Consider the following 144,179-nt stretch of genomic DNA (forward strand, 5'->3'; position numbering starts at 1 on the left):
TCCTTACCTCTCCCTGCTTACGGTCTTCTCTCCTGTGTTCCACAGCTTTCCGGTCCCGCGGCCGCAGCGTCTGAGTGTCCTGTCAGCTGACAGGCCGCTCAGTCAATCACAGGCCACGGCCGGAGCACAGGAGAGAAGACTGGAAGCTGTACGGGATCAGGTGTTTAGGCAAGGGCTGCATAGACATCGCTAACCATCTAGCAGATCGGCACTCATTTACTAAAATGAACGGCCATAGTCGGCCCTAAGCTAGGGTTTGCGAAACCCCGACTGCTCGGCATTTAACTCCCAGTGGTTGGAGAGGATGGATGCATCCCTAGGGTTGCCTGTAAAACATGCATACAGCCTATCTCTAGGTATAACTAATGGTATATAATGTAGGTATGTATATATACATATACACATACCAGACTATAAAATATTGCTCACTCTGGAACAACTGTATAGGTATAAGGCATAGTTCAAGACCACACATAATAAGAGCATCTGATGGAATGAAATACCTTTTACGTTATGTAATTTTTATTCACAGAAATTCTCAAACGGCAGCTGATAGCTGTCACTAGCAAAACATCAATGCAAAACTGTTTTGCAAACTGTAGCTGTATCTGAGTCATCACAAACTCTTCAAATTCAGATTAGTTTGCTAGGGCTGGCATCCATATGCCACGGATTTCAAGACTGTAATTAAGAAGATGATGTAATAGATACAGTGTGTATCTAAAGGTTCAGAGGAACTGTGTGGAATGTGTATAGCTTTAAAAATAACTGGTTAATTTACCATATAAAAGGCAGCTGGAGACGAATACTGATTATTTTAGGGGTTTATCCTAATATATGGATCTCTGGAACCATTTCAAATAGATTTTAAAATTGGTAAACACCTAGGCTCCATAGACTTTAACAGAGTTCCCCTCCTGCAGCAAGACGAGGAAAGAGTCGCTTAGCTGAGCACTTCTCCCAGCTCATTCTAGGGATTAGTGTGTCTTGAACTACCTGGCCCCAACCCATAAAAACCTTTGTAATGTATCTACGACATGCCAAAAGTTTAGAAATTACAGTAATGCTTTAAAGTAAATGATGGATTTAAATGTGCAAGGATGGGGTTAGTAGTGTAAGAACAACACATAAAAACATAACTAGTCTATTCATCATTGGTTCCCTTATAGTAATTGAAGTACTATTTATATCTACCTACTTACTTGATAAGAGGATCATGAATTGGTATCACTGCATAGTTGAAGGGACCTGGTCACATCCCTGGTGGTGTGTAAACCCCACCCAGTATCTCATAGCTGTCAGGCACAGCTCTTAAGCCCCAATTACACGGGGCAACTGGAGGAGCAAACGAGCATTGTCAGCGCTTGTTAAAGTGACATTGTCACCCCCTTTGTGCATTCTGACAGGTGTAAAGGGTAAATTTTGCAGTTTTCATACCTTATTTCATATCATACGTCATGGTGCTTGTTCAAGTAAAAAGTGTTCTTTTATCAACTGCAGATTGTATTAAGTGGGCGTGGCCTAGAGGCATTAGCGCCACTTAGCCCCGTCCACAACGGCACCGTTGGTCCCGCCCCCTTAACGGTTATTGGTTGGCCGACGTAAAGGGGGTGGAGTCTAGACCTTTCGCCCAGCCTGTTCCAATGGCCGGCGAGGGGTGCGGGGCCAACTGTGACGTTGTGGGTGGGGCTAAGTGGCGCTAATGCCGTGAGGCCACGCCCACTTAACACAATCTGCAGTTGATAAAAGATCACTTTTTACTTGAACAAGCACCATGATGTATGATATAAAATAAGGTATGAAAACTGCTAAATTTACCCTTTACACCTGTGTAGAGATTTCAGAATTGCATAAGGAGGTGACAGTGTCACTTTAACTCCTTGTTCCCTGCCGCCTCTATTACACCTGGTGGCACCGAGAGGGTGAGTGCACGGGGGGCTGCGGGGAGGCAGCCCATAGAGGATAGTGTTGGTCTGCTACCACGGCTCCTCTTCCACAGAGCGACGGCAGCAGATCGCTGCTATCACAGTAATTTGTCTTTCAACATGTTGAAAGATGAACGACAGCAACGATCAGCCAACATTGTTCATGTCGGCTGATCATTGCCTTCTATTACACGGGACAATTATCGGCCTTAAGGGCCCTATTACGTCAAACGATTATCGGCCGTATTATAACTTCAGCAGATAATCATTGCATATAATAGCTCATGTTGAAAGGCAGTTATCAGCCGACATGCATGATGTTGGCTGATGGTGATAGTGACGGTCTGCTGGCCATTGCTGTGTGTAATAGTACACACCACCAGGAACATGATCACTTTCTTATTTTTAAATATTATATCATAACATATATAGAGCCTTTGATGAATGGGCCCTGCTCCTCTAGGGACAACTAGCTATTACTGTATATAACATTAAAATATGTGCAATAAATGATAACTATCATGGGCACACTGTAGCACTGCTACATTGGTCATTGATTTTTTTTTCTTTGTACATAAAAATAAGGAATTGTAATGGTTTCCTGGAGGGATTCTTCAGCATCACATTCTGTAGGCTGTACATTGAGAAGACCTGAATTAATACACTGAACTGTTTCGAACATTTTTTATTTCTAACTCGAGTTGCCGGATTTGTATATCCCTTTGACTCAACTGATCACGTAACCTGCGGATTTCTTCCTGCTGCTTGTAGAACATCTGCAACAACTGCAAAAAAAAAGAGATATAGTGATAGTACTTTTTCTAACTGTATATAATCCATATGGGTGGCACCTTCTATTATCAGTCACATTATCAGTCACAATGTTGATATACTGTATGTAGCACAAGGCGAACTACTATAAAATACTGCTGCACCAACACTATGATATGTGCCAGTATAAATTAATCTCCCTGTGGCCTATAACATTTTTATGAACTTGGGTAGAGGAAAAAAAAATACAATCATGTACTAAATGATAAAACACCAAATAAAGTCTAGAATATTGGTGGACAGTAAATTGACCTTAAACAACCAGTGCCAGGTAGCTGCTGCCAAAGCCCTTAAAATGAGATGTAACAAAAGGAGCATAGATGCACATGGCAAGAACATAGCTTTGCCTTTGTACACATTATTAGGCAGACCACATGTGGAATACTGTCTACAAAGTCTATATCGGAATATAATGCTTGCAAAACTTTTCAAAAAGGTGCATTTATAAAAGCAATTGGTGTCTCAGGCGTTTATTGTTGTACATTTTTAGATACCTGTATACAAGAAATTTCCTTGTATACAGGCTGAACTGAAGTGGGTGCAGGGGCACTGTTACTGTGTGGGACATCCTAGGGAGCATTAAAAAAAGATGAGGATGCTGTTGTTGGAAAAGTGAGAAACCTAAAGGTGTCAATACACTTTCAATACACTTTTGTACAGCTGTCAGTTACATGTTTCTGTGTTTTCTATTGGGAAGGGTATGCAGCAGCCTGACAGCTCTGGTGGTGGCTTATCTTTTCAAGAACAAAGGGGTCAGGCAGTAAAATTCCATCTCGACCAACCCCAAGAGGCCCCATACACTTTATCTTAACGGCCAAACCTGCAGACTGTGGTGGGTTTAGCTACGTTCACACGTATCAAAAGTGGAGGAATTCCGCAGCGGAGAATTCCTGCTCGTCTCTCCGTGCTAAAGAATGAACATGTTCATTCTTCAGTGTGGGGAGAGAAGGCACGTGAGCCTCCCATAGACTGTCATTATGACAGGGAGGCTGGCAGAATTCCACTACTTTTGCTACGTGTGAACATAGCCTTTGTCAGACATAAATACAAAGTGTATGGGGACTTGCATACTTATCAGCTGCTGTATGTCCTGCAGGAAGTGGTGTTTTCTTTTCAGTCTGACATGGTGCTCTCTGCTGACATCTCTGTCCCAATCGGGAATTGTCCAGAGAAGGAGAGGTTTTCTATGGGGATTTGCTACTGCTCTGGACAGTTTCTGTCTCCGAAAGAGGTGGCAGCAGAGGGCACTGTGTCACACTGGCAAGACGACACCATTTCCTGCAAGGCATACAGCAGCTGATAAGTATGTTAAGACTTGAGACTTTTTAAATAGAAGTAAATTACAAATCTATACTTTTCTGAAACCAGCTGATTTGAAAGGAAAATATATTTGCCAGAGCAGCCCTTTAACCCCTAAGTGTGAACTTACAGTCATGGCGAAAAGTTTTGAGAATGATACAAATATTAATTTTTACAAAGTCTACTGCTTCAGTTTTTAAATTTGGCAATATGCATATACTCCAGAATGTTATAAAGAGTGATCAGCTTAACAGCAATTACTTGCAAAGTCAATATTTGCCTAGAAAATGAACTTTATCCCCTAAAACACATTTCAATATCATTGCAGGCCTGCCTTAAAGGGAACCATTCACCCCGTGGCCCCCATTAGAAACAGACATACAGTGACATAAAGGTCAATATACTTACCATATCGCTCCCGGTCCCGTCCCGGATCTCGTTGTTGACACGGAGAAATCGCTGATTCTTCTTCTCCCGCCCATTATGGTAATGAGCTGAGATGAGTCCAACGTCCATAGGAAACGACGGACGAGTCCAACTTATTCATGAGGTCCTCTTCTCGTCGCCGCCCATCCACGCCTCCTGGAACTTGATTGACGTCTTCAGTCTTCAGTCTTCTGCCGAATTCCCGCGCAGGCGCCGCTGCGATGGTCTCGTCACCTCTTCTGCGCCTGCGCGGTAAACAGGATGCGTGTTCGAGCCAATCGGCGCACGCGCAGTAAACAGTGGAGCTGCAGAGCGGCTTCAATTGTGAACTGCGCATGCGCCGAAAACGACCGTCACGGCGCCTGCGCGGGATCCGGCGAGAAGAAAGAAGACGAGGAGGAAGAAGACCCGGCGTCAATCAAGTGTCGGAGGCGGGGAGAAGGCTGGACTTCGGGCCGGCGGCGCTCATTACCATAATGGGCGCGAGAAGAAGAATCGGCGATTTCTCCGTGTCAACAACGAGATCCGGGACGGGACCGGGAGCGATGTGGTAAGTATATTGACCTTTATGTCACTGTATGTCTGTTTCTAACGGGGGCCACGGGGTGAATGGTTCCCTTTAAAAGGACCAGCTAACATTGTTTCAGTGATTGCCCCATTAACACAAGTGTGGGTGTTGATGAGGACAGGGATGGAGATCAATCTGTCATGATTAAGTAAGAATTACACCGCTGGACACTTTAAAAGGAGGCTTGTGCTTGTTTCTCTTCTGTTAACCATGGTATCTCTAAAGAAACATATGATGTCATCATTGCACTGCACAAAAATGGCCTAACAGGGAAGAGTATCGCAGCTAGAAAGATTGCACCTCAGTCAACAATCTATCGCAGTATCAAGAACTTCAAGGAGAGAGGTTCCATTGTTGGCAAAAAGGCTCCAGGGAGCCCAAGAAAGACCAGCAAGCGCCAGGACCGTCTCTTAAAAGTGTCTTAGCTACGGGATCGGGCTACCAGCAGTGCAGAGCTTGCTCAGGAATGGCAGCAGGCAGGTGTGAGTGCATCTGCACGCACTGTGAGGCGGAGACTCTTGGAGCAAGGCCTGGTCTCAAGGAGAGAAAAAACATCAGGGACAGACTGACATTCTGCAAAGGTACAAGGAGTGGACTGCCGAGGACTGGGGTTAAGTCATTTTCTCTGATGAATCCCCTTTCCAATTGTTTGGGACATCTTGAAAACATCTTTTTCAGAGAAGACGAGGTGAGCGCTACCACTAGTCTTGTCTCATGCCAACTGTAAAGCATCCTGAAACCAATCCCATTATGTGGGGTTTCTTCTCAGCCAAGGGAATCAGCTTTCTCACTGTCTTGCCTAAAAACACAGCCATGAATAAAGAATGGTACCAGAATGTCCAAGAGCAACTTCTCCCAACCGTCCAAGAGCAGTTTGGCGATCAACAATGCCTTTTCCAGCATGATGGAGCACCTTGCCATAAAGCAAATGTGATAACTAAATGGAACAAAACATAGAGATTTTGGGTCCATGGTCTGGAAACTCCCCAGATCCTAATCCCATTGAGAACTTGTGGTCAATCATCAAGAGACGGGTGGACTAACAAAAACCAACAAATTCTGACAAAATGCAAGCATTGATTGTGCAAGAATGGACTGCTATCAGTCAGGATTTGGTCCAGATGTTGATTGAGAGTATGCCAGGGAGAATTGCAGAGGTCCTGAAGAAGAAGGGTCAATACTGCAAATATTGACTTGCTGCATTAACTCATTCTAACTGTCAATATAAGCTTTTGTTACTCATAATGTGATTGCAATTATATTTCTGTATGTGATAAAAACATCTGACAAACACACATAAAAACCAGAGGGCAGCAGATCATGTGAAAATATAATATTTGTGTCATTCTCAAAACTTTTGGCAATGACTGTATACAGAATTCCTTGTGTAAAATTCACATCCAAACAAATAAAAATTTCTGAGGTCCACATCTACTATACCTCATTTTCTGTCTTAGGTGGTGGACATTCAAACAAGTCCAATCCATTGGAGATTAGTGAGTTTCTAGTTTCTTGTGAATTTCCTGTGATTTTCCTCCTTCCTCTGTCTTCCCTTATGATTTCTGTTCTATATTCTATTTCCCATAATGTCTTTGTAGGAGGCTTTTCTTCATTTATTTTCTTTGGCTCTTTAGCAAGCAGCTTCTCTTCCTCACCAGAGGGAACGCTATAATATTGGGATGATTTTGATCCAGGTTTTAATGATATCAAAATAGGACCTGAGTATAAATGAAAACCATTTGATGAATAGAGTAGCCTGTTTGAAACACATACCACAAAACAATATGCTTTATGAACAAATACTCTCATCACCCATTAGAATGCTAAGAAAAGAAAACTCACTAGTTACAGAGCCTGAGCACTTTGCATTTGATAACCCCTGGCTGAAGAAGTTAGATGCAGCCCTGAGACTGCCTGAAAAATATGGATACAGCCATAGGCTTCTTCAGCCACCAGTAATGACATGCAGAGCAGACCCGGACATGCTTGATGTTAGCTCATCTCTAATTACAGTATGATGTTGGGGACTCCAAAACTGTTTAAGGGTGCGTTCACACCTACCGCATCCGCAGCTTATTTTTCTGCGGAAATCCGCAGGTCTGGTAGTGCAGATTTCAACCTGCGAGAAATCCGCGTATGTGTGCGTTTTGCGGTTTTTCCGCAGCAAGTTTATCGCAACTGAAATGTCAGTTTAAAATGTCTCTCATTCTAAACTGACATTTCAGTTGCGATAAACTTGCTGCGGAAAAACCGCAAAACGCACACATACGCGGATTTCTCGCAGGTTGAAATCTGCACTACCAGACCTGCGGATTTCCGCGGAAAAATAAGCTGCGGATGCGGTAGGTGTGAACGCACCCTAAAGGAAAACAGTCAGCTGTAATTCACGTTCCAAACTGCTGACACTGTTAGATAGCTTTTAGGTCAGGAAGACACATGGTACCTTTTATATATTCATCTGTGCTCCCAGAATGTAGAAAAAATGCTTACAATTTTACAATGTTTACAATTTTTATTTAAAAAATGGGAAAAGGGGGTGCTTTCAATTTTTAATAAAGGAATTATTTTATTTATTTTACTTTACAGTTCCCCTAATCCCCCAAAGTCACCTATTATAGGCAACCATTTGATTGCTCATAACAGTTCAGTGCTAATACTGTACATTTGTATAATACTATGTTCCCACTACGGGATTTTATTGGGAAAAGGCAGTCGTCTATTGATAATAGTCTGGTAACATAGTCTTATACTGATTTGTTAGCTCGGTGCTCTGCTTGTAAACTCCACAACAGGCAGACTATCAGCAGAGATTTCATGGCAGGTCGTAAGGCCTAGGAGAGGCCTTGGGCTGCTTTGACCACCAGTCAGCACCTCTTAGTTACATTGCAGGGGTGCCAATCTTTTCTGCAGCAGCGGCATTGCATTGAATTCAATGTAATGCTGCCCACTGTATTCCGACATTGTTATTTTAAAGTCCGTTCTCTAAAACGGGTGTTAAAATAATGAAAGAGTGGTGTTGAAAGAGGTGTCTGCACTTTTACATGGGCCTCATATCACTAACAAGTATTCCTAGGAATGCTAAATCAGTCTATAATTGACCCATGAAAAAGTGCCAGAGATCAGCTGACAAGCAAATGCCTGCTCTTTGGCTGATTTGATCTTTTGTGTGGCTGTAAAAATCATTGTTATCAGTCATACATCGCTCTGTCTATACAGGAGATGTGAAGTTGATAATGCAGGTTAATGTCCCAGGCACCGCAATTAATCATGCCTTATAAAGGCACTGCAAGCGATTGCCAATCTGGCTGATCAGTGCTCATTTGCAGCTGTACACAATCGACTATCAGGTCAAGTAAAGGGACCTTAAGTCTGCCTGAGGCAGACTATAGCAGCGGAGCATGCAGTAGCATATCATTGGTCAGTATAACAATCTAATGATTGCTTATTACAGTACCCTAGGGGAGGTAAAAATGTGAGAAAATATGTGTTTAAAAGTATTAAAAAAACTTCACTAATAAAAGCTCAAATCACCCTCCTTTTCTAATTTTTCAAATAAAAAATGTAAACAAAACAAAAAAACGCCAAAACATATTTGGTATAACTGTGTGAAGAATTGTCTGAGCTATTAAAGTAAAATATTGTTGATCTAGCACGGTGATCGGCCTTAATGAAAAATAATACCAAACATCAGAATTGCTAATGTTTGACCATATTATTTGTTAAATAAAATAGAATAAAAAGCAAACAAAGTCCCATCTACCCCAATCTGGTACCAATAAAAACTACAGATCACAGAATGATGATGACAATTCCTTAAAACTGCAGCCTTTTGTTTTCAGATTTAAGCCAATAAATTCGTTATTTTTTTTTGTTTGTTTGTTTTGCACTATGATAAAATGAAAGGTGTCTTTTAAATGAACTATTGGTCCCGCAAAAACAAGCCCTTATATGACTCATTAATGGAAAAATATAAGAGAATGTGAGGAGTTAGAAATTTGCTAATAATCCTCCAACGGGGAAGGGATTAAAGAAATTCAACCTACAACAGGTGCCCACACTAGACAGCTTTGACAATCTAGTCGTCTGTAAACACATCTAGAATAAGTATAGTGACACACTTCAGAAGCGCAAGAAAAGGATAAAGAGAGCTAGGTGGAAATGGAGTCCAGGATGCCTGGAAGTAATAGGCTGCTCAGAGGGAGTGCTCATGTGCTGGGATCCTGAATTCAAATCCATCCACTTCTACTCTAAAGTCTCATGCCCCTTTGGATATGCTAAGAGGAGTGATGTATCGCCTTCATAAATACATTAATAAATAAGAGCCAAGTCTCCCTGTAAGGTTTTTATTTTTAGGTACATCAGCATCAAGGAAAAGTACTTTCAAATTAATCCTACTGATGACAGAATTGCTGCAAAAATTGTGTTATCTGCTGGGATTGTGCAAGTCATAGCAAAATAGGATCAAAATCGCTGCAAGAACACAACATTAATGCAAAGGAAATGCCTAAACCTGGGAAATTAAACTAAATTAGACTAATCTAAAAAAACCTGCCAAAATCTGTACTTCTAACAAAGATAAGTTGACTACTACAGTCACAAAATATTTATACTTTAATAGCCAAAATGCGAGTGTGGTAAAAATAACTTTCTATGTGTGGATAAAAATAAAAGCGTTATGGACACACTACCGACTATTACACTATAACTCTATGCAATAAAACTCAAGAGGTTTCATCTCACATGGCTGATGTCATGACAGTCAGTATATTAAATGATCGCTAGGGATTTAGGCTTGTTGAATTCATAAAAGATCAAATGAAAGATACATCTGAAGGGCACATGTCACTTGAAAGTCCACTGTAGACATTTATGCTAAGTAGTTGCGGATGGATATAATGGATAAGGTATGTGTTGAATATCTATGGCACAACTAAATCTTAAAATATAAAACACACCAAACAAAATTCTTCCTCATTCAGATTTGTTCACAACCCATTATTTTCAGTGAGTGTGTCTGACACAAGCTATCAGCATCATAAATATAAAGACTGTTAGTATGCTTAACAATTGCAATGGGGAGACACTGGCTGCTGAGAAGAACACATGGAATATATGCAACACTTTGGCTGCACATCATTTTAATAGAAGCAACACTTATATTTTCTTAAATCAATAAGTTAATATATCACACCCCTGTGCTGGATTAACAGCTTATACTGTTCAGTATTGCTCTATAATGTCTTTCATGTGGGTAGCATATGGGAGGCATCATAGTGGTTATTCTCCACTCATTAGTTCAGGGACAACTTGAAATGAGAATGCAAAAGAGGAGTCCTTGGAGCCTCATTGAAGAGTCTCAAAACACAGGACTAGCCAGATATCCCTCCGGGAAGGACCCAGCCAAGTGGCAGCTCCTGTTAGGAAACCACCAAATCCACCATATTAAGTGGCCCTATAAGTCAGTGTAATGACAAGGGATAAACCAAGGCTAGGTAACCATCCACAGACAGCTGTTTCGGGGTGTTGCCCCTCATCAGTGTGGAGCAGGATTCTGGCTAGGTGGGAGCAATGCCTAGTAGAGCCAAACTTGAACTGAGAGACTTTGTAATATAACTTTGTTTTAAAAGAAAATGTATACTTTTTTTTTTAATAAACTTTTACACTGAGTAGCGGCAATAAGGGGTGAAACTGCCTTTCTGTTTCCACCAATGGCTGTGTTGGGAACTGCTGGGCTGCTAAAGCGTTGGTCCCAGCAAAATTACATACTGAGGTTCCCCTGATGTCTATTCTAAAGCAGCGCTGCTACTCACTGTAAAGTCTCTGTCAGCCCTTGTGTTTCCCATCCTCTCCATTACTGTACAGTAACTTATAATATCACATATTCTGCTGTTTCTGAATGTTTGTCTCATTTGTTTTACATGTTGTTCAGAATAATAAATCATTATTTTTGGGGTGGGGAACCAATTGTCTGCATTTCTATGATTTTTAATGGGAAAATTTGCTTCGGTTTAAGAGTGGATTTGGATTACAAGCACGGTCCCGGAACGAATTATGCTCCTAATCCAAGGCACCACTGTATATATATATATATATATATATATATATATATATATATATATATATATTTATTTTTTTCTTTATACTTTGATACATAAAGTAACTATGGCAAAACCAACTGTAGGTAAACCCTTGCTTGCAGGTATTCAATTTTGCTAAACTGTTTTTCACTCCTTTAAGTCAATATTGCACATTGTATTTATCTATGAACGCTCTGTATACTGTATTTGCATTCATGGTTTTTACTAAAGTCACTGATATCCAAGCATGAAAGGCCTTGTAAGGAAGTATTCTTATAAATTATTACACAGCACATTCTGATTGATGCTATAAAAAGGGGAGGGGAGCATCAGACAGTTGCTTTAGCTGCCAGGCTTGGCTGTTCACTGGGTGATGGTGTATTTAAATATTAAACATTATAGCTCTTTTAAGCATTCCACACTGCTTAGTTCCATTCCATCTAGAAGTCCTTTGTATAATTTGAGCTACATCTGGGTTTCAAAGCGCAGACCAGTTTTATATACGCACTTGGTTTTATATTCTCTCTGATAAATGCTCAGAGAGTCAACCTTTTACACAGACATTTAAACAAAAAAGCACCAAAAATGAAATCAAGTAAGTGCTCCGATAACAGCAAAGCAATGTCTTTGAAGATATCCCTGTCTGACCTCTATTAATTCCACTCAGCCATTCATGTGCAGTAAGGGCTGGCTGTGTTCCAGCTGTCATTGGGTAAATGTCCTCCTGGTACGATTCCGACTGTAAGGCACAAAGAAAGAGGATGCAGAGTTAAAAGCCACATTAGTATGTTTGATAGCAGTGAAATATATTTGTAAGGGAAAATAGTGTTAGACAAGGTATACAAAAATCATGTCTGTATTTACAGCCAGCCTTAGTGCAGTATACAAAAAGGGAAATTGCTCTTACCCTTCTAGGCACAATCATTGAAACTGGCTCTATTAATCCTTTAATTGTGACCAGCTTGAAGAATCTAAACACTTCACACGAAGACACATCAACACCCCTTTTTGGCATAACACCTATTAAATAAACAGAACATGTTACATTAGAACTAAATATTTCCGAGTTCAAACACATTACTAGTAAAAGGCACTGTGGCTTATAATACAGTGTCCAAACCAGAACTGGAAAGCGCATGTACTGCAGGTGCTTAGTTCTGAATTGGGTTTTCAATCACAAGTTTTCATTTAAGCACACTGGCCCAGATTTACTTCTGCAGCTACAAATAGAACTCTGGCAAACAGCAATGGAAATGATTTTTATGCACCTCTTGAGACAAAGGGGTGGCCTATGAGACAATCACCAGATTTATTAAACATCATATCAGATACCTCTGATACATTTGTACACTGTCCAGTCAAAGCCTCCAGCATCTAAAAATTAGTAGATCTGGGCCCCTGAGCTCTAAGGCCGGGTTCACACTATGTAAGACACCGGCTGTTCTGTGACCCGGCCGTATAACAGAACATCAGATACTGCAGTACCACCCAGATAAACTTAAATTCTATTGAATTGGGAGACGGGCGCATTCACCTTTGATCACAATCGAGAGTGCGTCCGGAGCCGCATTTTCCACCTTGTGACCTGTCAGGTTTGTGCGGCCACTATTCAATGAATAGCGGCCACATAATACTAACATGTCGGTTTTTCATGCGGCCGCATAGTATACGCTCCGGACGGGATTCCCTCTGACTGCAGTACAACGTAAGGTTTGTATTAATCACAGCCATTATTGCAAATCGGCACCAACTTACGTTGTGTGAACATAGCCAAGTCCAATATATTAGTCCAATATACTGCATGTAATGAGACATACTGCAAGGTTTTTTTTTGTTGCTTTTTTATGCACATACCACCTTGCTTACATTTAGGGTATGTTTACACTGAGTAAATGTGGTGGAATTCCACTGCGTAGAGTTCCCGCCTGCCTCAGTGTGGCCTAGCCTGTCTATGAGAGGGCTTGTGCACCTTCACTCCTGCCATGGAATTCCGCCACATTTACTCTTACACAGAAAGCTCAACAAAAATACAGTGACACTGCATTTGGTATTAGTGTTTTATGGATTCCAAATATACTTGGTAGGCCATAGCAAGCATTGCAACATCAATCTAATTTTACAGAACATTCTGTCTTAAATTCCTTTGGCTTATGGTGATACCAATGGTGAGTACTAATTTCTTTGATCATCTCTCCTTTTTGGGGTGGAGGTTTTCTTTCCTCCCCCTGTATTTCAGTCTCTGTGACTGGGCAGGGACACTTCAGGTGATCCTTTTACTCCTAGGTCTGTAACTATGACAAGGGAACATCCTCTATGTCTAGAGAAAACAAAGTTTCACCATTATCACAGAATGGGATTTTTTACTGTAAGAGCAGTAAGACTATAAAACTCTCTGCCACATGTTAATGTCATGGCCGATTCATTGAATAAGTTCAAGGGAGGTCTAGATGCTTTTCTTAAAAAATATATTTCAAGTTATGGGTACTAAATTTCATGTGTTGCCATTATTTGGACAACTAGCATTTGCCTCGTGAGGGTTTTTTTGCCTTTCTCTGGATCAACATAGTAGGGTAATAGGTTAAACTTAATAGGTTCTTGTTATGCTAATATTCTGTAAATACGCTTACAGCAAAAAAAAAATTCCAGTCTTTCAGGCTCTGTAAGGAGGTAGTCTGCTGATTGTATACATACGGTATATGTACAGATACACATATATACAGTACAGTGCAAATGTTTTAGGTGGAGAAAAATGTAAAAAATGCCTCTAAATGTTTATCCTGCAGCAGGACAATGCTCCAAACCTAAAGACAAGTCACTGAGATCTATCTTTGGTATAAAGAAGAACTAGTGATGATATGGCCCTCACAGAGCCTTCATCTCAACATCATTGAGCTTGTCTGGGATTGTATCCACAGAAGAGCTGTGGTTACTTGTCCAGGATGTTTGGAACAGCCTCCCTGCCAAGTTCCTTCAAAAACTGTGTGCAAGTGTACCGAGAAAAGTTAATGATGTTCTCAAGACAAAGGGTGGCAACACCAAATATTGATGTTGGTTAGATTTTTCTTGTGTTCATTCCCTTTGCATTCTTAAAGGGGAACTCCGGATAAAAAACGTGTTTTCTATTAAAAGTACATTAAAAGTTATATAGACGTGTCTATACAATGTAATTACTGTATCTGTACAGTTCTGCCACACTGGTAGCTGATAGAAATCCAGGAAGTGAAAAAAAATGGCCTCTGTGCGGATCCACATTGTCTCCTGCTGCTATCCCCCCTAGGAGACAAATCTTCCATGCCTCTGTCTCACATTGTGTGTGTTTGCTGATGATGCATACAGGGGGCAGGGCGTGATGTCACAGGAGGTGTTGCTGGATCCACCAATCCCCTGACTGATTCACCATCTCTGAATGGCCAAAAGCAGGTGCTACACTAATTTTTCTGATTGTAATGGGTGGGGGCTGTGATGGTCAGCTGAGGGAAAGCATTGCATTCTGGGAAATGCTAAACCAGGAAAGACAGAAACACAATACAGAGCAAAAAAAAACAACAAACAAATGGATTTTTTGCAGTTTCAAAACTGGGATAGACAGGTAAGTAATGCGTTATGCATCTGCAGAAGTTTCTTTTTTACCTCTACCCGGACTTTCCCTTTAATTGAAAAAAAAAATTAACACTTTTGAAAAACAAATTTGAAAGCATACTCACTTTTGTACACTACCATACTCATTGAGAAAAAAAACAAACAATGCACACATAATGAAAACTCAGCATGCTCTATGATAAGACTATGGGGGAAATTTATTAAGGCTGGCATACAAATTTACCCAATTACCCGGCTGGATTTAGGTGGAAGAGATGCTACAGCGTGCCGAACCTGCACCTGTCACAGGAATTGCGCAAAAATCTCGGGTGAAGATTTTTTGTGCCTCTTCAATGCCTTTCTGCACCCCGCCTGCCTGCTTTCATTTGGCTTTGTATTTGCCAGTAATGTTTCTACGAGACTACACCACATCCTTGCTCCATCTACTCACCTGATTTATTGTCAATCAGGCTAAAGGCAGGCCAACAAGGTACTAGTGTCTCCTGTCAATTGTACAGTTTCCCCCTAATAAATATATCCTTTTTACTCTAATATAGTAATCACTTACATATATCATTATTATAATCACAAATATAATGTTTCATCCAATTCCAACAACTCATTTTTGGTGCATTATTATTATATTTTTGTATTTTGTTAAATATATATATATATATATATATATATATATATATATACACACACACACATACACTGTATATATGAGCACTTGTAAAATGCTGGAATATGCGCACCTTGTTCTACCCTTTAGTGAAAAGCATGTATAGAAGTGTTAATAGTAGGAATAAGAGTTAATAATTGGATTTATATGGATTTCACACAACATATATTCTCTGACATAAATGCATTAATATATGAGTTCATGATGTTTATGTTACAAAGTATGGTCACTAGAAGTGAAGGGTAAAATGACAGAGAGTTTTAGTGACTAGTGGTTAAAGATCTATGAAGAAAATGTCATGGGCAGCTATCTGTTCCTGCTCCATGACATACAACCGCAGGGAGCCCTAAATCTAAAGATAGGTATGGGGCCCAGAGGTAGGACCCACATCTAGAGGACACATATGCTGTGGATATGCCCCAAAGTGGTATACTCCTTTAAGTGAAGATATATTTTTGTTCTAGTTGCACAAGACATCACAGCTAGAATGTGAAAACATGCATTGTACTTGTCTAGGGGTTAAACCTTTTTACCACTCTACCCATCACACATAAGACCACCACATTCTGGCAATTATTTTGGCTATGGTGGTTTGATTAATGAAGGATCTCCGATGGTGCTGTGTGATTTTCTTTTTGCACCCTTTGGTGGCATTATTCTTTAACACAGCATAACTGTGTTATTTAAAGGTACTGTATAGCAGTAATATTTACTGTATGTATACAGTGTCTTTGACCATATCTTCTAAGTTTATGTCTAGTTGTATATGAATTACCATACACCTTAAACTTGATAAAGTCTTGCTTTGAGATAAATGCCCCTTACTAGAGATGAGCGAACCTCAAGCATGCTCATGTTTTTCTAAACCTGAACTCTATGCATTTGATTATAGGTGGCTGAAGATGTTCAATGCAGCCCCAAGGTTGCCTGGAAGACATGGACAAAGCTATAGGCTATGTTCCCAACAGTATTTCGCTCAGTATTTTGCAACCAAAACAAGGAGTGAATTGGAAACACAGAAAGGCTATGTTCACACACTGTTGAAATTGAGTGGATGGCCGCCATTTGATGGCAAATAATAGACATTATTTTAAAACCGTTCTTTTCAAATAACAGTCCTTATTTGCCATTAAATTATGGACATCCACTCAATTTCAACAGTGTGTGAACATAGCCTTTCTATGTTTTCAATCCACTCCAGATTTTGATTGCAAAATACTGAGCAAAATACTGTGTGGGAACATAGCCTATGGCTGTGCCCATGTTTTCCAGGACTCCATAGGGCTTGAGGTTGCTCATCTCTTTCCTTACATAACACTAAAAGCTTACCTATTCCTTTTTGAGGTAATAAAGACCGATATTCATTCAAGTATTGCATGTAAGGCTTTTGAAGATTAACTTCATAGTATCTGATATTCCCTTCTCCCTGTGGAAAAGTAAAATAGTTTAGATCACTGTGTAGTTTTATCTTTTGGTGTAAAGCAGATACAAACACTTACCTTGCCCACTAAATACAGCATATTTGTGTCACTATCAAAAAAGGGGAAAAGTACACCTGAGGAACCATCTAAGTCCTCTTGATGTGAAGGCACGGATAGGTCATCCTGAAATTTAAAAACAAATGTACTTTATGCAGTTTGGAACACAGACACAATTTTACACTGCACATGGTATTTTATTTAGCAATAGACATATACAAAATAATACATTTTAGTTGGCCTATAAACGAATTTCCAACTGTGTATATTTGGTTTTTAAGCTGGCAGTGTACCTGTCACTTCAGTTTCAGGATGTGCTGTCCTGTGTACTATATCTGACCATTTTATCACTAGTATATGGTATAGCATCCCCCGGCCCACAGCCTCTCTGCAGGCTCCACTTCTGTGTCAAGTTTCCCCAAGCTCAACTGCAGAGTGTATAATAGCTCCAATACACTACATACACCAGAACACAGGGGATAATGCTTTGTTTTAATAAGAATGAAATAATAAAGGATTTGTTTTATCCGTTTGAAGCTGGAGGTTTCTTCTGTTGTCATTGCTATAATACTGCTTTCCTACCTCTCTGTAACAAACCCTAAGATGCTGTTGCAGAGCATACAGAGCAGTACTGAACAGTCTAACCAGTGAATTCAGCATTTTGCTTTTATTTTAGTGTGTGTGAACCGCTAGCCTAAATGTTTACACATGACTCTGCTCTAGATGTATTTGCTAGGTGACATACAAGATGTAGCTACAAACCCGTATTAACTAACTGCTATACATCAAGCTACAAAGCTAGTTATAATGATCTGACACCACTAGAGGTCTCCGGTGCTGCAATCTTTGCAGTTATAGTTATTCTGTTCAAACAGCATTTAGTCTATATAGAGGTATACAGCACAATTATTTTCCATAGCTATTGGCTATGGTGTAAAAAAAAACCACCATACCCAGAGGTATACATTTTCTTCTATAGCTCACTGTACAGGATAGGGGGTCACTGCATAAAAAATGGTTGCCACCACATATCAGCATGATGAAGAAGACATTTTGATGAACGATGTCGGCTGATCGTTGCTGTCGTCTGTCTTTCCTCTATGGGTTGCCCGGACAATCTAGGGGGGCAGCCCCCACCCCGCAGCTCCCCGCACCTCTCTGCGGCCCCCTCGGCTCTCACCCGCTTGCTGCCGACACGCGTAATAGCGGCGCCAGCAAGCAGGGACGAAGGGGCAACGAGCGCTGACATCGCTCGTTTGCTCCTCAGTAGCACCCCGTGTAATAGGGGCTGAAGCGGTGGCTGTGAGTTTTATAGAAAAACTTAAGTACTAAATATGTCACTGTTAATATCATTCTACAGTATACAGCACAGAGTTCCACCCTAAAGGCAATCTAGCAGAAGGTTAGGCTGATGTAACCTGCTGATAGATTCTAACAGGGCAGAGGACAGAGAGTACAATCATACCTTTATTTAAAATGTCCACTACAGGTTACTACTACTGCAGGTTTAATCTATGTAACCGGATGCTAGATTCCCTTTAATGCTTTTGGATAGGCCTCAGACTTCAGTATGTTATAAATCTTAGAGGTGTTTACACATCTAAGAATGTATTTAGCTGTTGTGTCATGTTATTCTGGCCCTATAGCAGCTCAAAATGCTAGTCTTTCATCACGTGGGAAATACATAATAACACATACTTGATCCCAGAGGGCAACTTGTCTGTTATTCCACCGAGATGTCCCTGTTGAGGCCAGTTTTCTCATGTTTCCCAGAAACAAAACTTTGCTGGCTTTGTGATTCTTGCCATCAGATTCCTGTAAAAGCAACACATAAATAATAATAACAACAATGATATCACCCTGGGCAAGAGCACAAATAATACTACAAATAAAATACAACAGCAATATAATACAGACATAATTGTCTTGTTATTATACAATGCCACTGATGTGGAAATTAAATTGCATCTGAAAATTAAATCTGAGGTTAGGTGTCTCAACATAAAGACAGGAAAATTTGCACATAATTATTTGCTGACTGGCTTTACCATATTTAGAAGTAGCCATAATATTTACAGAATAGCAGGGATTATGGACGATGTGGCCACATGCAGCCATCTCTTTGCTGCCTACACATGGCTGGTGCATTCAAAGCCCTGGGTCTGATGAAAGACAGGCATCTGAATACATTTCTCCTTTATCAGAGTGCCAGATTATTTGTTAGTATAGGTAGCTGCCAGTGTAAATCACTGCACTGCCTTTAAACTAAAACTCTTAAAGGAGTAGGAGGGGTGGGGATGGATGGAGTAAAAAAAGACCCTAAGCTTACCTGTCCCCGTAGCCACATTGTGCCGCATGACCAGTCTCCCATACCCTGAATGGTGTCATCTTCTCCCGGATTTGTCACAACCCGGCTGAAACATTACAAGCGGGTAAGATTTAGCCCGCTCAGCCAATCAGTGACGTAGCCAAAGGGGAGCTAAGAAGACAGCCGGCTGGGGTTCAGCAGCGGGAGACAGCACTGCACGGGCACCAGGACAGGTGAATATGACCTCTTTTTTATGTTCCCCCCACCCTGTCTCGAAATAATTTTTTTGCCTCCCCCTTTACTTCTCCTTTAAGGCCGTATTAGACGGCCTGACCCGCGCTGCAAACGATCAGCGATCTACTAGATCGGCGCTTTCCTATTACATAAAGGCTCAATAATGGTGCAGTCAGGGCTGCATGGTCATCATCTAATCACTGCTGATCACTGTCTCTATTACACAGGGAGATGTCTGCACAATTTGGCAGATAATCGATCTGTGTTATAGGGCTTTTAGGATTTCATGCAGTCATTTATTGTACAGACATCAGGGTAACTTTACATAGTGGTAGGATTTATGAATACAACTAGTATCAGTGGTGAAAATCTTAATAGGAATGGTTGACTAAATGAGGCTTAAAACATAACCTTTAATAGCTCGCTAAAATCTTAACACTACTTATATCAATAAATAGAAAATCAGAAAATGTACGTGACAAAACACTGTGATAACTAACTCCCACGTCCAAACAGAGTATAGTAGATATAAATGGACCTAAAAGCAAGATGGTAACAACAAGTGTGGGTGGGGGTAGTGCACTCTGTACTACAGAGAGATGATCTAGCCCTGCCTTTTGGGGTGGTCACCTCCTTAGCAGGGTGGCCCCAACCACGATGGCGGTCCCTACTCTCAAATAAGTGCGCGGGAGAAAAAAATAAACACCATGTGTCCCTACAAAAATATATACCCAAAAACTAATAAAAGGAAAAAAAACGTGTACACTCCATAAATTATGTACAATAATGATCAACAGATATAATTATATATAAATATTCCTACGCGTTTCCCCCGTCTGTTTGCTACGGGTTCATCAGGGAATCAACAAGCAATGATCATTTAATATTTAAAAAAGATAAACAGCAATCTGCACCACTATAAGATAAGAACACACAATGGCTACTGCTATATAACAACTTATAGTATGGTTATCTCTCCCCTGTGGTTAAGGTGTTAGAAACATACCTATAATGCCAGAATCATATATGGAGAAACCACAGCAGTATATTATTCAACTAGTAAAATGTAACCCACAAATGTTTCGCAAATAGAAAACACTGCAGTATGAAGTTGGATCTAGACAACAATGCATCCTAGACCAGATATGGATATAAAGGAGCAATATACTCATCTAGAAAAAGATGGCCAGGAAACGGGTCCACGGATACATATGCCCCGCGTGCATAAAGCGATGTATGGCCACGGTCGGGTGAAAGATAGACACCCCTAACCAGCGTTCCCGATGTGGGGTGTACTAAGAGGCTGCCCCCCACATATATGTATCCGTGGACCCGTTTCCTGGCCATCTTTTTCTAGATGAGTATATTGCTCCTTTATATCCATATCTGGTCTAGGATGCATTGTTGTCTAGATCTAACTTCATACTGCAGTGTTTTCTATTTGCGAAACATTTGTGGGTTACATTTTACTAGTTGAATAATATACTGCTGTGGTTTCTCCATATATGATTCTGGCATTATAGGTATGTTTCTAACACCTTAACCACAGGGGAGAGATAACCATACTATAAGTTGTTATATAGCAGTAGCCATTGTGTGTTCTTATCTTATAGTGGTGCAGATTGCTGTTTATCTTTTTTAAATATTAAATGATCATTGCTTGTTGATTCCCTGATGAACCCGTAGCAAACAGACGGGGGAAACGCGTAGGAATATTTATATATAATTATATCTGTTGATCATTATTGTACATAATTTATGGAGTGTACACGTTTTTTTTCCTTTTATTAGTTTTTGGGTATATATTTTTGTAGGGACACATGGGGAGGCATTTATTAAGTCCGGCGTTTTTTACGCCGGACGTAAAAATGCCCCCGCAGCTCCGGCGCTACGGAGATTTATGTAGAGGCGGACTGCCTCTACATAAATCCTGTGCGCGCCGTTGCGCACCGCCGAAAACCTACGCCAGCTGAGGACTGGAGTAGGTTTTCGGCGTACATTTTGGCGGAACGGATGGTAAATCGCGCGGACTCTGAGTCCGCGCCCTCCGTTCCGCCCCTTTTCCGCCCCCTTTCCGCCCCCTGGCGTACTCGGCGGAAAGTGACGATTTGCGAATATTTTATTCGCAAATCGGCCATTTGCGTATAAAAAAATACGCAAATCGGCACTTTCCGCCGAAAATCATCCGTTCGCCGGATGATACATGTGGCCCTTGGTGTTTATTTTTTTCTCCCGCGCACTTATTTGAGAGTAGGGACCGCCATCGTGGTTGGGGCCACCCTGCTAAGGAGGTGACCACCCCAAAAGGCAGGGCTAGATCATCTCTCTGTAGTACAGAGTGCACTACCCCCACCCACACTTGTTGTTACCATCTTGCTTTTAGGTCCATTTATATCTACTATACTCTGTTTGGACGTGGGAGTTAGTTATCACAGTGTTTTGTCACGTACATTTTCTGATTTTCTATTTATTGATATAAGTAGTGTTAAGATTTTAGCGAGCTATTAAAGGTTATGTTTTAAGCCTCATTTAGTCAACCATTCCTATTAAGATTTTCAATTCTTCTAGTGACTATAGGGCAGCCCCATCTGGTGGTTAGCAGAGACCCTTATATAGTGTCTGCATGTCTGTTGAATAGTATCAGTGGTGGCCAATTAGGTATATTATTATATCAGGTACATACAGATATCATTTTTTTCAACTAAATTATAAAATAAAAGAAGAATTTTCCTTGATTACTTTATTTTAGATTATATATTGTGGTACTCTAAACCCCCTTACTCAATTTGCTATTCCCCGTACCATCCACAAGCTTAGGGTCCATTTACACAGAAAGATTATCTGACAGATTATCTGCCAAAGATTTGAAGCCAAAGCCAGGAACAGACTATAAACAGAGATCAGGTCATAATGGAAAGCCTGAGATTTCTCCTCTTTTCAAATCCATTCCTGGCTTTGGCTTCAAATCTTTGGCAGATAATCTGTCAGATAATCTTTCTGTGTAAATGGACCCTTAAATGCAGCACATTTGATATATACCTGTATAAAACTTGATGGAGAGTGTCACCTAGGCGGGGCTTCACGGCAGTTGGGCACTCTCAATGGCTCAGAGATGGGGCCCAACTGCTGTGAAGCCCTGGTATTTGTAGCAGAATCCATGCCACTGTGACCTCAATGACTATGTAGCAGGGTACAGAAGTGGAATGTTGGGCCATATAGCTAAAGGTATAACCAATAATAAGAGGGGGGTGATACTGCTGTACAGCGTTCTACAGAGACCACATTTTGAATACTGTGTCCAGTTCTGGAGACCTCACTTACAAAAAGATATTAATAAAACAGAATAAGCCATAAACAGGCTACAAAAATGGTGGAGGGTGTGAGCCATAAAGAGTATCAGGAAAGACTTAAATGGGCACTGTCACACGGACATGTCAAAATTTTTGATTGGTTGGGGTCTCACTGCTGAGACCACTAATGATCAGGAGAATGAGTCAGAATAAGTGCGCAGTAGTGCATTGTACTCTTCAGCTCCCAAAGATTTCTGTCCAGGCAGCTCTTTTATATGAGGCTACCAGGATGGAGATGTTTGACAGCGGGTAGTGCAGTGCAATATTCCCTGCTCGTTTTGATATGTCACAATTTTTTTTTAATAACCAGTATGCTAAATCTGTATAGTATGGAGGTAGAAAAGGAAAGGGGGCACATGAAGCCTTTACATATGTTAAATGGCTATATAAGGTTCAGTAGGGAAATGTATCTAATAAAAAAAAAAAAGAACACAAAAACAGAGGGCACAATCTGAGGTTAAAAATATAGAAGCATCGCAAAGCACTACCTCTTCATTACCCCTAGTGCACCAAACAACATTATTTGCATATTTATTAAAGATTTGAAAACAGGAATAAGAATGAAGATAAGAAAAATTACCTTCATCCCCAGTATCCCATGCACTGTAGGGTCTTCTAACCTGCTTTTAGGTTCCCTTTTTGTCTTTTTCTACAAACTAAACACTGACATTTTGGCATTAATTATGATTTTTTATTTACATTTAATATATTCTTTCAAATGGGAATTCATAATTTATACACTGATAATATATTTCATAAAGACAGATAAACTTGGTGAAGTCTGCAAGCTATTACCCCCCACCAACACTAATTTGCCATCAGCTATAGTGCACTAAAGACATTTCTGTTATTGGAAAAATAAATAATACATACAACAAACATACAACATTCCAAGCAAAAAGCTTATTCAAATCTATAAAACTTTGCTTAGAATATGGAATCAATGTTTCCAATAATCTCTGAATGGACACACAGCTGTCCAGGTCCTCTAGACTACTGCAGCACTTATATTCTGGAAACTGGTGGGGGTCCTAGCGCATGTACAGTACTCCAGTCATGTCATCTGCTGGAAAATACGTACATTTTTTTTTATAATGGACCTGGGCACTGCAAAAAAAAGCTGTTTTCTATTTTCTCTGATAAGTCAACATTGTAGGAAACGCCCTCTAGGAGTCAACACTGCAGAATGTGAGTAGATGAATGGGAATTTTCTGCAGGGTCACAGAGCACCCTTTAATTGTTACTTTTTTTATTACAGTGCATGTACAATCATTGACATAAAAAATTATGTACCAAGATAGAAATGCAGTGTGCATGAAGAACTCAGCATGCAGAAAAAAGTCTCAAGCAGATATTAAAATAATTACAGGTGTTAACTGATCAGACCAGTGTTTAACCAACCTTTTTCCACCATGGAATTTTTTTCTCTACATTGACAAACAGCAAAAAAGTGCAACCTATATATCTCTGCTTGCTATGTAGATTACAGTGCTTTTACATCCAGTGACATACAGGTGACATCAGACCTCCATGACAATCTTCAAGCCACAACTCATCTATGCAAAACCTGCCAGACAAACAACTTGCTCTGCACTTTTCCAGCATCTTACTTCCCCTTTCCTCACCTATAGGGTCCCATACAGGATCCCCCTGTAGGTAAAACTTCCTGTAGGAGTCCACCATCCATACACAGATGGCACCTTCATTAAATATTATTGTCTCTACCTGGACAATTTTTAGGTATTTAGCAGTAGGAAATTTGATGTTACGGCACCCACCATGTGTCCTGCTATTCATAGTCACCATTGCCTTAGTTTGTATTGGTGTTGTGGACAAAAAACGTCAACTGCTATAAACTGGAACCAGAGGGAGACTGCTCAGTTGCAAGGGACAACAGTTCAGCGATATATGCAGGACACTCTGCAGATACATATTGCCTCTCATGGCAGGGCTTTAGCAACCTGAGTGTAGGACCTACAGGGCCGGCTGTAAAATATGACGCAGGATGCCATATAGAACATGGATACCTCCATGCCTAATTGTATCTTGAACAGATTTCCCCAATAAACTTATCCTTTTACTCTAAGGCTATGTTCACACAACGTTTTTTTTCAGCTCCGTTTAAAATGACGTCCGTAATTGTGACTCTAAATGACGGACGTCATTTAGCTGTCTATCCGCCTTGTAAAAACGGTGAAAGGACGGAGAAAAAAGAAAAACTGTGTGTAAAACAACAAAACAATTACATCTGCTGTTTGCAACAGACATTCAAAAATAAACTACATGATCATTATTTTGATGTCCACACAGACAACGTCCGTTATTTTATACACTGTGTGCATTGGACGTCCGTCATCCCATTGACGTAAATTAAATCGCAGCAATAACGTGCGGCGCAAAAAAATTATTCACAGAATAACACACATTACAAAGTTATACAACTTTGTAATGTATGTTATGTCTGTGAATTGCCCCCTTCCCCGTGTCCCACCACCCCTGCTCGAGTACCCGGAAGTGTGTGGTGCATTATACATTACCTGATCCGTGGTCTTTTTACATTTATCAATTTGCCGGATACAGGACTTTATGCAGCAAAATAAATCATTTACTCCGTGCGAAGCTGATTACTGTCATTTTTACATGGGCCCATTATCGAACGCAAGAGGGTTTCTTGCAATGCTCGTGGACAATAATCGGCCAGTGTAAAAGGCCCTTTACGTATATCATCATTACATTACACATATAATTCCAATTCCAAATGCTACTTCTTGGTGCTTTATTTTTTTGTCAATTAGAGTATTTTATTAACTAAAACATCTTTACAAATGAAGTTTACCACTGTATTCAAATGTAACTAGGTTTTCCAAATTTAAATATACAAGTATAATGCATGGATCCAAATAATAATGTAAGATTGATCTACCGAGATCATCTCAAAAAGTAAAACTAATAAAATATACAGTAAAAGCAGCTTTATAATAATCAGTGAAATAGAATCACTGTGGGCAAATTGCACGTACAGACCTGGATAATGCATCCTTTTAGCGGATCAATGATTCTGATTTTTCTGTCTTTACATGACGTAGCTAAAAGACTTCCATCTAGATTGAAGGACATAGAGAGAATGACATCTTTATGACACTCTATTGTCCGGACAGGGCTGTAAATTATTGGCTCTTCATTGTCAAGGTTCCATATCATGATCTGTAAAATAAACAAATTGTATGATTATGTATACAACAAGTGAAATTAAATATATCTTAGTGGTTAGTCCACTCAGTTATGCTTTAGGGACCCTATTCATCTGACAACGGTCACTATGAATTAAGAGCATTTGGCTTTGAAGGAATTGTTTTTTCCAGTAAGTACTGATTAGAGATGCCCTGCTGGAATCAGACAGAAAACCACTTCAATGATCATCTAGCTAAATTAGAAGCTGATTGTGAAGTGGCGAAGTGACAGAAAATGCACCATTATGTTTTACGCAATTTCGTATAACGTTAGGTACTTTTTTTTTGGACCAAAAGAAAACTGCAAATACTGAAACAGTAAGACTTTGACCTAATAGTTAAAATAAGACACAATTCTACAATATTTTTTATATAGTGCACTACCTTTTCTGGTCTATGCTGGTTTAAACATGTATTACTTTCGAGATTCACACAAGAACTAAAAAGGAGACCTGCTGGTAAAACACCCTGTTGCACCTCCTCTGGCATTGCAATAGGTAAAATGGTGTACCAGTTTTTTTCCAGACTGTTCTCCTGTTTGAAGTTTTTACTTCTACATTTAGGCTATGTTCACACAACATAAGAGACCGTCCGTTCCGTGAGCCGGCTGGGTCACGGAACGAACGGTCTCTGAAAAGATCATCTGCAGTACCGGCCGGATGATCTTTCGGGCCACAGAGTTCTGATGCGGGTGAATTCCCCACAGCACACTATGGAGCGAGCGGCTGGAGCCGCTCGCTCTTATGCTCCACAGAGTGCACTCACATGGTTTTCTATGGCCGCTATTCAATGAATAGCGGCCGCAAAAAACTGACATGTGAGTTGTTTGCGGCGCCGCTAGGGATCCCGGCCAGAGCGTATGCTATGTGTATACGCTCTGACCGGGATCCCATAGCCAGCAATGGCACATATATTTTTGGGTAAATCGTGGTTTTACGAAAATATACGTTGTGTGAACATAGCCTTAGGGCCAGTTCACACGGAGCAAAAACGGCAGAACTCTCTGCCGTGGAATTCCACCTGCCTCGGTCTCACACAGTCTCTATGGGAGGGCTTGCGCGCCTCCGCTCAAAGAATTGACATGTCAATTCTTTAAGCGGACAGTGACAGAAGTGAAAGCAGACAGAATCCTGTCGCTTTTGCTCCATGTGAAGTGGCCCTCACAGTGACAGCTACTATAGCCCCTAGAGCTTCAGTGCTCGCAGTAATGCCAACCAGAGTGTCCTAAGTCAGTAGGGGAGATAAAATAGAATTACCATTAAAAAAGCATTTTGTTTTTGTGCGTTTGACCATTAGGCAAGCATATTTCAATTTTTTTATGCAGCTCAGTTCTATAATAAGGCATTGTTTCATCAGGTAAAGGCAGACTCTTTTAATTCACAGTAGGCTTTTTTGAGGAAGAAAAACTGCATACAATGAAACTACTGTGATGTCAGAGCAATGCCAATGGTCCTCTTATAAATGTCGGCACAGCTATAATATAGTATATACCTAAGGTGTCATCAGCACTTTAGACTATAGTAACACAACCTAGTTCTGCTATGTTTAACTGCCTGTGATACGAGAAACTGTTTACAATGTTCATATAGTTTATCAAGTGATTTTAGTCACATCATCCTGCAATACCCAAAATTTATTATTCTGCATATAGTACTAAGTATCTTTAAAGTTAACATAACATCTATTATGTTTAATGTTAAAAAAAAAAAAAAACTGATTTGTTGATAAAAATTTGTTTTGGCTTATCTGTTTTTATTATCTGAATATAGATTTTTTTAAATTCTATTTTATATACCTGATTATAAGTGCAGCCATCTTGCCCGAATTGCTTTTAACAACATTTAGAGATATGCTTTACAGCAGCCACATGGACCATAGAAAACAGCAGTTTGAAGATGACTCGTTGACTTCTATGGAAGAATGTTCAAGGCATGCTCTGTGATCTCTGTGGAAGTTACTGTACAAAAAGGTGGAAATGGGGAGTTGTGATCATCCCCTACCAGGGGCGTAACTAGAAATGGCTGGGCCCCATAGCAAACTTTTGATTGGGTCCCCCCGAATGATCACTAAACGGTCAAGTGTAGTCATAACTGCAAGCGCTGGTCTGGAGTGCTTGCAGTTAAAGGGACATTTGCAAAACCCGGGAGACCAGCAGGGCCATAAGGGTGAGGCAATTGATGACAGCTCAGGGGGCCCAGTGTATTGCAGGAACAGGCCATGGGGCCCCCTGATGCGGCGTGCCCCATAGCAGCCGCTATGGCTGCTATAGTGGTAGTTACGCCCCTGTCACCTACTATGAATAATGGATTCAGAGTTATCTATATATCTGTGTCACCTTTCATTGCAATCCTGCCTGTGATAACAACAAGATGACTGCTGGGAAGTGATCTCTACAGAACAGAAAGTATCAGATTATTAATCCCTCACCTTGTAATCATAGGCAGTGCTGAGTATAATATTGCTAGCTGTGGGATGCCATTCTATAAGACCAACTCTTCTTGAATGACCCACAAGTTCTTTCCATGCATTGAGTATGTTCTTGGTTACAAAAGGCTTTGGTATATTCCAAATTTTCACCTGTTTGTGGAAGAAAATAAATCAGTATCAGAGAAAAAGAAAACATTAAAAAGGTTATTTATGAGTCTTAAAGTGGTGGGGGGAACATAATAAAGAACCTTTGCTTACTGTTTCCTGTGCCCTCCCAGTGCCAAATCATGAGACTCCCTTACCCCGCCGGATGTCATCTTCTTTCCTTTTGTTAGTACATCAAAACCTGGCAGGAAAGGGTGGAACATAGCCCGCTCAGCCAGTTAGTGACTGCTGCATTGTCCCAACCCAGTCACTGACTGGCTGAGCGGGGCATCCTGATGGTGGTCCAGGAGCAGGACACTGCAAAGGCACAGGGACTGGTAAGTATAGGTTCTTTATTATGTTTCCCCCACCTCCTGCCCATTCTGAATATTTTTCATTTGCCCTGACTTCTTTAATTTTAGATTTAAAAGAACTTAGGGTGAGATGACAAAGAAAACACCTGTACTCATCTGCTACTGATCTCCCACTGCCAACAGCTTCCTGATCTTCTCTAGACACACAAGAAATGCCAGTTTAGCCAATCATTATCTAAGGGAGGGTCAAGGTTTTGGTTTGTGATTGGCTCAGTAAGCATTTCCTGTGTGTTGCGAATGGACCAGGAAGCACCTGGAAACTAGAAAAGGCACTGTTGAAAAGGCACTAGTGGGGGATATTGTAGCAATTGAGTACAAGTTTTTTTTCCTTTATCATCCCATGCTAAGCTCTTTTAGGCATACAGTTAAATGGGCACTGTCACAAAAACTAACTTTTGACATGTCATGAGACATGTCAAAAGTTATTGATCACAGCGGGGCTCACTGCTGAAACCTGCTCTGATCTCAAGATATAGCCAAGGAAAGATTACAGTAGTGTGATCCTCTACCTGGCCAGCCACTCAATTCATTAATATTTTCTCATAGACTTACATTACATTCACAGACTGTAAGGCCGACCAGACAGTGCACTGCGCTGTTGTGCTCTCTACCCAGCTATATCTTCTCATTAGATTGGGTGATCATTAGATTGGGTGATCAATAAATTTTTACATGTCTAATGACATGTCAAAAGTTATTTTTAGTGACTGGTACGCTGACAATTAGATATTATCATTAACAAGGAAAATATTTAAATTGTAAAGGTAAATGCAAATCAAGTTAAACAATGCCTTACAGAAAACACATGCACAATATACTCCGGAACAGGTGTAGATTTATGCATGGTTTACACCTGTTTGCAGTAAAAAGGGTATTCCGCTCAAACATAACTTTCATATATTGCTGCCCATGGTGAGACTAATAATTGATTCTATACTTTTTATTATCTATTCAGTCTCCTTCCCCCAGTTCTGAGACGCTGTTTTCTGCTAAAGACAGATAAAACTGTGTGTAAGCTTTTCTCTCCGCCTCTTCTCTTAACCCCTTTCTCCCCCATCCTTTTGTAGCTTCTTTGTAATGCTGGAAGGGTTATTCTGAGATCAAGCTAAGCTATGCACATCATAACACAACTAACTTTTTCAGAAGGTCATGTCATTGCTTAAGTGGAATTTTAACTTACATTTTTATTCCTGGAAACTGTAGTCATGAGCAAATATAAACTATGCTCACAAGACTTCAATCTACTAGGATTTTTTCAGAAAGCAAAGTGACTTTCTCTGGGTGTGACTGGTATGTAACAGCAGTCATTCATATATATATATATATATATATATATATATATATATTATTTTTTTTATGTATATAAGTATAGTATTAATAATAGTGCAGCAAGTTACAACTGCAGACCCTTTATGGGGATACTCGTATAACATATAACTTAATTCTTAACTTCAGTTTTACAGTAAAATATTTTAATGATTAACCGGAAAAAAAAAATTACCGTATTTTCTGGTGTATAAGATCACTGTTTGTATAGGACGATCCACAACATTTCCAGGTAAAATATAGAGTTTGGAATATACTCGCCCTATAAGACTAACCCTCTTCCAACGCACACCAAATAATAATTTATAAAAAACATCAGACAGCAGTCAGATCTGAGAGGCAGAGAAGGAGGTACAGTAATACCGATAGGATACAAGGGAGGCCAGATGGGTGAATAAGGTGTGTTTTTCTGGGCACAGCACCACTCTACCATATCTCTTTTTTCCATACCCCGGACGCTTGCTCTGCCTTTCATATGGTCACTGCATACGGCGGTGATGCAGCCGTTTTTGAGCTCCCCCCACCGTATGATGCGACTGCAGATTCTTTAGTCCAGTACTGAAATTTTTTAGCACCCGCCCTATAAGATGATACTGTAGTAGGAACTTTACTCTAGAAAAAAAAGTAATTTGCTCAATCATCAGTAACTCTCATGGTAACCTAGAGTTTAGTGAACTTAGTTTAGAATGTGAAATAAAATGAGGCTGTATTTTAGCCACATTACACATAGTACATGTTAGCACTACAAACATACAGTCTTTTATAAACTTACAGAAGCGTCTTCAGAACAGGAGGCAATGACGTAGTCATCAAAGGGGTTCCACTTGATGTCCAACACATTTCCTCTGTGACCACAGATTTTAGGAAAATGAGGATCAAGCTTTCCTGACTTCAAACAAAAACACAAACTTCATAAGCAAGCACAAGGAAATTATACTGACATAGTATGAGCCAAGTGTCTCTATTATTTAAGCATCTATGAAAGGGGAAGCTAATTTAAATTGCAAAATGTCCTGATATTTAAAGAATACTTTCATTGCACATTATATGGATTCTGTTTGGTGTTCAGTGTCTAGAGGTTATAGTAATGTCTGTACAGCTCTCCTAAAAACTGAAAGACTTGTTAGCAGGCAACAGACAAAAGGTGTCTACACCTTCAATGACTGTTATCTGTCCTGTCCTCCCCACACATGAAAGTTTAGCCGAATATTTATGTGTTCACTATAGGGAAGAGTAGGCTGCAACCGCACAGCTCTGGCAGCGGTTTATCTCTCTAAAAACCAGAGTGGTCAGACGGTGAAAATCCATGATGTCAGGGAAAACTCAAGAGGCCCCCCCATAAACCTTATACTCATGGCTGTATAAGATGTATAGGAGCCTTTAGGTTTACACAATAAACTGTCCATTGAGTCCTAGGGGGCTTAGGGTGGTGTTAGACATATCTGACAGGAGAATTTCCCAGTGTGTACACCGCATATTAACACCATAAATCTAACAAAAGGTATACATATCCTGTTTCCTCTCACAAAAAGGCCTCATTCCTTAGTATTGATGGGGTCCTACCGTGCTATCTGGCCACCTGCCACCTTAAGGTATGCAATGATATATCTCCTGCAAAGTTTTTTACAATTTGAAGTAGAGCACAAATATACACTGATCAGCCATGATGTTAAAGCCACTTGCCTAATACTCAGTAACTTCCCCTTATTCCACCAAAACAGCTCTGACCCATAGAGGCATAGATTCCTCAAACTGATGAGGTGTCTTATGGCATTAAGAAGTTAATAGTATTCCTTTAGATAATGTAAGTTCCAAAGTAGACATTGTGGATCTGACTTGATTTTTTCAATTACATCCTACAGATGCATTATTAGACTGATATTTTTTTTTTTTATATTTTTCCCATCTCCCAAGTCAAACTATTCCTGAACAAATGTTGCAGTATTTACACCTCTCAATACACAATACTGTGTGTTCTGATCCCTTTTTCAAAGCCAACATTAATTTTTTTCTGCAATTTGTACTATAGTGCCATTCAACCAGATAGGCTAGCCTATACTCCCCCAAGCACATCAATGAGCCTTGGGCATTCATGACCTTGTTGCTGGCAAGGTAAGCCAAAATTCAGAGCTCAACTCCAACAAGAACTGTGTAAATAGCTTATGTATTACAATTTACTTTAGTACATTGAAAACTAATAATCTAATTGATTAATTATATTTATTTTAACCTCTTAAGGACATATGACGTACCGGTACGTCATATGTCCGCACTTGCACTTCAAAGCGGGGCCGCGCGGCGGCCCCGCTTTGAAGTGCCGCGATCCCGGGTGCCGCGAGTAGCCCGGGACCGCTGCTATTAGCGGGCACGGTCTGATCGCCGTGCCCGCTAATTAGCTAATCGGAGGCAGCTGTCAAAGTTGACAGCTGCCTCCGATTACCGGAGGCAACGTTTCCCTGGTGTCTAGTGGGGGAGATCGCTCCTCCGGGACCTTGTCCCGGAGGAGCGATCTCCGTTACTGATGCCGGCCGGGGACGCGTCCAAGATGGCGCCGTCCTCGGCTCGGCACTCGTTCGTTTTCGGCTGCAGCAGCCGAAAGCAAACAAGTGCCGATCTCATGGATCTCTGCAGCATATCTATGCTGCAGAGATCTCAATGAGAGATCACAGTGTATATACTAGAAGTCCCCCAGGGGGGCTTCTAGTATATGTGTAAAAAAATAAAATAAAGTGTTGTTAATAGTAAAAAGCCCCCTCCCCTAATAAAAGTCTGAATCACCCCCCTTTTCCCAGGTTTTAAATAAAAGTAAACAAATAAATAAATAAATAAACATGTTTGGTATCGCCGCGTGCGTAATCGCCCGAACTATTAATTAATCACATTCCTGATCTCGTACGGTAAACGGCGTCAGCGCAAAAAAATCCCAAAGTGCAAAATTGCGCATTTTTGGTCGCATCAAATCCAGAAAAAATGTAATAAAAAGCGATCAAAAAGTCGTATATGCGCAATCAAGGTACCGATAGAAAGATCACATCATGGCGCAAAAAATGACACCTCACACAGCCCCATAGACCAAAGGATAAAAGCGCTATAAGCCTGGGAATGGAGCGATTTTAAGGAACGTATATTGGTTAACAACGGTTTGAATTTTTTACAGGCCATCAGATACAATATAAGTTATACATGTTATATATCGTTTTAATCGTAACAACTTGAGGAACATGCATAACAAGTCAGTTTTACCCCAGGGCGAATGGCGTAAAAACACATTTCCCCCAAATAAAAGAAATGCGGGGTTTTTTTCAATTTCACCACACTTTGAATTTTTTTCTGGTTTCGCAGTGTACTTTATGCAAAAATTCAGCCTGTAATTGCAAAGTACAATTCGTGACGCAAAAAATAAGGGGTCATGTGGGTTTCTAGGTGGAAAAATGCAAGTGCTATGACCTTTTAAACACAAGGAGGAAAAAACGAAAACGTAAAAACGAAAATGGGCCATGTCCTTAAAGGGTTAATTTTTATTTTGAAGCTGGAGTCAGTACTGTACATTTCTTCCACCTCCACCCAAAATTGAACAAACGGCACCACCCTTGTTCAGCTGTTGTTCTCCCTTGATCCATTTTAGGAAGGTTCTCTTATTTACTAAGTATTAAGGTGGCCATGCACCTTCAATAACTGTTGGCCAACTGTTTGGCGGTCAGTTAGCTCTCCAATCTGGCCCCTGTCCTCCCCATACACAGATGAGCATTCCTGTGGTCTCTATGAGGAGGAGTAAGCCGCAGCCAGTCAGCTCTGTCCAGGTGGATGGTTGAAGGAGCCCCATATACCTTATAATGATGGCTGAACCCGCCATTAGCGGTAGGTATGGTATGGTTGACAAATGTATAAAGTATATGGGGACCTTTAATGTTCAAGCTAATTAATGTATGTATCACAAACCCCTTTTGCAACAATAATTAACAAGCTGACTCAATAAAATGATGTTCATTATTATGCCTGACAAGTCACATAAATTTAATCACAAACAGTCTGATAAAGTAATCTAAGTTAATGCTCCTTATTATCATAATCACAGTTTTAATTCTATGAGCTCTGTAGACATTTATTACAGAAATATTTTACACTAAATAAACTCAAGGAATACAAGTTCTGTGATTATAACTTTGTTAAAAAACATAGATCCAGAGCATATCCAGAGGCTGTTTTAATAAGACAAATGTGTATAATTGCTAAAAACCTTCTTATCAGATCCTCTAATTTCTGTTTTTATATACTGCACCATTCTGATGTGCACACAGCTGGAGCTAAGGAAAAGCTATACACACTTCGAAAACCAGTGTTTTCATTGACACAAGACTTTTTGTTAAGGATGCCTTTACACAAAGATTTACCTGATAGATTTTTGAAGCCCAAATCACAAATAGACTATACACAGAGAACAGGCCATAAAGGAAAGATTGAGATTTCTTTTCTTTTCAAATTCACTCCTGGCTTTGGCTTCAAAAATCTGTCAGATAAATCTGTCTGTGTAAAGGCAACCCTTAGGCTGTGTTCACAGATACATTTTTATTGCGTTACTGCATCATTTATTAGCTGTCCAGCCATCCTTCATTGTGTTACTGCAATGAAATTCCAACATATGCAAACATACAATAAAGTTATGCTATCATTTTGGAAAACAAAGTAAAAACGTCAGGTAAATACAAATCAAAATGCAATACAGGAGAGAAAAGAGCGCTGCACCTCACACCTATGGCTGACACTAGTGCCTCTCGGCTGCATAAAAAAACATCAGAATTTTGTGTATGAATTGATCAAGCCACACTGCCCCATGTACCGCGTGCAGGTATCTGATACACATGGGTCCCTACACTAAGTCCACACTGTGCCGGTCAGTGACCACCACCCCCGCAGGCGTGCACAGTCAGGGAAGGGAGGCCATGGAACGGCCCTGCGACACCCATATCACAGGACCAGACCCAAAAATGCGGGGGTGGTGGCCACTAACCGACACAGTGTGGACTTAGTGTAGGGACCCATGTGTATCAGATACCTGCACGCGGTACATGGGGCAGTGTGGCTTGATCAATTCATACACAAAATTCTGATGTTTTTTATGCAGCCGAGAGGCACTAGTGTCAGCCATAGGTGTGAGGTGCAGCGCTCTTTTTCTTCCCTGAACCGTAAATACAAAACAAGTTCAAGTTTTTCTAACTGTTGCAGGGATCCCAAGAACCCTATTTCTCCCCATGGAAACATTAAAGGGGTATTCTGCTCAAACATAACTTGACATATGTTGCCCATGATGAAACTAACAATTCCTTGCATAGTTATTATCTATTCAGTCACCTTCCCCAAGTCCTGAGATGCTGCTTTCTGCTAAAGACACAAAAATCTGTGCGTGAGCTTTTCTTTCCATTTTTCCCTCCTCTCCCTCCCTTCCAAAATGCCTCATATAAACAAGCCCCTGGCAGGTTGCATCTGTTACTTTGTAGCTTATTTATAATGCTGTGAGGGTTAATCTAAGGTCAAGTTGCCGATAAACTCAATGTAATTAACCCTCCCAGCATTACAAAGTTGCTACAAAGTTTCAGATAAAACAGACAAGGTACTTTTTTACATCAGTCTCAGAAAACAGCAGCTCAGAACTGGGGGGAAGGAGACTGAATAAATAATAACAGGTATAGAAGGAATTGTTAGTCTCTGCATGGGCAGCAACATATGAAAAATTATGTCACTAACCCTTAAAGATATGTACCCTAGCAATCTGTACCATGCAGCCTCACTGCATTTCTGAGCGCTCGAACTTACGACTGTTTGTTCGGGTTATCAGACCTGTGTTTAAGCCTGGATGAATGCACATGTAATACATGTGTGAAACCGGCCTTAACAAATTAAAGAAGTCTGGCAGATTATAAAAGCTGGAAGCAGGCAAGGGCAAGGGGGAAATTGATTACAAGTACTAACTTATCTCTCCCGGTGCCCTTGGTGAGCAGCAGGACCGGACGATAGACCCCGGGCTGACACGTTACGGCCCAGCTGATGGACTACAGGACGCTGCTCCACTGATTGGCTGAGTGATCAGTCCATCAGCCGGGACAGGCCTTTTCCCTCCAGTCGTGACGTCATCACAACTTTCCAGCAGGGGTCCTGCGATTGGTCCCAGGCACCGGGAGAGGTAAGTTAGTACTTGTAATCAATTTCCCTTTTGTCCCTGTTGGCTGACGGATTTTATAATCTGCTGGACTTCTTTGAGAGGTCAATTTCTTATATTGTATAATATCAATATACTTAAATTCTTGATCCTGTATTATAGATCTTTTTCTAAGATATGATGCTTTCTTAAAAAACAAACAAAAAAATGCACCAGCACCACACCTTTCCCAGCCATCCAAAAAAACATCTGTCAAATGGCCAAAAAAAGCATGTTGCATGGTTGCAGCCAAAAACTGCTTAAACATGGTACTTCATACCTGTTGTATGGGTATGACCATGAAGGCTCCTCCACCTGCACATTCTGTCACTACAGCAATAAAGTTTGGGTTTATGGCACAGAAATGGTTGTCATGTACGCTTCTTGTAATAGGCACATTGTCATAGCAGTTCTCCTTGTTTGCAGGTTTGCCGAAGACATGGCGGTACTTGGAGGTTCGATACTGAGGCTGCCATGACATCTGTGGAGAAAATTACAATCTTATCAAAATTGGTCATTGATGCTATACATGCAAAGTATTACTCTGAGATGTACAAGTACCATATTACTGAACACAAGATATGTTGATATTCAGGGGAATATTTATGCATAGGGTTTTTAAATATTATGTTGCTAGGTTTTCTAACATATGGAAGCTCTCTGTTAGTTTGCACTTATTAGAATATGAAATATGAGTTGTCCTGTTCTCCTGACATCTAAACCCGATGGATGCATCTTTCATGTAGTAAGTAGAATGTAACATATCAATTCACTATGAAATAACAGAATGTGAATACAATTCAGGCTTTTGTTTCCACTGGGCATATAGTGGATACCTCTGTTGGGTGTAGCCGACAGATCAACTTTATTCTAGTGTGTTATATAAGAAAATCTTCCCTGTGGCGTAAATGAGAAAAAAGATTCTTAAAACTTCATAAACAGTAAAAAAAATTAAAAAAAATGCTGTTTTGAGCTGGTGGTTGCCATGTGAAACTTCTGTACTCAAATATCAGCAACTTAGTACTGACAATTATGTTTTATCCCTTTTGAAAGCCGTAACCATGAGTAAAACATAAACACTACACTATGTAATGAAATGTTACACTTTAGCTTTTTCTTGAATCAAATACTTAACCCCTTCACCTATCACACGTTCTGGGTCTTAATGGCCAAGTGCATTTTTTAGTTTTTCCATGATTGCCTCCCAAGTTGTATTTTTTATTACTAATCCCATATTCTAGGCCCGCCATAAAAAGGTGGCAGCCTAGAATAAGCACCTTAATGACTGCTATGAAAAGGCATATTGGCAATCATTAAGAGGTTAAGTGTGAATGAGGTCTAAGGCCTTATTCACACGATCCATACGATCCGCAGGGGGCTCCGGCTAGGGGATCTGTGCCGCGATCCTCCTCCGGAGCCCCCTGCCAAGGATGCCCCAAACCCACCCCCGGCAGCAGAGATGACAGAAGCGCAAGATGTGCGCTCTTGTCATTGCATCTACTGCTCAACTATTCCCCCATGCAGTCCGGCTATGCACGCTCACCAGAAGTGGCCTAGACTGCGCTCCGGGAAGAAGAAGGCAGCGTAGTCCAGGTCACTTCTGGTGAACCTGAAGCCGGTCAGCACGGGGGAGTAGGTGAGTAGTAGATGTGATGACAGGAAGGGGAAGGGTGGAAATGATCCATGCCGCGATCCACAATAGGACATTTCCTATTTTTCGCAATGGTTTAATTCACTTCAATGGTACCTAAAATTGTCTGTGTCCACAGACAATTTTACAGGACATGTGAATGCAGCCTTAGTTTGCCATATACAATAAAACCTATGGCTGACTGTGCTGGTCATTGGCAAAGTACACAGAGTACACAGAGATTTATAGAAAATTGTCCAGCTTCATTGGAAAAAATTTTTACATTCTCACAAATAATAAGTTAAAGGGTTTTTTGGAGACTAATATTTATATATAAATGTGCTCAGGCTGGGCTAAAAAAGAAAGAAACGTGTATTACCTGCCTGGTCCTGCTGCTTAGCCCTTCCTGGGTTTGGGTTCTACCAAAAGAAGTGTCGCTGATCCAATCACTACTGAGCAGCAGCACCAGGCAACATCTTGAAGTTAACAGCAGAGTACACATTGCTTTATTCCTGCAAACGTTTACTGCAGGCAAGTGTTTATTGGCAGTAAGAAAGTGTTTACTGCCACTATGGTGTTCTCAAATGCTATGTTATTTTCCTGTAGCAAACAGGTTCAGTTTAATAAAACTCTAATTACCATAAATCGAAGCTTAGTTGTAGAATGCCACATACCGGGCAGTATTCTCCTGTCAGTAATGTAATAATAATAATAATAATAATAATAATAATAATAATAATAATGCCATCAACTTGCATGCTTTTACCATTTATTTAATAATACTTCCATATAATTGACTAAATAATAGTGTTATAGACCTATATTATTTAGACAATTATATGGAAGTAGTATAAAATCAATTTAAAAGCTAAGAACAACTTTTTATAAAGCGTTTTTTCCCTTTCTTTTTTATCATAATGGTGCAAAAGAATTTCTCTGTGGGTCTTTATTAAAAAATGTTGTTTATTTTTTCTCCCACAGCCTCTGTGTGGAATATTCTCCATCCTGTGTGCGCTGTCCTCCAAAGTTTCTTTCTTCCCTATCTACTCTTTGAGCTGGTGTGTAACCCCCTCCTTTCTCTTGCAGCTATCGCCTATTTGCTATGCAAAAATAATACATGCTAAGATTGTGCGGTGTGCACACTGAATTTTATGACATATAAAATGTATTTATTATTTTTTAATGGCTAACAGGCTACAGCAAATTCTTATATGAAATTTGCAAACCAGTCATTTTTAGGGCCAAACGTTCAAAAAAACCTTTCAGGGCTGTGGAGTCAGTAAGCCACAGCTCCGACTTAAACTTCTGAATTTTATCAGGACCGACTCCAACTCCAACTCCTGACTCCTGCTCCTTCATAAATGGCCGGTCAGATACCAGGGGAGTTATTTATCACACTGGCTCAGCAGCTTCTCCCTAATGTCCTACATGATCCTGAGGCGACTTCTGAGGGAATAAGGAAAAATATAAAGCAGCTTCTCTTGTGTGTGCAGTGAATGCAGTCAGTCTCCAGCCTTCATATCCTGAACTACTCACAATTAGACTAGATGGAGCAGGTGGTCTTTTCCTGCTGACAATCTTCTATGTTTCTAAATAAATATTCACCATACACACAGAAACACTGCTAACACTGCCAGATACCTGTAATATAGAGCAGTGATTTTCAACCTTTTTTGAGCCGCGGCACACTTTTTATACTTAAAAAATCCCGGGGCACACCACCAACCAAAATGGCACAAAATGACACTAAAACAGTACATTTTATACATATAGTTAATAATATAGATTCTAAATGTATTTATACTCACTCAGTGTGAAACCTGGGCCTGGGCTTCTCTCCTGTGCTTCTCTCCACCATACTTCTCCCCACTACTTCTCTCCCCTACTTCTCTCCACCATACTTCTCCCCCCTACTTCTCTCCACCATACTTCTCCACCCTACTTCTCTACACCATACTTCTCCCCCCCTGCTTCTCTTCTGTGCTTCTCTCCCCCATGCTTCTCTTCTGTGCATCTCTCCACCATACTTCTCTCCCCCCCTGCTTCTCTCCACCAAACTTCTCTCCCCCCTGCTTCTCTCCGCTGCTTCTCTCCCTCATCCCCATGTTTCTCTCCCCCCTGCTTCTCTCCGCTGTTTCTCCCCCATCCCCAGGTTTCTCTCCCCCATTGTTTTCTCCTGTTTCACAGGGGCACCATAGTTTGGGGAACTTTCCCTGCGCTACACCGGACCATGTGTCGCGGCACACTAGTGTGCCACGGCACACTGGTTGAAAATCACTGATATAGAGGACAGCCATAGTGATATAGAGGGGTCACACATAGTAAGATAGCCATAGCACACACACACACACACACACACAGCCTGCTGCAGCCATAGCACATATGCGCACACACACAGCCTGCTGCAGCCATAGCATGCATACACACACACAGCTGCAGTCATAGCACACACACAAAGCCTGCTGCAGCCATACCACACACGCAGCTGCAGCCATAGCACACACACAGCTGCAGCTATAGCACGCACACAGCTGCAGCCATAGCACACACACACATACACGCAAAGCTGCAGCCATAGCACACACACACATACACACACATACACACAGCCTGCAGCCATAGTGCACACACACACACACACACACACACACATAGCTGCAGCCATAGCGCACAAACACACACACACACACAGCTGCAACTAGAGCACACTGAAGAAAAACACCACATTGAGGACAGAGGTTACTGCTGCACTAATTATGTCTCCTCCTTCTCTATATTACACAGGATATCTTCATATTACACTGCTGCTCATATACAATCATCCAGCATCCAGGAAGAGAACGGCACAGATCTCCCCCCACACAATGGACTCTTCTCAGAAAAAAACTGCCAAATAGTGACTGACAACTTTTCCCCTGACCGCTCTTATGTAATAGGGCCAGTGTCCTATTAGAATGTTGCTCATAATATATATTGATGAGCAAAACATATTTATTTCATTCAAATTCATTTAAAAACTCAATTTAAAATTGTTCTAAGATTTTTTTTAAAGCTGGAGTCGGAGTCGGTACATTTTTTCTGACTCCAACTCCAGCCAAAACTAAGTTCGACTCAGACTCCACAGCCCTGCCCTAAATAAGTGCTTTGTGCTTAATTTTAAGGTTGTTATAATTTTAGCCTTGTGACTGCACTGTACTGCATACCTCTAAGGCCAGGTCTCTCCAGGTCTACAGTAGAAAAATATTTCACATGCCTACTGTATAGATTTTTTTCCCCCTAACCTTCATTTACACATTACAGGTTATTCAGAAACAATACAACTGCAGGTTGTCATGTAATACCATCATGCAATCCTGTCACCCAATGCTTTGAGAGTTGCACATGTGTGCACATGGTATATATGTAGACCCCAAAGTTGTGTACAATACAATCACATGACAACTTACAATCTGGATTTCACCTAGACAGGCATTACTTAGGATGGAAGCATAAACCTGAACTATATAAGCACATTTCATTTCTCCTAAAACGCACACGTTGTACAGTCCAGGACTACCATTTTATTTCATTTCTCGAGCAATAAGGTAAGAAGTAATATCTATTCTCTTGAAAAACAACTGTCACAGATTTAATATTGTTCTCAGTCCCTGAATTGTAAAATTGTAAAGGGCCTGGCAGGAGGTATCCAAGTCTTGCATTAGTAGCAGGGTTTGTTATTGCAGCAGAGAGAACATACCTAGGAGTGGTAGCTTGTAAAGTAAACAGACCTGTGACCTGCGGACATTCACTCATTACCTCATTACTAGTTTTATCAGACACTTTAGCCCTTTCCAGTCAAGCTACATCACCATTCATATTATAGCTTCAACTCACATCCACTTTGTGTGTTAACTTCTTTTTATCGACCTGGCGCCTTACAAAAGCCTCAACCTTTATCTTTCAACATCTGACAAAAGGTTTCTCACAGTACAGGTGCACTGAATGGCATTAGTTGGCTGTACATTCAATGGTGTAATTGAAATCTCCTTTCATAGCCAAGTGCCGCAATGTTTATTTGTTTCCACCTTTAGTTTATGTTACTGTAACTAGGCATTCACAAATGTCTTGCTCCTTTCTTGCTTAAAGTATACTGCAAAAATGTAATTAAAAAGTGCAAAAGTGTGGGCCCTATTACACGGAGCGATAATCAGCCGAATCAGGCCAATACCTGGGGCGTAACTACCACTATAGCAGCCATAGCGGCTGCTATGGGGCCCACCGCATCAGGGGGCCCCAGAGCTAGCAGTTATGTAGTTATGACTTCACTTGACCGTTTAGTGGTCAGTCGGGGGGGGCCCAATCAAAAGTTTGCTATGGGGCCCAGCCATTTCTAGTTACGCCCCTGGCCAATACTGCCGATTATCGCTCGGTGTAATAGAAACAACGATCATCTGCTGATTGCGTCATAGACCTAGAATCATCAGCCACCGACCACTCATTGCTACGTGTAATAGCGGGTGGCTAACAGCTGAATACACTGTTATACATTCTTCTCCCACCATCTGTTTGCTTCCAGGTGGCTGCAGCTTCAAAACAGGCTGTTAGCTGACAGGCTGCTCAGCCAATCACTGGCCACGGAGGTCCCGGGAAGCTCAGATAGACCAATCTGAAGCTGCAGCCGTGGTGTATAACAGTTTAGGGCAAGGGCCGCAAGGACATCTCTAACACTCAGTAAACGCTAGGCTCAGTAAACAAATGCCCAAGTAGCAGATTGACACCCAAATACATTATTGATCAGGCCAATCGACCCTAAGAAACATACATTTTTAAAATTGTCTTATCTACTTTTCTTGTACAACTGAATACTAATGCCCTCTATGAGAACAGATTTCAGGTACAGGTGTGGCTGAAAGTATATTTTCTGAACGTGTTGAGAGAAAAAAAGACCTCTCAAAAGTTTTGGACATGTTGAAATTAGAGTTCTGCCCACTTTAAAGGGAGTGTGCTATCAGAAGATGACCTATCGTATAAATCAAGTTTTGTTTTTTGTTTTTAACAAATTTTCAGATCTCACATTTTACTCTCCTATTTTACTATCTATATCACAAAATAATCCAAAAAATATTCTAGTTTTCACTACCACCACTATGTCTAAAACTCCCTAGATCAACCCATAGATGACTTATGCCATACGGGTTCAGCATGGGCGCCTGTGACCAGATGACCCATGCTGTACCTGTACACCAGTATTTGCTACGGAGTTATGAAGCAAGTTCAGGAGCTTAAGCCCCTCCCCCAATAAGTTTAAATCATCCCTCTTTTCCATTATACAAATAAAACATGTAAAAATAATAAAAATAAACATAAATATTGAAACGTGCGTAATTGTCCGATTTATTGTGTTCCTGCACAGTAAACTGTGTAAACGAAGAGGGAAAAGCATCAGAATAGCTGATCTTTGTTACATTATGTATAAAAAAAAATTAATAAAGTGATCCAAACGTCCGATCTAAAAAAATATGGTATTAAAGGTGTAGTGCGGCGGTAAACAATTATTCACAGAATAACACACATTACAAAGTTATACAACTTTGTAATGTATGTTATGTCTGTGAATGGCCCCCTTCCCCGTGTCCCACCATCCCCACCCGTGTACCCGGAAGTGTGGTGCGCTATACATACCTGTCACGTGCCGACTCGTCTCCGATCTTCAGTCAGCGATGTCGTCTTCGGCCGAATCCCTCCGAGAGTCCTGGCTGCCAGCCGCCCTCTGCCGCATCATCGGCTGCTCAGCCGCGATTGGCTGAGCCAAACTGTGCTCAGCCAATCGCGGCTGAGCATCTGATGACGCTGAAGAGGACGGCCGGCACTCAGGACGCTCGGAGGGATTCGGCCGGGCTGTCCGAAGACGACATCGCAGATTGAAGATCGGAGACGAGTCGGCACGTGACAGGTATGTATAGCGCACCACACTTCCGGGTACACGGGTGGTGGGATACGGGGAAGGGGAACATTCACAGACATAACATACATTACAAAGTTGTATAACTTTGTAATGTGTGTTATTCTGTGAATAATTGTTTACCGCCGCACTACCCCTTTAATAAAAATTAGTGATCATGGCACAAAAAAATTACATCCCATACAGCCCTGTAGATAAGTCAAAATAAAGTTTTACTTAAAAAAAAAAGTAAAACATTAGAAAAGCTATGTAAACATGGCTATAGTTGTATTCGGACTGACGTATAGAATAACACTGCTGTCAGGAGCCAGCACCAGCCAGCATGCTCGGCTCCTGACACTGCTGGAGTGTGCCAATAGCTTCCTGGATGCTCCCTGGCAACCAGCCTGGCTGTATGCTAGGGGCGCATCAGCAACGTCCCTAGTATCTCTCGTCGTGGCCTGCACCACCCCCGGACGGATGGCCCAGGTGCTCTGCATTACTATCAAACCCAGCATCCATAAGACTACTACATCCATCATGCCTCCTTGCCTGTGATAGAGCCACTTTGTGGGTGACTAAGCTAGCGTTGTATCCTGATTTTTATTCCCTGGTTTTTCTGATTTTAGCTTGACTTCCTGACTATCCCTCTGACTTCTGATTTTGTACCGTGACGACCTATAGTTCCTGACCTGGCTTGTTGACCCTGAGGTTATTGTGTTTGTTTTGTCCTGTCTTTGTCTTGTGTACCACTTAAAGTGACTCTGTACCCACAATCTGACCCCCCCAAACCGCTTGTACCTTCAGATAGCTGCTTTTAATTATATTTTTGTATGTGATAAAAACATCTGACAAACACACATAAAAACCAGAGGGCAGCAGATCATGTGAAAATATAAGATTTGTGTCATTCTCAAAACTTTTGGCCATGACTGTATTCATTTCAATGAAACTGAGCTTCAAAACAACACACAAACTGAGGACAAGAGTGGTGCGGTTTCTGGAAGAAAGTGGCCATATTTTTTTAAGTCTGGACAACCCCTTTAAAGTGACTCTGCACCTACAATCTGACCCCCCCAAACTGCCTGCACCTTCAGATAGCTACTTTTAATCCAAGATCTGTCCTGCAGGCCGTCTGGCAGGTGATGAAGTCATTGTCCTAAAAACAACTTTTAAACTGGCAGCCCCATTCCCAACGGGCGTAGCCTAGATTGTGTATGCATTAGGCTGGCACTACCTCTCTGTCCCTCCTCTTGCCCTCCTCATCATTAGGAATGCCCCAGGCAGACTGTCTCCTATTCATCAGTTGTGTGAATACTGAACATGGGCTGGATCGTTAAGCAGCTGTGCAATGTTCAGACAGGATAAAAAATGTTTCAGGGGCATTCCTAAAGATGAAGAGGGTGGGGAGGAGGGACGGAGGGGTGGTGCAAAGTTAGAGCACAGATACTCCCTTTGGGCACGGGACTGCAAGTTTAAAAGTTGTTTTTTAGGACAATAACTGCATCACCTGCCAAACGGACCCCAGGCCAGATTTTGGGTTAAAAGCAGCTATCCGAAGGTACAAGTGGTTTGGGGGGGGGGAAGGGGGTCAGATTGTGGGTACACAGTCGCTTTAAGCAAGTTTGTTGTCATATGAAAATGTAATATCTTGTCATTATATATGATGAGAAAAACCTCCTCAGTTGTACACGTCTTTTCAGAAACTATCAAGGTTGGCCCTTTCATTTTGGCCCACTATGGCACCCATGGGTTAGGACAATGTCCACAGTGCTTAAGTAATAGAGCATTTTTTTAAATGTATGTAAAGAAAAACGCCTGCACAGTTGATTTCAGTATCAATGTACACATGGGATCTATCCTTCAGGGGAAGAGTCAGCTCATAGAGACAGACATCTCTCAGATAAACAGGTCTGAACGAAAATCACAGCATCATTCCTAAGATATCTTCATTGTTGGAACAAGCAAGCACAGCTGGAACAAAGGGCTTCATAACTTCAGTTCAGTAAAGATAAGGGCAAAATGTCAAGGATTACTAATAAAATATTAAAAGGTCATTTTATGTTAGCAGCATACATGGGAATGTCTGTCATGGGTCCAAAGATTATCTGACCTCTATTTGTATGTACATATACATACTTTAAACTGGAATATAATTATTATTAATAGTATCCTTGCAAAATAAGCTTTTTCAGGGTGGGTTCACACATTATGGAATCGCAGCGGATTTCACGCTGTGAGTTCGCAGGAAAATCCGCTGCGATTCCTGTGCTGTCAGTTTGAATAGGTTTACATACTCGCAGCAGAATATGTAAATGCTGTCCCACTTAACCCGCATCAGACCAGTGAATACATTACCAGTCCGCGCTCTGACTTGCTTCTGTGGCTCCCTGACGTCCCGGCCAGCCAATCAGTGGCTGCGGTGGGACAGTGCACTGATTGGCTAAGCAGGACATCAAGATGCTGGGAGCCACAGAAGCAAGCAATGCCTACATAGGATTTAATGGATCCTAAAACTGTCTGCGACCACAGACAATTTCATGGGACATGTGAATAAGGCCTAAGTATATGAATTATTACTCTTTTAACTACAATGCTATAGACTATTTCTACTAGTGTAACCAAATACCTAGAAAATTAATGATAAATGTAGCGGTTTCTATTTAAAGGTGGCTTATACACATTACATAGAATAACAGTTGATCAATCATCTGATGAACCTTTGTGTTTAAAATTGCTCTATTACCATCCTTTTAACAACGTTTATCCTTTGGTCTATGGGGCTATTACAATTTTTCTGGATTTGATGTGACAAAAAAATCACTTTGGTGGGTTTTTGTGCTTTAATGTGCGAGATCAGGAATTTGATAATTTAATATTTTGGACAATTATGCGCGACCCCTATCTGAACCCCCCCCCCCCACACACACACACACACACACATAGCAGGACATACTGGTAAGTTCTGCTGCGGGAAGGGGTTAATAATGAATGTAAATTGCAAACTTGCTTTATATCACATCTGCTGTTGATTTAGATTTTGAAAGTTATAACAACACTTTAACTGTAAACTAAATATCATGGACTGCAAATAAATGAAGGAATGAAGACTGGAGACTGAAACTTAGTGTGACATTTTTAACTTGAGGTGACTTTTTCCCACGTCTTATGTCTTTTTCTCCCCAATGCTTATATCCACTCTTCCTTAGGTATTGAAATTTATTTTTTAGTATGAGAGAGAGCAGGTTTAAGCCCTAATCACATAGCTTCACAATCTCGCTGCAAATTCGGTGACATTCTGCCGCTATTGCTCTTTGTGTGTGGGTGTGGATTCGACAGCAATGATCAGGACTAAGGACCCTATTACACACAAAAATATCTGACAGATTTTTAAAGCCAAATGAACAAACACACTATAAACAGAGAACCGGTCAAGGAAATACAGTGGTGCTTTGGATTACAAGCATAATTCTTTATGGGACTGTGCTTGTAATCCTAATCACTCTTAAACCAAAGCAATTTTCCCCATTAAAAATCACTGAAATGCAGACAATTGGTTTCACACCCCAAAAATAATAATAGTAATAATTTTTTAAAATTCGGAATGACATGTAAAACAAATGAAACAAACATTTAGATACAGCTGAACAGAGTTCTGTGTGGTTACATGACAGTAATGGGGAAGGTAGACCTCCCAACTGTCCCGGATCCAAGCCAAGCCGGATGGTGAGAGGGGCCTCTCACTGTGAGCGCTCCTGATGAGCGATCACAGTGACACTGGCAGAGCAGGAGACATCGGCTTCCTGTTCTGCCAAAACTCTCGTGGCCAATGGCATCATTCTGCCTCCAACCACAAGAGGCCGCTCTCTCCCCCATAGCTCCGGCGCATGAGTAACGTCACTCTTGCACACAGAGCAGGGAGAGGAGACACTGGAGGACAGAGGAGCCCAGCTGCAGAGGTGAGTATATGGATTTTTCTTTTTACTGTACAGGGGGCATTGGTGGTTTACTACCAGGGGAGAGTGGCTACATGGGAGGAAGGGGGGGGGGGTTCTACCAGGGGGCAGCAGCTACATGGGTGGGGGGAGGGCTACTACCAGGGGGCAAGAAGTACATGGGGTTACTACCAGGGAACAGTGGCTACATGGGGGGTTACTACCAGTGGGCATTGGCTACATGGGAGGGAGGTTACTTCCAGCGGGCAATGGCTACATTGGGGGGCTACTACCAGGGGAAAATGGCTACATGGGGGGAGGGCTTCCTAACAGGGGACAATAGCTACATTAGCTACAATAGGATAGGAGACAATGGCTACCTGAGGGGGAGGGGGCTTACTACCAGGGGGAAATGGCTACATGGGGGGCTTACTACCAGGAAAGGAGACAATGGCTACCTGAAGGGGAAGGGGTTACTACCAGGGGGCAATGGCTACATGGGGAGGTCTTGCTACCAGGCGACAATACCTATATTGTGAGGGGAGATAGGGGCTCACTACAAGGGGGCAATGGCTACTTGGGGGGGTGTCTTAATACCAGGGGATAATACCTATATTATATGAGAAGAGAAGGGCTTATTATTGTATGGGGGACAGAGAGGCCTAGCTACTATATGAAGGCACAGAGGTAGTTATCTACTATATGAGGGCATAGAGGGGCCTTAGTGTTCACAGTGGGCCTAAACACTACATGGTGGCATAGAGTGAGCACTGTTACAGTAGAGTGCAATATAGATGAGGGCTTTGCAGACTTTGTATAGATGGTGAGGATGGTGCAAAAGCAGAAAGCCAAAAATTTTGTCTGGCAGATTCGTCTTAGACAAGGCATTGCCAGGAGTGGTTTTCATGATGGACAGGCCAGATGGAGAAGAAAAGAAAAAGTGAGCAATTACAATTAGAGAAGGCGCCCTTCTGTGAGTCACTGAATGTAGCTGTACTGTAATCACGTATATGGTGTATAGATCCTGTGCACCATTTTTGTCTACCTCCATATGGGTCAGTGTATGTGAAGATACTGGTCTTTGAATAGAGGAGGTTATGTAGTAATGGTAAAGGGTTTAAGTCACTGGTAATAGGTGATGTGGATATAGGGGCATGGTGCCGTGAATGTCCTTCTTTCCTCCCAGCAAAAGTTGGGAAGTATGGGAAGGGGTGTGTGCTCAGCATGGACGAATCAGGAAGTGAGAATCACAGAGCTGTGCACGAGGACAGTGAAAGAAACTTTCCTATACAGCAGTGTGAATGGCTGAGTGTATGTTCAGGCACATTATAGCAGCAGTGTGTATAGCTGAGTGTGAGTGCAGGCAGATTATAGCAGGAATGGAGAGGATGGTAAACACTAGGGCTGACAGAGACTGCAGGAACCTGAAGGAATGAGCATGGCATATGTGGGAACATAAATGCAGCACACTCTGTCCGAGGAGAGAGGGGTTACACCTATGAAGAGATTACCTTCACAGTCTGGTCCCCTGATGCAAGCCCCAGCCTGAAATGTACAGGGCTTTAGACGCCGCTATGCAGAGCAGGCCCCTCCGCCACTACCCGTTCCACTCAGTACAGGGAGCTCTTATACCAAAGAAATGCTCTCAAACCAAGTCACAATTTTGAAAAACTGTGAGGTCTTCTTGCAAAACGCTCTCAATCCAAGTTACTCTTAAACCGAGGTACCACTGTACTGAGATTTCTCCTCAGCTCAAGATGTAAGACGTTGATTGCTACCAAGACAACCCCTTTAAAAGTGCATAGCCTAAGGTTATATGCATTGACAGTGGCCTCAGTTGTACTGGTTTAAATGACTCTAAGCACTATAACTTAGGGCTCAGCTTAGCGTTTTCCTTTTTTTCTAACGGATCCGTCCATATTAATTTAACGGATAAACATAAACTGATGAGCAGACTGAAGCAAACTTATTGCAAAATGTTCATCTTTTTTTAATGGTCTGTTTGTATTTTGGCTTAAAAAAACTGACTTTTGTACATCAGTTTGCATTCGTTTGCATCAGTCAGCATCCGTTTTTCTATCAGTTTATTTTTCTTCTTTGGTTTCTTGCTGCTTCTGCGCATACTCAGTGCAAAACAGATGAAAACAAAAGGATGTGAATGGAAATACCTTCTGTTTAGATCCGTCCTCATTGACTACAATTAAAAAAAAAACGGAAGTGCATTTTCCGTTCATGATCGGTTTTTTTAAACGGAAAGAAAAATACTGCAAACACAATTTTTTTCTCCGTTAAAAAAAACAGATCTTGAACGGATTGCATGCAAACGAAGCACAATTAAGGCAAACGGAGCACACTAATATATCATGGGAATCTATGGGGATTTTAACGGATCCGCCAGTTTCCGTTTTGCTTACTCCAAAACGGAAAAGGTAGACGGAATGGTGCCGGATGGTCAAACGCTGATGTGAATGTAGCCTTAACCGTATTTTTAAAATAGTTTATAGCCAATTCAAACAAAATTATTATCCTTATGTTCCACATGGAACCTTCTTGATCCACAAATAAATTAAGTACATAGTGGGTTAGAGACAATTATCAAGAAGAGAAAGACAAAGTTTAAAAGCAGGTGAAGAGCCCTGGGCAGTGAGAAGACTGCAAGTTATAGAGATGAATCAGCACACATTTACTTCTTATCCATGTAATGTGTGAGATACAGTTTCAGCATTTATAAAATATACATTTCCAGGTAATAAAGTATTTTATGCTATCCAAACAATTTACAGCAATGTCTTTTAAAATGAGCAACCTAAAGGCATAAGGCTATGTTCACACATACCGTCAAAATGACAGCCGTTTTTATTAGAAGGCCATCATTAAACAGCAAATAACAGCCTTCATTTTCATGGTGTGCGAACACAGCCTTAATGTCTTGCTATACAAAGTGTAAAGCTTCAATTTCCACTTGTTGCTCAGTCCACTGACTTTTCTAAACATAGAGAAACAAGCTCTTCAGTATGCCTCAAACCAACTAGTCTCTCTGTCCTGTCTGCTGACCAGCTTGTCTAACAGACGTTGTACTCACATCTGCTGCTCACCACCATGCAGGCTCACAAAGTTCCTCTATTCTGTGCTTTTAGGGCACAGCTTGTTTTACGAGGCCTGCTGCACCACACTCACTCATCAGACCCTGTGTATTAATCCCAGCAGCCAGCTGCAGAAAAAAGAAAATTCTAGTTTGGTGGCTCTATGTAGTAGCGGATTATAATAGGGGCGTTTCGGGCGGTAGCCCGGGGCCCTGAGCTCCTGGGGGGCCCATGGTCGCCCAAAAAGACTTATATTTTTAGTGTTATATTGGCTCTTGGCAACAGTTCTGCCATGATTTGCAAAATATTGCTGCTTTTTTGCCAAAATTTTGCACAAATCAGGGCATCATGGCATTATCTAGCCTGTACTATGAACACTACAATAGTGCTGCCATAGTTACAGTGGGTTGGAGGGGCCCAGGGTTGGTGAACAGCCTGGGGCCTATGGTAAAGTTAATCCTCCCCTGGCTCTATGCATGGTCAGCTGCACATCCAGTGGTCATCCATATGGCCCTGTCTGCTGGATAAGCAAGCAGTGTAATAGACTCATTAAATGAGCGCCAGTCATTGGCAATTGTATTGGGCAGGGGTTGGGCTGTGCAATACAGTGGCACTACTCCTGCTCTAACTGCTACTTCCTCATTCATCCCCTTATAATTATTTTTATTTATTTTAATATGATAAGGGGGTTAACATGCAGAATGTAACATAAAATCAAGAAAAAACATGACTAAAGTAAATGACATACTGGAGAGAGGACCCTAATCACAACGATAATAACAAAAGAAAACTGACAGCACAGATGATAGCTTGTCCTTTTTGGTGATGCAATTTTAATGTTGAGGTGTGTACTTCTCCATGACTTATGTCTTTCCATGAACCAAAACTATGGTTGTTTACTATAATGCACCTGTTCCATTGCAAATCACTGCTAAAGGGAACTGTATTGTAATTAAACCTTAGAGAGTCCATTCCACTCCCTACTGAATAATTATTTATCTGTACTGTGGATAAAGCAATGGAAATATGATCAAGATGTTGAACTCCATGCTCATTCACTGACAGAAACATAAAAAAAGCTATACTTACCAGAAATCCAGGTCCAGTTTTTTAGTCTTGTGTTAATTTGAAAAAAAACAAAAAAAAACCAGACTAAACACATGAAGTCCCAGCCAGTACAGAGCGCCAGAGTGACAAATCTGCTGCCAGGGCCGTTTCTAGCACCGTGCGGGACGGGCTATGGCACGGGGCGCTGACAGCTAGGGGGCGCCCTCTCAAACCTCTCTCAGCAGCAGTGACATTGTGTCTTGGACAGCCAGCTCAGACCTCACAGCGTCCCTCACACAGCACACACCCTGGGGGGCTCTTTTTGTTTCCTGGGGCTGCAGGGAAGGGGAGAGAGGAGGCAGCACTTCCTGACATTCTCCTGAGGCTCTGCTGCTCCTGTGTGGGGGCGTCTCCACCCCCGACCCGTTCACAGCAGAAGAGAATCAGCTGTGTAAGTCCTGCTCTCTATTACAGCCGAGCTGGGGGCCGGAAGAGGTTGTCACTGTGGGGAATCAGCTGTACAGTGTCCAGGTGACTATGTGATTCTGCAGGGCGGGGGGTTGGGCTGCAGCTGTAATAGCTTTTGGTCTGGACTGGGAATTATCTCACTGCCGATAATTGCTGTGGCCAGGTGTACTGCTCACAGCACTGAGGAGCTACAGTGTGTGCTGATTGTGCCCCTTTAAGCCCCCCCCCCCCCTGACAACTTAAGAAACTTCCCATAATGCTTTCCCCTCAGTTGGCTAGGCTCTGCTGTCAGTCGGGACCAGGGGGTTGGGGGGGATTAATAGCTGCACAGGACTGTGCACACAAGTGAGACCACCAAGCTGACCTCTGTCTAAAAGCCCTATTTCACAGGTCGTTTAGAGGAGCAAACGAGCGATCTCAGCGCTCATTTGCTCCTCGTTTCCCCCTCGCTGCCGCCGTTATTCAATGCGAGTGAGTGCGGGAGGGGTGGCGGGGAGCTGCGGGGGGGGGCTGCCCGTGTGATCGTTGATCGTCCGGGCAGCCCATAGGATACAGCAGCGTTTCAACGGAGCGACGGCAGCAGATCGTTGCTGTATCAGTCGCGTGTTTTTCAACGTGTTGAAAAACAAGCGACTGCAACGATCAGCCGACATGAAGGATGTCGGCTGATCGTTGCACTCTATTCCACGGGACGATTATCGTCCGTAGCGGCCGATATCAGCTGAATACGGACAATAATCGTCCCGTGGAACGGGGCCTTAATGATTTAACCCTTTCTAGACTGCACCCAGCTACAAAAAGTAAGCACACCGTATTTGTGTGTAAAAAGTACAATGTGCAAAGGTATGTGTGATGTCATATGTTATGTATAGTGTGCTGCTTGTGTTCTATGTATGTGTGATGTCCTATGTTATGTATAGTGTGCTGCTTGTGTTCTATGTATGTGTGATGTCCTATGTTATGTATAGTGTGCTGCTTGTGTTCTATGTATGTGTGATGTCCTATGTTATGTATAGTGTGCTGCTTGTGTTCTGTGTATGTGTGATGTCCTATGTTATGTATAGTGTGCTGCTTGTGTTCTGTGTATGTGTGATGTCCTATGTTATGTATAGTGTGCTGCTTGTGTTCTGTGTATGTGTGATGTCCTATGTTATGTATAGTGTGCTGCTTGTGTTCTATGTATGTGTGATGCCCATACTGTGTAGTATATTAATGTGTATATAGAGAGCCAGAGAGAGAGAGAGTATATATATATATGTTTATAAGTGTACATCCACACATACCACATGTGCATTAGATGTGCTGCAAGTTTCATGGTGAAATCTGCTGCGATACTGATTTCTATTACAGTGTATGGCGCTCCATTCTTGAGGCAGATTTTCATTCCTCTGGAAGAATGTATAGTGCCATAGACTTGTAAAAGATAAAGCAAACCAATCACTTAGGTTGTCCTGTTAATGCTACTACTAGCAGCACCCAGGAGATGCCCAAACGCTCCCTTACCATGTGTCCCATGTCTTTTGTAGAATGTTTAGCTGCTGAAACAAAGTCTTTTATTTGGGAACATGAAACAAGCAGAGAGCCGGGAACTGGTCACCTGGGCTGTGACTAGTCACGGCTCTCTGCCTATCAGGGAGCTCTGCAGGATGACTGACTGGAAAAGAGGTCAGTTAGAAGCCTCTTTTCCTGTCAATCATCTCAGAACGAATCTTTTTTTAACGTACACGTTTTTGTGTACGTTAAAAAAAAAATTTGGTTTTTTTTTATGATGGAAGTCAGTGCAAAAACGGATCAAGACAGATGCCTACAAATACATCAGTTTTTTTTAATCCATTTTTTCGAAAAACAGATCGCAAAAACGTAGGGTGAACCCAGTGAACCCTTCTCAGTGGTTCCTTCTGTAAGAGTATGTTCACTGAGTAAAATGGGCGTAATTCTGCGGCAGAACTCTCCGCCGTGGAATTACGCCTTCCTCAGTTTGTCATAGCATCTCAGTGATAGAGCGCGCACTCCTCTGCAGCCACCGCTCTCCGCTCAAAGAAGTGACATGTCACTTCTTTAAGCAGAGAGCGGTGGCTGCAGAGGAGCGTGTGCTCTCCCATAGACGGGCTATGGGGGGGGCACTTTTTTCAGAGTCGCTCCGTTGCCAAAATGGCCTAGAAACTGCCCTGTCTGCTGCAATGGCTTTATGTTCAATAAAAGCTAAATCTGTCTGGAATTTGTAGGTGTTGTCTGCTGGTACTCTGGTTTTATAACACACTCTAAAAATATACTGATCAATATTCTTTCAATAAAAATTGCCCCAGTGTGTGTATGCATGTGTTTTAGAGAAACCATATTGCAGGTATCAGTGGATACGTCTGTGTACATAATAGCAGAGCATATCAGACCTATATGTAAGGTTAGTAAAATCATTTATTTAATAAAAATTATCACATATTGTTCCATCACAGTTAAATTATTTCTTTATGCAAACATGCAGAATGGTTATGGGTTAACTTCATAAAAGCTCAAAGCATGATGGAATCAGAGAAGAAGAGGCATTACATCAGTGGACTAGCAGGAGGCGATTAATGTGATGTCTACATAATTTTGCAGTGAAATCACAGTGTGAGATAAGTCAGCTACAGCAGCACAGCTGCATTATGGTCCCAACCCCCTCCCCATATGTCTGGGTAAGGCCAGAGTATCCCAGTGCCTAAAGAGATTTCCTATTTCTCTGGGGTGGTGTACACTGGAATTTATTTACCCCAAAGTATCTGGTAGGAGGGAAGAACCCTTTCTGCTGTGATATGAATATCAATGCAGATAAAAATGACAAACGAAACACATTTTCAGCCACAAGAGCAGCAAAAGTATTTCTAGAAAACCCCCTTACTAACATGTTCAGTAAATTTGTCCGTAATTGTGGACAAATTTAGGGCCCATTGATTTCTATCAACGTCTGGAGGGGGGGTTCAGACAAGGGCAGTGGGCCCTAATGCTAAACCCACCCAGCTGTCCCTACCTATTTATCTCAACTACCCTAAGCAGTAGAGGACAACTTGTCAACGTCCCCTTCCTACGACAAAGGTGAATACACAAAAAGCAGAAGAGGAAAAAAAAATACAGCAAAGGAAATCCAAGCCAAGGGTCAGAACAGCAGCAGCGAAGTACAAAATCAGAACCAAAAAAATAGCAAATAGCAATAGCAGAGGGTCATAATAAACAAGATGAGAGAGGCAGGATAGGACCAGGCCCTGACATCTGAGCCACACACAGAAAGGAACAGGAAACGCTAGAGTGGCAATGAAGGCTGTCACTCACAGATCAAAAACCCAACTTAACAATCTGACAGCCAGAGAATCTCAGCAGAGGTGGAGATGGGTGTGGTAGAGATTCAATTACCCCAGCAGAGGACTAGAGCTGTGTTCAGGCAAGGCACAACATGATCATAGCCGAAAATGCCTCCTCCACCATACCTTATGGCCAGGGAATAAGTGCGATGTTATAGAGGCTTTCACAAAAACAATATGGTTGGCACAGCACTGCCTTCAGTTGTAAGGGTTCAGCCCCAGTGTTTTCAGTGGCCGATGTTCTTGATGATTAGAGAATGGCCAATGTAATGGCCAGTAACTACAGACCATTTAGCTTGATGTCTGTAGTAATAAATCGATGGAAACACTTGTAAAAATCATCAACTTGATGGATCCAAACCAGCATGGCTTTACAGTGGGCAGTTCATGTCAGACTAATCTCATAGATTTCTTTGACTACATCACAAAAGTGCTGGAAAGGTGGTGCTGTATATATTGCCTATCAGACCATTAAAGCCTTTGATACAGTTACTCATAAATAGAAAAACTGGACTTAAAGGGGTAGTGCAGCGTTTTTCTTTTTCTGCCTAATTAGCACACATTACAAAGTTATATAACATCTTTTTTTCTCCAGCCATGACTAATCTGTGGAAATTCTGCCAGACAAGCATCTTTGGCACCATACTTTTCCAGCACCTTTCTCACCTTTATACAAACTCCCTATCATATTGCCCTCAAACAGTAATAGATCCATCTCTGTGCCCCTATCTATAGCTAAGTCCCTTCTTCATGCTCTTATCTGTAGTTGGGCCCTCTCTTTGTCTGGGGGCCCGGTGGCATCCCCTATTAAAAGTTTGAATCACCCCCTTTCCTCCATTTTATAAATAAAAATAAATAAACAAACAAACATGTTTGGTATTGCTGCGTGCATAATCGCTCGAACTATTAATGTATTTCATTCCCAATCTCGCATGGTAAACGGCATAAGCACAAAAAAATACAAAAAAGTACACAATTGTGCATTTTTGGTCGCATCAAATCCAGAAAAATTGTAATAAAAAGCGATCAAAAAGTCGCACATGCGCAATAGACCGATAGAAAGTACACATCATGGCGCAAAAAATGACACCTCACAGAGCCCCATAGACCAAAGGATAAAAGCGTTATAAGCAAGGTAATAGAGCAATTTTAAGGAACATTTATTTAAAAAAAAAAAAAAAGGTTTTAATTTTTTAAAAGCCATCAAATAAAAAAAAAGTTACACAAGTTACTGTACATATTGTTGTAATCGTAACAACTTAAAGTGACTCTGTACCCACAATCTGCCCCCCCCCCCCCCAAACCACTTTTACCTTCGGATAGCTGCTTTTAAACCAAGATCTGTCCTGGGGTCCGTTCGGCAGGGGATGCAGTTATTGTCATAAAAACAACTTTTAATCCGGCAGCGCTGTGTCTAACGGCCAGGGCTTACATTTGTATATGCAGTAGGCTGACACCACCTCTCCGTCCTTCCTCCCCACCCTCCTCATCATTAGGAATGATCCAGGAATAGAGATGAGCGAACCTCGAGCATGCTCGAGTTGATCCGAACTTTCGGCATTTGATTAGCGGTGGCTGCTGAACTTGGATAAAGCCCTAAGGCTATCTGGAAAACATGGATATAGTCATTAGCTGTATCCATGTTTTCCAGACAACCTTAGAGCTTTATCCAAGTTCTGCAGCCGCCGCTAATCAAATACCGAACGTTCGGGTTCGGATCGACTCGAACCCGAACCCGGCTCGCTCATCTCTATTCAGGAACATTTACTGCTGTTTTGCACAGGTGTATTAACGATCCAGCCCATGTTCATTATACACACAGGTGGGGAATAGGAGGCAATCTGCCTGGAGCATTACTAATGATGAGGAGGGTGGGGAGGAAGGACAGAGAGGGTGTGCCAGCCTAATGCATATACAAATGTAAGCCCCGGCCGTTAGACACAGCGCTGCTGGATTAAAAGTTGTTTTTATGACAATAAATGCATCCCCTGCCGAACGGACCCCAGGACAGATCTTGGATTAAAAGCAGCTATCTGAAGGTACAAGTGGTTTGGGGGGGTCAGATTGTGGGTACAGAGTCACTTTAAGTAACATGCCTAACACGTCAGTTTTACCCTAGGGAGAACGGCGTAAAAACAAAAAACCCTCAAATTAAAAAAATGCTTTTTTTTTTATTATTCAATTTCGCCACACATTTAATTTTTTTTTTTCGTTTTGCAGCATGCTTTATGCAAATATTAAGCCTGCCATTGCAAAGTACAATTAGTAGCGCAAAAAATAAGGGCTCATGTGGGTCTGTAGGTGAAAAAATGCAAGTGCTATGGCCTTATATACACAAAGAGAAAAAAACTAAAGCGCACACGAAAACTATCCCGGTCCAGGAGGGGTTAATTAGTGTCAGAAATAATTTACAAATCTATATAACTTTCTATTTAATCTCAGATCTTTCAGTACTTGTCAGCTGCTGTATGCCCTACAGGTACTAGAAAGTTTGAGTTTTTATTAAATGGAAGTCGGTAGTGAAAACATTTTTTTTCTCTCCAAAGTACTGCTTTAAGGCTCAATGTAAAATCTATCATGGAAAATACTTCTAAGTTACAATAACACATACAGTGTTGTCAGCTTCATGTTTTCTCTTTTGTTACAAGTTTAATGCACAAAACTAAGCAGGAGCAAAGCCAAAAACATTCAGCATCAAACATGCTGCAAACAGTGTAGATGTGATTATACCCAAAGCACAGGTTTCCAAATCATTAGATGCCTGAGGCTATGAGTAGCTACATCTACTAGAACATTCGTGCTTTGTTGTTTGTATACAACGATTCTGCTATGTATATGTAGTTATTTATCGGTTATTATTATCTGAATAATAGTCAGTGCTTTGTGGATGAGTGAGACTCAGATTTACAGTCACCATAATTCATAGAAAATAAATGGCTGCAGATTATTTACACACACTTACTAAATGCAATAGGAAATAATCACTGTGAAAAATCATAGCGTGTAAAGCCACCCTACAGATCCAGCACTATTGCATTACCTGCAAATGTTCCTTCATGACTTGTACATTTGTCTCTCCCTTGTCATGCATAATCAAATTAAATCTATTACAAAGCTTCTCCTTGGTCTCATAGCTAAATAAAGCAATAATGGTCAGCTGCTTCTCCACTGAATAGGTTTTCACTTCCATAACAAATAAAAGTATCATTGTGTAGAACTTAATTAGTGCAAACATTTATTTGTGTTCATAAATATATATATTTTTTAGTTATCTATCCTGCCCACCGCCCATCTAGCCCATACACAAGAACATTTGGCACAGCCAAGTCTTCCTGTGCTTTCTATTGGGAGGGGTAAGATGAAGTCAGAGAGCTCTGCCTGTGGCTTATCTCTCCTATAACAAAGGGCTCAGGTGATGATTTTCCATCACACGTGACACCTATCTCCACTGACATGATGATTCTAAAGAGTCCCATACACCTTAGATAGACCTTTAGGTCTCATTCACACATTCCGAATGGCTGCCTGTAGCCAAGGACCCATAGTTAGGGACAGCCTACAGAAGTGCATCTGTAAGGGGTCTGCAGCCCAGCCTATAGAAACAGAGACGGACCTATCACTTGTGTAGTCTGTTCAGCTGCACAGGGGCCCAGGCCAATAAAGGGGTCCGCCAGGCTCAGACTCTAAAGTGTCAGCTCAGCATGGCACATGTCTGTAGTGGGCCCCTTTAGTGACTGCATGCTGTGCCCAGTCGGGGCTGGTTCTCTCCTCTGCACGCTGCTGCTGACACGCCCTCCTGTACTCCACTGTCTGGCATACCTTGTATGAGGAAGAGAGGAGAGAGAGCATGTGATGAACGACCCCCCCCCCCCCCTTCCTGTACTCCACTGTCCGGCATACCTTGTGTGAGGAGGAGAGGAGAGAGAGCATGTTATGACAGGGGCTGGAGGGAGCCTGCAGGGTTATGGCTGCCAGGGACAGGACTGTGAAGAGGAGCAACAGCGGCAGCTCTGACAGTGAGTGATTATTGTCAATGTGTCTGTCAGGCTGCTGGAAGACGTAAGATATAGGATGGACTGTGTAAGAGAAAGCACAGTGGTGCTGTAAGTTTTATTGTAAGTTTCTGCCTTTTAGCCAATATATGTGCCCCCCTCTCCCCTGCAACATGGTTGTTTTTCTCTTTCATCTCCCCCTAAGCATCCACATACAGTACATGTATCCCACCTGTGCAGCCACATACAGTACATGTCTCCCACCTGTGCAGCCACATACAGTACATGTCTCCCACCTGTGCAGCCACATACAGTACATGTCTCCCACCTGTGCAGCCAAAAACAGTACATGTATCCCAGCTGTGCAGCCACATACAGTACATGTCTCTCACCTGTGCAGCCACATACAGTACATGTACCCCACCTGTGCCCCAACAGTGATTAAGGGCCCATTTGTTCTATCCCCTATTAGTGCTATTATGGGGTCACTTCCACACTCTATAGCTTCCACACTCACAGCTATATACTGTCATTCCCTACACAGCATCGAGTGTATAATGCATCCAGGACCCTCCAAGTATAACAGTTGCAAACACTACAACTCCCAGCATTTACTGCAGTCTGCAGCCCTCAGAATATGCTGGGATTTGAAGTACAAATGAGCAGACAACTTAAGTGGTTGTCCTCTCGGAAACTGCAATTCCCAGCATTCTCTGAGAGCTTCATAAGTGTAAGGCATTCTGAGAGTTGTAGTTATTGTTATTCAGGCAGCTGTGGTCACAGATACATCAGTCCAAAATGGGACAAGGTCAGCATGTCCCTTCTAATGGGTTCTTTATTTGGGTGCCCCCCATGACCAGTTCTATTGGTGGGCCACAGGTACCCCAGTCCCACACTTGGACCTGCACAGACTGCAGTACAGTCCTCTAGTGGGCCCTGGCATCTGTGCTGTGATGTAGGGCCCTCCTGAGAAACCAGGACACATGTACCGTATACCCTGGCGTACATATGTGTGCACCTTCTAACCAGAAAGCTGGAGAAACTAATGGGTTAGGGGGGCCCACACACATTTTTTGCACAGGGGCCCTTTGCAGTCTGGGTCCGCACCTGTATAGAAAGTTGCGGGCCCACAGTAGGACCTGCCCGTCTTTCATCCAGCAAGAATGACAGCCTCTCAGCACGTACAAAACATGTGAATGGGGCCATTTAAATGAATGGGTCCGTAGTGGTGTCCATAATTGCGGGTCTGCAATTACGGGCACATTACCAAATGTGTGAATGTAGGCTTACAGTGTAAAGTAGAATTAGCTCAGTTGCCCCTAGCAACCAATCAGATTCCACTTTTCATTCCTCACAGGCTCTTTGGAAAATACTTTACACCATGTTTGATAAATCTTCCCCTAAATACATGAAGTCTGGCCAGTACAGAGTGTCACAGCTCAATCTGCCCAAATAATCACATGACTGCCTTCTCTGTTACTGTGCAGATGACCTGGGAAACATGGGACTTTCTATTAAAAAAGACTAAACACAGGTATACTGCTATGTTTTTCATGATTTTCATTTCCATTTATTTCACATCTACTAATGATACACTTTAATAGTTTGGGTGAATCCGCATGCGGCGATAGCAAAAGAAGTCTGTGCAAATGTGGACATGTTACGGACAGCTGCGGATGCACATCCCCAGTGCTGTGGATGTGTTAAATGGGTTATCCAGTGCTACAAAAACATGGGCACTTTCTTTCAGAGACAACACGACTCTTGTCTCCAGTTCAGGTGCTGTTTGCAGTTAAGCTCCATTCACTTCAATGGAACTGAGCAGCAAAACCCCGCCCAAGCTGGAGACAAGAGTACTGCTGTCTCTGGAAAAAAGTGGCCATGTTTTTGTAGCTCTGGATAACCCCTTTAATGCCACCTTAGTTTACTCAAGCTGGGTTTTAACCTGCACTATTTATTAATTTTTGACAGTGCTGGCAGATCCATAGCACACCACCAATGGTACCAATCAGACCCCACTGACTTTAATGGGAATCGTTGGGTTTACACAATAGTGTCTAGCACTTCACTGAACAAAATAGTGCAACATATATTTGAAGGAACCTGTGATAGAGGCATGCAACAGAGCCTCAAACACAAGTATAAACCCAGCTTAAATCAAACTTCATATTGGTTCACGTTTTGGGCACCTTTAAAGGCTGTATTACACGTAGCGATTATCGTTCAAAGATTCGCTAAAGCGATCATTCTGTAGCAATAACTAGCGATTTTTTTAGCGAAAGATTTTGAGGTTATTACATTCACTGATTACTGTTATGAACGATTGTTTCATCGTACCTCAGGACGACCCACACACGTGTTTTATCAGCGAACGTCTTATTACACAAACAAATATGGGCGAACTACCAACGATAATTTTTCAACATTTGGAAAGACCAAAATGAACGATTTTTCATTAGTAGTTTTATCGTTGGGTGTTATTACATGGACAGAAAATTGTTCATTTAAATTGTTTTAGTGAATTTTTAAACAATAATTGTTCCGTGTAATAGGGCCTTAAGGCTAGGGCTACAAAAAAACTTTAGTCACACATTATGAAGATCAACATTGACATCACAAGTAATATTTGTGAATGCAGACACATTTCTAAACACAACAAAGAAAGGATACCTGCAAAAATCTGCGACTGTGGTTGAAAGAAGGAGCAGATGGTCTAAAACTATGGTGGATCTGGATGGTCCAAAACCATGGAGACTTTTTCATGAGTTTAAATGATGACTGAGTAGGCTTACGGTGTTAAATGTAAAACTGACCTAAGCTTGTGGTAAACCCTATTAGGACTTCATCTAAAATATTTGAAAAGTTGTTTACTCAAGCCAACAGCACTATTGGTGTAAAGATCTACTGCATCCGTAGCACCCTGCCATCTGTTTAATCAAATGCACATATCCCAGGACAACTATTAAAACAATTCTATCTTTATATTCCATCCTTGGGTGAATGCTTTAGCCATACTAAATTTGTTTACTGAATATACACCATGTGCATCTTGGGAGAAAAAAGCTTTCAGAGAGCTCTCTCCTCCCCTCGAGAATTGAAAAATAGGCCAGACGAAAGATCGCGTAATTTCAACTTGCTGACTCTGTCATCTATTATCCATGTATTATGAAGTCTGCAGGGATTAACCCTATTTGCCCTGCACATCATAATTCTGTGTATAATCCCTTTAATGTGAAAGCTCTCTTGAAAATCTGTGTATTATACACCCTCTCTCTGTAGAGTTAATACTTGTATACATTATCACTTCTGGCGCTTATTTTAAACTTTATCAAAACAAAAACAACAGGCTAGTGAATAAAAAAGCCACAAAAAGCATGAATATATGTATACTTTTATATTGTGTTTAAAACATGTATAATAACAAATGCTGAATGGAAGCACTTATATCTACAGAGCTTTGTTATCATATTCAACACGTCAAATTTAGATACTAAAGCAAATGCAGGATTCTCAAGATATTTTCTCAACAAAACAATGTTTCTTCACTTCAGCGTTGAAATGCCTGGAATGTCTAATTTATATCAAATATTGAGACAGTCAAGGATACAACATTTTAGGGAGTATTTACAGCTGAATGTTTGAGAAATCCTACCATCAGCATATCCCTATAATTCAGGCAATTACAGTAAAATGCCTCGCATTTGTAGATGTTCTTTAATAGAGATGTTTCCATGTAATTGGTTAAAATGTAAGTCACAAGTACTTAGCTCTCTTTAATCAACCGACTGCTTCAAACATGGTTTTGAAGTTACATAAGTGTTGAAAATACCTATTACCACTGACATGCTATAGTACATCAAACTTTCAGAACAGGCTCAGTCAAAATTTACTCAAGTGGCAAAACTTTAAGACATGTTCAAACCTCTGTATTGTAAGTAAATGTTGATTTGTGAGTAATGCTAGACCTATCTATCTCTACAATTCCTCACCTAGCAATAAAAAAAAAGCCATAGTGATTTAGAGGGGTCACACATAGTGATATAGAGGGGGTCAGCCATAGTGATTTAGAGGGGTCACACATAGTGATATAGAGGGGGTCAACCATAGTGATTTAGAGGGGTCAGCCACAGTGATATAGAGGGGTCACACATAGTGATATAGAGGGCTCAGCCATAGTGATATAGAGGAGTCACACATAGTGATATAGAGGGGCCACACATAGTGATATAGAGGAGCCACACATGTTGATATAGAGGGGGTCAGCCATAGTGATATAGAGGGGTCACACATAGTGATATAGAGGGGCCACACATAGTCATATAGAGGGCTCAGCCATAGTGATATAGAGGAGTCACACATAGTGATATAGAGGGGCCACACATAGTGATATAGAGGAGCCACACATGTTGATATAGAGGGGGTCAGCCATAGTGATATAGAGGGGTCACACATAGTGATATAGAGGGGCCACACATAGTGATATAGAGGGCTCAGCCATAGTGATATAGAGGAGTCACACATAGTGATATAGAGGGGCCACACATAGTGATATAGAGGGCTCAGCCATAGTGATATAGAGGAGTCACACATAGTGATATAGAGGAGTCACACATAGTGATATAGAGGAGCCACACATATTGATATAGAGGGGGTCAGCCATAGTGATATAGAGGGGTCACACATAGTGATATAGAGGGGCCACACATAGTGATATAGAGGGCTCAGCCATAGTGATATAGAGGAGTCACACATAGTGATATAGAGGAGTCACACATAGTGATATAGAGGGGCCACACATATTGATATAGAGGGGGTCAGCCATAGTGATATAGAGGGGTCACACATAGTGATATAGAGGGGCCACATATAGTGATATAGAGGAGCCACACATATTGATATAGAGGGGGTCAGCCATAGTGATATAGAGGGGCCACACATAGTGATATAGAGGGGCCACACATAGTGATATAGAGGGCTCAGCCATAGTGATATAGAGGAGTCACACATAGTGATATAGAGGGGCCACACATAGTGATATAGAGGAGCCACACATATTGATATAGAGGGGGTCAGCCATAGGGATATAGAGGGGCCACACATAGTGATATAGAGGGGCCAGCCATAGTAATATAGAGGGATCACAAATAGTGATATAGAGGGGTCACACATAGTGATATAGAGGGGTCACACATAGTGATATAGAGGGGTCACACATAGTGATATAGAGGGGTCAGCCATAGTGATATAGAGGGGTCACACATAGTGATATAGAGGGGGTCAGCCATAGTGATTTAGAGGGGTCACACATAGTGATATAGAGGGGGTCAGCCATAGTGATTTAGAGGGGTCAGCCACAGTGATATAGAGGGGTCACACATAGTGATATAGAGGGCTCAGCCATAGTGATATAGAGGAGTCACACATAGTGATATAGAGGGGTCACACATAGTGATATAGAGGGGGTCAGCCATAGTGATTTAGAGGGGTCACACATAGTGATATAGAGGGGGTCAGCCATAGTGATTTAGAGGGGTCAGCCACAGTGATATAGAGGGGTCACACATAGTGATATAGAGGGCTCAGCCATAGTGATATAGAGGAGTCACACATAGTGATATAGAGGGGCCACACATAGTGATATAGAGGAGCCACACATGTTGATATAGAGGGGGTCAGCCATAGTGATATAGAGGGGTCACACATAGTGATATAGAGGGGCCACACATAGTGATATAGAGGGCTCAGCCATAGTGATATAGAGGAGTCACACATAGTGATATAGAGGGGCCACACATAGTGATATAGAGGGCTCAGCCATAGTGATATAGAGGAGTCACACATAGTGATATAGAGGGGCCACACATAGTGATATAGAGGGCTCAGCCATAGTGATATAGAGGAGTCACACATAGTGATATAGAGGAGTCACACATAGTGATATAGAGGAGCCACACATATTGATATAGAGGGGGTCAGCCATAGTGATTTAGAGGGGTCACACATAGTGATATAGAGGGGTCACACATAGTGATATAGAGGGCTCAGCCATAGTGATATAGAGGAGTCACACATAGTGATATAGAGGGGCCACACATAGTGATATAGAGGAGCCACACATGTTGATATAGAGGGGGTCAGCCATAGTGATATAGAGGAGTCACACATAGTGATATAGAGGGGCCACACATAGTGATATAGAGGAGCCACACATGTTGATATAGAGGGGGTCAGCCATAGTGATATAGAGGGGTCACACATAGTGATATAGAGGGGCCACACATAGTGATATAGAGGAGCCACACATATTGATATAGAGGGGGTCAGCCATAGTGATATAGAGGGGCCACACATAGTGATATAGAGGGGCCAAACATAGTGATATAGAGGGCTCAGCCATAGTGATATAGAGGAGTCACACATAGTGATATAGAGGGGCCACACATAGTGATATAGAGGAGCCACACATATTGATATAGAGGGGGTCAGCCATAGTGATATAGAGGGGCCACACATAGTGATATAGAGGGGCCAGCCATAGTGATATAGAGGGATCACAAATAGTGATATAGAGGGGTCACACATAGTGATATAGAGGGGTCAGCCATAGTGATATAGAGGTGTCACACATAGTGATATAGAGGGGTCAGCCATAGGCCCAGATGTATCAGCTCTCTGTCAGTGTCAGGTACTACCCATTTAGCCTGTCAGTGACTACAACTGTTCCTCACCTCACTCACTGAATGGTTGAGTGGGGCCGTGACATCACATGATTGGGAGCGCATTACACGTTGTACTGTGGGGGCATGGGGATGGGTAAATAGGACTTCTTTATTATGAACCAACCACCCCCAGTCCCATCTGAATTTTTCACTGTTGCCCAGTATACCCCTTTAATTTCTGCCCCCCTCTCTCTCTCACACACACACACACACACACACACACACACACAGCAATAGCACACACACACACACAGCCTGCTGCAGCCATAGCAGACACATACATAGCCTGCTGCAGCCATAGCAACACACACAGTCTGCTGCAGCCATGGCGCACACACGCACATACACAGCCTGCTGCAGCCATAGCAACACACACAGCCTGCTGCAGTCATAGCACACACACACGCACATACACAGCCTGCTGCAGCCATAGCTACACACACAGCCTGCTGCAGCCATAGCAACACACACAGCCTGCTGCAGCCATAGCGCACACACGCACATACACAGCCTGCTGCAGCCATAGCAACACACACAGCCTGCTGCAGCCATAGCACACACACACGCACACACACAGCCTGCTGCAGCCATAGCTACACACACAGCCTGCTGCAGCCATAGCAACACACACAGCCTGCTGCAGCCATAGCACACACACATGCACATACACAGCCTGCTGCAGCCATAGCAACACACACAGCCTGCTGCAGTCATAGCACACACACACGCACATACACAGCCTGCTGCAGCCATAGCTACACACACAGCCTGCTGCAGCCATAGCAACACACACAGCCTGCTGCAGCCATAGCACACACACACGCACATACACAGCCTGCTGCAGCCATAGCAACACACACAGCCTGCTGCAGCCATAGCACCCGCACGCACCCGCACACACACACACAGCTGCAGCAATAGCACACAAACACAGCTTGCTGCAGCCATAGCACACACACACAGCCTGCTGCAGCCATTGCACACACACACACACAGCCTGCTGCAACCATAGCATACACAAACACACACACAGCATGCTGCAGACATAGCTAACACACACAGCCTGCTGCAGCCATAGCACACACACACAGCATGCTGCAGCCATAGCAAACACAAACACACACACACACACACAGCCTGCTGCAGCCATAGTACACATACAAACAGCCTGCTGCAGCCATAGCACACACACACTCATACACACAGCCTTCTGCAGCCATAGCATACACACACAGCCTGCTGCAGCCATAGCACACACACACACACACACACACACACATCATGCTGCAGCCATAGCAAACACACACACACACACACACACACACACAGCCTGCTGCAGCCATTGTACACATACATACAGCCTGCTGCAGCCATAGCACACACACTCATACACACACACACACACACACACACACAAACACACAGCCTGCTGCAGCCATAGAAGTCTAAAGAAAAACACAAACAATCTTCTTCCAGAGAGAAAACACCACATTGAGGACAGAGGTTACTGCAACACTACTTGTGTCTTCTCCTCCTCTATATTACACAGGATATCTTCATATTACACTGTTGCTCATATACAATCATCCAGCATCCAGGAAGTGAACAGCACAGATCTCCCCCCACACAATGGACTCTTCCAGCTCAGAAACAAACTGCCAAATAGTGACTGACAACTTTTCCCTGACCCCCCTTATCTAATAGGGCCAGTGTCCTATTAGAATGTTACTCATAAAATAAGTTGATGAGCAGAACTTATCAAAACTCAACATATCAAAACTCAATTCTAAATTTGTAAAAGATTTTTTTAAAGCTGGAGTCAGACGGTAAATTTTTTCCAACTCCAGCCAAACCTAGCACCGACTCCACGACTCCACAGCCCTGAATAGTGCCAGGTACACAACATACTGGCCTTATTGAGCAAAGAAAAAATCCAAGGAACACAACATATTTATGTAGGTTTAGTCTAGTAGTGAACTGGTGAAAATGGACACTACTTTTCCAATCTTTGCTGTTCATACTCACAATACAGGTCTCATTTCTTGCCTTTATTTTTGATCCACTTTACATCATATATGATAGACTTGGGTTTGTCTCCTGGACACGTCTCTCTGGTGAGTGACATTTCAGAGGGTAAGCCTCCTCCCTCATATCTATTGTATATGCTGTACCGTAGATCAAAAATAAAGACAAGAAATGGTTTTCTGAGTACTTTAACTGTCCGTTATTTCCATAATTTTCACTACAGGACTATTGTGGTGGAGCTTCATAAATAGAATTGGATTAATAAATCAAGTGCTGAATTCTCTCTGGGTTATTAGTCTGGTGGTGAAGCCATGCCTTTATTTGCTTTTGTACAGGTCATAGACTTGGCGTCTAGAGCATTGATCATTGCTCTGAATTGTAATACAGCATCAAGTGGCTCATGGTTTGTGTATTGGCCATTTCTAATTGTTTCTTCTCAATAACATAACCAAGTAGAGTTTCTCATTTATTTTTATTTAGATTTGAATAATGCCCGCAGATTCTGCTATACAGATTGCCATCACTCACATCATACCCTGTGTGACAACATTAATTCCCTGTTTCAACACACATACCAGAATCAATGCTGAAGAAGAGCAATAAATACATTAATATGGTTTTAAAGTGTTGGAGGAAACCTGCACAAACATAAGAATAACATATAAACCCCATTCAAACCCACCACCCCATGCTGCAAAGCAATAGCCCTATCTACCGAGAACCCATTTCATTATTACTGCTCTCCGCTGAAACGTAATACTTCTCCTAACAATGTGCCTTTCATTGGCAATCAGTAAACAACAGGCATATTGTTAGAACTGTACTCTCCTTTAATAATGATTACAATGTAGAAACTAAATATAAGATAATGGGACCAAAAAGAGATTGTCATTGAGGAAGTGGAATTGTACGCTGATCAGGGAAGAAAGAAAACTGTTTACAGAGGCTAAGATGTACCAGTCAAATTATATCCAGGAAATCAGATCAGTTTCATTTGTGCTGCAGCATTGCATCATACAGAGCAGCATCTGCCTAATGCTATTGTTCACATAATTGCTTTAGTACATCACTACTTATTAACTCTTCCCCTTCTATTCACAAACAAGCATTTCTTACAGTATAATAATGTTTTTCCTAATAAGATTACAGAACATACTATAAAGATAAAATGCTATATTATACATCCATAATAGCTTCCACCCTGATCCATCCCAACATATCAATGGGAAAAGAAACCAAAAAGAAAAACAAAAATATATGCTTTAAAAGGTATTCTCTCTCAGACATTTAATGCATACGCAAAGGCTATGCCATAAATGTTTCATAAAAGTGGGTCCCACCTCCTAGACCTCTATTCTTAAGATACAAGCAGGTTCCAAGATCAGACATTTATGGCATATCATATTTAGGCTATGTTCACACTACGTATATTTCAGTCAGTATTGTGGTCCTCATATTGCAACCAAAACCAGAAGTGGATTAAAAACACAGAAAGGCTCTGTCCACACAATGGTGAAATTGAGTGGATGGCCGCCATTTAATGGCAAATATTTGCTGGTATTTTAAAACAACGGCTGTTGTATTGAAATAATGGCGGCCATCCACTCAATTTCAACATTGTGTGAACAGATGCTTTCTGTGTTTTTAATCCACTCCTGGTTTTGGTTGCAATACTGACTGAAATATACTGACTGAAATATACATATACTAACTGAAATATACGTAGTGTGAACCAAGCCTTATATGACATAAATGGCTGGGGTGGGAACACCCGTTTACATTTTTTAATCTGTCATCAGCACTACCTACTGTGTAAAACAGTTGCCAAACCAGCTTTCAGAAGTGGTATAGGAATAATTGGTTTTGTTTGGAGAGAAGAAAAACATTCCTAACCTCTTTCACTTATAGATACTTTAAAGGAGACCTTTCACCAGAGATGAGTCCGACATCCATAGGAAATCACTGGAGCAGTGATCTTCTACATATAGTGCGCGCATTTCTCTACGGCTTCTGGAATGGGACTTGCAAGAGGGAGTAAGTATCTGTGAAAGGGTGAAAGGTCTCCTTTAAGGGGGCTTTCCTTTTTTTCACACAGGTTTGAGAGTGGGAGAGGACAAACACAAAAATAGATCCACAACTTCAGGTATATATGCAATGCATTTTGATTCACATGTGTGGAAAACCTATCAAACTAATATTGTGCACACTAATGTTTTGCAAAAAGTAGAATTAATAATGTCACTCTCAGGAGTCACAGGCAGGAAAGCTCAGAGATTGGTGTGTGTGATCCCAAATGGAGGCGAAGTCCTTGACCAGTCCCTTGCCCAGTCCTGGCGAGCAGAAACAAAATGACAGAGATAATTCCCTAGGGCCTGATTGACTCTCTCGACTTGCCCATTGGTTTTAGGATGATAGACCAAAGAAAAGTCTAGCTTCCCTCACCTGGAGTTAAAAAAAAACAACAAATATGACAACCATGGTTGACTTATGTAAAGATAAAACATAGCTTTTATTATAGTATAAAAATATATCAAATATAAAAATGTGTGCTGTGATTGAACAAAAAGTACTAGATAAATGTACTCAGAAAAACTGGTGGTATATATGGTAAGAATTTCACCCTATCAAGTCCCTGCCTGTAGCTAGATGTGGCTGCCTGGTGTGGGCGTCCCCTATCGCCAGGCGGGACTAGCCCTACCTCTGTAAGAGTAGTGATCAAGGTATGAACCCTGTCTGTGTGGGGCACTATATTAGTGTAGAATGGACCATAATAGATCACACAATATGTAGTCTCGTGTAGACTCTAATCATAAGGCTATATGATGGAACCATGCGTAAATGTCCATTTCATATGCAGTCAGTGCAATGTCCTGTAAACTGCCAATTGACCCTATGCCGTCATCCGACGCGTTTCTCCCAGTCTGTGGCTCTCACCTTCAGTTCCAGCCATCTTCTGGGACACGAGGACTCACTGCTCCAACGCCAATGCACTTTATATTTTTGATGGCATAGCCTGATAACCATCAGCAATAGGTGATCCAGGCACTGGGTCAATCTACAGGATCCTAAACCAACTAATAGGGAGTAACATCCAGGATAACATACTAAGAAACCTCACATTATCACTATCTATCAATAAGGGGATTGTCTGATATCTTCAAACTCCCCTCATTATCAGTGAATTGTACATATGTGTTTGGAGCATTAGATATTTATCCGCTTTGAATCTTACCAGCTGCACTAGGGGCTATGGTCCAATGCTACATCAGTGATGATTTGACCAGACCACATATCATATACAGCTGACCCACTTAATCACTGAGGAACCCAGCGCCACAGACTGGGAGAAACGCTTCGGATGACGGCATAGGGTCAATTGGCAGTTTTCAGGACATTGCACTGACTGCATATGAAATGGACATTTACGCATGGTTCCATCATATAGCCTTATGATTAGAGTCTACACGAGACTACATATTGTGTGATCTATTATGGTCCATTCTACACTAATATAGTGCCCCACACAGACAGGGTTCATACCTTGATCACTACTCTTACAGAGGTAGGGCTAGTCCCGCCTGGCGATAGGGGACGCCCACACCAGGCAGCCACATCTAGCTACAGGAACCATGCGTAAATGTCCATTTCATATGCAGTCAGTGCAATGTCCTGAAAACTGCCAATTGACCCTATGCCGTCATCCGAAGCGTTTCTCCCAGTCTGTGGCGCTGGGTTCCTCAGTGATTAAGTGGGTCAGCTGTATATGATATGTGGTCTGGTCAAATCATCACTGATGTAGCATTGGACCATAGCCCCTAGTGCAGCTGGTAAGATTCAAAGCGGATAAATATCTAATGCTCCAAACACATATGTACAATTCACTGATAATGAGGGGAGTTTGAAGATATCAGACAATCCCCTTATTGATAGATAGTGATAATGTGAGGTTTCTTAGTATGTTATCCTGGATGTTACTCCCTATTAGTTGGTTTAGGATCCTGTAGATTGACCCAGTGCCTGGATCACCTATTGCTGATGGTTATCAGGCTATGCCATCAAAAATATAAAGTGCATTGGCGTTGGAGCAGTGAGTCCTCGTGTCCCAGAAGATGGCTGGAACTGAAGGTGAGAGCCACAGACTGGGAGAAACGCGTCGGATGACGGCATAGGGTCAATTGGCAGTTTACAGGACATTGCACTGACTGCATATGAAATGGACATTTACACATGGTTCCATCATATAGCCTTATGATTAGAGTCTACACGAGACTACATATTGTGTGATCTATTATGGTCCATTCTACACTAATATAGTGCCCCACACCGACAGGGTTCATACCTTGATCACTATTCTTACACCGCAGAGATAGGGCTAGTCCCTAATGGCGATAGGGGATGCCCACACCAGGCAGGCACATCTAGCTACAGGCAGGGACTTAATAGGGTGACATTCTGACTATATATATACCACCCTATCAAACTTTTTTCAGGTCAGAGTTTTTCTGAGTATGTTTATCTAGTACTTTTTTGTTCACTCACAGCACAAATTTTTATATTATACTATAATTAAACCTACGTTTCATCTTTACATAAATCAACCACGGTTGTCAAATTAGTTGTTTTTTTCTGTAAAAGACACGGTGGTGACATTTGGATTATCTGTGTGGTTATCTTAACCCTGACTATCCACACCCCCATACGATTCACCTGGAGTTGGGAACAAAAAGCAATTGGAAGATATGCTGGAGAAAAAGTCTGGCCAGACAAGGAGGGGAAGGCAAACCAGGGAGAGGCCCAAAATGGGACATCTTGGAAAACCGGTAGGTAACCATCCAGATGACAGTGTTACTTGCTGACGAGGATGGTTGGTGACAAAGTCCACGGCAATATGCGGCCAAATGCGATCTAAAATGGGCTGGAGCAGACTGGCCGGTTTTAAATGGGAAGGCCTGTTTTGGGCACAGGTGGTGCAAGAAACCCGCATAGTCCCTGATATCCTCAGAAAGATTTGAGCACCCGTAATGTCGGGAGATCAACTGCCCAGTTTTATGAACTTCAGTATGCCCAGTAACCAAGGAACCATGACCGCATTTCAGAATTCTCCTTCTGAATGCTGGGTGCACATAAGTCTTGCCAGGTGGGACATTCTGGAGAGCTGAGGTGGCCACAGGAACTAAACGTTCAGGTGGAATAATGTGTGGTGGGGGTGTCTTTCTGACCAAGAACATCAGAAGCACGAGAGAGTGTCGGCTTTCAAGTTGTCCACCTCTGGTCAAAAGTGAATGGCAAAGTTGAACCTGGAGAAGAAGAGTGACCAACTGGCTTGTCTGGGATTGAGACACTGATGTCTGAAGAAAGAGGATGTTTTTATGATCTGTGTAGATGGTAACGGGATGATTTGCCTCTTCCAAGAGATGGTGCCATTCCTCCAGAGCCAAATTGACCTATAGCTCACAATCTCCTGTCGTGTAATTCCACTTACTAGGAGAAAATGTCTTTGAGAAGAAGCCACTCATCTTATTATTCTCCGAAGAATCCTTCTGTGTGAGAACCCCTCTGGCCCCTATCAAAAAGGCATTCAGCTCCAATAAGAATGACCTGGCAGGATCTGGACAAGAGAGAATTTGAGTGGAATCTAAAGTGGACTTCAATCTCCTCAACCGGCATTTGCTTGAAGTTTGCGTTCTTCTTGGTAAGGGCCACAATCAGCACGACCAGGGTGGAAAAGTGCGGGATAAACTGCCGATAGTAATTGGAGAAACCCAGTAACCTTTGTATAACCTTTGTAAGTCCAACAAGGCATGGCTCCTAAAGAACCACCGACCGCTTAGCTCGATCCATCTGCAGACCGCAGTCGGAGACAATGTACTCGAGAAACGGAAGGCAGGTCTGGTGGAACAAGCACTTCTCTAGCTTAGCATAGAGGTGATTTACTCTTAAGCATCTCAGTACTTGTCGTACATGGGCTACATGCATCTGCAGATCAGAATGTCGTCCAGGTACACAATGACAAGGGTTAAGGTGATCTCGGAAAGTGAGTGCCAGGAAGCAGAAGGGCTGACAACTGTCAGCTCACAACAGAGAGTTCCCAGATTAAACAGTTAAACAATGACCTTCCAGAAAATCACTGTCACCTTTTAGGGTAACATCCCAAAAAATAATAATCATTATGAGATTATGATTATCGTTATGAGATTATCATGATTATCTTCAATATACCTAGAAAAGGACTTTATTGTGTTCATTCATTGTGGACATAATGTCTATAGTGAACATAGCAGGTGATGTGGTGATGGAAGGGATTATCACCAGACTAGATGTATTTCTCCTCCCATCAGGCCATGGAGAGGTTGGCCAATGAAGATGAAATATTGCCCCCCATCAGACAACCCAAGGCCTGAAGTAAGAAGGATGCATCAAACTGAAAAGAAACATGTGTTAACAGAGGAATAGTGACAACCAAAATATTGTATACTATTGTAACACATCAGAATAATTTCTATATTTGTGTGTTGAATTGCCTTTATTGCCTTACTGTGTGGAATGGAAGGATAGAGTGCAGTCATATCACAAGTAAGCCACATATAGTTAGGGTCTCAATCCAAATTTTACATCATCTTTAAAAATTCCATGTTATCCTTAAGGCCCTATAGCATGGGTCGATTATCTGCCAAATCAGGCCGATTCGGGCAGATATTGTCCCGTGTAATAAAGACAATGATCAGTTGAGGAGCCGATCATCAGCTGATCGTTGTCTTTCAGCATCTTATAAAATCATCGGCTTCTGACTGCGCATCTCTCTGCACAATAGGAGGTCCATGGTCGGCAGCTGATGAACTTGTATAGTAAATAATAAACCTGTATACTTTCCTGCCCACGCTCCCTGGTGTCCTTCTGTCTCTTCCAATTGGAGACGCTTCTGAAGCTTCTACACCAGTCTCTGAAGTGACAGACTGTCCAGCCAATCAGAGGCTATGACGCTGTCTTGTCCCAATATAAGAAAGAAAATAGTGAGAGTAAACTGGTGTTAAATACACCTGTACCTGCGTATCCCAAGGTTGTAGTCCTCTTTCTGAGCGGGATACCTGTGATGAAAGGAATCCACAAACTCTGGATACTATCCAAAATATTATTTATTCCAGGATACTCGGTACAATTCAGCTCACAGGCTGCTCACACACCCAAGCGTCCACCTGGTGTCCTGCGGACGTTTCGGAGGACAGGCTCCTCCTTCCTCACGCGCATGAGGAAGGAGGAGCCAAATCCTTTATGACCTAATTCCTGTTTATAGTCTGTTCCTGGTTTTGGCTTCAAAGATCTGTCAGATAAATCAGTCTGTGTAAATGCACCATTAGTGCTTCACCTAACGATAGTTCCTGTAAATTCATGTGAAATAAAAGCAAGTTGTTGGGCTGTGTTCACATTGTGTTTTTTTTTTTTTTTTTGGAAAAAACATGAAAAACAGATGTATTTGTGTACATTCATTTGATCTGTTTTTCCAAAAAAATGATCAAAACACATCTGTTTATTTTACCATACAGAAAAACGTGGTAGGCCAAAATTGGATAAAAAAAAACAAACTGCAAAAAAAGCAGTGTGAACCCAGCCTTACTCAAAACAAAATAAATAAGGTAATTCCATTTCTCCTATAGAGTTTTTATATTTTGGTACAGAAGTTGTAGTACATGGTTTAGTTTCCTGTGTGAGAAAAATGCTTGCTAAAGGTTCAAATAAGCCTACTGACGTCCCATAGAAATTTGTATGTTCTTTGGGTGCATAATTTAACTAGGCAAGCTGTTTGGAAACAGGTTCAGCACTCAACTGATCTATATAATGCTAAGTTTACACGGAGCGATAATTGGCCCGATCGCACGATTAACGATTTCGAAGTAACGATTTTTTTTTTATAGCGATCAGCGTTTAGACGGTATGATATATCGTACGGAAAAATCGTTTTGCGAACGTTTTGTGATCGCGCGCCCGCAGCCCGGCCCGCCCGCAGCCCGCCCCCCTAAACGGCAGCCCCCTGCGCCGCCCCGATCTCCACCCCTGCCGCTCCGATCACCACCCCCCCGCCGCTCCGATCGCCACCCCCTGCGCGCCCGCCGCCAATCCGATCGCCCCCGCGGCCTAGAACATACGTTACCTGCTCCGCGTCGCAGGTCTTCAAAATCCCCAGCTCCCCTCTTCAGCGCATTGATTGGCTGAAGAGGTGAGTCGGGAATTTCAAACGGCTCCTCTTCAGCCAATCAGTGCTCCTCTTCAGCACTGATTGGTTGAAGGGGAGCCGTTTGAAATTCACGGCTCCCCTCTTCAGCCAATCAATGCAAGGCAGCACTGATTGGCTTAAGGGGAGCCGTTTGAAATTCACGGCTCCCCTCTTCAGCCAATCAGTGCTGCCTTGCATTGATTGGCTGAAGAGGGGAGCTGGGAATTTTAAACGGCTCCCCTTCAGCCAATCAGTGTTGAAGAAGAGCACTGATTGGCTGAAGAGGAGCCGTTTGAAATTCCCGGCTCATCTCTTCAGCCAATCAATGCGCTGAAGAGGGGAGCCGGGGATGTCGGAAGACCTGCTGCGCGGAGCAGGTAACGTATACTCTTGGCCGAGGCGGTGGGGGCGATCGGAGCGGCAGCGGCGGGTTGGGGTGGCGATCGGAGCGGCGGCGGCGGCGATCGGAGCGGCGGGGGTGGCGATCAGAGCGGTGGCGGGGGTGGCGATCAGAGCGGCGGCGGGGGTGGCGATCAGAGCCGGCGCAGGGGGCTGCAGATGAGCGGGGGGCCGGGCTGCGAGCAGGGGGCCGGGCGGCAGGCGGGGCTGGGGGTGGCCGGACTATCGCGCGACGACTGTTTACACGGAACGATCGGCGATTTTTTGGCGAACTACGAACGACGATTTATGAACATGTTAAAAGTTTAAAATGAACGATTTTTCGATCGTTCGCCGCGTTTACACGTTTGATTATCTTTCGAATTCGATCGTTATCGCGAAAATTCACCCGATAATCGCTCCGTGTAAACTTAGCATTAGGGTCCATTTACACAGAAAGATTATCTGACAGATTATCTGCCAAAGATTTGTAGCCAAAGCCAGAAATAGACTATACACAGAGATTAGGTCATAAAGGAAAGCCTGAGATTTCTCCTCTTTTCAAATCCATTCCTGGCTTTGGCTTAAAATCTTTGGCAGATAATCTGTCAGATAATCTTTCTGTGTAAATGGACCATTATGCTGCGTTTACACGGAGCGATTATCGTGCGAATTTGCACGATAATGATCGAATTTGACCGCTAATCGTACGTATAAACGCAGCGAACGATCCGTCGTTCGCAAAAAATTCGCAGATCGTTCCATGTTAACAGTCGTTCACCAATTTTACCTATGTGCGAGATAGGCTTAAGTGATCGCAAAACGATCGCAAAATGAATTTTCCGTACGGTATATCGTTCGGTCTAAATGCTGATCGTTATGAAAAAAAATCGTTACTCCGACATTGTTAATCGTACGATCGGGCCAATTATCGTTTCGTGTAAACGCAGCATTAGAGGAGTCAATTATATCCTCTGACGTATCATCCTCCAGAGATTAAAAACTGACATGGTTAAAGGGACTCTTCCTATTGCCATGTTTTTTCAGTACTGACTAAATAACCAAGTAATCCATAATTCTAGTTTCGTAATCCATAGTCCATGATAACTCTCTCAAACTCAGATTTTTTTTCTTTGTTGCAACAATAGAATTTTTTACTTTGGCAATGTTGGATTATATATTATCAACAGTATACTGCTATTCTGTTCCACGTACCCCCAGCAGCGTGGTAAATTAGCAGTTTACACTTGAAAACCCCTTAGAATAAATGGAGCCGCGTCATACAGGGGAGGGATTTCTCTCCCATTGGGGGCTGCCCAGCTGGCCTCCAGTGCTTGAGCACCGGCCGGTTCCGATGCATAGAACGGCGCTGTGCACGCGAAAAACGGACCGCGGCACCGGCTTCCCTGTGACGGCGCCGTTCGATCCGTCGGTTCAGCTTAAAGAGGATGTACCTGGTGGTACATCCTCTTTAAGTCAAACAGGAGAACCAATGTACACATGTTTTGCCGGAGATACAAGGAGACTGAGGCCTTATTCAACCATAAAGTTAGAGCCCGTTGATTTCTATTGGGCAATTCACACTATCCGTGGTTTTACAAAAAATTGGACATGTCCTAGCGCAGACCATAATTGCAGAACAAGAAATCAAACGTAAGAAGTCTGAAGAGTCTGCATTTTTTGCGGATGATGTGGATGCTACATCTATAACGTCCTCAAAAAATATGAATAGCCTTAACTTCACTATCACTTTCCCTTTTATTGTGTATCCACAAAATATACGGATTGCAGATGCACTATGGCCAATTTTTTTGCAGATTGCAGACAATGGCGGATATAATATATGGTCTTGAAAAAATACTAAACATTTGAATGAGTCCTAAAGACCGTATCTGATAGCCCAAGCTGCACAATAAACAATCTAGGAGATCAGTGCTCCTCTACAGAGCATGATAATCATACGGCCAGGGCTGCACAAAGAATAGCTAGATTGTTTGTGTGGCCCTAGCATTAATCAGCCATCAGCCACACATTCCCTATTACATTAATCTTAAACCTATATGTTACCATAAATCTAGTAAATTAAATTGCTTAAAAGAAAATTAAAAAAGTATCTACGTCTATGTCTTGATCCCTCTTATTTTACAAAATTGATAACAACGGATCACTTGCTAAAGTCGCAAAAAGAGAGGTTATAATACATTTCCCAATGTTCATGTGGGCTGCAAATATCTCAGTTTTTCAAAGGGTTTGATAAATTACAGAGGACAAATATGATAATGTCTTAAGTAGATAAAAATCAACCCTGCTTAGTATAAACCATCCGGAAAACCACCTTCCTGACCATTTTATCTGCTGTCAAGTATAATGTTTCCAGACAGAAAAGAATGTTCATAACAAATTCTAGTAATGTATTGCATCCACACAGATCTCTGCCAAAGAACTATGCCCCAGGCATTTTTATTACTGCCACACAAGTAATCTAGTTATAGGCCTCCACCTATAAACTGAGTTATTAAGGTACAGTGAATGGTACAAAGGTTATAAAAGCTTAGATCACAAGGTTTGTTTTACACTGTGTTACAGAAACTCTGTAAAAAGCAACAAAGTACCATTTTAGAAGACTGAATTACAGAGGTAACCTAAAACACCCACACCAAGCGTGTAGGGGACAATATTAAAATGAAATCTCGAGAATTATAGTCACTGATTTGGTATATTAACTTACCCATCAGTGATGAATTTACAAATAGAAATGTAAATCTCTGAACTATACTAACAAATCATAGAAGGACAGCAGACAGACAGCAATGCAAGGAGTATGGCTATCAACACAAGAAGTGAGTCTACCTGTCTGGGTGACACGCACAAGCCACTAACCTCCAAAGCGTTAATCTGCGGCACACTCTGAAAGGCCATTTGATGGTATTATTGATAGAAGAACAATTTATTCCTCTCGCATGTCAGAGGGCAGCTATTGCTCTTACTATACTAACACGTCACTCTCTTTACAATGGGGAAATACAATGTAAAACCTGCCGCTTTATTGCATGGGAGGTATCTTTTCATGTCTGTGCATCTGATAAAAGTACAGAGTAACTATTTATGGGTTATGGTATGAATTATCTAGCATGTTACCAGAGCTGTTATGTAGTGGCCATCACACATGAAATCACTTCTAATTCAGGATAATAATGGCACACAGTGATCTACAGAAAGCAGTGCAGACACTATGGTTTTATGGAGCTTGTTCATAGTGTCCCCTATTTGCTTGGGTGTTTCTGGTTCCTTATAAAAAAATACTATATGCTCAATAGTACATGGGGACAAACAGTAGGTAGGACAAACAACTACTCAAGGGCAAGGAAATGGGCCCTGAGCTTTAAGAAAGGAGACCATAGGGTGCTGAAATGTGTATCCTGAAAAAAATCTTTACTTGGTTGAAACGCCATTGAAGCCACACATAAGCCTGAGATAACCTATAATACCAAATGACAGGCAAATCTAGTTTCGAATGGGAATGCACTTCATTTTCCACCCCAATTCTTTGTGACAGAGTAGTATACAAGGTCTGGGCTGTTTTTAATACAAAGGCAGGAAAAAAAAATTATATTCCTGTAATGACATTTTGGTTAAATCCACAGTATACAAATGTCTGATAAATGCAGTCCCACACCTATCCACCTCCTCCAGCCCCCTTAAAGGTTATATTATATAATACACAACGATCATTTGCAACTGTAAATAATGTAACTTGAAAAAAAATATAAAATTCCTACGAATTGAAAAAAAAAAAAAAAAAAAATTTGTACATTCATACCTTAGGCTGCATTCACACGTTCCGGGAACTTGTCCGTGCGCACGGATCCGGAACAAGTTATAGCACAGTATTTTCTATGAGGCTATTCACATGTTCCGTGTTGTAACGGATCTCAAATCCTTTCCGATAAAAAATAGGACATGTCACTACACTTTCGGGGAGACACAATGTTAAGGTCCTTCACATGACACTTCCTGACATGCAACCATCGTAGCATCTGTTTGACACCATACCCTCAGTACCACAGTAGGTTCTATGCTGTTGTGTTCTTTCACAGGTTACTGGACTTGCCTGCACCTTATAAGCAATCATACATGGACTTAATCATCAGTTAGTTCTGACTATTTTCTGCCATGTTTATGCAGAATGTTACCTCAATTTATCCGTTTTATTTTTCATCCATTTTTGCAAAACTTTGCATGCATCCGTTTTGATCCGTTTTTTCATTGACTTTTATTATTTAAAAAAAAGGATCAAAACGAATCAGTTTTTTTAATGTATACAAAAACGTAGCTGATCTTATTTTTGAGTATGGTAAAAAAAAAACTGATGCATTTTGATCCATTTTTCCTATAAGTCGGATCAAAACAGATGCACACAAATGGATCAGTTTTTTTGCAAAAATGTAAGAAAAAAATTGATTGCAAAAACGTAGTGTGAACTCAGCCTAAGTTTCGGCATAAGCCTCTTTCTTTATTCATTCTACAGTACATCAAGATGTAACGTTGTTTGTTTTGTAAAATGAAAAAATAATATTCAAAAATTTAAAAAACGATTGAACCAGAAAAAAAAAGAACTTTTGACATGTTCAAGATACATATGAAATGTTTTGATCGGTCAGGTTCTGGGTGTTTAGACCCCACCAATCATTAGAGCAAGCCGGGAAAATGTGGCAGATTACTCTCTCTGGTTAACTGCTGTCCCACTTGCTGCAAACCCCAACAGATCAAAAAAACTTTTTTCTCTGTCTTCACACTATGCTCATGCTCGGAAATTCTAAGCGGATGCCGTGCGGCAAACATGTAAATTCTTTGGGTGGATGGCAAATTGAGCTTGAGAATATCACTGAGTCAATGGGACAGGTCTTCCCTTGAAATTTCTGAGCATATTCCATAGAGTGAACATGCCCTGAACCTCTTAACGACGCATGACGGGTATACCCGTCATGCGGCCGTTAAGAGTAAACAGAGAGGGCTCCCGGCGTAAGCCCTCTCTGCAGCGCGCGGTCCCCAGTTGCTAAGTGCAGCCAGGGACCGCGTGTATTAGCCGGCGCGGCCGATCGCCGCGGCCGGCTAATTAACCATTCAAATGGCGCTGTCAAAGCTGACAGCTGCATTTGAACAGTGAATGTGGCCCCTCTCCCTGGTGTCTAGTGGGGAGATCCATTGTACTGAGCCGGCCGGGGCTCAGCGTCGCTCCGACGCTGTTCCCGGCTTGGCAATCTATTTAGATGGTCTGCAGCAGACCATTATAATAGAGCCGTGATCTGATGGATCATTGCTCTATTATATACACAGGATTGATCTCAATGGGAGATCAGTTCTGTGTATATAGAAGTCCCCCAGGGGGCTTCATATTACTGTAAGTGAAAGTAAAAAAAAGTGTTTTTATTAATAAAAAATCCCCTCCCCTAATAAAAGTCTGAATCACCCCCCTTTTCCCATTTTACAAATAAAAATAAATAAATAAATAAACAAACATGTTTGGTATCGCCGCGTGCGTAATCGCCCGAACTATTAATTAATCACATTACTGATCTCGCACGGTAAATGGCGTAAGCGCAAAAAAATCCCAAAGTGCAAAATTGCGCATTTTCGGTCGCATCAAATCCAGAAAAATTGTAATAAAAAGCGATCAAAAAGTCGCATATGCGCAATCAAAGGTACCGATAGAAAGTAAACATCATGGCGCAAAAAATGACACCTCACTCAGCCCCATAGGCCAAAGGATAAAAGCGCTATAAGCCTGGGAATAGAGCGATTTTAAGGAACGTATATTTGTTAACAATGGTTTTAATTTTTTACAGGTCATCAGATACAATAAAAGTTATACATGTTATATATTGTTTTAATCGTAATGACTTGAGGAACATATATAACAAATAGGTTTTTCCATAGGACATACGGCGTAAAAATGAAGCCCCCCCAAAGAAAAATAATTGCGGGTTTTTTTCAATTTCACTGCGCATATAATTTTTTTCTGGTTTCGCAGCATATTTTATGGAAAAATTCAGCCTGTCATTTCGAAGTACAATTAGTGACGCAAAAAATAAGGGCTCATGTGGGTCTGTAGGTGTAAAATGCAAGTGCTATGGCCTTTTAAGCACATGGAGGTAAAAACGAAAACGCAAAAACGAAAGTTAGCACGGTCCTTAAAGGGTTAAGGTGCCTTCACACGTACCGTATCGCTGCGTATTTATCGCTGCAAGTTTCTCGCACATAAATCTACAATGAAACTGATTGCTATAAAGTCAATGTATGTGTATTCTCGCTGTGTGTTTGGTGCGATTTTGGTGCGATTTTTTCATGCGAGTTTTGATTTTCACAGGAGAGTTTAACACCACAAAAAACGCAGCTACTTTTGTGCGAGTTTCATGCAAGTTTTGTGCGATAAATATGCAGCGATATGGTATGTGTGAAGGCACATTTAAAGGGAACCTGTCACCCCCCGTGCCGGGGTGACAGGCTCCCGACCCCCGCTAGAACCCCCTATACTTACCTGATCATGCCGGGTCCCGCATCTTGAGCCGGTCCGGTGACGGAGATTTTAGTGCCCGAAGCCCGGCGCGCGCGCTCCTGAGATGAGTCCGACACTCATAGAGGATGAATGGAGCGTCGGACTCCATCTCAGGGCGTCAACACAAAAAAATCGCAAAGTGCAAAATTGCGCATTTTTGGTCGCATCAAATCCAGAAAAATTGTAATAAAAAGCGATCAAAAAGTCGTATATGCGCAATCAAGGTACCAATAGAAAGAACATATCATGGCGCAAAAAATGATACCTCACACAGCCCCATAGACCAAAGGATAAAAGCGCTATAAGCCTGGGAATAGAGCGATTTTAAGTGACGTATATTTGTTGACAATGGTTTAAATTTTTTACAGGCCATCAGATACAATATAAGTTATACATGTTATATATCGTTTTAATCGTAACGACTTGAGGAACATATATAACAAGTCAGTTTTACCCCAGGGCGAATGGCGTAAAAACACATTTCCCCCAAATAAACAATATGCGTTTTTTTTTTTTCAATTTCACCACACTTTGAATTTTTTCCTGGTTTTGCAGTGTACTTTATGCAAAAATTCAGCCTGTCATTGCAAAGTACAATTAGTGACGCAAAAAATAAGGGCTCATGTGGGTCTCTAGGTGGAAAAATGCAAGTGCTATGGCCTTTTAAGCACAAGGAGGAAAAACTGAAAACGCAAAAATTGGCGAAATTGGCTCTGTCCTTAAGGGGTTAAATGCTTCTTTGCCAGTTTTCAAAAATTTTTCAGCATTAGGCAACAGTTGGTCTGATTTGCCTTTCTAAACAGAGATTTAAGCAGCACGATATTGTTTACTCTACTATATTACGACTGATCCAGCACACACAAAAACTGCCCAAGGCAAAGAGAAGCTGCTCTACTGTTTGTTCTGTGCAGATCCATTCAAAATAAAGAGAATGACTCTTTTATTGGAAAAAAAACTCTACTATGAGGTTATACAAGCAATGACTCCACTTGCAGAACTCATTTCCAAGGCATACATATCACTATTATAATTACATAGCTGTAATCACATAAACTGAATGGGATGCCCTGTTGACTGATTTATTATGTATCCATACAAGAGCCTGTCATTGTTCTATTATAGTAGGATTAAAAAGCTGGAGCTCATAATGTGCACCATAATTTCCCAACAACCAATTCCATCAGAATTTTTGTAGTTTTTGGTTTAAAAAAAAGTAGATATTGACACATAACTTTAGTGTTTATCTCACAGTGATAGGACTTTTTCTTTAGCTTCACCTGTCATGGTCCATTTGATAGCGAGCCAGCATGAATTTCAGGTACATACTGTTACAACACACTAACAATAAAAGCAACAATGCTCCAGGTCATACAAAGGGCAAAGCTAGAAAACTGTGTACACACAACTTAGGAATGCCAAAATGTTTTTGTTTTCCCATTTTATAAAAAGTTACCTTGGTTCATTATTAAATAGGGAACAATAGTACTTTGAGGGTATGGGTATGTGCACACTACAGAATCCCGGCAGATCACCTGCCACAGATTCCGTAACTCACTCCCGCTTTCGGGCGCTGGTGACCATGCATGTTCGCTGCTACCATTTATTCTTCGGGCGGACGGCAGAATCTGCATAGAATGAAGCCTATGGGACAAGCGGGGATGCGCGAGCCCACCAGCGTCTGCGAGCGGGGTAGAGCTGCAGAATCCACAGCGGGGCATTCACATGTCACATGTCGCAAATTTGCAGACGTTACTGACAGGGAAGGAATGTCATGGATTGGTTCCCCGCCCGCCATGATGTGTCAGTATTATGCCGGCAGCTGGGAAACCCCATTGAATCGCGACAGCTATGTCACTACAGTGGCATAGCGATTTAAAGGGTTTCCCCGCTGCTGGCATGATACATTATGCCGGGCAGGGAATGAATCTATGACATTCCTTCCCTGTCTGTAACGTTCACAAATTTGCAGACCTTTGAATACCCCCTTAAGCTAAGCTATTTTGCAACGAAAACCAGGAGTGGATTAAAAACACAGAAAGGCTATGTTCACACACTGTTAAAATTGAGTGGATGGCCACTATTTAATGGCTAACAACGGCCATTATTTGTAAAACAAACGCCTATTGTTTCAAATGAAGGGTAATTAAATGGCGGTCATCCATTCAATTTCAGCAGTGTGTGAACATAGCCTTTTTGTGTTTTAATCCACTCCTTATTTTTATTGCAAAATACTGATAAAAATACTGTGTGGGAACATAGCCTTCAACTGCAAAATGTTAAGCAGAAGGTTATGTTCACACTATGGAATGGGCAAGGAATTTCAAGCGGAATTTATGCCGCAGTCTCCACTTGAAATTCTCCCTGTCTAATTGATTCAATGGTATTTCCTAAGCGTAAACCGCCATACGTCCAAAGAACTGACATGAACTCTGCGTGACATTCCTTGCTGATTCCGTAGTGTGAACATACCCTTACACTAATAATAGTTACCGACATAGTGTATTGTAATTGATATGAAATTGCTGTATCTTTTTTAAAGCCATGTAGTTAATATTATAACTACACAACTATAAAACTGCAGTGCTTACTTGGCCAACCACAGTAATTAAGAGTTTATGGTCTGATTAGGTTTCATTGGACTTTGCTTGTAGATAACATGAGCAAAGATCATATGTACTGTTTGTGTCTGCCTGAGATTGACATAGCTTATGGCTATAGTCTAGGAAAATCACAAAAGGTATTTTAGGATCTCTGCATAGTTTTTCTCTAAGTTTCCTTTTCTATAATTAATACATAATGGCTATGCATAATAATAATAATAAATTCCAGGCAAATTAACCCCTTGAGTGTACAGCCATTTTTTTGTATATTTTATAAAATATAGCAACTTAAAACTTAAAGGGTAACTGTCACTATGCCTCTCTAGCCAGACTGAGACACAGTCGCAGGTGATGCTGGAAGATAGGGATACCCATTTACATGCAAACAGACCAGCCACGTAGCCACGCAGCTGGAAGGAGTGTCCCGGCACAAAAAGTTCGTTAGCTGCATCGCTCACAGCATCCACTCTGTAACCTGTTTGCGTGTAAGAAATCACAAATGAAATAAAGATTTATGAAGATGCAATTGCAGGGTGAGCACCATATCTGTTTCTTTCAAAGCTTATAGATTATGCTGGAAGTTAGGTTTCCCCAGCGAGGTCAGTGCACAATCCTTATTAATTAGAATTACAGTCACCCTTTAACACACAGTTACATCTGTATTGGAGGTTCTGTTAGGAACTTTCATTGCATATTCTGCCAAAATTCTGGACAATATGGCACAGTTTGGTGATCTGTTTTTATCCAGGAAAAAAAATGATACTTGTAACCAGCCTTTGGCCACTTAAACACAGCAGCATTTTGATATGTAGTCTGTATTTGTAAGCCAAAACCAGTAGCGGAACAAATACCAACTAGGACTACAAGGCAACATTGGTCCCACAACAGAAAGATCCTGCAATGTCTCACCCAATATTAGTGAACTTTATTGCATTGTGACTGCGACATAGCATGACTGCGACAATCACAAAAAAATCCATCCTTGGTCACGTGCCACGCAAAGTGGCACCCAACTTTCCTACCACAGATATCAATGCAAGTTGCGTGCTGCTGTGACTGGCTTGAAACTGGGCTATTTTCTTAACAGCCTAATAGCAGCCCTGGCCTAGTGGAAATATATGTATCTTTTCTGTATTTTAGACCTACTTTTTGGGTTTTGGCTTACAAAAAAACTGTGATCAAAACAGTTCCCTGTGAAAATGTCTTTTCTGTAAAAATGCCTATAAACAAACCAAAAAATGAATTACACTTTTTTAATTGGGGTTATCCAGCTTATAAAGATTAATAACATATCCTCTGGATGCAGCCAACTATAAGAGGCCAGAAAGTGCTACCCACAGGGTCGTATTCACATACCATATTTTGAAATATTAAAATGAATATTTAACTTGCAATATTCTTTCTGTCTCATGATGGCTTGAAATCAGCATTACTTGCCAGCAAAACAAAAGAAAACCTCACAAAATTGAAGGTTAATGAGTAAGTAACCAAGGTCAGCAAAAACAGACAAAGTCAACACAGTGAGTCATCACGCAGAAAGCCAAGCCTTCGGCTCTTACATTCACTGGTCAACATCTAAAATGGGTTTAAAAATTGAATCAGTTCTAAAGAAATTTCTCAGAGATACTATGCAGTTCTTAAAGAAGATTGTGACTTATCATAGCTATGGGCACCTTTGGATGTCATTTTTTATTTTAGTTTTGTTATTATTTTGGTGCAAAATAAACCAAAAACATTACTTACTTTTGCTTCTACATTGTGCTGCATATGCTCCATTATCGCTCTATCTCAGTTCACAACCTATATAATTCTCCCATGCAGACTGCTTTATATTTGGTCTCTACTCTTTCTCCACCCTGAATGAGCTGTCCTTCCATACATACACATAAGGTGTTTTTTTCCCCTGAACTTTCTACTGCATCAAGGCTTAACTTCCTGGATAAAATGGTGATGTCACGACCCGACTTCCAGAGCTGTGCGGGCTGTGGCTGCTGGAAAGTATGATGGCAGGGGGATGCTCAGTGCCCTGTGTCCCTCAGTGTCCCCCTGCCATCATCCTCTCCAGCAGCCACAGCCCGCACAGCTCTGGGAGTCGGGTTGTGACATCACCAAGTTATCCAGGAAGTGAAGCCTTGATGGAATAGTAAGTGCAAAAAGCACTTTATGTGCATTTCCCGTAATAAGTGTATATTGGTGATTTGTATAACCTTTGAGGGGCAATACAACACTTTAATAAAAATTTTCGCCTGACTTTTCCTTTAAGCCTGGTGTTTAACTTACATCCCCTCCCTGCTGCTATCTCTAACACTGAGATGGCCACCAGCTAAACAGTAGTATATTTTAAAGGAGACCCAGTGTGACTGTGGGGGTCCCGATCGTTTTAACGGACCGCCGGAGGTCTCTCATCTTCCTGCGTGCAGTCCGGTCAGCGCTCTAAGGATTAAGTCTGTCACAGGCAGGCTTAATCAGCAGAGCGCCTTTCATTCTGATCAATGCTATGCCTATAAAAATGCCTTTATAAATAACCCAAAGCCCCTCCCCCAATAAAAGTTTAAATCACCCCCCCTTTCCCATTATATAACTAAAACATATAAAAATATATAAATAAACATATTATGTACAGTAGCGTGTGTAATTGTCTGAACTATTAAAATATAACAATTGTCATCACTAACAGTGAACGGCGTAAACGAAAAGAGCAAAAAAAGTGCCTGGATTACCGATTTTGTGCTACATTAAATTAAAAAAAAGTTCATAAAAAGTGATCAAAACGTCCGACCTTCACAAATATGGTATTAATAAAAACTAGAGATCAAGGCGGAAAAAATGATACCCCATACCCCGTAGTGAAAAAATAAAACCATAGTAAGCGTCACAATAGGTCCATTTTATTTATAATTAATATGGTTGTGTTCGGACTGACCTATAGAATAATGGTATCATGTCGCTTTTACCATATAGTACATTACGTAGACACTGGAACCCCAAAAAAATATCATATTGCATTCTTTTTTACGATTTCACCAATTTATATCTTCATAAATAATAATTTTGGGGTTCCATCATACATTTCATGGTAGAATGAAAGATGCCATTAACCCTTAGAGGACCGGGCCAATTTAAATTTTTGCGTTTACGTTTTTCCCTCCTTGTGCTTAAAAGGCCATAGCACATGAGCCCTTATTTTTTGCGTCACTAATTGTACTTTGCAATGACAGGCTGAACTTTTTCATAAAGTACACTGCGAAACCAGAAAAAAATTCAATGTGTGGTGAAATTGAAAAAAAAAACAACGCTTTTTTTATTTGTTGTTTTTTCTTTCTTTCCGTTTTTACGTCGTTCGCCCTGGGGTAAAATTGACTTGTTATATATGTTCCTCAAGTTGTTACGATTACAACCATATGTAACATGTATAACTTTTATTGTATCTGATGGCCTGTAAACAATTCAAACCATTGTTAACAAATATATGTTCCTTAAAATCGCTCCATTCCCAGGCTTATAGCGCTTTTATCCTTTGGTCTATGAGGCTGTGTGAGGTGTCATTTTTTGCACCATGATGTGTTCTTTCTATCGATACCTTGATTGCGCATATGCAACTTTTTGATCGCTTTTTATTACAATTTTTCTGGATTTGATGCAACCAAAAATGCGCAATTTTGCACTTTGAGATTTTTTGCGATTACGCTGTTTACCGTGCGAGATCAGGAATGTGATTAATTAATAGTTCGGGCGATTACGCACACGACGATACCAAACATGTTTATTTATTTTTATTTATAACATGGGAAAAGGGGGGAGATTCAGACTTTTATTAGGGGAGGGGGCTTTTTACTAATAATAATACTTTATTTTTTACTTTTACACTTATACTAGAAGTCCCCCTGGGGGACTTCTAGTATAAGTACTCTGATCTCTCATTGAGATCTATGCTGCATAGATATGCAGCATAGATTGATGAGATAGGCACATCGATTGCTTCTGGCTGCTGCAGCCGGAAGCAATCAAGCCGGGATCAGCACCATTACGGCGCTGAGCCCGGCAGCAGGATGTGTGGATCGCTCCTCCGGAGCGATCCACCCCACTAGACACCAGGGAACCGCTACATAAAGTAATCGGATGCAGCTGTCAACTTTGACAGCTGCATCCGATTACTTTATTAGCGGGCATGGCGATCGGACCGTGCCCGCTAATAGCCGCGGCACCCGGGACCGCGGCGGTGCAGAACGCGGCCGCTGCGCGGCCCCGCTCTGAACACATGTAGGTGGCCCTGGACGTACAGGTACGTCCAGGGTCGCCTAAGGGTTAAAAAGTACAACTACTCCTGTAAAAAACAAGCCCTTACATGGCCCTGTGGATAGAAAACTGAAAGTGCTAGAGCTCTTAGAAGGGGAGGAAGAAAAAACTAAAACACAAAAATGAAAATTTGCGCGGTCCACTGGGTCATTTTGGGCTTGGTCTTCAAAGGGTTAATGAAGACTTTAAAAAATTGCTTTTGTTTGCTTTTAGGAAGCAAAATCAACAATAATCAGTCCATAACTTTTAAAGGAAATGTCCAGCCAGGACCCTTTTTTGCGCTAAATAACATACACTTACGTTCCAGGCTCCTGTTCCTTTAGGCTGTGTTCACACTTGCAGTAACACAATAAAAATCCAATGTGAATGCAACATTTAACTGCAGAAATTGATTAGTTCAGTGCAGTGCTGCATCATTTCAATACATTACATGTCATTACAAAGCATTTGTTTTTGGTTAAGAAGAAAGAAAGAAGAAAGCCATTACTGCCACAAAGTATCTCAACTACAATATGCCAAACACCACAGAGAGAAGCCTCAAAACATCATTTGGAGCGATGAGACCAAAATCAAACTTTTTGGCCATAACCATAAACATTACATTTGGAGAGGTGTCAGCGAGGCCGATGATGAAAGGAAAACCATTCCTTCTGTAAACCACAGAGGTGGGATCGCTGATGTTTTGGGGATGTGTGAGCTACAAAGCCACAGGAAACTTGGTCATATTGGTACTTGGACATTCCAACATGACAACAATCCAAAACTCAAGGCCAAGTTGACCTGTCATTGGCTACAGCAGACCAAACAAAGTTCTGGAGTGGCCATCTCAGTCTCCTGACCTCCATAACATTGAGCCACTCTAGGGAGATCTCAAGCACCCAGTTCATGCAAGACAGCCCAGGGATTAACAGGAACTAGAGGCTTTTAGTCAAGAAGAATGGGCAGCTTTACTGTCTGAGAAAATAAAGAGCCCCATCCACAGCTGCCACAAAAGACTTTAAGCTGTCATTAATGTTAGAGGGGGCAATACACAGTATTAAGAACTGGAATATGTAAACTTTTGATAAAGGTCATTTGGATGTTTTTGGTTGTCTTTATAAAAAGAGAAAACACAGTAGTTTGCCAATAAATGGCCTCACCCAACTAAAGATGAGCGAACCTCTAGCATGCTCGAGTCCATCCGAACCCGATCGTTCAGCATTTGATTAGCGGGGGCTGCTGAAGTTGGATAAAGCCCTAAGGCTATGTGGGAAAACATAGATATAGTCATTGGCTGTATCCATGACTTCTAGACAACCTTAGAGCTTTATCCAACTTTAGCAGCCACCACTAATCAAATGCTGAAAGATCGGGTTCGGATGGACTCGAGCATGCTTGAGGTTCGCTCATCTCTACACCCAACCACTAACCATGAGTGGAAAAAAGTTTTTGTGTTATCATTCATATTCTCTGAAAAAGGGCAAGAAAGCAAAAATTCTGCCAGAGTGTGTAAACTTTTGAGCACAACTGTACATGGTGTTTTGCTAACAGGCAGCAACCCCAGATGTACATGTACATAATTATCTTAAATAGAAGTGACTTACAAATTTGTACAACTTTCTGGCTGCAGTTGATTTCATCTCTTTTTCTGGAGTACCCCTTTAACCCCTTCGGGACCAGGCTAATTTTCGTTTTTGCATTTTCGTTTTTTCCTCCTTGTGTTTAAAAGGCCATAGCACTTGCATTTTTCCACCTAGAGACTCACATGAGCCCTTATTTTTTGCGTCACTAATTGTACTTTGCAATGACAGGCTGAATTTTTGCATAAAGTACACTGCGAAACCAGAAAGAAATTCAAAGTGTGGTGAAATTGAAAAAAAAAAACGCATTTCTTTTATTTGGGGGGACTGTGTTTTTACGCCATTCGCCCTGGGGTAAAACTGACTTGTTATGCATGTTCCTCAAGTCTTTACTATTAAAACGATATATAACATGTATAACTTATATTGTATCTGATGGCCTGCAAAAAATTCAAACCATTGTTTACAAATATACGTCCCTTAGGGTACAAACCCACACACCGTATACACAGCAGATACGCAACAAATACGCAGCAAATACGCAGCAGATTTGTTGGTACAGATTTGATGCTGTGTTCAGTTATTTAGATATAATCTGCTGCGTTTTTGCTGCGTATTTGCTGCGTGTTTGCTGCGTATTTGCTGCGTATCGCAGCAGTAAATACGCTGCTTATACGGTGTGTGGGTTTATACCCTTAAAATTGTTCTATTCCCAGGCTTATAGCGGTTTTATCCTTTGGTCTATGGGGCTGTGTGAGGTGTAATTTTTTGCGCCATGATGTTTACTTTCTATTGATACCTAGATTGCGCATATACGACTTTTTGATCACTTTTTATTACATTTTTTCTGGATTTGATGCGACCAAAAATGCGCAATTTTGCACTTTGGGATTTTTTTGCGCTGACGCAGTTTACCGTACGAGATCAGGAATGTGATTAATTAATAGTTCAGGCGATTACGCACGCGCCGATAGCAAACATGTTTATTTATTTGTTTATTTATTTACTTTTATTTATAACCTGGGAAAAGGGGGGTGATTCTGACTTTTATTAGGGGAGGAGGATTTTTACTTATAACAATACTTTTTTTTTACTTTTACACTTATACTAAAAGCCCCCCTAGGGGACTTCTAGTATAAGTGCTTTGATCTCTCATAGAGATCTCTGCAACATAGATATGCTGCAGAGATCCATGAGATAGGCACTCGTTTACTTCCGGCTGCTGCAGCCGGAAGTAAACGAGTGCCGAGCCAGGGACGGCGCCATCTTGGAGCGGTCCCCGGCCGGCTTCAGAAACGGAGATCGCTCCTCCGGGACAGAGATCTTTGCCACTAGACACCAGGGATAAGCTGAATCCGGTAATCGGATGCAGCTGTCATGTTTGACAGCTGCATCTGATTACTGTATTAGCGGGCACGGCGATCGGACCGTGGCCGCTAATACCGGCGGTCCCGGGCTACAAGCGGCACCCGGGACCCCCGCGGTTCAGAGCGGGGTCGCCGCGCGGCCCCGCTCTGAACGCCCGCACCCGCGCGAGGACGTACAGTTACGTCCTCGTGCAGGAAAGGGTTAAATGACTGCATGTAAAGAAGCAGTAAAAGCAGTTCAGTACTGTGCCACTAGCTAGATACTACTTAACTGCATTAACAAATTTCCGACATGTTCAATATGATTTCCATGCAGGTACAGCCCGTAATAGTCCATTACATAGAAAAATGATGAAGCAAATTAAAGGAGAAGTCCGGCAGATTATAAAATCCGTCAGCCGGCAGGGGAAGGGGGGAAATTGATTACAAGTACTAACTTACCTCCCCCTGTGCCCACAGTTATCCGATTGGACCCCCGTTGGGCTCCAGGACCTCTGGAGCTGACATATAACGACCCAGCTGAGCAGCCAGTCCATCAGCCGGGACAGGCCATTACTAAGACAAAGTTGTGACATCATCACATTTGGGGGGGGGGCACAGCTCACCGCAGGCACGGGGAGAAGTAAGTTAGTACTTGTAATCAATTTCCCCCCTGCCGGATTTTATAATCCTCTGCACATCTCCTTCAAAATAGCCAACATTTAATTTCCAAGAGTGTGCCCCATAGAAAGGGTTATCTGCTTCAGAACAGCTCTATGTATGAATGAGGAAGAGCTGCAATACCAGGCACAGGCACTATAAAATGTTTGGAGCTGTTTTGAACAATAGAGGAGATGTCTCACTCGCTGAAGCACTAAAGCGTGCTTTTCAGATAGCCTCTAAAATAGATCATCAATATCAAAGTCCTGGATAACCACTTTAAGGTGCATTAGATATAAAGCCGAATTGATCTGTCTAAGTTTCCACCCACCCATTACATGTTTTGACATTAGCATGCATGAATATATTGATCATAAACCACACAAGATATTGTAACGCCTGGAGTAGTGGATCCACTGGACCGTCACCAGCGATGGCACTAACCTCACCAGGGAGCGGAGTCTAAGGGGCCGCTGGTTTTCACCAGAGCCCGCCGCAAGGCAGGATGGACTTGCTGCGGCAGGCGACCCCCAGGTCGCTACCCCTGGCTTGGTTGCTAGTGACGGCAGGCGAGGCGTGGCAGGAGCAGTAGGCAGGAGATAGTGCCGGCAGAGGACTGTAGACGTGACCGCAGGTGGCGGACAGGACTCAGGAACAATGGGAAGGCAGCGGGCAAGGACTAGGGACAAGGACTGAAGACAGGAACAAGGGACAAGGACTAAGGTCAGGAACAACAGGGAGCTGGGCCAAATGCTATGGGAAGCAAGTAGAGGCTCCAACCCCTGGAAGGGGGCAGAGCAGGAACTTATAGGGGAGTGATAGACACATGGACCAATTAGGAGCGCACTGCCCTTTTAACTCTGAGACAGCCAGCGCGCGCGCGCCCTAGGAGGCGGGGACGCGCGCGCCGGCCGGCACTGCGGGTAACGGGAGCGGGGCAAGGTAAGGCGCCCCCAGGGGCCGAACTAGTGGCAGCGCCGGGTCCCTGTTCATGGACCCCGGCAGCTGCATGGAGAGGTCGCGGCGGCGGTCCGGAGCACGAAACGCCGCCGCGGCCGTGACAGTACCCCCCCCTTTGGCCCTCCCCTCTTTCTTGCCTGCAGATGGAGGCAAATCAGTGATGAAGTCCATCCCTATGTGGCGAGGGGATGTGGATTTGCGGCTGAAACCCTTCTGCAAGTTCTCCCGGATATAGGGGGACATGGCCTCAGTCTCGGATACGGAGAGAGGGTACATCCGACCTCGTGGAGAAGAAGTACCAGGAAGGAGGTCTATGGGATAATCGTACGCCCGGTGAGATGGTAGAGAGTCCGCCTCCTCGGCAGAGAAGGCATCAGCCAAGTCTTGGTCTTCCGCCGGTAGGCCGGATAGAGGCTTGGCGGGGTCAGGTGACGACATAGAGTACTTGGTCTGAGGTGACTTGAGACACTGGTTGGAACAGTCCTGACCCCAACTGAGAATCTCCCCGGTTCTCCAGTCCAGCTTAGGGGCATGTAATTGCAGCCAAGGGAGTCCCAGGAGGATGGCGGGAGAAGAATGGGGCAGGACGTAGAAGGATATCTTTTCCTGATGTAAAGGATCCACCTGGAGGACTAGAGGTGCGGTCTGGTAGTACACATGGTCGGTAAGAATCTCGCCCGTGACCGAGGAGATAGTCAGGGGCCTGGCTAGGGTCACAGGTAGCCGCCATCTTTGGACCAATGTTGCCGCAATAAAACTGCCTGCTGACCCAGAATCGAGAAAGGCAGAAGTCTGGTGAGTTTGTCCTGAGGGTGTCTGGATGGAGACTGGCACAGACAACTTTGGAGAGGTGGCATTCACACTTAGGGAGACCTCTCCCACCGGACCTAGGTGCTGGCGTTTCCCGGACGCTTGAGGACATCTCAGCCGAAAGTGATCCGAACCACCGCAGTAGAGGCAGAGATTCAGCTCCAGACGACGAATTCTTTCATCAGGCATAAGGTGAGCCCGTTCCACCTGCATAGGAATCTCAGGAGTCGACTGGGACACCGGAACATCAGGATTCTGGAAGACCGGCGCCAGCTGGTGATGGCGACGGGACAGGCTTAGTCGCCGTTCATGCCAGACCTCCTCCTCTCTCTCAGAAAAACGAGTATCGACCCTGGTGGCCAGTAGGATGAGTTTGTTCAGGGAGGTAGGTAGGTCTCGGGCGGAAAGCACGTCTCTCACCCGACTGGACAGGCCCTTCTTGAAGGTGGCTATTAGAGCGGCCTCATTCCAGTCCAATTCTGCCGCCAGGGTGCGGAACTGGATGGCGTAGTCACCAACAGAGGAGCTCCCTTGAGAGAGGTTGAGGAGAGCAGTTTCAGCTGAAGAGGCACGGGCAGGTTCCTCAAAGACGGAGCGAAACTCGACTAGGAAGGTTCGGAGATTGGCAGCAACAGGATCATCTCGGTCCCACAGCGGCGTGGCCCAGGCCAGAGCTCTTCCCTCCAATAGGCTGATGATGAAAGCCACTTTAGAGCACTCGGTGGGAAACTGACTACTTAAAAGTTCAATATGCATGGTGCACTGAATCAGGAATCTTCTGCACAACTTGGAGTCACCAGAGTATTTGCTTGGGAGAGCCAGTCGAAGTGTAGAAAAAGCAGCAGGAGGTGGTGTGCGCTGGGCTGTAGTATGCTGCTGTAAGGCGGCAGTGAGTTGCTGGATCTGCTGCAACTGTTGCTGGATTTGTTGCGCCTGTTGGGCGACCACTCGGGCTACGTCACGGATATCAGGCACCTCGCCGGGATCCATGGTTGGAGCCTACAGTAACGCCTGGAGTAGTGGATCCACTGGACCGTCACTAGCGATGGCACTAACCTCACCAGGGAGCAGAGTCTAAGGGGCCGCTGGTCTTCACCAGAGCCCGCCGCAAGGCGGGATGGACTTGCTGCGGCAGGCGACCCCCAGGTCGCTACCCCTGGCTTGGTTGCTAGTGACGGCAGGCGAGGCGTGGCAGTAGCAGTAGGCAGGAAATAGTGCCGGCAGAGGACTGTAGATGTGACCGCAGGTGGCGGACAGGACTCAGGAACAATGGGAAGGCAGCGGGCAAGGACTAGGGACAAGGACTGAAGACAGGAACAAGGGACAAGGACTAAGGTCAGGAACAACAGGGAGCTGGGCCAAATGCTATGGGAAGCAAGTAGAGGCTCTAACCCCTGGAAGGGGGCAGAGCAGGAACTTATAGGGGAGTGATAGACACATGGACCAATTAGGAGCGCACTGCCCCTTTAACTCTGAGACAGCCGGCGCACGCGCGCCCTAGGAGGCGGGGACGCGCGCGCCGCCCGGCACAGCGGGTGACGGGAGCGGGGCGAGGTAAGGCGCCCCCAGGGGCCGAACTAGTGGCAGCGCCGGGTCCCTGTACATGGACCCCGGCAGCTGCATGGAGAGGTTGCGGCGGCGGTCCGGAGCACGGGACGCCGCCGCGGCCATGACAGATATTTTTCCTATATCTATCTATGCCTAAATATTTCATCAAGGTCCAAACTATTCAGTTGGGCTGAGTTTATGACTTTATCCTCAGCAAGAGATGAAAATGATTCTGTGAGTAAAGCACCTATTACACGGCTGATCGTTGTGTTCTATTACACAGAACGATTATCTTGTGTAATTTACAATATTTTCTGGAGTAACCCGCTGGGGAGGTAGATGTTAGCGGTACCTGGGCTGCCACTGTCAGATGTTATGGTCACGGTATTGGCACGAGGGTGCAGGGCTAGACCACGGGAACTTGAGCAAGCGGGACCCCAGGACAATTCTTTGTTGCCCTTAGTCAAGGCACCAATAACTAGACCAATGCCAGGGTTCAGAAACAACGGGAGTTGTGCGTTTATTAACACAGTAGTTGTCAATAGCAACAGTTTCTCTGGATGCAACCAGTGATAGACAGACTTGAGTACAACTGAGAAGATGGGTGATGTTGCAACAGGCCGTAGTGTGATAGTGTCACTTTGGGCGAGAGAAATCTTAACGGAGGATGAGGGTAGTAGTTCCCTGAGAATGATGCTGGGTGGACTGATACTGAACAGAATACTTGCTGTTGAGGATGAGAAGAAGATAGCGACTGGAGAATGGCACCCAGATCTTGAATAGAAGAAGGAATCTTGAGGATGAGAATGGTCAGGACTGGACCGGAGTATGTCTCTGAGGTAGTTGAGAGGATCACACTAAGTTGCAGCAGCAGCAGAGAACACGTCCTTCCCTCTTGAAGGTAGAGGGAGAACAACCAACTAGAAGGGGAGTGACTAACTGACCCCAGCCAAAAGCTCGACGGCTATTGGGGTTACTATGGCAGCCGGGGAAAGTCACGTGACACTAGGCCGTTTGCATCATCACACCATGTGACATGGAAACACATACAAATGAATATACATAGGAGAATAAGAAGAATAGCAAACTTGAACACTGGGGGGGGGGGGGCAACATAAGCTAAGCTCTTTGCAGTGGCCATAAACCCTTTCCAGTACTATAATATATAGAACCTTTCCTGTACTTTCCTACACTGCATTTCCAGCGGAAAAAAAGTTGGCTTAACATTTCTTATTTTCACAAGAAACAGGGACATACACAACCCAAAATTTGTTACGCAATTTCTCCCAAGTCCAGCAGTTCCCCATATGTGGTCATAAATTGCTGTCTGAGCACACAGCAGGGTTCAGAAGGGCAGGAGCGTAATTTTGCATCTTTAATTTAACAATTTTTTTTGCACCAGGTACATTTGCAGAGCATCCGATGGTAACAGTACAGTGGAAACACCAAAACTATAGCCCTCAAATAATTCACCTAGGAGTGTAATGAGCATTTGGACCCCATAGGTACAGTATTAGGTGTCAGGAACTGGCCAGAGCAAGAGAGGTTTTCTATGAGGATTTAAACCCTGCTTTAGACCAGTGATTCTCAATTTCAGTCCTCATAGACCACCAACAAGTCATGTTAAGGGGATATCCCATACAAAGAACACCTGTCATCATACCTGATGAGTATAATTCTATCACCTGTAAAATACTAAGGAAATCCTTAAAACATGACCCGTTGGTGGCCATGAGGACTGGAACTGAGAAGTACTGCTTTTCAATCCAGACACAGACACAGAAATAGCAGCAGGGAACACTGTGTTGGATTGTAAAGAGCTCCACAACTACCTCCAAGGTCTGCGGCAGCGGATGAGTATTAGGCTAGGTTTACATCAAAATTTTGCAATCCGTCTTACTGTATCCATTTTGCAAAATGTACAGAAAAACGTGGTGATCCATATTTTTCTCTACGTTTCAAAATGTAAAAAAAGAAAAAGGGATCCGTTTTGATCCTTTTTTGGTTATAATGTAAGTTAATGGAAAGCTAATCAAAACGGATGGCATACAACAGCATCCAATTTTACCATCTGTTTTTGCATCTGTTTTTTGCCAAAATGCCTATGGTCTGCAGAAACATGCCGTGTACAGGGCATTTTTAATTAAAATAAGTGTTTGCCCCACTGGCTCTGTGATATGTACACACTTCTATGAAGTCACAGCACCAGCACCTTGTACACCTGTGCACCACATTTTACAATGCAGTTTGCTGGTACTTAACTAGTTAACTTGCACAAGAATGGAAAGCATTAAACAAGTTGAAGGCTGTGTCCTATCCGATTACATTGTGGCCTTCCAGCTGTAGCGCATCATTTAGGAAATCAAACAAAAGACAGAGTTTTAACTTTCACCTGTCAGGCAACATGTCATACTCTGTTACACCTCAGCATCCATGTACTCTAAAGCAACCTACATATATGCTTACAAGACTTACCATTGTGCTTTCTTCTCTAGAAGTAAATTAGTTAGAAAGCCATACACCTCTCTATTACCACAAGTAACTGTGAGAACATAACATTCTTATGGTACTTTTACATGGTGCTATAATTCGCCCGATCGCACGATTAACGATTTTGAATGAACGATGGTTTTCTTATAACGATCAGCGTTTAGACGGAACGATACATCGTACGGAAAATTCGCTATGCGATCGTTTAAGCCCATCTCACACATAGGGGAAATTGTTGAAAGAATGTTTACACTGAACAATCTGCAAATTTTTTGCGAACGATCAACGATGATTTGTGAACATGTTGAAACGATTTTTTGCTCGTCGTTTGATCGTTCGCTGCGTTTACACGTACGATTATCGTTCGAATTTGACCGTTATCGTGCAAAAACGAACGATCAGTCGTCCCGTGTAAATGTACCATTACACACATGCTTGTTTTCATTCGCATTTAGACAGCTGTCATTCGGAGGCAAAAATACACAGGCAGTTATTAAAAAAGGGTGCACTTCACCTCAAAATAAGACGGTCGTACTAAAATATGGACAAAAACCATCGTGTGAGCTTAGTATTAACATTAAGCCTTTTTGTGCAGTGCACTGGTCCATTCACATGTACAGTGTTTTCTCATGTTTTTGATGCTACATTGTTTTAAAGCTGAAAATAATTTTGGCTTTAGCCCTCATTTACACATCCGCAAAATTTTCCGTAATTGCAGATCTGCAGCTGGGAACCCCCTGTTGGATTTCCACTTAACCCCTGCCACCTGCACACAGAAGCAGAGATCCTCCAGCAGCAGCCAGGCCCTGAGGAGGGACTGGGGCCACTAGGGGCTGAGCGAGGAGCAGGAGAGTGAGCCCAGAGAAAGAGTGCCTTTAGCGATAAGCGGTTATGAACCCGCCAAAGTGCCCTGCCCACACCATGCCTACCTGTACTGGGCCCTGCTACTACTATTCCCATCAGCCACTATACCTCTACTACTACCACACCCCTATTCTACAACTACTGCACCCCTCCACAATACTGCTGCTACTAGTACATCCCTAATCTACAATACTGCTACTAGTACACCCCTTGTCCAATACTGTTGCTACTACTACACCCCACATGTACAATACTGCATCATCTACAAAACTGCAGCTATTACTACCAGGGCTGAGGAGTTGGTAAGCCGCAGCTCCGACTCCAACTCCAACTTCGAATCCTGAATTTTATCAGGACCGACTCCAACTCCGACTCCTGAATTTTATCGACTCCTGCTCCTTCTTAAATGGCCAGTCATATACCAGGGGAGTTATTTATCACACTGGCTCAGCAGCTTCCCCCTAATGTCCTACATGATCCTGGGGTGACATCTGAGTGAATAAGGGTACAAACACACACGGCATATACGCTGCGTATTTACTGCTGCGAAACGCAGCAGATACGCAGCAGATTAGATCTAAATAACTGAACACAGCATCAAATCTGCTGCGTATCTGCTGCATATCTGCTGCGTATCTGCTGTGTGTGTTTGTACCCTTAAGGAATACTGTATATATAAAGCAGCTTCTCCTGTGTGTGCAGTGGATGCAGTGAGTCTCCAGCCTTCATGTCCTGAACTACTCACAACTAGACTAGATGGAGCAGGTGATCTTTTCCTGCTGACAGTCGTCTATGTTTCTAACTAAATATTCACCATACTTAAAGAAACACTGCTAACAATGCCAGATACCTGTAATATAGAGGTCAGCCATAGTGATATACAGGGGGTCACAAATAGTGATATAGAGAGGGGTCACACATAGTGATATAGAGAGGGGTCACACATAGTGATATAGAAGGTCACTGAGGGGGCACGTAATAGCATGCACTCACTCACACACACACACACACACACACACATACAGCCTGCTGCAGCCATAGCACACACACACACAGCTTGCTGCAGCCATAGCGCACACCACACACACACACACACACACACACACTCGGCTTGCTGCAGCCATAGCACACATACACACAGCCTGCTGCAGCCATAGTGCACACACACACAGCTTGCTGCAGCCATAGCACACATACACACATCCTGCTGCAGCTACACTACTTATGTCTTCTCCTTCTCCTCTATATTACACAGGATATCTTCATATTACACTGCTGCTCATATACAGTCATCCAGCATCCAGGAAGAGAACAGCACAGATCTCCCCCCACACAATGGACTCTTCCAGCTCAGAAACAAACTGCCAAATAGTGACCGATAACTTTTCCAGGACACCCCTTATGTAATAGGGCCAGTGTCCTACTAGAATGTTGCTCATAATATATATTCATGAGCAAAACTTGTAAAATTCATATAAAAATTTAATTCTACATTTTTTTAAGATTTTTTTAAAGCTGGAGTCGGAGTCGGTACATTTCTTTCCGACTCCAACTCCGACTCCAGCCAAAACTAGCTCCGACTCCGACTCCAGCCAAAACTAGCTCCGACTCCGACTGCAGCCAAAACTAGCTCCGACTCCACAGCCCTGATTACTACACCCATCCTCTAGTACTACACCCCTCATCTGCAATACTTCTGTTACTACTGCACTCCCTCATTTACAATACTGCTGCTGTTACTACTACACCCATCATCTACTACTACTGCACCCCTCATCTGCAATACTGCTACTACTACTACACCACTCATCTGCAAAACTGCTGCTGCTACTACTACAGCCATCATCTACTAGCATGATACCCCTCATCTACAATACTGCTCCCTCTACTACACCTATCATCTACTACTACTACTACTACTACAGCCCTCATCTGCAATACTGCTGCTACTACTATACTCACTAAAATATTGCTGCAACTGCTACACCCCTCATCTGCAATACTGCTGCTACCACTACACCCCTCACCATCAATACTGCTGCTGCTGCTACTAAACTCCTCATCTGCAATACTGCTGCTGCTACTACTATTACACCCCTCATCTATTATACCTCTACCTACATGAGTGGACAGAGAGGGCCCAACAACGATATGGGGGCACAGAGGGGGCTTGTCTACTCTATGGGGGAAAAAGAGAGGGTTTTGTTTACTATATGGGGGTACAGAACAACCTGAATACTATTTGAAGGCACAAATTGGTCATAACTGCTTATATGGGGGCACTGTCAAGGTCCTATTACACAAAGTTACTATCGATTGTATTTGTCCGATTATCGGCCATTAATCGACTAATTAATAATCGATTTGTGTAGTAAAAGGCACAATGTCAGCTTATCGTTGTCTTTTAACTTCTTTCAACATATTAAAGGCGAAAGACAACGGTAGGAACGATCTGCTGCTGTCGCTCTGTGTAATAGTAGCGCTGGCAGCAGACAGTTGCTATCTTCTATGGGCTGCCCTCCGCACTTACCCACTCAATGTCGGCACATGCAATAACACCGGCAGCGAGCGGGGAATGAGAAGCAAGTAAGCTCTGACCTGGCAGGTCGGCGCTCGCTTACTCCCTCTGATCGCCCCTTGTAATAGGGGCTTTACTGTGTGAATCAATATAATTTCTGTCTCAAACACCATATCTAAAAAAGTTGTTTATTAAGCAAAGATTTAAATCGAGAATTGTCCATAATGTTTAAGATTTTATTTTTTGGCCATATCGCCCAGCCCTAGTTCCTGCAAACAACAAAAAGATTGCTATTCAAAAAGAAGAGCCCAAATATAATGTGACAGAAGAACTAAGTACAGCAGGTACCAGAAACTCTGAACAGATCAGGCTAGGCTGAACAAGACAGAGGCGGACATTTACCAAAGTTACGGCAGGGGCGTACGCCAGGGAGAAGGCGCAGATTCGCCCCTTCTCCCTGGCGTACGCCTGCCATATCCCCTGCTCTTTCGATGGGCTGGGAGGGGGCTCCCTGGGCGCAGGGTCAGGCACATGGCCAGCCGCCATCTGGACGGGGAAAAGGGGACGGGGCCTAATTTAAGATAAATCCTCCCTAGACTTTCTAAACTACTCCTGGACTTCGGGTAAGGGCCCTTTTACACGGAAAGATTATCTGACAGATTATCTGCCAAAGATTTGAAGCCAAAGCCAGGAATGGACTATAAACAGAGATCAGGTAATAAAGGAAAGCCTGAGATTTCTCCTCTTTTCAAATCCATTCCTGGTTTTGGCTTCAAATCTTTGGCAGATAATCTGGCAGATAATCTTTACGTGTAAAAGGGCCCTAAGGGGTTTTACGCGGTCTGATTATCTGCAGCTAAGAACCCTGACTGGCAATTTTTGGCTTGTGTAAGGGAGTACCACATGTTCAATGCATGGTCCGTAAATACAGGCAATGTGCTATGAAATGGAGTTCGGAATTCCCATAATCACCATTGATTATACTATTATACTATACTAATATACCGACATCTGGTGAGGCCAATTGCAACATATTTAAATGGCAGCACAAACAATAATCTTGCCTTCTCAATGAGCGCATATTTCACTGATGGATGCTTGCTTGCAATCTTGCATTACCCCATATCAGGCCTTATGGAAGGATCTCAAGGCCTCATTCACACATTCAGTAATCTTTTAGGGAAGTATATGATGTCCGCAATCGCCGTCCCCAGTACAGTACATGGGGGGAGCACACAAAGCTAATAATTTATCTTACAGGCTTAAAACTGCCCCATACAATGCTTCCATTACATAGGGCAGTTCAATAATAGACGTTATGTCAGATGTGAATGATTACTAGAAAGCAGTTTTACAGCTTCAGAACAAGGGATAAGTGTGTACAAGGCCTTGTCTGACATCTTTACTGCAGGATAAAAATAAATCTGGGACAGCACTTTAGTGAAGAAATGCAAGATCCACTGATCAATAGTTGCATCTCCAGGCACAAGACATTGTACACATCTTAAGCTGTGTGTTCAGGGTGTTGTCAAACTAAAGTCATTGTCTCATGTATTTAGATCTTGATAGGACTGTCCCCAGAATGTAATCTGTATAAGCCACGTCAAATAGATGTCTGAAGAAGGGAGCCATTCTAGTTTATTTATAGAGACAGGAAGAACCGACACACAGATCCAGCAATACAAAGATACATTTTATTGTATAATTAGTAGGAGCGTGAGGTGGAATAAAAATAACTCTGTTACTAATGGTGGTTTTACACGGAGCGATAATTCGCCCGATCGCACGATTAACGATTTTGAATGAACTATGTTTATTTTATAACAATCAGTGTTTAGATGGAACGATACATCATACGGAAAAATCGTTTTGCGATTGTTTAAGCCTATCTCACACATAGGTAAAATTGTTGAAAGAATGTTTACACTGAACGATCTGCGAAGTTTTTGCGAACGATCAACGATGATTTGAGAACATGTTGAAAGATCAAAATGAACGATTTCTCGCTCGTCGCTTGATCGTTTGCTGCGTTCGATTATCGTTCGAATTCGATCATTATCGTGCAAATTCGAACGATAAATCGTTCCGTGTAAAACCACCATAACTCACAAGCAGTTCACTCAAAGTTGTGTCATTCCTCAAGCTATCAGGAGGCACCTCTGTAGCAAGTGCTTTATGAGATGACGAGAACGTTCCCATCAGTGCCCTTAACTGGTGCAGGGGTAACTAAATCCCCTCAGCTGGCGCCTACAATGAAAACCTCCAGAAACCCTTTTTCCAGTAGATACAGAGAACGCCAAAACAAATAAAGATTTATCAAGCATATATTTTACCAGAGTGATATGAGAAGTCAAAGCTCAGCTGCGATTGGCTGCTATGGACAACAGAATATCTTACTATAAATCTCCCCCATGATGAATCTGGACATCTTCCATAACATTGTGCTTAGTATCTCTTCCCTATTACATAACCTATTACTTTTTGTTATAAACCGATAAACAAATACCTGGATATTTCATATATGCAGGCTTCCCGGTTGGGAATGAGCACATCTTATGCTGTGTTTACATGGAGCGATTATTCGCCCAATCGAACGATTAATTATTTCGAAGTAACAATGTGTTTTTTATAAAAATCAGTGTTTAGACGGAACAATATATCGTTTGGAAAAATCGCTATTGCGATCGTTTGAAGATCGCTTAAGCCTATGTCACACATAGGGTGAATCAGAGAAAGACTGTTTACAAGAAGCGATCTGTGAATTTTTAGCCAATGACCAACGACGATTTGAGAACATGTTGAAAGATCTGGCTTGTCGCTTGATCGTTTGCTGTGTTTACACGAGCCGATTATTGCTCAAATGCGATCGTAATCACGAAAATTTCACCGATAATCGTTCTGTATAAAAGCACCATTAAAGGTAGCCATACACCTTCAATACTTGCTGGCTAAATGACCAGTTATCTCTCCCGCCCTCCCCATGCACAGTAACAAGCATTCCTCCTGTGTTCTGTATGGGGAGGTGAGGATTAGGCCACAGCCTACCCTGGTGGAGGCTTATATCTGATAACAAAGGGGTCGGACGTGATTTTCTATAGCGCCTGACCCCATCTCCATCAACATCATCTTTTGTGGATGGTCGGGAGAGCCCCACATGCTTTAAACTGATGGCCGAACCTGATGATATTGGAGGATATGACCAACAAAAGTATAAAGTGTATGGGGCTAACATATTAATGTATATGGCCAGCTTTAGGCCCAGCTTTAGGGATCCTGTGACAAACAACAGACATTATTGGCATCTATCATGTGCTGTCAACATACCCTTAGGGTGCCTTCACACGTACCGTATCGCTGCGTTTTTAACGCTGCGTTTTTATCGCTTTTTGGTGCGTTTTTTACATGCGTGTTTTGATTTTCACATGATTTTCATGTGAAAATCAAAACTCGCATGTAAAAATCGCACCAAAAACGCAGCGATAAAAACGCAGCGTTAAAAACGCAGCGTTACGGTACGTGTGAAGCTACCCTTAAAGGTATTCTCTGGGAACCTGTTCTGATGTGTAAATGTGACTAGGTAGGGTGAGCCTTAATGAAGCATTAAAATCTCTGCAGCTGATGATGGCAAAGGTGGCAATTCTTGTTCTGAGGCCTCACCAGAAAGTGCGGCAGGCACCAATGGGAGGACAGCAAATAAATACACATACAGTAATACCTCAGTTTTCGAATGCTTTGGAACTCGAACTGCTTGGTATTCGAACGAAAATTTACCCAGAAGTAGTGTTTGGAATTCGAACTTTGCTCGGTTTTCAAACGTTTTTCCAACGTTTTTGCAAGCGTGGATGGTGGGTTGTACCTGGCGAGTTAAGCAGTGGTGAGGCTTCACATACAGTACAGTGCTGTATAAGACTGCGGGAGTGCATATACAGTGCAGTAGTAGTACAGGCAGTGCACCACCATCTCCCATACATTACAGTGCTTGGATGGGGGGGACGCTATACAGTAAAGGATAAGTGAGGAGTTGGTGACTACTGTACTATAATTGCTGGTTCTGATGAACATTTCTTATGTTTAATGTCCTGTACAGTATATAGTGCTGTTCTGTACTGTACTGCAGTGATTATACTGAGCACTTATCAGTGTAATAAATGAGTATTGTAGGTAATTATTGGTGGCTGCTGGAACCAATTAATCACATTTACATTATTTCCTATAGGAAGACACTGCTCGGTTTTCAAACTGCTTGGTTCTCAAACTGCCTTCCGGAACCAATTAAGTTCGAGAACCGAGGGACCACTGTATTTCTATTTAATTCTTTAGCCCAGCCTGGTTCTGACCCCGCTGGTCACAAGCCTATTCACACTGCAGTTCCTGTGACAATTTTTTCAGCGCAAGGCTTTCTTCACATGACCATGTGACATATATCATCTGTATATTGTCTATAATTAAGGACAGTATAAAACCTACTGATTCATATAGGGCAATGCACACAAACTTTTTGTGGCTATACAGTATATGCAGGAAGCCCTATTCACATAAAAAAAAATACTTGCACTTGCACTTATATGGCCTGCGTGGCGTCTGGACATCCTCCTCAGCCAATCAGTGCTCTGCCCGGCCACAGACCCCCATTGGCTGAATGGGACGTCCAGATGCGGTGAACCCCCAAAGCAAGCTGGAGTGTGGACCGTAATGCATGCACCGGGCCGCGGGAGGTTAAGGGGGGTGCTTTTACTCGCAGCAGGATGACAAATCTGCTGCGAGTATGTAACCTCATTGAAAGTGACACTGAAGGGATTTGCAATGGATACATTATGTGTAAACCCACCCTAAAAAGTAAAGTTGCACATTTCTGTCCTGCAACATGCTTATAGGGCCCATCATTCCTGGACATAAACACTGAAGGCACAAAATCCAAAGGTATTATCTGAAACTTAGTATAAGCCAACACAGAAGTTGATAACTAATTTAATAGAAATGTACCTAGTACTGTTTTTTGCGATTGTGGATCTGTATTTTTGTTGATCACATTAATTCTATTGGTGAGTCCATGGAGGTATTTCAGTCCGCACTAGGGCCTGTATATTTTTTTTTTTTTGCAGTATGAGTCACAGCCTTGTACACAACTGCGGATGTGTGAATGGGGACTCTGAAATACTTTGACTCTATTTTCTATCTACAATTGCGGAATTACTGACAGGTGAATAGGGTCTAACTGTGTCTCAGAGACAGCAACAGTGCATACACAAGTCAGGTTTTTGCCTGTGTGCACATTCCCTAAAAACATCTTCGGGGAAATTTATCAAACAATGTGTAAGGTAGAACTGGCTCAGATATCACCTTTTATTTTCCAAAGAGTCTGTGAGGAATGAAAAGTGTAATCTGATTGATTACTAGGGGCAACTGAGCCAGTTCTACTTTACACCAATTTGGTAAATCTGCCCCCTTGTTTGTACCATTCTCAGACTACCTAAACAAGCTATATAATAAAATACCATATCTGCGCAGTTACTATACGCCTCTGCTTTGCCTAGTTACACTACCGCATATATGGCAGATATCCCTCAGGAGTGACTGAAACCTTTGCAACACAACCTCTGTTACAGCAACACAACTGTCTAAGGCTGAGTTCACATTTACCTGGCGATCCAGCATTATCCTCCGGCCCTGTAGCAAAGTGCCGGATGGAACTTGAATGGGACAGTTCAAAGCATCCGGCACTTCAGTTGAGACATCTGATCGCTGTTTTTGCCATCAGTTTTGGCATCAGTTGTCATCAAAAGAAGGATTCCAGACCGCCTGATTTATGTAAACCCAGCCTACGATAGGTAAAGCTGCTATGTGCACACCTAGCAGTACTTCCAATGCAGTGGTACTTCCAATGTATATGCTGTACAGGATCAATATTGACCAGATGGGTGCCAAGTGCATAAGCTCTATGGGTCTATAGACCCTCATAGATCTAATGGATAACATGAATGGACAGGCATGGGCCCCAATGACTTTAATGACCCAAACATAGTCAATTATGGTCCCAAACATACATGTGTATTGACTTGGACTCAAATGCACAGCACGAGTGTTAAATAAATGTATATGTGCTTTATATAACCTGTACACCATCGATCTCCAAACTGTGGCCCTCCAGCTGTTGCAATACTACATTTCCCATCATGCCTGGACAGCCAAATCACAAGCTTTAGCAGTCTGGGCATTATAGGAATTGTGGTTTTGCAACAGCTGGAGGGCCGCAGTTTGGAGACCCATGCTGTACACAGTCACTAGCTGACTGTGTTGGGGCCATAAAGGTGAATGGGACCTGTGTCTGTCAGTCAACGTAGACACTGGCCCCCAATTTTAACAGTCTGTTTACATTTAAGTGCCACAGAAGGCAAATGGTGGTGTGAACCCTGCCATTGTGTGAACCTCTCTGTAACCCATCTAGGGTACAAGCATTGTTTTACAAACCCTAGGAAAACTCAAGGAACATTTGCAAGAATCGCTCTAATATATGAGCTAAGACCATTACTCCACTGTAGGGACTGGACACAAAAACGGATTTTCTTGCCAATATTCTGTGTATAAAAATAGTGAGACATAACCCCAGTGTAATGCACCTCATGAGGAGAGTACAGGGGTTCATACCAGTCTTATGTATAACCAAGAAGGTGACTCCATTATGCACAGCACTAACATCCCATACAGCCTTTGAACCATGAGCCGTGCCCTAGTGGTTGGCACTTTCCCAGCACTAGTTTTCATACAATTTAGGCAACAACAAAAAAGTCCCCTCAAAGTCAATGGACATGAGTGGTGTACCTCAATAAGGAGTGAGATCCCTGATCAGAGGGCTGAGGTAAGTCCCACATGATGTCACTGTAAGTGGGTGTGTGCCCCCTGCCTGTCAGCACACCTGCCCATGTGTCACCCAGCGCCAACCTGTGCTGCAGCAGGGACTCCCTGCCCCCATTCCTCACAGGACCATATGGCAGATAACAGAGAGCGCGTCCCTGCAGGCTGCAGCCCAGCCTTACCTCAGCCCGGGCCCCCAGACATGACGCAGCCCCGCTTACCTTTGCACCAGTCCTGCAGCTGTGGTCAGGTGCTGTCCCTGGTCTGGAGCCCGCTGCAGCAGTGAGCTGGGAGCAGGAGAGACAAGCCCAGCCCTCTGTCCCAATGCACACCCTGTAGCCACACAGTCACCACTGCTCCAGCCTCCTCCCTGCTGCCGCCCGGCTAGTACGGTCCCCGGGCAGATCCTGCAGGAAGCTTCTTCATTCATAAGTCATGACAAGTGCTCTGCTGTAGCCTCCCTGGCTGTGGCGGCGCCGGGAGGATGAGGTCAGAGAACTGGGGAAGATGGAGCACTCTGTTAGTGCAGGCAGCGTGACTGTGAGGGATGAGAATACAGGACACAAGGGATGGCAGGGACAGAAGATCCCGTCCTTTGTGTACAGGCGGTAATAAGAGCCTCCCCGGGGCAAACGGATTCATATTTATTAGGGGGTGTGGCCGGGCGGCAGCAGGTGCCGGGCGTGGGGCTGCCTCACAACTGCACGGTGCACTACATAGAGACTGGATGGTGGGGGGCACTACATAGAGACTGGATGGTGGAGGGCACTACATAGAGACTGTACGGTGGAGGGCACTACATAGAGACTGTACGGTGGAGGGCACTACATAGAGACTGTACGGTGGGGGGCACTACATAGAGACTGTACGGTGGAAGGCACTACATAGAGACTGGATGGTGGAGGGCACTACATAGAGACTGTACGGTGGAGGGCACTACATAGAGACTGTACGGTGGGGGGCACTACATAGAGACTGTACGGTGGAGGGCACTACATAGAGACTGGATGGTGGCGGCACTACATAGAGACTGTACGGTGGAGGGCACTACATAGAGACTGTACGGTGGCGGCACTACATAGAGACTGTACGGTGGAGGGCACTACATAGAGACTGTACGGTGGAGGGCACTACATAGAGACTGGATGGTGGAGGGCACTACATAGAGACTGGATGGTGGAGGGCACTACATAGAGACTGGATGGTGAAGGGCACTACATAGAGACTGGATGGTGGAGGGCACTACATAGAGACTGTACGGTGGAGGGCACTACATAGAGACTGTACGGTGGGGGGCACTACATAGAGACTGTACGGTGGGGGGCACTACATAGAGACTGTACGGTGGGGGGCACTACATAGAGACTGTACGGTGGGGGGCACTACATAGAGACTGTACGGTGGCGGCACTACATAGAGACTGTACGGTGGGGGGCACTACATAGAGACTGTACGGTGGAGGGCACTACATAGAGACTGTACGGTGGAGGGCACTACATAGAGACTGTACGGTGGAGGGCACTACATAGAGACTGGACGGTGGAGGGCACTACATAGAGACTGGACGGTGGAGGGCACTACATAGAGACTGGACGGTGGAGGGCACTACATAGAGACTGTACGGTGGGGGGCACTACATAGAGACTGTATGGTGGGGGGCACTACATAGAGACTGTACGGTGGAGGGTACTACATAGAGACTGTAAGGTGGAGGGCACTACATAGAGACTGTACGGTGGAGGGCACTACATAGAGAATGTACGGTGGGGGGCACTACATAGAGACTGTACGGTGGGGGGCACTACATAGAGACTGTACGGTGGAGGGCACTACATAGAGACTGTACGGTGGGGGGTACTACATAGAAACTGTACGGTGGAAGGCTTTACATAGAGACTGTACGGTGGAGGGCACTACATAGAGACTGTACGGTGGGAGCACTACATAGAGACTGGATGGTGGAGGGCACTACATAGAGACTGGATGGTGGAGGGCACTACATAGAGACTGTACGGTGGAAGGCACTACATAGAGACTGGATGGTGGAGGGCACTACATAGAGACTGTACGGTGGAGGGCACTACACAGAGACTGTACGGTGGAGGGCACTACATAGAGACTACGGTGGGGGGCACTACATAGAGACTGTACGGTGGAGGGCACTACATAGAGACTGTATGGTGGAGGGCACTACATAGAGACTGGATGGTGGAGGCCACTACATAGAGACTGTACGGTGGAGGGCACTACATAGAGACTGTACGGTGGAGGGCACTACATAGAGACTGTACGGTGGAGGGCACTACATAGAGACTGGATGGTGGAGGGCACTACATAGAGACTGGCACTACATAGAGACTGTACGGTGGAGGGCACTACATAGAGACTGTACGGTGAAGGGCACTACATAGAGACTGTACGGTGGAGGGCTCTACCTACATAGAGACTGTACAGTGGAGGGCACTACATAGAGACTGGATGGTGGAGGGCACTACATAGAGACTGTACGGTGGAGGGCACTGCATAGAGACTGTATGGTGGAGGGCACTACATAGAGACTGGATGGTGGAGGGCACTACATAGAGACTGTACGGTGGAGGGCACTGCATAGAGACTGTATGGTGGAGGGCACTACATAGAGACTGTACCGTGGAGGGCACTACATAGAGACTGGATGGTGGAGGGCACTACATAGAGACTGTACGGTGGAAAGCACTACAGAGAGACTGGATGGTGGCGGGCACTACATAGAGACTGTACGGTGGAGGGCACTACATAGAGACTGGATGGTGGAGGGCACTACTTAGAGACTGTACGGTGGGGGCACTACATAGAGACTGTACGGTGGAGGGCACTACATAGAGACTGTACGGTGGAGGGCACTACATAGAGACTGTACGGTGGGGGCACTACATAGAGACTGTACGGTGGAGGGCACTACATAGAGACTGTACGGTGGAGGGCACTACATAGAGACTGTACGGTGGAGGGCACTACACAGAGACTGTACGGTGGAGGGCACTACATAGAGACTGTACGGTGGAGGGCACTACATAGAGACTGTACGGTGGAGGGCACTACATAGAGACTGTACGGTGGAGGGCACTACACAGAGACTGTACGGTGGAGGGCACTACATAGAGACTGTACGGTGGAGGGCACTACATAGAGACTGTACGGTGGAGGGCATTACATAGAGACTGTACGGTGGAGGGCACTACATAGAGACTGTACGGTGGAGGGCACTACATTGAGACTGTACCGTGGAGGGCACTACATAGAGACTGTACCGTGGAGGGCACTACATAGAGACTGTACGGTGGAAGGCACTACATAGAGACTGTACGGTGGGAGCACTACATAGAGACTGTACGGTGGAGGGCACTACATAGAGACTGGATGGTGGAGGGCACTACATAGAGACTGGATGGTGGAGGGCACTACATAGAGACTGGATGGTGGAGGGCACTACATAGAGACTGTATGGTGGGGGGGCACTACATAGACACTGTACGGTGGAGGGCACTACATAGAGACTGTATGCTGGGGGCACTACATAGAGACTGTACGGTGGAGGGCACTACATAGAGACTGGATGGTGGAGGGCACTACATAGAGACTGTACGGTGGGGGGCACTATATAGAGACTGAATGGTGGGGGGCACTACATAGAGACTGGAAGGTGGGGGGCACTACATAGAGACTGTACGGTGGAGGACACTACATAGAGACTGTACGGTGGAGGACACTACATAGAGACTGTATGGTGGGGGGCACTACATAGAGACTGGATGGTGGGGGGCACTACATAGAGACTGTATGGTGGAGGACACTACATAGAGACTGTATGGTGGAGGGCACTACATAGAGACTGGATGGTGGAGGGCACTACATATAGACTGGATGGTGGAGGGCACTACATAGAGACTGGATGGTGGGGGGCACTACATAGAGACTGTATAGTGGAGGGCACTACATAGAGACAGGCACTACATAGAGACTGTACGGTGGAGGGCACTACATAGAGACTGTACGGTGAAGGGCACTACATAGAGACTGTACGGTGGAGGGCACCACATAGAGACTGTACGGTGGAGGGCACTACATAGAGACTGGATGGTGGAGGGCACTACATAGAGACTGTACGGTGGAGGGCACTACATAGAGACTGTACCGTGGAGGGCACTACATAGAGACTGTACGGTGGAGGGCACTACATAGAGACTGGATGGTGGAGGGCACTACATAGAGACTGTACGGTGGAAGGCACTACAGAGAGACTGTATGGTGGAGGGCACTACATAGAGACTGTACGGTGGAGGGCACTACATAGAGACTGGATGGTGGAGGGCACTACATAGAGACTGTACGGTGGAAGGCACTACAGAGAGACTGTATGGTGGAGGGCACTACATAGAGACTTTACGGTGGAGGGCACTACATAGAGACTGGATGGTGGAGGGCACTACTTAGAGACTGTAAGGTGGAGGGCACTACATAGAGACTGTACGGTGGAGGGGACTACATAGAGACTGTACGATGGAGGGAACTACATAGAAACTGGATGGTGGAGGGCACTACATAGAGACTGTACGGTGGAGGGCACTACAGAGAGACTGTATGGTGGAGGGCACTACATAGAGACTGTACGGTGGAGGGCTTTACATAGAGACTGTACGGTGGAGGGCACTACATAGAGACTGTACGGTGGAGGGCACTACATAGAGACTGTACGGTGGAGGGCACTACATAGAGACTGTACCGTGGAGGGCACTACATAGAGACTGTATGGTGGAGGGCACTACATAGAGACTACGGTGGAGGGCACTACATAGAGACTGGATGGTGGAGGGCACTACATAGAGACTGTACGGTGGAGGGCACTACATAGAGACTGTACGGTGGAGGGCACTACATAGAGACTGTACCGTGGAGGGCACTACATAGAGACTGTACGGTGGAGGGCACTACATAGAGACTGGATGGTGGAGGGCACTACATAGAGACTGTACGGTGGAAGGCACTACAGAGAGACTGTATGGTGGAGGGCACTACATAGAGACTGTACGGTGGAGGGCACTACATAGAGACTGTACGGTGGAGGGGACTACATAGAGACTGTACGATGGAGGGAACTGCATAGAGACTGGATGGTGGAGGGCACTACATAGAGACTGTACGGTGGAGGGCACTACAGAGAGACTGTATGGTGGAGGGCACTACATAGAGACTGTACGGTGGAGGGCTTTACATAGAGACTGTACGGTGGAGGGCACTACATAGAGACTGTACGGTGGAGGTCACTACATAGAGACTGTACAATGGAGGGCACTACATAGAGACTGTACGGTGGAGGGCACTACATAGAGACTGGATGTGGAGGGCACTACATAGAGACTGGATGGTGGAGGGCACTACATAGAGACTGTACGGGGGAGGGCACTACATAGAGACTGGATGGTGGAGGGCACTACATAGAGACTGTACGGTGGGGGCACTACATAGAGACTGGATGGTGGGGGGCACTACATAGAGACTGGATGGTGGAGGACACTACATAGAGACTGTACGGTGGAGGGCACTACATAGAGACTGGATGGTGGAGGGCACTACATAGAGACTGGATGGTGGAGGGCACTACATAGAGACTGGATGGTGGAGGACACTACATAGAGACTGTATGGTGAAGGGCACTACATCGAGACTGTACGGTGGAAGGCACTACCAAAGTAAAGGGCTTTGTTTGCCCAGCACCTGGCTTACACCCCGGCTGCTTTCAGATTGGAAAAGGTTGCCTTTGATCTAATATGGTGGCTTTTAACATTCTACTGCACTTTAAATAGTCATTTGATGGGCAGTTTAAAATGATAAAAAATAATATTAATAGGTCTAAATGTTGTCCACCCAGCTGTGGAGGGCATAGTGAATAGACATACCTACTTACCTGCCACTGGATGTGCTACTGCCCTCTATGTACAATTATAACTACACAGTTCTATTTTGACATACTGTCTCCGCTCATTAAACCCAAACCTTGAATTGTCCCCTCCGGGGGCCCATAACATCAACATGGGCTGCATCTGTAATACGTAGAAACTGTTAAAGGGGGATATCCCAAAATCAAAAAATGTATTACCTCTCCACAGTATAGGGGATAAGTATCTGAATGGTGAGGGTCTGACCGCTGGGACCCCCACCAATCAAGGAACATAACAGTGTGTATGCCCAGCCCCCGCTCTATTCATTCACAATGGGACTTCCAAAACTAGCTAAGTGCAGTACTATCTTCAAGAGTCCCATGACTAATCATCGGATGTGACATACAGAACACACCACTAGCAGCCAATAGGCCATTTGACTATACTTCCACTCTCATGGTTTTTGTCATTTTAACAGAAAGAATGGCTCTGCATTCAGTGTTTGTCTTTTACATAAAGTCAATTGTTTTCTCCTGTATACAGTACACTGCTTATTAGTAGTATAATGTATTTATAAAACTATTTATATAACCTATTTTTCTTCTTACAATACCACATACCTATTTAACATCCAATCGTACAATGTTTGGCCTTAGGTAAGTCAATGGAGGCAACAGCAATTAAAGCCCAATTGTTTACCTTTAATAAAATGATTTTTAACAAACTACTTCTAATATATTTTATATCTTCAACCATCAAGACTCCTCCTTTTATTAAGAGAATGACAGAAAAAAAACATATACATACAATATACAAATAGATAAAATATATGAATTAAAAATCATGCTACCTGATTCTCTATCAATTCGGAGAAACATAGAAGAACATAGAAGTTATTGGAGAGTTACCTACCACATCTGCTGGAAGTTTGTTCCCAGCCTCCACTGATATTTTATGTAAATTATATATTCTCATGTTCCTCCTGATAACCTCAGATTGTGCCCCCTTATTCTTGTGTTCATTTTTTTTTTTCATTTTCAGTTTATTCAATCCCTGTTTATCTACATACGTTTTTACAGCACTCTGCATTTCAGTGTTGTTTTATATGAATCCCATTTTTTTTTTGTAGGAGTCCTTCACCATAACATTGTTTTCTTATATTTTCCTAGTTATTTATTTAAAAAAAACACAAACCTTATTGCCCGACACAAAGAACAAACTTTGTATTCAAATAAAGTATGTTTATATGGACCATCATTGTCCACTTCAGCAAGCAACTTCCATTGATGCACCAACCAGCTTAGTAAATACATATAAAATTTTATAATTTTTATGAAACATATTTTATTGAATATGTAATAAATTCTTAACACGGCCATTTAATTTAAATTGTATGTCATTTAAAATACTGTATATAAAATGTCAAAACTTTAACCTTTTGAGATCTAAAATGTAGGTGACAGGTGGCAGAAACATCTGTCTAAGACATGTACATTATACTGCATTGTGCTATGCAAATGCCCTGAGTGTTTGCTCACATTTTCATAAATATGCAAATATACAGACATTACTTAAAGAGGCACAGTCACAATTTTTTTTTAATTAAATCAACATGGGGTTGTGATAGCAATCAGTTTTGTAATACATTCTTTTTTTTTTTTTTTTTTTGTCCACCAGGTGTCGCCATTCCTGTCAAAACTGCAGTCCATGATTTCTCCTCGTCTTTTTCGGTTAAAAAAAAGACCTAAAACAGGAAATCCCAGCTCTTTCCGTGATCACAGACATAGCTTGGTATTGATCGACAGCTATTCCTGAGCACGCACGCACGCAAGTCTTCTTTGGGCAGGGACACTGCAGGTAGCTTGCACACCCCGCAACCCTCCCGCTGGTCTGGCGCCCTCCGGTGCTAGTTGTTCTCCAATTGCCTCTTCATTCAGCCGGAGACAAAGCAGGCAGCCTGCCTAGCCTTGCTGTCCTCTCCCGAACCGCTACCAACAACACCACTGCCTGCCCCGCAGTCCCTTCCTCCCACTGATCTGGCAGGAACTGCACTACCTTGGCAGCCGCAGTATCCTGTAGTATCCTGCAGTATCCCCCCCCCCCCCCCCCCGCTCCTCCTCGCTTGATGTCGGAGCCTGTAATAGCACTGACATGGACCAGGGAACGAGGAGCAAGCAAGCAAGCACTTACCTGACAGGATATCTAATACTCTCTGACAGGTCTCTTCCTATAAGCACATAAAGAGGGACCTGTCAGTCAAACCTAGCAAGACTTAGACCAGTGAAGGAAATCCCCTCCTACACTGTACTCTCTGTTCTTGACTTATCTTTAAAACTATCATTTTTCTTGTATAAAGGGGTTATATCTATTGAAGGTTGGGGTCCTAGTCTTCTTTATACTGTATGTGCTTGACACTGTTACTCACATTACAAGCTAGAGTTTGTAACCTGAGCAATAAGAAAGATGACACCTATGGTTTATTTTACTCATGTTTTTGTTTTTCGATGATCCAATAGAAAAAATCCGAAGCACTCGTTTTTCATATGCAAAAATTGTTCATAAGTTTATTAATAGCGTGCAAAGGGTAAGGCCAGGAAAATAACAATGCTCTCTTTTTTAGCAAGACAATAAATGGTTTATGGCTTGTAGTGACTGTGGACGTTTCGATCCTATCCAGGACCTTTATCAACGTCGCTGTGAAGAAAAAATATGTCTGTAAGTAACCAAATATATACAGTGGTTGATACATGTATGTGAGTTCTGTCATAGATGAAGTTATAGATGAGATGACAAGTGGTGAGACTATTATAATGATATCAGTAGTGTAGTCCTGAGAAGCTATCAGGTGTGGGTAAGTATACTATAATATGTGTAGACTGTAGGCTGGATATATGTTGTAATATAATGTATATATAATAGGATCTAGTACAATACAAATATTACAGTAAGCAAAGCAGAAATAGGGAGAGATGTCGCAGGTAGAAAGCATACCAGAGCAGATGCAATGCATATTGAACAGAATAAAAAACAATACAGAGTCATTAATCAGATATACGCACAATATGGTAAAAAGCATGCTATAAAAAAATGGGTATGGGCATGCTGGACAGTATGGGGGACATGGAAGGAGGGTAGGGTAACATGGAGGAGGGGCAAACCAGGTGGGAGTAGGAGAAGCAAGGGTTAAGTATAGAGTAAGGGGGAGAGTGGAGTGATGCGGTCCGAGAGAGTGCTGGTGGCTAACCTGTGGTATGGTCTGACGGGGAGCGCTCCTGGTGCTATCCTGGGGCGTATCAAGCGCTGTGTGAGGATCATGGCTGTATGCAGGCTTAAAAACACTAGGACCGGAAGTTCGGTGCGTCACTTCCGGTGCGCCTCACCATGCGTTCCACTGTGGAACGCATGTCGAAAAAACACGCATGCGCTCTCTGTGCGGGATTGTAAACTGTAGAAAGTAGCACAAGAAGTCTACAGGAGTGTAGTAAGGCAAGGGGAGGAGCTAATCTGATGTGTGTATGTGTGATAGCTACATGGAGTAATGTGTGTCATATGGAAATGATGTCTCCATATATCCAAATAAATATGTATGTCTGGGTCTGGATGTAATGTACTAGAATGGAGGATCGAGGGTGAGGTAGAGTGGACAAAAGAAGGAGGGAGAAAAAAAAGGGGGGAAAAAAGGGGAAAAAGAAGGGGGGGAGGAGGAGAAAAATAAGAGAGAGGGAGTAATAGAAATGGGGGGGGGGGAAGACATAGAGGATAGATGGAGAGGTATAAACATACCTCCCAACTTTTGCAAAGAGCAAAGAGGGACATGTGCGCCGCGGTCCCCATAGCCACACCCCCATAGCGACCCTCCATAGCCACGCCCCCATAGCAACCCTCCATAGCCACGCCCCCATAGCAACTCTCCATAGCCACTCCCCTACAGTGACCACATGCTGCTGACTGAATAGTGCCCTATACAGTATCCAATCCCCCATTATAGTGCCCCACATAGTATCCAATCCCCCATTATAGTGCCCCACATAGTATCCAATCCCCCATATAGAGCCCCACATAGTAGCCAATGCCCCCATATAGTGCCCCACATAGTAGCCAATGCCCCCATATAGTGCCCCACATAGTAGCCAATGCCCCCATATAGTGCCCCAGATAGAATCCAATCCCCCACATAGTGCCCCACATAGTATCCAATGCCCCCATATAGAGCCCCACATAGTAGCCTATGCCCCCATATAGTACCCCACATAGTAGCCAATGCCCCATATAGTGCCCCACATAGTAGCCAATCCCCATATAGTACCCCACATAGTAGCCAATCCCCCCATATAGTGCCCACATAGTAGCCAATCCCCATATAGTGCCCCACATAGTAGCCAATCCCCCATATATTGCCCCACATAGTAGCCAATCCCCTCATATATGCCCCACATAGTAGCCAATGCCCCCATATAGTGCCCCACATAGTAGCCAATCCCCATATAGTGCGCCACATAGTAGACAATGCCCCCATATAGTGCCCCACATATTATCCAATCCCCCATATAGTGCCCCACATAGTAGCCAATGCCCCCATATAGTGCCCCACATAGTAGCCAATCCCCCATATATGCCCACATAGTAGCCAATCCCCCCATATATGCCCCACATAGTATCCAATCCCCCATATAGTAACCAATCCCCATATAGTGCCCCACATAGTAGCCAATCCCCATATAGTGCCCCACATAGTAGCCAATGCCCCACATAGTAGCCAATCCCTCCATATATGCCCCACATAGTAGCCAAACCCCCATAGAGTGCCCACATAGTAGCCAATCCCCCATATATGCCCCACATAGTAGCCAATCCTCCATATATGCCCCACATAGTAGCCAATGCCCCCATATATGCCCCACATAGTAGCCAATGCCCCCATATATGCCCCACATAGTAGCCAATGCCCCCATATATGCCCCACATAGTAGCCAATGCCCCCAGATAGTGCCCCACATAGTAGTCAATCCTCCATATAGTGCCCCACAGAGTAGCCAATACCCCCCATTTCTGTGGCCCCAGAGGAAAAAAAACAATAAACCAGTAACTCACCTGTCCGCCGGCCCCAGCAGCTCCTCTCCCGGCAGAGCGCGCACTCCCGTCATCCTCGGGGGAGGGAGCGGGGTATACAGACACTGACTGTGCCGGAAGTGATTAATGACAGAGGCTGCAGGTCACTTCCGGCACAGTCAGTGTCTCTGTACTCCGCTGCCCGCCCTGGAGGATGACGGGAGTGCGCGCTCTGCCGGGAGAGGAGCTGCTGGGACCGGAGGACAGGTGAGTTACTGGTTTATTGTTTTTTTCGCTGGGGCCACATATAATGCGGGACACTGGGGGCCGTTCCGGGACCGCGGGACAGCACCCCGAAAACGGGACTATCCCGCGAAATCCGGGACGGTTGGGAGGTATGGTATAAACAAAACAAAGAGGGGAAAACAGGGGGGGGAAAGGGAAAGGGACAAGATATACACAGGAAGGTAAAAGGGTGGGAGAGGGGGGGGGGAGGGAGGCAAGGGGGAAATCATACTACCTCACAGGTTCTGAAGTTGGAGTGCTTATGGGACCTAGGAGGCAAGGCAACAAAATTGTCAATGCACAGAATCACAACATATGATAATAGTATAATACAGACTTAAAGTAAGATATCATATTCTCGATTCAGACCGTTCGGTGTAAGAGTTTGTAAAGTGTGGATCCAGTAGGATTCTCTTTTCCTCAGTAATAGATTCATGTTGCCGCCCCTGCGGGGGTAGGTAACCTGTTCCAGTATCTGGAATCTAAGTTGTGCAATAGTTTGTCCTTTGTCATGAAAATGTTCCGGGATCGGGAGCCACGTCTTCTTACAGCGAATCGTCGATTTGTGGCTGCTGATCCTGTCTTTGAACCGCTGCGAAGTCTCGCCAACGTAGGCGAGACCGCAGGGCATTTAATAAGGTAGATCACATTACGGCTGTTGCAAGTGTGGTGTCCTTTGATGTTAAAGATTTACCCGTGTGTGGGTGTGTGAATCGGTCTCCTTCGATGACATTGGAACAACACATACAGCTTAAGGCCAGGTTCAGACTATGTAACTGTGCGGCTGTATTTGCGGCTGTAATTGTGCGGCGGTATTTTTGGTGGTTCATGCGTACGCTGGAAAGTATAGGATATACGGCTGCACAGTGCACACTATGTCTGAATCTACGGCCCGATCGTAAACGGACCCGTAAAAAATGAACAAGACCATTGTTTGCGGCTGGAAACGCGGCCGTGGATTGACAGGCGGTCCGTACGGAGTACTTAAAAAATAGCCGGCAATGATGCCGAATGCCGATGCCTCTAATAGTTAATATATTAAATTAATAAAACACATTTTCTTTGTAATCAAGTCCCTTTCGTTGGTCAATAATTTAATTCTAACAAATCCATCATTTTGCAATTAAATATACTGTTAAAATAAATATATATATAAATAAATGTATATTTATATATATATTTATTTTTTGACAGTATATTTAATTGCACAATGATGGATTCGTTAGAATTAAATTATTGAACAACGAAACTGAATTTATTTCATCGAAAATGTGTTTTATTAATTAAATATTAATTAGTACAGGAAGCTCCATAAGCCGTTAATTCATATTGCTGGCAATAGAGCTTTCTGTACTAATCACTTTACTTTAATGAAAACATCAAATGTTTCTTCTAATTATGTTATCACAATAGCATTATTAGAAGAAACATTTAGAATTATATGTGCGCTCAGCTGATCGGCTGAGCCACATATAATTAGCGGGTCCGCAGCACAGTGACTTCATTGTGCTGTGGACCAGCGAAGAGACAACATCGGGGTGAGTATAGAGCTCTCCCCACCCCCTCCCCAGCACTGCACCCCTCCCAGCAAGGAAGGGGGGGTCAGTTAACCCCTACCTTGCTGGGATGGGTGCAGTCTGACATCAGTCTGGCCCCCAAGGGGTTAAGGGGGATGCAATACATCCTCCCTTAACCCCTTGGGGGCCAGACTGTAAGCAGTGATCTGTAAAGATGCTGCATACTGTAAGGTGCACAACACCGCTCACAATGATGGGTGTTGTGCTCCTGTTTGTGTGTTTTTTGTGTGTTTCTCCCTTTTTGTTTTTCAGATATCGGTATCCTGGGGATTACGTCGGATTCCGTGGACTACGTCGATGACCAGCGTTTTTTTTTTTTTTTTAATAAAATGGTCAATGACTGGTGTGGGGGTGTTTTTATTTGAATAAAAACCATTTTTAACTTGTGTCTTGTCTTTATTTCTTTACTTTATAGACTTAGTAGTGGAAGCCGTCTAATAGACGGAATCCATTACTAAGTTGGGGCCTAGTGTTAGCCGGTATAAAATGGCTAACACTTACCCCCTATTATTACCCCAGTACCCAATGCCACCAGGGGTACTAGGAAGAGCCGGGTGCCAGTGGTCCCGGAGCGTCAAAATTGGCGCTCCTGGACCGGGCGGCAGCAGGCTGGTAAGATTTAGGCTGGGGAGGGCCTAAACCAATGGCTCTTCCCACCCTGGTGCTACCAGGCTGCTGTCGTTTGGTTTTTAACCCGGCTGGTTATAAAAATAGGGGGGACCCTATGCGTTTTTTTTAAATTATTTATTTATTTAAAAAAAAACCCGCATAGGGTCCCCCCTATTTTTATAACCAGCCGGGTTAAAAACCAAACGACAGCAGCCTGGTAACACCAGGGTGGGAAGAGCCATTGGTTTAGGCCGTCCCCAGCCTAAATCTTACCAGCCTGCTGCTGCCCGGTCCAGGAGCGCCAATTTTGACGCTCCGGGACCACTGGCACCCGGCTCTTCCCAGTACCCCTGGTGGCATTGGGTACTGGGGTAATAATAGGGGGTTAGTGTTAGCCATTTTATACCGGCTAACACTAGGCCCCAACTTAGTAATGGATTCCGTCTATTAGACGGCTTCAATTACTAAGTCTATAAAGTAAAGAAATAAAGACAAGACACAAGTTAAAAAAAAATTTTATTAAAAAAAAAACACCCCCACACCCCTCATTGACCATTTTATTTAAAAAAAAAAAAAACGCTGGTCATCGACGTAGTCCACGGAATCCGACGTAATCCCCAGGATACCGATATCTGAAAAACAAAAAGGGAGAAACACACAAAAAACACACAAACAGGAGCACAACACCCATCATTGTGAGCGGTGTTGTGCACCTTACAGTATGCAGCATCTTTACAGATCGCTGCTTACAGTCTGGCCCCCAAGGGGTTAAGGGAGGATGTATTGCATCCCCCTTAACCCCTTGGGGGCCAGACTGATGTCAGACTGCACCCATCCCAGCAAGGAAGGGGTTAAGTGACCCCCATTCCTTGCTGGGAGGGGTGCAGTGCTGGGGAGGGGGTGGGGAGAGCTCTATACTCACCCCGATGTGTCCTCTTCGCTGGTCTGCAGCACAATGAAGTCACTGTGCTGCGGACCCGCTAATATGTGCGCTGAGCCGATCAGCCAATCAGCTGAGCGCACATATAATTCTAAATGTTTCTTCTAATAATGCTATTGTGATAACATAATTAGAAGAAACATTTGATGTTTTCATTAAAGTAAAGTGATGATTAGTACAGAATGCTCTTTTGCCGGCAATATGAATTAACGGCTTATGGAGCTTCCTGTACTAATTAATATTTAATTAATAAAACACATTTTCGATGAAATAAATTCAGTTTCGTTGTTCAATAATTTATTTCTAACGAATCCATCATTGTGCAATTAAATATACTGTCAAAAAATAAATATATATATAAATATACATTTATTTATATATATATTTATTTTAACAGTATATTTAATTGCAAAATGATGGATTAGTTTCAATTTAATTATTGACCAACGAAAGGCACTTTATTACAACGAAAATGTGTTTTATTATTTTAATATGTTAACCATGAGAGACATCGGCATTAGTGCAGAGGATCGCAAACCCCGGTAATAGCAATTCATGTAAACTGTGTTCCCTGCTTTCCCAGATGCATCCAGAGGTGTTTGCATCACTTTCTTAAGATTTTGTTTGTTATTTTTAGTTGAACCAGATTTCCAAGTAAATGACCGTATGTTTTGAGCCGCATGTCTATTTTTTCCCACCGCCGTAGTTTCATCCGCACATTTACAGCCGCATAAAAAATATAGCTGCACAGTTACATAGTGTGAACCTAGCCCCCGGCTGGGTTCACACTACGTATATTTGAGGCTGTATTTTTGAGGCTGTATAGCAACCAAAACAAGGAGTGGATTGAAAACACAGAAAGGATCTGTTCACATAATGTTGTAATTGAGTGGATGGCCGTCATTTAATGGCAAATATTTGCTGTTATTTTAAAACAATGGCTGTTGTATTGAAATAATGGAAGTTATTTACCGTTATATGGCGGCCATCCACTCAATTTCAACATTGTGTGGACAGAGCCTTTCTGTGTTTTCAATCCACTCCTGGTTTTGGTTGCTATGAGGACCTGACATGAGGACCAAATACAGCCTCAAATATACATAGTGTGAACCCAGGCTAAACATGGGAAGGTGCCATTATTCTTGGGATTAAGTATAGTTTGTCTGGGATTTCTTTTAAAGCTACCTACATCTGCCCTGATGAGAGTATTTCGGATGTTGGGTGGGCGCTTAAGGCACATCATGACCGGTTTGGAGAATTCCTTGATTTGTGGATAAGACCTACTTAAAATGGGCCAATGCTTTATCACCACCTGTTGTATTCTCGGGATTATGGGGTGGTACGTGTGAACAAATGGGATGCGTGTAGTATTGTTACGTTTGGGAGTGGGGGGTTGAGGATTTAGGCATAGGGATTTTTCTTTTTCAAGTAATGCCCTGGGGTATCCCCTTTCCTGAAACTTGTTGGACATGTTGTCAAGGCGTTGAGGTATGAGTGTGTCGTCTGAGACTTTTCTGGAGACCCGTTTGTATTGGGATCTGGGAAGTGATAATTTAGTGGCTTTGGGATGGCAGCTTCTATAGTGAAGCAGACTATTGCGATCTGTGGGTTTGGAGTATATATCTGTGGTGAGTAGGCCTTCGGTATTTTTGATCACTAGTGTGTCTAAAAAACAAATCTGGTGTTGGTCTTGATGTACTGTAAACTGTAGTTCTGGACGGACATTGTTAAGGGCTGTAAAAAATTGTCTCAATGTGTCTTCGCTACCATTCCAGATGCAGAACACGTTGTCTATGTATCTATACCAACATAGGGCGTGGGTTTGGAATAGTTGGTGGTTGTAGACGTGTTCTTTCTCAAATAGGGCCATGTAGCTGTTAGCGTACGGGGGCGCTACGTTAGAGCCCATGGCTGTTCCACATTGTTGTATGTAATATGTGTCACCAAATAAGAAGAAATTCTCATGTAGCACTGTATGTAGTAGTTCAATGCAGAATTCTATAGATTGGTTAGACAAGTCTGTTTCTGCAAGAAGGGTTTTAACCGCATGTATGCCCTTGTCATGGTGTATGGAAGTGTAAAGGCTATTTACATCAAGTGTAACCAGGAGACTTGAGGGCGTGACTTGTTTAAGATTCTTGAGATTTTGTAAAAAATGGCCAGTGTCTAGGATAAAGGATGGAGTGTTCTTAATCAGAGGTGTGATGATTTTGTCTAAGAAGATGGATAAGGGTGACAGGATCGAGTCTGTTGATGCTACTATGGGACATCCTGGTGGTTTGTCCAGGGACTTGTGTATCTTGGGTAACACATAAAAAACTGGTGTGATGGGATGTGGGTTTGTCAAAAATGATTGTGTTTTGATGTGTTTTTCGATGCACAGTATCTAAATAATTGCCTGCATGTTGAGTTGCTGAAACAAATTCTTATACTTTTACAGATTTGTCCTCCTGTGTAAGGACCCACTGCTCCTCTTTCTTGTTAGGTATGTGAAAATGCTATACCTTTGAAACTATAACATGTGCTTGCTTTGAAATCTTGCAGCGTATCAGAGGAAATCATGTCAGATTTTAGCAAGCCTGATCTTTTGTCACGGCCGTGATGTCTGTCAGTTGGGGCTGTGTGCCCTGTGGCAATAAAAGCCACAGCTGTGTGAAAGGGCCTAAACATGGACTCTTAGACAGTCTAAAAGAGCAGTCTACTGGCAGCCATCCAGAGTGTAAGGCCAGCATTAGGCTATGTGCGCTCTACGGGAAAGAGGTCGGAACTTCAAGTGGATTCCGCGTGGCCCCGTTTGGAGTTCCGTCTGTCCCAGGCTCTATTATATTCACAGGCAGATTCCGCCGTTACCAACCAACTTTGCTGGTATAGATTGGAGAAATGATTCAGATGCCACAGCGTTTTAATGTTTGCCCTTTTGTACTCTAAGGAAGTGTGGATTAAAACTGGCATGTAAAACACAAGCCAACACTGCAACATGTCAAATATTTTGTGTGTTACAAAGAAATGTTTTTTTTCACTGGTGGTTGAGGTCTGGGAATTCAGACCTCTTGGGAGAAGAGCATGGGTGACTCCCACAGATCAAAACTTTCAAAGTATCTCTGTGACATATGAAAAGTTTTTCAAGTGCCAGGGACACTGCAGTATTCCGGTATCAAAAAATAATTTTTAAATAAAATTAATCACCTCAAGATATTGTATTGGCTTCAGCATGTTGTTCTTGCTTGATTTACTCATGACAGGAAGGTTAAAATGAAAGAACTACAGATTGTGGTATTGTCTCCAGATCCCCAGCTCCTGTCTCAGTCCTGAGAAAACCTTTGGACGGGGGATTTATGTACTCGTACGCCAGTCTTAAATTAGACCCCACCCACTTTTCCTCTTTGTGAATCTGGCTGGCCTGGCATCCGAACCAGCCACCGGCATACCAAATCTATACCTGCTTCCAGCAGGTGTAGGTATGGATCATGATTAATGGGTGCGGGAGGAGGCCATTGGGCGAGCGGGGGAGAAGGGGCCAATCTACCCCTTCTTCCTGGCATATGCCCCTCCTGTACCATTCATAAATGTCCCCCATTGACTTCTGCGGTCTCAGGAGCAATGTTCTGCAACAGCTCTGGGTGGTGAACTGGCAGGTATGCTGTGGGGGAGTTGCAGGGTTGAAGGGCTGTGAAGGAGAGGTGAGAAAAAGGTATGCATTCTGGGAAATGAACTGAGCAACTGCTTAACCAGGTAGGAGTAAAGCCCCTATTACACGGGGCGACGAGAGGGAGCAAGCGAGTACCGACCTGTCAGGTCAGCGCTCGCTTGCTCCTCGTTCCCCGCTCGCTGCCGCCGCTATTGCTCGTGTCAGGAGTGGGGATGGTCCGAACCGAGTTCGGTTCGGGTTCGTATGAACCCGAACACTCGGCAATGATTCCCGCTGTCTGCCCTCTACGTGGAGAGGGTGGATACAGCAGGAGGACCGCCTGGAAAACTGGGATACAGCCATAGCCATAGGCTGTATCCCAGTTTTCCAGGCGGTCCTCCCGGGAATCTGATGCCGAGCGTTCGGGTTCATATGAACCCAAACCTCGGAAGTTTCAGACCATCCCTAGTCAGGAGCAAGCGGGTAAGAGCTGGAGGAGCTGCGGGGGCTGCCCATGTGATTGCTAGATCGTATGGGCAGCCCATAGAAGATAGTGGTGGTCTGCTATGGAGAGCAGCATATCGCTGTGTATAGTGGCCAGGGCTGTGGAGTCGGTAAGCCGCAGCTCCAACTTCACCTCCGACTCCTGAATTTTATCAGGACCAACTCCAAATCCGACTCCTGACTCCTGCTCCTTCATAAATGGTCAGTCATATACCAGGGGAGTTATTTCTCATACTGGCTCAGCAGCTTCTCCCTAATGTCCTACATGATCCTGGGGCAACTTGATGATGGAATAAGAAAAGATATAAAGCAGCTTCTCCTGTGTGTGCAGTGGATACAGCCAGTCTCCAGCCTCCATGTCCTGAACTACTCACAACTAGACTAGATAGAGCAGGTGGTCTTTTCCTGCTGACAATCTTCTATGTTTATAACTAAATATTCACCATACACACAGAAACACTGCTAATGCCAGATACCTGTAATATACAGGTCAGCCATAGTGATATAGAGGGGTCACTGAGGGTGTGGGAGCACGCCATAGCACACACCCACAGCCTGCTGCAGCCATAGCACACACAGCCTGCTGCAGCCATAGTACATACACACACGCACAGCCTGCTGCAGCCATAGCACACACATGCACACAGCCTGCTGCAGCCATAGCATACACACACAGCCTGCTGCAGCCATAGTACATTGACACACGCACAGCCTGCTGCAGCCATAGCATACACACGCACAGCCTGCTGCAGCTATAGCACACACACACAGCTGCAGCCATAGCACACACACATACAGCCTGCTGCAGCCATATAACCCCCCCCCCCCACACACACACACACAGCCTGCTGCATCCATAGAACACTGAAGAAAAACACCACACTGAGGACAGAGGTTACTGCTGCACTACTTATGTCTTCTCCTCCTTCTCTATATTACACAGGATATCTTCATATTACACTGCTGCTCATATACAATCATCCAGCATCCATGATGTTGGGAACAGCACAGATCTCCCTCCACACAATGGACTCTTCCAGCTCAGAAACAAGCTGCCAAATAGTGACCGACAACTTTTCCCTGAGCCTCCTTATCTAATAGGGCCAGTGTCCTACTAGAATGTTGCTCATAATATATATTGATGAGCAAAACTTCCAAATTGTTCTAAAAAATTTTTTAACGCCGCAGTTTTTTCCGACTCCAGCCAAAACTAGCTATCACTCCACGACCCAGACTCCACAGCCCTGATAGCGGCATTTCGCTGCTATGGAGATGAAAGACAACGATCAGCTGACATTGTGCATGTCGACTAATCATTGTCTTCTATTACACAAAGCGATTATCAGCCGTAACAGTCGTTAACAGTCGATAATCGCTTTGTGTAATTGGGCCTTAAGAGTACATGTTAGCGGAGAGGATTGCTAAAGCCCCTATTCCACGGGTCGTTTAAAGGAGCAATATCGTTCGTATTCGGCCGATATCGTCCGCTACGAACGATATTCGTCCCGTGGAATAGAGTGCAACGATCAGCTGACATCGTTCATGTCGGCTGATCGTTGCAGTCGCTTGTTTTTCAACATGTTGAAAAACAAGCGACTGATATAGCAGCGATCTGCTGCCGTCGCTCCGTTGAATAGGAGCGTCGGCAGCAGATGCTGTTATATCCTATGGGCTGCCCGGACGATCAGCGATCCTCCGAGCAGCCCCTCCCACACTCACCCGCTCACTGCAGCCGCGTTGAATAGCGGCGGCAGCGAGCGGGGAACGAGGAGCAAACGAGCACTAATAGCGCTCGTTTGCTCCTCCAAACGACTCGTGGAATAGGGGCATAACACTTAAATAGATTTATGGTGGTTTTTAGAACTGGGGCACACAGGTAAGCAATTTTATATGTTTCTGCAGCATTTACATTGTTTGTCTGATATCGGAGTACCCCTTTAAATACTCTAGCCACTATAGTAATCATGTTATATCAACAAACAAACGTTTTAATTAAAAAATTATTTAAATGTGTTTGTCAACTGTTCATTGCTCTGTTCTTCTTCTCCTGATTTTCGGTTCTGCTGGACTAGAGGTCATCATCATCAACTGATTTCTGGTCTTTCGTGAAATAATTACATATCGATAATTATGATAGCTATCCATTAAATACATAGAAACATGTAAGTATATCTATAGTTACATTATTGGACAATTTGAAGAAGCCATAGATCAGATACACTTTAAGGCCAGGTTCAGACTATGTAACTGTGCGGCTGTATTTGCGGCTGTAATTGTGCGGCGGTATTTTTGGTGGTTCATGCGTACGCTGGAAAGTATAGGATATACGGCTGCACAGTGCACACTATGTATGAATCTACGGCCCTATCGTAAACGGACCCGTAAAAAATGAACAAGACCATTGTTTGCGGCTGGACATGCGGCCGAGGATTGACAGGCGGTCCGTACGGAGTACTTCAAAAATAGCCGGCAATAATGCCGAATGCCGATGCCTCTAATAGTTAATATATTAAATTAATAAAACACATTTTCTTTGTAATAAAGTCCCTTTCGTTGGTCAATAATTTAATTCTAACGAATCCATCATTTTGCAATTAAATATACTGTTAAAATAAATAGATATATAAATAAATGTATATTTATATATATATTTATTTTTTGACAGTATATTTAATTGCACAATGATGGATTCGTTAGAATTAAATTATTGAACAACGAAACTGAATTTATTTAATCGAAAATGTGTTTTATTAATTAAATATTAATTAGTACAGGAAGCTCCATAAGCCATTAATTCATATTGCCAGCAAAAGAGCATTCTGTACTAATCATCACTTTACTTTAATGAAAACATCAAATGTTTCTTCTAATTATGTTATCACAATAGCATTATTAGAAGAAATATTTAGAATTATATGTGCGCTCAGCTGATTGGCTGATCGGCTGAGCGCACATATAATTAGCGGGTCCGCAGCACAGTGACTTCATTGTGCTGCGGACCAGCGAAGAGGACACATCGGGGTGAGTATAGAGCTCTCCCCACCCCCTCCCCAGCACTGCACCCCTCCCAGCAAGGAAGGGGGGGTCAGTTAACCCCTTCCTTGCTGGGATGGGTGCAGTCTGACATCAGTCTGGCCCCCTAGGGGTTAAGGGGGATGCAATACATCCTCCCTTAACCCCTTGGGGGCCAGACTGTAAGCAGCGATCTGTAAAGATGCTGCATACTGTAAGGTGCACAACACCGCTCACAATGATGGGTGTTGTGCTCCTGTTTGTGTGTTTTTTGTGTGTTTCTCCCTTTTTGTTTTTCAGATATCGGTATCCTGTGGATTACATCGGATTCCGTGGACTACGTCGATGACCAGCGTTTTTTTAATGTTTTTTTTTAATAAAATGGTCAATGAGGGGTGTGGGGGTGTTTTTATTTGAATAAAATTTTTATTTAACTTGTGTCTTGTCTTTATTTCTTTACTTTATAGACTTAGTAGTGGAAGCCGTCTAATAGACGGAATCCATTACTAAGTTGGGGCCTAGTGTTAGCCGGTATAAAATGGCTAACACTAACCCCCTATTATTACCCCAGTACCCAATGCCACCAGGGGTACTGGGAAGACCCGGGTGCCAGTGGTCCCAGAGCGTCAAAATTGGTGCTCCTGGACCGGGCCGCAGCAGGCTGGTAAGATTTAGGCTGGGGAGGGCCTAAACCAATTGCTCTTCCCACCCTGGTGTTACCAGGCTGCTGTCGTTTTCTTTTTTAACCCGGCTGGTTATAAAAATAGGGGGGACCCTATGCGTTTTTTTTTATTATTTATTTATTTAAAAAAAAACGCACAGGGTCCCCCCTATTTTTTATAACCAGCCGGGTTAAAAACCAAACGACAGCAGCCTGGTAACACCAGGGTGGGAAGAGCCATTGGTTTAGGCCCTCCCCAGCCTAAATCTTACCAGCCTGCTGCCGCCCGGTCCAGGAGCGCCAATTTTGACGCTCCGGGACCGCTGGCACCCGGTTCTTCCCAGTACCCCTGGTGGCATTGGGTACTGGGGTAATAATAGGGGGTTAGTGTTAGCCATTTTATACCGGCTAACACTAGGCCCCAACTTAGTAATGGATTCCGTCTATTAGACGGCTTCCACTACTAAGTCTATAAAGTAAAGAAATAAAGACAAGACACAAGTTAAATAAAATTTTTATTCAAATAAAAACACCCCCACACCCCTCATTGACCATTTTATTAAAAAAAAAACATTAAAAAAACGCTGGTCATCGACGTAGTCCACGGAATCCGACGTAATCCACAGGATACCGATATCTGAAAAACAAAAAGGGAGAAACACACAAACAGGAGCACAACACCCATCATTGTGAGCGGTGTTGTGCACCTTACAGTATGCAGCATCTTTACAGATTGCTGCTTACAGTCTGGCCCCCAAGGGGTTAAGGGAGGATGTATTGCATCCCCCTTAACCCCTTGGGGGCCAGACTGATGTCAGACTGCACCCATCCCAGCAAGGAAGGGGTTAACTGACCCCCCCTTCCTTGCTGGGAGGGGTGCAGTGCTGGGGAGGGGGTGGGGAGAGCTCTATACTCACCCCGATGTGTCCTCTTCGCTGGTCCGCAGCACAATGGAGTCACTGTACTGCGGACCGGCTCTTTATATGTGCGCTGAGCCGATCAGCCAATCAGCTGAGCGCACATATAATTCTAAATGTTTCTTCTAATAATGCTATTGTGATAACATAATTAGAAGAAACATTTGATGTTTTCATTAAAGTAAAGTGATGATTAGTACAGAAAGCTCTTTTGCCGGCAATATGAATTAACGGCTTATGGAGCTTCCTTTACTAATTAATATTTAATTAATAAAACACATTTTCGATGAAATAAATTCAGTTTCGTTGTTCAATAATTTAATTCTAACGAATCCATCATTGTGCAATTAAATATACTGTCAAAAAATAAATATATATATAAATATACATTTATTTTAACAGTATATTTAATTGCAAAATGATGGATTAGTTTAAATTTAATTAGTGAACAACGAAAGGCACTTTATTACAACGAAAATGTGTTTTATTATTTTAATAGATTAACCATGAGAGACATCGGCATTAGTGCAGAGGATCGCAAACCCCGGTAATAGCAATTCATGTAAACTGTGTTCCCTGCTTTCCCAGATGCATCCAGAGGTGTTTGCATCACTTTCTTAAGATTTTATTTGTTATTTTTAGTTGAACCAGATTTCAAAGTAAATGACCGTATGTTTTGAGCCGCATGTCTATTTTTTCCCACGGCCGGAGTTTCATCCGCACATTTACAGCCGCATAAAAAATACAGCCGCACAGTTACATAGTGTGAACCTAGCCTAAAAAAACACTGTCAGGATTACTGAGAATATGATAAGAATGTTGATCATTTCTCTTGGTGAACCTGTTTGACTACATTAGTGTTTTTGTATTTAGAGCTAATTATGCTGACAGGCCAACAAAGGGAAAATATGCAGTTCTCCCAACAGGCATGAGGTACAGTGACATCTTTATGTTGGTGATAAGGCACTGACCGGTGAATGCACTGACATCAATCATACTATAGAGACATCACTTTCTACTTTCCCACCAATTGCCAATTACTCTATTTTAAAGGTTGATTAGGTTAGTATACAGTAAGAAGCCCAGGTAAAGAAGTACTACTGACCAAACGAGACAAATCATGTCCATTGTATGTAATTGGCAGTGGTACCATGTGGGGCTTGTAGGCCTGGTAGGTTGGTATAAGGTGACAATGTTAGCTAATGAGAACCTACATGCAAACCCCTCAGTGTAAAACACTACACCCCCTGACTGTATAAACACTTATGATATTCGTTCCATTATTAAAATTAAATTCACACCCATCTGACTCTTAATTGAATTGTCAAACTGTAAACCTACATATCTCGAAAAACTGGAGTATCAAGGAAGTGTAAAAATGTTTGTAATTTGGGCAGCCTAAGCAATTTATAATAGTAAGTTTTTTTGGTGGGCTACAGGTTGTCTTTAAAAGTGATCACAGTACAGAGTATGACTTTGGGGTCACATAGTACCTGTATTTTAGGCAATTATTTGGTCAAAGTTGCTCATTGTTTCACGAAAGTGGAAAAGTCTTTTTATGAAGAGCACTGGTTTAACAAACCTTCTCACCTTGTGCCAAGCTATGTAGCATTTTTATAAGTCCCACATATTACCTTTACTGTGCCACTTTCACACTGCAGTATTTTACATCAATCGTAAGCCAAAACTAGTGTAACCTGGGGAAAAATTATAATGAAAAGATTTGCACCTCTTTAATACTATTTCTAGTTCTGTCTTACAAATACTGACCTAGATACTGCCATGTGAAAGTGACTGAAATAGGAAAAAGCATACGTATGCCTCATGTGGTTGTGTATAAATATTATTATTATGTATTTTGTTTGGGGGGCACATTGCATAGAAAATATTTGATGTGGCTACCTAAAAATTGCTGAAAATTGCAACAGACCATTGCATGGCATGCTTTCCCCCCTGATACTACCATATTACCACCTAGTGGTGAAAGAGGCTTATTGCATTTGGATTATTGTCTTCTTTAATTCTGACACTAATGTGTATTTGACAACATTTTTATTTCAGACAGTTCTTCTTACTTCAAAATGGTTTTCTTTTATTCACTTGACATTTTGGGGTAGATTTATGAAAGGGTGTAAATATACACCTGGTGTAAACTGCCCACAGCAACCAATCACAGCTCCTCTTATATTTTACCAGAACTGAAAGCTAAGCTGTGATTGGCTGCTGTGGGCAGTTTACACCAGGTTACACCATAAATCTCCCCCTTTGTGTATACAGCACAATGAAATCATTCAGAGCTGAGGTGCATCACACACTCTCCACTTCAGCACGCATAAAGAGAGTGTGTGATGTACTTTAGTACCTAGCCTAAGGGTCCTTTTAGGGTGCATTCACATGTACAGGATCCACTGCAGATTTGAGGGAGCAGATTAGATTCAAAGAAAATCTGCAACTTCAAATGTGCTGCAGATCTGCTGTGGATCCTGTACATACCCCTTACACAGAGAGATTATCTGACAGATTTCTGAAGCCAAAGCCAGGAACAGACTATAAACAGAGAACAGGTCATAAAGGAAAGACTGAGATTTCTCTTCAAATCCATTCCTGGCTTTGGCTTCAAAAATCTGTCAGATATCTGTGTGTGTAAAAGGACCCTAATGTCATTGATAAAGTCATTGCTGTGAATACAAATAGCCTAGTGAATGAAAGAAAACCAATTTAAAGCTTGAAGTGCCATCAGTACATACTATATGTACAGCACTATAGTTTGTATTTTTTCTGTCATTGACTTATATAGACCTAGACAGGGCTGGTTTTAGGGCTAGTGTGGCCCTGGGCAAAATTTAAAAGTATTGTTCCACAATATAGTCACGGTTAAATCAGAAGGTGGTCTGATGGAAGCGTTGCTAGGGTCTTAAAAGATTGAGAGACCCCTACACAGTGGCATAGCTACCATAGAGGTAGGGAAGGAAGTTGCTATGGGGCCCATGGGGGGAGGGGGCCCGGGGATGCACAGGGAAGATAAGCGCCTCCTGTGTCCTTTTGCTTAACCCCCTATGTATTGCAGTGTATAAGTGACCCAGTGTTCTCTTACATGCTGCAACACAAAAAAAAGGGTTAATAAGCTAAAGACAATCAGCTCTCTGCCTCACTGCTTTGATAACCCCCGACCTCTGCAGGAGCTCAGAGAACAGAGGTCAGAGGTTATCAGTGCAGGAGTAGTGAAGGAGAGAGCTAATTGTCTTTAGCTTATTAACCCTTTTTTTGTGTTGCAGCATGTAAGAGAACACTGGGTCACTTACACACTGCAGTACATAAGGGGTTAAGCAAAAGGTAGTCTGCTCCTGCACCTATGTATATAACCATGAGGCTCCTAATAGGCTGTTATAGTTAAATACAGTGGATAGACAGAACAAGCAGACATTGGCTTTCTCTTCTCTCTCTCTCTCTCTCTATATATATATATATATATATACATTGTATAGTGTGTAGGGGAGGGGGGCCCCATACAGTTTTTTGCTATGGGGCCCCATGAATCCTAGCTACGCCCCTGCCCCTTTGAAAAGTTTGGCACATGGGGGAGATTTATTAAGACTGGCCATTCCCCGCCACCATTTACCCTCTAAGGCCCCATTCACACAGAGCAAGAACAGCGAAATTCCACAGCGGAACCTTCCGCCGCGGAATGCCGCCAGCCTTTGCGTCATAATGACACTCTATGGGAGGCGCGCGAGCCCCTTAGAGGACCACAGCCTGGGCCTTGGTGCAAATGGTTGAAATGTATGCCCCGCCAGGAGCTGAGCTCACTTCATAGCAGGTGACGACCAGCTGCTATCAGCAGCCGGGCCCTTACTGTCAACGATGGGCTGCCGCGATCACGTGGCTGTGTGCCATTAACCACTTAATTGCCACGATTGTGGTATTTAAGTGAAAGTGACAGAAGCAACTCCTGTCACTTACCGATCAAAACCCCCGCAGTGTGTCTGCTGGGGTCGCGATCGTATGGCCTGACTGCCGGGGGTCTCTTACCTTCCTCTGTACAGTCAGGTCTCAATCTTCAGTCTGTGACAGGCAGGCTCTATCAGAAGATCACAGATAACACTGATCCCTGCCATGCTATGCAGTGATCAGTGTTAGCAATCTAATTTATGTATGTAAAAGTACCCCGAGGGGACTTAGGGCCCTATTCCACGGGACGATTATCGTTTGGATAATCGTTAACGATTAACGATCTCAAACGACCGCTATTGCGAAAGACCTGAAAACGTTCACTCATTTCCATGGAACGATAATCGTTACTTATGATCGTAATTGCGATAGTTTCTCTTCGCTATTTATTCGCTATTGCGTTCGTATCTATTGAGAACGACCGAACGATGTCTTATTCAATGCGAACGATTTGCGAACGAGCAACGATAAAAATAGGTCCAGGTCTTATTAAACGATCAACGATTTCTCGTTCGGTCGTTAATCGTTAACTGCATTTCAACCGAACGATTATCGTTCAGATTCGAACGATTTAACGATAATCTGAACGATAATCGTCCCGTGGAATAGGGCCCTTAGAGTGCAGAAAAAAATAAAATAAATGTTTTTAAAAATATGCCAAAGCCCCTCCCCCAATAAAAGTCTAAATCACCCCCCATACTACCCCGTCCGTGATAAAATAAAAGCCCTATAAGAGTCACAATACGGCCATTTTAAATAAAACTATTTGCAAAATAAAGGTTAACTTAATAAAAATAGTAAAACTAAGGAAAATAAACATGCATATCACTGGTTTCAGACTTAGATAAATGTAGAACAGTCCACAGCACTCCAGATGTATGCCAAAATCGTGAGGTGGTTTATTCAAAAGAACATGTAGAAATTAACAGCATTGTGTTTGCTGTTAATTTCTACATGTTCTTTTGAATAAACCACCTCACGATTTTGGCATACATCTGGAGTGCTGTGGACTGTTCTACATTTATCTACGTTTCGTCAGTGGTCTCTGACCTGGATCTGCTGGCACCCGCTACTACCTGCAGGCAAAGTGCTGCTGGAACTTTTTTATTTGGTTTCAGACTTACCTATAGAATAAAGACATTATGTCGGTTTTACCGTAAAGTGCATTATGTAAACACAGACGCCCCCCAAAATATGCGGAATTGCCTTTTTTATCCCAATTTCACCCCATAAATGATATTTTGGGGGTTTGTGATTAATTGTATGGTAGATTGAAAGGCACCATTACAAAGAAAAAACTAAAAGGCAAAAATGAAAGTTGGCGTGATCCTTACAGCCATTTTAAGCTCTGTCTTTAAGGCGTTAAAGAGGTTTTCTGGTGAAAAATTGTAATCAAACTGGAACAGTAGGATACATACTAACATGTATACTTACCCATCCCACTCTGCTGTCACTGCCGGATTTCAGCAACATGCTTGAAGGGGAAGTCCGGGCAAAAAAATTTAAGATATTTTATTGCCCAACAAAAGTTATGAAAATTACTAATAGACACATATTATGGGAAACGCACCTATAGTGCATTTTCTCTGCACTCACTACAGCATGCAGGGCCGCTTTAACCAGAGGGCACATGGTGCACATGCACCGGGCCCACTGGTTAAAGGGGCCCCCCCGAGCAGGCCGGCCGTTGCTATGTGCGACCAGTGTGGTCGCACAGGGCTCCGGCCACCAGCCTGTCAGGGAGGAGTGCCATGGATGGGTAATCTACTTACCCCTCGATGGCGCCCCCTGCAGGGCCCCCCGTCCGCCGCTGCCCCCGCCCGCCCGCTGCTGCTGCGTCGGCGCTTCAGCAGCAGCGATACTGACAGAGAGAGAGCCATTGGCTCCCTCCCTGTCAGTCACTCTTGAGGCCGCACTCTCCCTCTAGTGCCCGACGTCACTGGAGCGTCGGCGCGAGGGTAAGGGGAGTGCAGCCTCTTGTTACCACAGGAAGTGCGGCCACAAGAGGGAAGAGAAGAGGAACGCGTGGACCTAGGTGAGTAAAAGTGTTTGGTTTTTTTCAATGTAATATGGGAGGGGGAGCGCATATACTATTGGGCAGCACAGGGGGCTATATACTATGGGGGAGCACAGGGGAGCTATATACTACTGGGAAGCACACAGGGAGCTATATACTATAGGGGAGCTATATACTATGGGGGAGCACAGGGGAGCTATATACTATGGGGAAGCACAGGGGAGCTATATACTATGGGGGAGCACAGGGGAGCTATATACTATGGGGGAGCACAGGGGAGCTATATACTATGGGAGAGCACAGGGGAGCTATATATTATGGGGGAGCACAGGGGAGCTATATACTATGGGGAAGCACAGGGGAGCTATATACTATGGGGGAGCACAGGGGGCTATATACTATGGGGGAGCACAGGGGAGCTATATACTATGGGGGAGCACAGGGGAGCTATATATTATGGGGGAGCACAGGGGAGCTATATACTATGGGGGAGCACAGGGGAGCTATATACTATAGGGGAGCACAGGGGAGCTATATACTATGGGGGAGCACAGGGGAGCTATATACTATGGGGGAGCACAGGGGGCTATATACTATGGGGGAGCACAGGGGAGCTATATACTATGGGGGAGCACAGGGGAGCTATATACTATTGGGGAGCACAGGGGAGCTATATACTATTGGGGAGCACAGGGGTCTATATACTATTGGGGAGCACAGGGGAGCTATATACTATTGGGGAGCACAGGGGTCTATATGCTATTAAGGAGCACAGGGGGCTATATACTATTGGGGAGCACAGGGGTCTATATACTATGGGGGAGAGCACAGGGGGGCTATATATTGGGGAGAGCACAGGGGGGCTATATACTATTGGGGAGAGCACAGGGGGGCTATATACTATTGGGGAGAGCACAGTGGGGCTATATACTATTGGGGGGAGAGCACAGGGGGGCTATATACTATTGGGGGGAGAGCACAGGGGGGCTATATACTATTGTGGGAGAGCACAGGGGGGCTATATACTATTGTGGGAGAGCATAGGGGGCTATATACTATTGGAGAGCACAGGGGGGCTATATACTATTGTGGGAGAGCACAGGGGGGCTATATACTATTGTGGGAGAGCACAGGGGGGCTATATACTATTGTGGGAGAGCACAGGGGGGCTATATACTAATGGGGGAGCGCACAGGAGGGCTGTATATAACTGGAAGAGCACATGAGGGTCTATATACTACAGGGACACCTTAAAACTATGGAGGAACAGAGGGGTGTAACTGTAGGGGTAGAGAGGGGTGTAACTATTGTTTAGGGGTACAAGGGACCTAACTACTGTATGTGTTGGAGCCTAAAATATTTGTCTGGCAGATTCTGGAGAGAAGATTCACAGCCAGGAGAAGACTTCAAGGTGGCCCAGGCTGGATGGAGAGAAAAAGAAAAGGTGACAGACTCTGATCGGAGAAGACGCCCCCGGTGAGTCACTGCACTCTGTTATAGGGTTGTAGTGTTAGGGGTCATGATGTGGCGGTATTATGTAATGGTATCATTGGTGATATCTTTCTGTTTTGTTTAGTGCAGTTTTTATGTAATATGTAATCGCTGTATGGTGGAAATAGTGTTATAAGGTAACTACTGTATGTATTGGGGCTCCTGATACAGTGTGGGGGCAAATTCAGTACATTATACAATGTGCGGAAAGGGAAGGAGGGGGCCACTCTTGAGGGCTGTGCACTGGGCCCACCAACGTATTAAAACGGCCCTGACAGCATGGCATGTTCAGGTCTCTGTAAATTTGGTGATGTCATGTCACATAAACTGCCGACTGCTGCTCCAGTTTGTCCCACCACTGCAGCAGGTGTCTGCAGTTTATGTGACGTGATATCACCAACTTTACAGAGACCAGAACATGTCATGCTGTAGTAATTGCAGGGAAAATGCACTATAGGTGCGTTTCCAATAATATGTGTCTATTAGTAATTTTCATAACTTTTTTTTGGGCAATAAAATATCTTAAAATTATTTTGCCCGGACTTCCCCTTTAATCTTCACATTTTACGGGACAACCCCTTCAATTAGCTAATCTGCAGGGTGTCAAATCAATACAGAGCTAATACTGATTCCCTTTGTTTAGAATAAGTCATCAATTTTGTAAGACTGAATATCCAGGCACCTATACCAAAGTCTAACTAAATTGTCAACTTTATCATATTTTGTAACTTAAAGGGTACCTGTCATGAAGTTTGGTGACCCAATTGGTGCGCAGTCACTCCTACTGTGGGAAGTTCGAGTACCTATGGATATGACCATGAAAGGCTAGTTCCTTGCAGGAACCAGTAGAAAGAGCGAGATTGTGATCCCGCTGTATAGAACTCACAAAATGACGTTAATAAAATAGAACAAATCCAGACACAGCCTACAAGAATGGTATATGGCCTGAATGGCTTAAAGGGGTACCCCCTTCCCCCCCAAATTAATTTTGCATTAATACATTGCCCACCCATAACTTTTCATCTTTCCAATATCAATTTATTATGGATTCTGCACGGTTTTGCTGTTATCTACGTGCATTCACCCCCCCCCCCCCCGTGCTCATCCGCGGCGAGAGATGAGGGATAGTGGCAGAGTTGAGCTGTGGTAGTGACATAGCAGAGTTGAAGCAGTGACATAGCAGAGTTAAGGTAGTGACATAGCAATGCTTCAACTCTGCTATATCACTACCTCAACTCTGCATCTGATGAAGAGACCAGTCTGATCTAGAAACGCGTAATGCTGAGCCTTTCATACATGTTTTTATTATTTTAATAAAGTAGTTTTTATACTTCATCTGTTGGGAGTAGCTGCACCTGTTATACCTGCTGGAATTTGGAGAGGAGGTCTGCATCTCATAGCAGAGTTGAGGTAGTGACATGGTAGAGTTGAGGTAATGACATAGCAAAGTTGAGGAAGTGACATAGCAGAGTTGAGGTAGTGACAAAGCAAAGTAGCGCTGCCTCAACTCTGCTATGTCAGTACCTCAACTCTGATTTGCTGCTTCCTCAACTCTGCTATATCACTACCTCAAGTCAACTCTGCTATGTCACTGCCTCAACTCTGCTATGCTGCTGCCTCAACGCTGCTATTTTGCTGCCTCAACTCTGCTATATCACTACCTCAAGTCAACTTTGCTTTGTCACTACTAGAGATCAGGGCCGATTCTAGCTTTTCTGCTGCCTGAGGCGAAAATTAAAATGGCGCCCCCCCCATGCTAGAATCAATTGTGTAGCAACTATTCACACGTCGATACCTCAGCTATAAGTAAACTTATTTTCTCATTGTGTATTATGATGTTCTGCAGAACCTCATAATACACCTCAGCTGCTGCAGAACCTCATCATACACCTCAGCTGCTGCAGAACCTCATTATACACCTCAGCTGCTGCAGAACCTCATCATACACCTCAGCTGCTGCAGAACCTCATCATACACCTCAGCTGCTGCAGAACCTCATCATACACCTCAGCTGCTGCAGAACCTCATCATACACCTCAGCTGCTGCAGAACCACATAAGCCTCCTACTTTATAAAGAACCAGTGTATGAACCTCTTATGTACTGCAGGGTGTAAGTGACAAAAACTTCACTTACAGGCTGCAGCACAAATATAATTAAAGGGCATAAGAGAAGGAGAGGTCTTCTTCACTGCGCTGCACTGGTGACCCCTGACCTCTGCACGGAGCCCGCACATTTTTCTACCTACTGGCAGCTGGAGATCGGAGGTCAGGGGTTATCACTGTACAAGAAGTGAAGAAGCAGACCTCTAATTCTCTGAAGCTCTTTAACCCTTTGTGCTGCAGCCTGTAAGTGAAGTCTGTGTGACTTACACACTGCAGTACATGAAGGGGTTAAGTACTCTGACAGGCTCTGGCATGGTCCCTCCAGCACAGGGTCCAGGAAACGCTGCAGCCGTACTGAAACCCTGTCTGTGAGGTAAGGCAGAGAGGCAGGGGGTGAAGGAGGGGTACGGATCGTGCTGGTCTGAGAGGCCACAGTGAGACACTGTCTCTGTGGGGCAGGAGGGGTGAGCGGAGCTAGGCCATGCTGTGCTTGGGTGGGGGGGGGGGGCGCCATTGCCACTCACTCTGCAGCATCCCCCCTGCCCACCCGCTCACTGTGCAGCCTCCAAGTGGACACAATAATAAATTAAAGAACACTTACTCTTCTCCTCAGCTGTGTCTTCCTTCTTCTAGGGCCTGGATTCCCTCATCTCCTTCTCCTTCCCCTTCCGGCTCCTCTGAGGTGCGTCGGAAAAGTGACGTCAGCCATCAGAAGTGTGCTGTAACAGACGTGCCTGCGCATGGCACGTCTGCTAAATGGATGTGATTGTAAAGGGGCTGAGCTGGGGGGAGCTGGACCCAGCCCCGGAGTGCAAATGCCAGACGCAGACGCCACTGGTGTCAGGGAAGGTTCTGCCGCCCCCTGCAGGACCCCAAGAGCTGCCGCCTGAGGCGGAAGCCTCAGCCTGCCTCATGGCAGAAGCGGGCCTGCTAGAGATGAGCGAACCAGCCGAGGTTTGGGTTCCTAAAGCCTAAGCTCTCCGCTTCTGGTTCCCACTGTCTTCCCGCTCCGTGGAGAGGGTGGATACAACCTTGAGGAACATAGCCATAGGCTGTATCCCAGTTTTTTAGGCGTCCTCAGGCTGTATCTACCCTCTCCACGGATCGGGCAGACAGCGGGAATCATAAGTCAAGAGTTCAGGTTCATACGAACCCGAACCTCGGCCGGTTGGCTCATCCCTAGTCACTACCTCAACTCTGCTATGACACTGCCTCAACTCTGCTATGTCACTACCTCAACTCTGCTATATCATGTGGATATCAGCTCT

At 43.2% G+C, this 144,179-nt stretch overlaps 1 protein-coding gene across 2 annotated transcripts; it reads right to left on the bottom strand.

Annotated features, from left to right (window-relative positions):
• Positions 1-1,789: 1,789 nt before the first annotated feature.
• Positions 1,790-110,851, bottom strand: CORO2A (coronin 2A). Of its 2 annotated transcripts, none has more exons than XM_069962130.1 (12): positions 110,473-110,851; positions 36,732-36,932; positions 31,031-31,147; positions 28,415-28,564; positions 25,782-25,961; positions 18,564-18,680; positions 16,887-16,991; positions 16,717-16,813; positions 12,034-12,146; positions 11,775-11,865; positions 6,490-6,767; positions 1,790-2,710 (listed from the first exon to the last, which is right to left on the bottom strand). In XM_069962130.1, exons 2-12 carry the CDS (start codon positions 36,930-36,932, stop codon positions 2,582-2,584), a joined length of 1,578 nt encoding a protein of 525 aa, XP_069818231.1. In that variant the 5' UTR covers positions 110,473-110,851; the 3' UTR covers positions 1,790-2,581. The 2 variants fall into 2 exon arrangements, with proteins under 2 accessions (XP_069818231.1, XP_069818233.1); XM_069962132.1 differs by lacking the exon at positions 110,473-110,851 and adding an exon at positions 38,461-38,531.
• Positions 110,852-144,179: the final 33,328 nt, after the last annotated feature.

This window comes from Dendropsophus ebraccatus, chromosome 3, assembly GCF_027789765.1.
Source record: "Dendropsophus ebraccatus isolate aDenEbr1 chromosome 3, aDenEbr1.pat, whole genome shotgun sequence".
In the NCBI taxonomy this organism is placed as follows: Eukaryota; Metazoa; Chordata; class Amphibia; order Anura; family Hylidae; genus Dendropsophus; species Dendropsophus ebraccatus.

Excerpts from the sequence above, each read along its gene's own strand:
- CORO2A (XM_069962130.1), bottom strand. The coding sequence starts at position 36,932 with ATGTCATGGCAGCCTCAGTATCGAACCTCCAAGTACCGCCATGTCTTC. Across the intron at positions 25,962-28,414 it reads GCACTGCCTATGATTACAAG|ATCATGATATGGAACCTTGA; the intron begins GTGAGGGATTAA and ends TTTATTTTACAG. Across the intron at positions 18,681-25,781 it reads TAAAAGGATGCATTATCCAG|GAATCTGATGGCAAGAATCA; the intron begins GTCTGTACGTGC and ends TTGCTTTTACAG.